This window comes from Balaenoptera borealis, assembly GCF_965194805.1.
Source record: "Balaenoptera borealis genome assembly, chromosome: 21".
Classification (NCBI taxonomy): Eukaryota; Metazoa; Chordata; class Mammalia; order Artiodactyla; family Balaenopteridae; genus Balaenoptera; species Balaenoptera borealis.
In genome coordinates this window covers 24374496-24518674 of record NC_138880.1, presented here as the reverse complement: position 1 = coordinate 24518674, position 144179 = coordinate 24374496, and the positions used below count along the sequence as shown (strand labels likewise).

Sequence of the window (144179 nt, the reverse complement as noted above, 5' to 3'; positions counted from 1 at the left end):
ACTTCAGATTGTTTCAGCTTTTAGAGATAATACTGTATATTATATATATGTATATATGTATGTATTATCTATTTATGTATGCATTCATTTTATGTATATCATATTTTTACATTATATATATCTACATATTTATAGTATATACTATATATCGATAATATCTCCAGGGAGATATGGGAAGTACTCTGAAATCAAACATTTTCAGCAGCAAAACATATGAATATTCATACTAATATTTTTTAATGACCAAAAATAGCCTCACATTAGTTTAGGTTATGTTTTTCCACCAAAGGTGTTTGCTGGAAATTTATTTTTTTAGAAAACAAATTAACAAAAACTTAAAACTTTAGATAAGGGATTGTGACCCTATATTATGATTTCCAATAGCAGGAAAAGGGTGTACATGAAGGAAAGGTAATGACTACAGAAGTAGAGGAAAATTGTCCCTGGCTTGAAGAAAGGCTGAGTCTACAGTTAGAAAGAGTTTAATACGTTCCAGGCTGGATTGATCAAAAGAGGGATATCCTAGTTTTAAAAAATTCTGAGTTCCAAGGACAAAAAAGAAATATATTACAAAGTTCTTGACATTTAGAACAAGTTACATACAAAAGGAAGAATGAGCTGACATTTTACTTCTTTTCTGCAACACTAGGGATCACAGGAATACTGGTAAACATCACAGAATGCCAAAAGAAAAGAACTGCAACCCAAGAAATGATGCAGCCAAGGTATCACTCCCTGTTGTGGTGAAAGAGAGAGATCTGCAGATATGCAAGCACTCAGAGACTATAGCACGTAGATATGGAGCTTAGAGATGGAACTGGAAAATGATTGAAAAATCAATGTACCAAGATATCCTCTTGTGACCAGGATGAAGTAACAGGAACCAGATTTGCCCTTCTGCCTGAAACAACTAAAAAACTGCACAAAATTTGTACAATGGTTTTCAGACATTGACCATCAAGCATCACAGGCTAGTGCTACCTGAGAGAAGGGAGTCATGTGATTGACCCAGCTCACTGCCCCGGAGAGAGTTTCTGAGGCACAGCCCACGGAGGAGAGCCCTGGCCGAGCCCAGTGGTCACCGTGCACGGCACAGACAGGGATGGGATCCTGGGACCAGGCAGTTAGCGTCTGCAGGGCAGGGCACCAGCGATCTGCAGAGGCTCACTCTCGAGACTTTGGCTGAACACTGATGAGAGCCTGCCTATGAGGAAACCACACAAGGCTGGAGAAAGGGAATACAGTTCACCTGGTGCAGAGTCACTCCTGTTGTGTACCTACCGTCTATGGCTGCTTTCACAGTACAAGAGCAGGGCTGAGTAGTCTGGACAGAGATGGTGGTACAAACCTCCAGTTATCAAATAAACAAGCCACAAGGGTTTAATATACAGCATAAGGAATATGGTCAATAATACTGTAATACCTTTGCATGGGGACAGATGGTTACTAGACTTGTCGCGGTGATTATTTCGTATTGTATGCAAATGTCACGTCACTATGTAGAATGCTGGAAACTAACATCATATGCACATCAACTAATGTCAATTAAAAAAAAAGAGAGAGAGAGAGAGAGACTGTGTGGCTCACGAAACCTAAAATATTTACTATCTGGCTCTTCATTGAAAAAGTTTGCTAAACAGGGGATTAGAAAAAAGAATCCTTTTGAATTGAAATACTTGGGCTCAAATCCCTTCATCACTGCGTGACCTTGAGTAAGTTAGTTAACGTAAGCTTCACTTTTCTGTCTGTAAAAATGGGCAAATAGAGGCACCTTCCTCAGACACTCATACAGTAGTTGTGAAGGTTAAATGAAGTAAGAAAATGAGCTTTGAATGGTGTTCCCAACCACACAGAGGTGAATCCTTCCCTTCTCTAGCTGGCGCCCGAGCCCAACCTGGTGATGGGAAAAGCAAACGTGCCGGTCCCCCGGCAGGGAGGGAGCCCTCACTCTCAGGGCTGTGCAATCAATTCAAGGATGCCATGTCCTCAGCATCTCTCTGGCCTCACCTGGTCCCACCCCTCCCCCCCCCCCCGGGGTGACGCTCCTGGGCTGCCCCACAGCTATCTCCCTTCCTCAGACACCCCGCCATTAATTCTAGTCACATGTTGACTTTGTAATCTGGTGTCTGGGAACAAACGCCCTCTCCTAGGGGTACCCTGCGCGAGAGAACACTGGCTGGCTTGTATGATTACGATATTACACAACTCTGCTCGGTCCCCGTCCACACCCCCATGACAACAACAACTACACCACTGTTTCAACCAAAACCTGCCGACGAGTGCGCCCAGGGCAGGTGTAGACACAGCCCCCAACTCCTGCGTGCAAAGACCTTCAGGGGCAGCTTCCTGGGGCCTCTCCGCTCGGGCAGAAGTTCTTTAACCATATCCACTCCGCAGCTTTTCCTGACGGGCCCCCCCACCACCTGTGTCCCTCTCTCCTGAGCCCCCTGCCTAGGGCAGGAATTCCTCTGGCTTTACTGCTTCCTCTGCACCTGCGCGTTTCCAGCATGGCCGTTATTATCGGGGTGGGATTGATTGCTTAGCAGGTCTGTTTCTCCCACGAGGCCGTGGGGTTCTGGAGGGCTGACCTAGTCACCTCACCCCCCAGCTTAACACCCCTCCACGACCCTGCCCTGCCCTTGGGACAAAGGCCCGGTTTCCTTAGAATGGAAATTTGGCCTTTCTCCTGTTTCAGCCTCACCTCCCCAGTCCCTCCTCTGGCTCCATGCTCTCTACACTTCTGCAAAGAGCCATATTCCCTGTTGCCTCAGAACCTTCCCCCATGATGTTCCCTCTGCTGCCAACAGCTATTCTAACCCCTCTTCTTCTTCCCCTCATTTGATGAATTCCGACGGTCCCTCAGGCCTCCAGAGCCAGTCCCTGTTCCCAGGGACCATGTCAAAATTAGGCTGGCTTCCTGGATGAGCACACGCCACGTGTGGGCCTGTCCTGGTCATACCACATTGCTTCCAGCCCCAGTGAAATCACAGCCTTCATGAGGGTGGGTGTACGCATCAAACTGTGTCCCTCCCCAAACTCATATGTGGCAGACCTACCCTCCGTTACCTCAAAATGTGACCTCATTTGGAGACAGAGTCTTTACAGAGCTAACCAAGTTGAAATGAGGTCATTAAGGTAGACTCTAATCCAACATAACTATGTCTTTATGAAAAGGGGAAATTTGGGAGTTTCCTTCAAAAACTAAAAATAGAGCTACCATATGATCCAGCAATCCCATTCCTGGGCATATATCCAGAGAAAACCATAATTCAAAAAGACACATGCACCCCAGTGTTCATTGCAGCACTATTTACAATAGCCAGGACATGGAAGCAACCTAAATGCCCATCAACAGAGGAATGGATAAAGAAGATGTGGTATATATATACAATGGAATATTACTCAGCCATAAAAAAGAACGGAATAATGCCATCTGCAGCAACATGGATGGATCTAGAGATTGTCATACTGAGTGAAGTAAGTCAGACAGAGAAAGACAAATATCATATGATATTGCTTATATATGGAATCTAAAACAAGGGTACAAATGAACTTATCTACAAAACAGAAACAGAGTTACAGATGTAGAAAACAAACATGGTTACCAGGGGGTGGGGGGGAGGGATAAATTGGAAGATTGGGATTGACATACACACACTACTATACATGAAGTAGATAACTAATAAGGACCTACTGTAGCACAGGGAACTCTACTTAATACTCTGTAATGGCCTATATGGGAAAAGAATCTAAAAAAGAGTGGATATACATATATGTATAACTGTTTCACTTTGCTGTACTTCTGAAACTAACACAACATTGTAAATCAACTATACTCCAATAAAAAAAAACTTTTTTTAAGTTAAAAAAAAAAAGAAGAAGGGAAATTTGGAGACACATACACACACAGGGAGAAGGCCATGTGAAGGCAGAGATTGGGGTGATGCTTCTACAAACCAAGGAACACCAAATATGGCCAGCAAACCAGGAGAAGCCAGGGGAAAGGCCTGGAACAGATTCTTCCCCAAAGCCCTCAGAAGGAATCAATGTTGCCAATACCTGTAAGACAATAAACTTCTGTTGTTTAAGCTGCCCAGTTTGTGGTGCTTTGTTAGGGCAGCCCTAGCAAACTAATACAGGCAGCAATCATGGCTTTATTTTTGTATCTTTTGCCATTGTGTTTACAGAGCTTAGCATAAGAGCTCAATGCATATTTACTGAAGGAAACATTTGTACTCCCGAGAACAAAGGGGAGAGGTGGTTCCTGCCCTTGAAGATCTGATAATGAATGTGATGGAAAACACAGAGAAGGAAAAAGACAATTCAAAGTGTATGCTTAAGGTCAGGTCAGAGACATGGATGGGGTGGGCAGACGTGGGCAGCCTCCCCGGAAATGTCCTGATGCCTGAATGTTGAAGTATGAGTTAGTCAAGCAGAGAAAGAGAAGTGGAACAAACGGAGAAACAAAACCCAACAGCAAGTGAGAACATGGGCTATTACCTGTGAGTAATTTGGTATAAAGAGAAGCCGGAGCCTGATGGTGAGGGGGTTTGTATAACCTGCAGAGTCTGGGAACCAAAGGAAGTCAATATAAACAGGGGAGTGACATGCCTGGTCAGGCTTGAGTTCTAGAAATTTCTCTCTGGCAAAGTGGGGGCCGATTACAGGGGAGTGTGACTCACCACCAGGATGCCCACTGCTCTTTGTGGACATTAGAAGCGTGTGGGGGAATTGTTGTCACCCCTCCACCTCGAGGGCAGGAAGCATCCCTAGGGCTGGGCGTGGCTGGGGACAGCCTGTAAGGTACATGCCCTGCCCCCCAGACCAACTCCTATTTTGTCCTTTTAATGGGCAGCAATAGCTCCTCACCGGATGTGCTGGTCTACTATTTTTAAGTCCAGACAATCCCCACTCTCCTAGAATCTGCCTCTAATTCTTGGAAGTTGGGGTAAAACCACATGTTTTTCATCATTCCTCAAAACCGCTGGCTCTGAGCACGTCGTTCTGTGACACAGGGAAGGAGCCTGTGGGCACCTGTGTGATGCTTCTGTTTCCATTCATATTTCTCTGCTAGAGGAAAGCAAACTCGTGCAAAGCTATAAAGACCACAGGGGGAATCAGAGGGCAGACAGGATCCCGAAGGAGTGAGGCTGCCCCAGACACACCTTCCCCAAAGGAAACAGAAGCAGAAGAGGGGCTCCCAGATCCGAGGCCGGCCCCCTGCTGCAGGACACACACAGGGGCTCTGCTCAAAGTCAGAACACCCATCTTGGTCCTGTCGTCTTGGTCTTATTTTTATCACCTCTCAGAGGACGTGTAGTTGCCCTGAACGCTGTGCTCAAGATCAGAAGGAAAGCAGGCTCAGAGAACTCATTCTGGGGGAACAGAACTCATTCTGGGGGACGGGAGGAAAGTACCCATGCAGACCTCGCTGAAGGCCCGGCCGCCACCGCACCCAACCGTGGGGCTTCTGCGTCCTCAAACACTGTCCCCCAACCCCAACTGCCTCCAGGGCCCAGCCTGGCCCCAGGCCCCATGGAAGCCAATAGGATGGACATGGTCTGGGCACTGTGGGAGTTACGGTGCCCATTTGCCCCTGCAGACCCCAAATGCCAGGGGACCCATGTGCTGACCTTCAGATTATGACATTACGATGGGGCTGGTGTTGACATTTGCATCAGCACGTGCCGTCAGCCCAGCGCCCACCCCGATGGTTCATCATTCTGTCAGCGCTTCAGAGGCACTGCGGGACACGGAGCCGGGGGGTCACCATAGATCAGGGCTGCCACCTGTATGGGCAGAACCTACGACATGGAATTTCCCTGCTGGTCTGGACGGGGTTTAATGGGCTTTTCTCTTACTTCCTCTCTTAGACTTTTAAACAGCGTTATTATCGATGCAAGAGAAACCCAGTGTCCTGCTTCAGTCTAGTAGGGGTTGCATTTCAGCAACGGAAGGTGTTTACCCCGTACCCAGAGGGGCGCGGAGTAGGAGCGAAGAGAAGCAGCACACCCAGCCAGCCCGCTGGGCCCTGGGAGTCTTCTCTGCTGTAGAAACTGCTGAAGTCTCACCCCGCCCACCTATCAGGACATTTGAAAGAATTCATTCTAAGTCATGTATTCAAAAGTCATGTATCCTAAGCCCTGAGAGATGTAAAAGGAAGGGAGAAAGAGAATCAGGGCTGTACAGATCAATTTTATTACTGTTGTCAAGGACGAATTTGTAGACAGTGTAAGAGAACAGTGTATTGAGACAAAAGACTTTCAACTTCTGTGCAATACACTTGCAATGCAGTTTTAAAAAAACAACAACTATGAATTGTTAATCAATATTCCAATTGAGGTATCCACATTTGTAAAAAATCAAGATTTCCATCTTCTCTTGAGCAATGGGAAGACATAGCAACCTTCACCCGTATATCTGCCGGCCAGCAAGGAGCTCAAGCTCAGAAGCAGCTCTTCTCTCTAAATGGGGCCTTATTCTGCAATTTGCCTGAATCCCACCCAGTCTCTTTTTGTCATTTATCTTACTTGCCTGGCCCCTGCAGGCACTTGAGTGGGTGGAATCGTGCTCACTCGGTGGACCCCGAGGTCAGATGTGGGGAGAGCTGGGCCACAGCCCATCCTGGGGACATTCATTCCGCGGGTACAGGCTGAGGAGCTATCTGCTTGTCCTTCTGCGGAAGGCTGCTCTTAACTTTCCAGCCTGTACAAACAACTGCTCAGAGAACATAACCTCACAATGAGAAGAACCAGCCGGGTTCAGTCTAGGCTGGACAGCAGGCTTTGGTACAACTCATTCTAAGTCCGTATGAAGCCAGGAAGCATTTCTGCCCCCTTTGTGCCACCTTCCCTCAGTGCCACCAAAACAGTGACTAAGACAGAGCCTTAGCCAAGTACAAACAATTACATCTGGCTAACAGTGAGGACCCAGCCAAGTGGGAACAGTCTGCCCCCAAGGCAAACCGAAATTTAATCTCTTTCAGGAAACACCTGCTTGAGATATTTAAGTGGTCAGTTTTCCTGAATGTTTTCCATAAAATTATTTTTTAAAAAAACCTTAAGATTTGGGCACCTATTAACATCACATCATCTATTCTGGTGTTTGGACAGACTGCAAGGTGGGGCATGATAACAGCTAAACACTAAAACTTCAGACCCAGATAGTTAAAGATGGCAGGGCAGAGAGTGGTCCCCAAAGCACTGGAACATCTGGCGAACTCGGAGCGTGAAAGAGACCATGAAAGAAGAAGCAACGATTTAACTTCTCTTTGCATAGATGCACAGTGTATCTCTCTTGCTTGACTTGGAAATATTAAAGGAACCACAAAAAGATACCAGCTTTGGGAAATCCCATGTCCGCTCCAACTCTGACTGAAAAGGGCAGGTGATCTCTGTCATAGGTCCTGCTCCCTGAGGTCTACTGACATTCAGAGTGGGCTGTAGGGAGAAGCGCCTCTCCCTTATTTACCAATATGGCCCGAGGGTGGGCGTATGACCCTTCTTCTAATATCCTCCCTTCCTACTGGCTCACCCAACCTACCTCCGCACGCTACACAGTTAATACGACATTGCGCCATTTAACTGAAATATTTCTAAAGGTATGGGGTAGCAACTCTCCATGAACACACAGGGAATGCTGAATATCCTGGCTTAGAAAATACAGCATTCTGGTCTTCAGTGTAGGATTCCCAAACTGCCTTCCAGACCCTGGGGTCATACTTACCTCCTAAGCTTAGAATCCTTTAAAGCATTTCTCAGTTCCTTAAATTTCAGACCCAAGAAGTGAAACTCAGAGAAACCTCAGGATTCCTTCTCTTGCCTGACGAAGGCCCACCTTCTGAGTTCTGGTTTCCTGTCCGAGGACCGGCCACTTCTCGATAATTCACAGTGGGAAAGTCCACGCATGTCAAAGAAGATCAAGCGTGCCCATGTGGACCACAACATTAATATTCAGCCCACAGCAAGGTCATTACCAGTGAGAGTGCCTGGCTATTTGACCTAGAGATGCATGTGCACGATAGCTGACCCTTGCTGTTCCCTTAGAAGCGTCAATTCTGCCCACACTGGGTGGGTATCCAAGCTTTCCTATCAGTGGAGGGCAGCATCGGCTACTGGCTTCTTACCTCTGAAGAACTTTCATCAGCTAATTCAGCTAAGCATTCAAAGCCCTGTGTCCTCCTCCTTCTCAAGCCATACTCCCCAGTGTAAGATAAACAGTACTCATCAGAGAAGAAGAAAAGAGGCAGGGCTTATGGGTGAAGATGTGAGTTTCAGCTCCTTCCTTGCAACTGAAATTCCTTCCAGCTCACTTCCCTTGCCTGTCTGCTCTACTTAGCCCATGTGAGGATCGAATGACACAATGGCGGTGAAAAGCCCTATTATAAATTATCATGTAAAGTCAGTTATTAACTAGCACAGAGGATGCACGGGAGTTTCTGTGAGATGACTTAACAGTGATTTCTTCCACGTGAATTGGGCATATACGTCCTCCTGAGACACTCATTCCGTACCTCTGCAGCATGGCTACCAAGTCCAATCAACGTTTCCAGGATTAAAAGGCTGATTTCTCAGGATGCCAAGAGAATCAGCCCAGTTGGCAAATCAGCACTATCTGGTGGGAGGCCTTTTAGAGAATCCTGAATAAATATGGCAAAAATGAATCAATTAAATCTGTTTTTTTTCTCTTGTTACTCTGTCTTTTGTCAATATAATTCACAGCACCCTCAGCTACTGAATGTAGGAAGGTAGAGGAAAAGTTTTTCCTACCCCACAGTGTTATTAAAAATATAAGAGATCCTGCAATTAAGGTTGTGCCCACTCTGAACCAATATTCCCAATCACCAACCTCAAGCCTATTTTTCTCCTCCTGAATTGATTGTATATTGACCTAGAGAAGATAAAGCCAAAGATATTTAGGAAGGTAACACTAAAAATACCCAGAGCCAGTTGGGTAGAATAGCTGGAAAAGTCCATTTAAGAGTGAAATGGGGCTTCCCTGGTGGCGCAGTGGTTGAGAATCTGCCTGCCAATGCAGGGAACACGGGTTCGAGCCCTGGTCCGGGAAGATCCCACATGCCACGGAGCAACTAGGCCCGTGAGCCACAACTACTGAGCCTGCGCGTCTGGAGCCTGTGCTCCGCAACAAGAGAGGCTGCGATAGTGAGAGGCCCGCGCACCGCGATGAAGAGTGGCCCCCACTTGCCGCAACTAGAGAAAGCCCTCGCACAGAAACGAAGACCCAACGCAGCCATAAGTAAATAAATAAATAAATAAAATTAAAAAAAAAAAAAAGAGTGAAATGATCCGTAACTACAGGTGAACTATCACTAGTTTTCAATTTTTTGCTAGATGTTGAAATTAGATGAATAAAAAGCATAGGGCTTAAAGTCTAAGGAACTTTAAGAATGTTTTCAAATCCCAGCTCTGCTTTTTAGCAGCTATTGCCCTTAGGGAATTTATATATTCTCTGAGCTTCGATTCGCTCACCTATAAAATTCAGTCAGTAGAACACAGTAGGAACACAGCAAATGCTGGAGTCATTGAATATGTGGATAGGCGAGGGGTTGACAGTCATTGAATCAAAACTTGTTTGCTAAACCCAGGTTTAGCGGATCCAGGGTTGACAGAGAAATTGTTTTCATGGGATGACAGGGCAAATGGAGAAAGGAGGTGGATTCTGGAAAAGAGCTGAGAAGCCCCCTGCCTAGTTCCTTAACCATTCTGGTTAAACATCCAAGAACCATTCTACTACATCAAACCTAATGATAAACAGCCCAAGCTTTTATGAAAGAATGATCACTGTAGTTTGATGCATCCAAAAAAATCTCATGGCTTTCCTGAATAGGACTGCGCCCAGCTGCGTGAGCATAAGGCCTTATAAGTACAACTCGCCTGCATTCCACTGGCATAAATTCCAATCAGACAGTCATCCCACTCTCCCCTGTTCCCATCCTCTGGCCTTTAAAGAAGAGGTAACCGTCCTCCTAAGGAAACATGCTTTTTTGCCACTAACAAAGAGCAAAGGCCCTTTCCGAAAATGTTGATTGCTGTCCAGTCTCACCTCTGTGGAATCATTTAACCCATGACGATTCTGCATTTACGATGCTTTTGTTTTCACAGAGTGGTCACAAAGCTCAGTTCAAGGCCAAGAGTGAAAAAAAGTTAAATCGATGACAGATTTTCAACATGAATGTTTATGGTAGTGATGAAACGATCTGCTTTCTCTCCTGATTTGGGGTGCACACTTACGCATCACACACATACACAACCATGAGGTATTTATAAATGCGTATCAGAGAAATGAATGTTTCACGGTGGCAAGTTAATGCAGACAGTGACTTGGCTACTGTAAACATCAGGCAGTTAACGTCCAAAATAGCTCAGCCCACAACCACGCTTTGGCTCCCAACTGATCATTTTGTTAACATTAAGATTAGACAGGAAATATTGTTTTTATAGAGTCTGGAATTTTAGCGAGTCTGAGGACTCCTGATGGTCTTATTTATTTTATTGGTGGGGCTCCCAAAAGGAATTTCACACCACAGGTAGCAAAAAGTAAGCATTTTCTCACTTACCAAAACCAAAGTCGGCTGACACAGAAGTAAAGAGTCACTCAATGGTGTATTTGTGGTACAGAGATGAGCGATCCCCGCACAGAAAAAAGAAGTACACCACCTCCGGGGGTGGTACTGAAAGATACTAAAAGAACAAACAAAGTAATTGGCTCAGTGCAAAAATAAGTTGGAGTGGGACAGGTTTTCTGAGGCTTTGAAATTAAGAAGAGCACTTGACTCAAGCCAGGGGGTAGAAATTGTAGCCTTAGGGGGGTTTGTTGGCTACAGGGATGTCAGCCCTGCCTGAAGTGTCTTTCAAAAGCTGAAACTTTTGACCCTATAAACACAAACACACACATTTAAAAAAATGGTTCCTGGAGCAGCAAGGTGCCCTATTTAATATTCTCCTAGCTCAGTACCATTTCGTTCATCTTATAAGTCCTTCTAATAAAAGAACTGAGGCAGCTTACTATAAAGCGTTTAATGGTGGAAAAGCCAATATGTAGAAATATAAGGGGTCCTAGAAATAAAGAACGCTTCTGCTGCTGCAACCAAGGTCCTTAACAAGGGATTCATGCTTTATTCCAGGCTTCGAGCTTCTGAGAACTTTCTCAAACTAAGGGACATAAACCTTCATATGTGGGCACCAGGTGGGCCTGTGTGCCTGCAATAGCGGGAGGGGAGGGCTATGGTCTCCTGTCCTCAACTTCATTACCAGGTGGTACATCGCAATGAAAGCAAGTCTCAGACTGAATTCTGCCATAAAATAAACATTTGGAAGGCAGCAGTCACGAAAAAGTTGCATAACCAGTTCTGCAAACTCAATGAGGTATCAGTTCTCCATCCACCTGGCTCTCTGACAGATTCCTTGTATAACAGATTCACTTAAGGCAGATGTGACAATATTCTAACACCACCTTTAGCTACACATCTAGTCAGTGTCCGGTGCGACCATGTTCCTACAAGCTGTGGATACAGGTCCCGTTGCAAATCCTAAGCCAGAGACAGACTGCATTGGGAAGGCCCTAAACTATCAGTTAGGCTTTCTAGATGACAATACCCTTTTTAAGCAAGGGCAGGAATGTCTGATACAGTACTTTCAACCAACTCACATATTTGAAACACCTCTTATTTCACCAGTGAAAATTACTGCTAAGATCCATTGTGTTAAATATCCAAGCCGCTGGTGTTTATTGGGAATGAAGATAGGGGAAGTGACTATAGCTGTCCCTAGAGTAGGACCTTCCTAATAATCCTCCCACAAACCTCCCCTGGAGGGCGTATTCATTCCTGAGGAGGGTCCTTCAATATTAACTACCTGCTCCTGAGGTGTCAATTAAATAGAGACAGATATCACACTGCCTATGTCAATTGAAGACTTTACAGCACTTTTGTTATGACATTTTATTGTTTCTAGTCGGAACTCAAACAAGAGATCCAGGCCTTCAACTGGGCTCTGGGCTTAAGAGAGCTCTCTCTCTTTTCTTTCCCCTGGCCTGGAGTCTTGGTCAGAATCTGCCTGTATCCAACAGTGAAGCCTCTTTTCTCTTGCCTGTGCCCTTGAACCAACCCTATTTACCAGGTGGTGGTGACCAAGTTAGAGCTCAATTCCTTCCCAGGGTCACCAGTGGAATTAACCTGAGGAAATGATGTTTTGGCCTCAAGTAATCAGTCTGAACTCTAACATTTTCTTTTTTTTTTTTTTTTTTTTGGCTGCGTCAGGTCTTAGTTGCGGCACGCGGGCTTCTCTCCAGTTGTGGCGTGCAGGTTTTCTCTTCTCTAGCTGTGGCGGCACGCAGGCTTAGTTGCGGCATGCATGTGGGATCTTAGTTCCCTGACCAGGGATCGAACCTGAGTCCCCTGCATTGTAAGGCGGATTCTTTACCACTGGACCACCAGGGAAGTCCCTAACATTTTCTTTCTATAACTCTAAATGCTCTGATGTTTCTTCTCCACAGGGTCTCTCATCCTCCGATAGGCAAAGCCTGCGGCCTTCAGGGACATTACAGGGCAATGTTCCAAGCGAAGGAAGGCAGAAGCTGCCAGACCTCTTGAGCCTGGGCTCTGGGACTCACAGGTCTCTTCTGGCACATTCTACAGGCCAGAATAAGTCACAAAGTCATCTCAAGTTCTAGGGAGTGAAGAAACAGACTGTGCTGCTGGAATAAGAGGCGTGGCTGGGCCACGTTGCGAAAAGTATGCATTCTAGCAAAGGAGGGCTATGTAGCCATTAAACAATCAACCAGTGCCGTTAAAAATATTTTATTTTGCTCATATGTGAAATAAGGACGATACCTAATTTCTAGGGTTATTATGGTAATTAAGTGAAATAACATCTTTGAAAGACCTTACATATAAAAAAACACCTGGTGAAAGGGCATCTATTATTAAGGTCGTTATGGACTAAGGTTTATAGAGAGGCATCTCTCAAAGGAAAGTCTCCTGTTCTACAACACTTGTCTTGTTAACTTGTCTCTTTTTCTTGGTAGACCCTGCAAGACATATGACAAGGAACTGAGTTTTGTTGTCAAATTTGGGGGATAAAGTCTTGTTTATCCCTTCCTTATTGTAAGCTCCAAAATGCAAGTGGAGAAGGAGATGAAGCACATTGAAATTTTAATTTGATTCGCCTCAGTTTTTGTGTTTAGTTTATATGTGTGCGTATGGGTCAGTGTCCAGCCAGCAAAACAGAAACCACTGTAGGACTTTCAAATGGAGGAGCGTTAGCATAGGAAATCAGCTACAAATGTGTTGAAGGGCTGGAGGGGAAAAAAAAAAGAGAGAGAGAGAAGCTGAGATCACTCAGAGATTAGTAACTGCAGAAAGCTGCTACCATCCTAGGGCTGACCAAACAGAGAAAAAATAGTGTTGAGGAAAAAAAAAAAAATGGTGTTATCCAGAATCCACGATTGCTTTGCTGCTGAGGTTGCCAGGACATCCACTACTTCACGGCTACTGTTGGAACATCTTTCAGGAACCCAGGAGGCTGAACTCCCACCCACGGGTGCCTACCACTGATCCTGCTGCCGCCAGAGCCAGGGTGCAGGAATCCTGTGCTGTGGAGGCTCCAGGGGCATCTCTGCCTCCCCTGCTGAAATTCCACTACCTGACCACAAACCCACATCACCCACTGCTGCCGCCGCTGCCAAAGACTTCCGCAGAATTTTTAAAAAATTGGCTTCTCCTTTCCACTTACCGTCCAGTCTCGCAGCCGTGTCTCCCATTGGTAGAGCCCAGTTGGAAGCCAGCTGGCAGGGGAGTCTGGGAAATGTAGTTTTCAGGCTTCCAGCCCTCCATGGAGAAGGGCAGGGAGAGTGGGAACGGAGCTGAGAGGCTACAGACATAGAACCAGCCCCAGGCTCGACTTATACACAGATATTTCACACAGATGTGTGTGTATCTCCAGATGTTTTCTACTCAGGTCGATTGGAAGCAGAGAGAACATACGTTGAATGTTTTAAAACCTCTAATAGAACATTATCTCACCACATTTAACCATCTGATGATCAAACCGCTCTTCCTCCTGGCCATTTATTCCTTTCTTCCTTAGGGTGAGCGGGGACTATGTACAGGCTGGTGAAAACTCGCGTGTCACACTCCACTTTGCAAAACACCAGTGGCATCATTCCAGCCTCTTTAGAAACAGGGGAACTGGGGGACCTCACATCAGGTCGGCAGCACAACCAGTTTCCATGCCCTATCTAGTCCACTCACACATCAATATGGGCGAATCCTGATGCCTGGTTCCCCCTAAGGGGGCCGAGGACGAGTAAGCTTCACTGAGCCTCTGTCCTGTGCCAGGCACCATGCTGTGTGCTGGCACACATTATCCACCTTAGTCTTCCTAAGTACCCCGACTGCTAGGTATTGGCGCTCCCATTTTTCAGACTGGGAACGTAAAGTCTAACATTGTAAATGTGTACAGATAGAGGATTCGTACCCAGGTCCAACTTACTCCAGAATCATATTATTTCCATGACACCAGCAGCCTCCCAATCTACTTTGGGAGTTAAGATGTAAGCATTGAAAGAGCAGGAGAAGGGCTGCTGGGCAGAAAAGGGCAAGAGCCAGATGACTGGTTCGGACAGAAGTGAGTAGAAACAGTGGAGGCGCTGGGACGGCCACCACTTGTCACAGTTGTCTTTCTCCTTGTGTCCCCTTTTCCCTGCCAGTGTCTCTCAGAGGTTGAGAGAGGTCTGGGCCACTTGCTTTTATTTTTTTTCCAGAACCCAGTATAAGTTTGAATTTGGGGTCCCAGCCAAATGTTTCTTCTCATCTCCCCCACGGTGGGCCCCCGTGTTGCCCCTCCCTCTGTCTGCACCCCAATCTGCTGGGCTCCACGAGGCAGCTTCTCACGTTACACACAAGGCCTCCTCTTTCAAAAGGTTGTAAATACAGCTGGGCAGGGCCCAAGGCTGCTCTTTAGTTGCTATCCCTACGGACCCATTACATCACTCTGCACCCAGGGGAGGTCTATAAATATTTTCTGACCAACTGAAAAAACACACGAAGCTTTTTTTAAAAAAAAAATTTCCCCAGCATTTTAGGAAAAGAGTGGCCACTGAACTTAATTTCATGGGCTCACTTTGGGATTTGCCACGTTTTGAGCTACTACAAAGCATGAAGAAGTCCGTGGCGTTGAACAAAATGAAAGAAGTAAACCATAAATATACACCATTTTCTAAAATCTCTTCCTTTTAAAATCTGATGATACAAGACAGTATTTCCTGCCTGGGCAGCCTTGTAGTCGGGTCCTCACCCCACACACCCTGCTCTCCTCTGGAGAAGAACAAGAAGCAAGGAAAAAAAAAAAAAAGGAAATCGTGTGCTACTGGGAAATTGCTGGCTAAAAATTCCTTCTATCTCAACACTTTGTCCTCCTAACCTAGTTCTGTGAAATATCTCTCCATGGTCCAAAGCTTTATACATTTAAGCCAAACAGAACTCAGAGAGGAGAGAGAGAGAGAGAGAGAGAAAATGAGATGTTCTGAGGTCATAAAATATTTTAGCTTAATTTTCCATTCTAGGTGAATATCATCCATAGAAAAATGGTTTTAAACACCATTTTATGAAAACCCATTACTGGGAAGCAACTAACAAGGGGTTTCCTCTCGGTGAATAATTTGGTGTTGCTTTTGGAATTTCATGTCCACCATATTTTAGCAGGCGGCCAGAAAAGCAATAATGGTAATTCTTCAATTTTACAACAACTACAAGACAGATCATCCCAAGTGTCTGAAAAAAGTATATCCCCAGTGGTGATTTCTTAGGACGTTTTAAAGGCAGATTGCTTTATAATGCTCAGTGAATTCCATAGGCATTTTCAAAATGTCGCTTTCCTGCCTTCAATTTTAGTTCCTCTTTCAGCTGTGAAACAGCAAACGCTGCTGCAGAAATTACCTTCTCCCACCCTTCTGGGGTTTCCAAATAGAAATGGATGGAAGGACATGCATGATATTCTGTCTCTGGGCCCATGAGCCTGTAATTAGGGGGCTACATTACTTCTCAGCAGTGTCAGGTTTCTATTGACTCAAGAATCCACCCAGAAAATTGGGGAAACATCTCTTGCAGAGTGATAACAACTCTCCCTCCTCCCGCTCATGCATTGGCCACCAGATACAGGAAGGAAGTCACAACTTAAAAATAAAATTCACACATAAGCATTCAGCCGACATTTCAATCTTAATCTGAGGTCTCATGGTGTCCCACCCAATGTCATGAACAGTCACGTGGATATTCAGACGCCTCAGACTGTCTCCTCTGGGCCGGGATCTTCCTGGGACAGGTATCCCAGCAGAGTCAGTTTTTTTCCCCTCTGCTGAGAAAACCTGGCCCGTGGCTGGATTTGAGTCCCACACCCACACCCCCTATGCTGCTGCCGTGTCTGTCTGCCTTGTGATGAATTCCCCAGGCTTTAAGACAGCGTCCTTGGATCTCTTCAAGTTTTGCTTAAGGAGGATTTTGGAACTTGCCTCCTGGACACAAATGATGGATGAAAGAGCTTGTCATTGAGAAACTTTCATCAAAGTTCCTGCTTTTATTCCTCCCCTGGAGCCTGCCCCACCTGAAAGAGGTCCCCAGGCATGATCTGGTCACACTCAGAGCCCAAAGCAGCCAGGAGGAGCTTTCAGTGTTTCCACCCAGAGAGAACGTGGGTTTTAATACCTTGGAGTGAATGCACTTCTCCAAACAGCCTCTCAGTAAAAGATCGGTGCCAACTTCTGATATGCATATTTCTTTTCTTTTCTTTTTTTTTTTTTTAATCACTTCCTGGTAACAGCCAGGACTCATATAGGTGACTGACTCCTTTCATAATCCCCCAGCTGGCCTCAACGCCTGCCCAACACCTCTTCCCTCATGGCAAGGCTCTGTTACCCAGAGGTCAGCGTGAGGCCAGTGGCAGAGCCATCTGGCCCCCGGGACATGGGACATCATGATTTGAATCCAGCGATCAGGGTCTATTAAGAGACCTCTAGGGCTTCCCTGGTGGCGCAGTGGTTGAGAATCTGCCTGCCAATGCAGGGGACACGGGTTCGAGCCCTGGTCTGGGAAGATCCCACATGCCGCAGAGCAGCTGGGCCCGTGAGCCACAATTGCTGAGCCTGCGCGTCTGGAGCATGTGCTCCGCAACAAGAGAGGCCGTGACGGTGAGAGGCCCGCGCACCGCGATGAAGAGTGGCCCCCGCTTGCCACAACTAGAGAAAGCCCTCGCACAGAAACGAAGACCCAACACAGCCAAAAATAAATAAATAAATTAATTTAAAACAAAAAAACAAAAAAACAAAAAAACCTTGCTTTAAAAAAAAAAAAAAAAAAGAGACCTCTATTTGTAGTCTGGTGCTCCTTGAGATAAATTGTTTTTCTGAATGTTAACTCAAAATCATCACTCCATACCACTGAAATTAAATCAGACACCTAGCCCTAGATATGCCTTCAAAAATTATTAGTCTCTGACTATTTACAGACTCAGTCCTTTCCCAACCCTTTTCCCCACCCACTGGCTAGTGTGAATCGTGTATTTATTTGCTGACTAAAGTTCTTTCTGTCCTGTTTTCACAGAGTCTTCCCTGCCCCCATCCGTGTTGGAGGTTGCAGAAAACAACCTTATCTTTTGGCAGCAATTTTCGAAAACATATAAGTCCTTTTCTTTCCTCTCCACCTCCCATCCCCACCATCCTGTACTACATTGTACTAGTGCCAACTTCCCAAGCTTTTCTCCAGGGCATTGCACTGGAATATGGTCCATGGAAAAATACCACCTGATAGCTTTGCTAATGCAGTGGGATGATGGGAATTCAGGGGATTATGGAGATCATTTCTCTGCGGTGTTAACGGAAGGTCAAGGTCCACAGTACTTCGTGTCCCTGCTTTAGAACACAAAGGCCAACATGACTCTCACCTTCTCACCGTACCAGCTTCAAATCAGAGAACTTGGGAGCCAATGGGTGTGGCAGCACGGTGATTTGCTGAACGAACTGGTGAACAAATATTTACACTTGCAGGTGCAGCTTCCTGGGCAGGGGCTGCACAGTGAAAGTTACCTCCCTAACTCTTTCCTCCTCTTGCCCTTAATAAGTCCCAGTTTAAACCAAGTTTAATGGATCCTCTTTTTAAAGCCTTCCAGCGCAGGGTTCATAATTGCCCAGGATAGAGCTCCTTATTGTGTAATTTAAGTCCACTTCACTTAGGTATCCAATCTGTGCCTTATCGGCATTTACTAATCCATTGTGTGTAACTCATTTTTCATTACTACTTTTTTCACTGGAGTATAGTTGATTTACAATATTATGTTAGTTGCCGGTGTACAGCAGAGTGATTCAGTATTTTTGCAGATTATGCTCCACTATAGGTTATTACAAGATCACGGCTATAGTTCCCTGTGCTGTACAGTGTGTCCCGGTGGCTTGTCTATTTCATACATAGCAGTTTCTGTCTCTTAATCCCATACCCCTAATTTGTCCCTCCGTCACTATTATTTCTTGAATTAAGCGAGTGAAGAAGTTCCATGTCGTATCTCATTCCCAGGCCTCTTTCTGGAGCTTTCCGTGATGGTGACAGATTCAGCACCCTTTGTACCCCCCGCTCCTGCCTCACTTCCTTCCCAGGTATGCTGATTATGTCTTCTTGCTGCGCGGAAGGAGAGTCCTCCTCTGTGCAAGAGCCTCCTTGGCAAGCTCTCCAGCACCTGCCTTCTTCCCCGCGTCGTGTGGCCTCGGTTTCCCCGACGTCTCCGGGGCTCCCCTTGGAGCGCTCTTAAGGTCGTGTTTCTGCCCTGAGCCGGCACGTCCGGTCAGCCCTGAGTTTCTCCTCACTGCTCGGCGGGCAGATGAGCAGCGGCCGAGAGTCTGAAAACGCCGTGACGAACGTGCGGCCCCTTTGGAACAAAGGCCGAGGCCAAGCCTGAGTCCAGGAGGAAGATCGTCGTACACAGGGCAGCAGACCGCAAGGGCAGAGAGCGGACCCGGGCGCTGCCCGTGGGCACGCGACCTGGAGGCCACGCCTGGGGCTTCGCAGCTCCGGCTGGACAGACGCTCACAGCCCCTTCCCACCAGGAGCGTCACCTTCAAATCCAGAGGTGGATTTGACGGGCAAAGGGAACAAAGAGACACGGAGAGAGAAGCAGGGGGAGGGGAAGGAGGAGGGAAGGGGAGGGAAAAGAATAGACTGCACGGGACGGAGGAGGAGGAATAGGTACCGGTTAAGAGTGGCTCCGAGGCCGAGAGGCGGGTATAAGTTCCTAGTACACGTTAATACACAGGCGCTCCTGACATCCATGAGGCAGCATACGCTTTTGAAGGCCCAGCTATCCTATAGTTGCTTTGTTGGTGAGGCCTTTTCTCTAAGCGTTCTGTGATAGGCAGAGGCATTACAATCATTTGAAGGACCTTGGCTGGAAATGTTGGGGAAGTATGCACGTCTAGAACTTTCTCTTCTATATTTTTATTTCCTCCAAGAGTGCCAGTGCCACAGAATCACAGGACGCTGTTTTGAAGGGGAAATTACAGCGGTGAGGCAGCTTGAAGGATATGTGAGGAAACCGTAGCATAAGGTATGAGCGTAGGGCTGGCACTGCCTCTTTGAGAGAAGCTTCTAAATGCCCACCGTCCAATACCATGAGAAGCAGCCACGTGCATGGGAGGACTCCAGCCTCTGGCCACCGAGCCAGCCATAGGTACCCGAGCCAAGCAGCCCACCAGGGACACGCCAAGATTGATGGTGCTGCCATGGTTCTTCCCGCCGCCTGGAAGGTAGTGTGTACCCTCCACAGTCTTAGTCATTCCCAAGGCTCAGCTCCAGACCACCGCCAGCAGGAGGCCTTTCCCACCCACTGCCACTGTTTGAACTCCAGCACTCACTGCTTCTACTAATTCCAGTCTGCTCTTCCCCAGTCTTTCCAAGCCGATCGACATTTTGCAGATATGAGCAGCAAGCGTTTTCAGAATTCAAGAGAAAGTTTTAGCGCTCTATGAAAACTTAGACAAAAAATCTGAATCTCTTGCAGAAGCGTCTTCCATTAATGCAAATAGGAGCCGGTTTCATCACTTCAAGAAACGGGACTTTCCCGTACATCTGGGGAAGTTGTAAGTGAAGGTGAAGGATTTGCAAAGACATTTCTCCCTGTGTTTAAAAAGAAGTAATTGATCAAGAAGCCTATCTCAGGACAATATTTTTAATTTTAATGAAGGAAGCAAGTCACTCTCAGAAACCAATGTCCTTCTGAACATTCCATTCTCAAGGAGAAAGCAACAAGCCCAGGGTATAAAGCTGCAAAGGATGGACCCACTGAGGTAGATGCAATGCCAGCTGAGATGAACTGTACTAATATTTTTATTAGCACTGTTATTACTTTGATCAATGCTCTGGTTGTAAGTTCCATACGTTTAAATGATCTGCCCCAACCCTACTTTTCCCATAAGCCCAATTATTTTTCATGCTTGAATGTTTAGAAGTCAGGTTTTTTGGGGGGCGGGGAAAGATGATGCATATATGACATTCAGTAGAAACCCCAGTATGTGGCAATGTCTGGTTTATTGACCTATGACACTATTTTCTGGATTTTTGTCTCATTTAACTTTGCTGTTATTAGTTTCCTTTTGCTGGTGTAATAAATTACCACGCGCATAATGACTTAACACGACACCAATTTGTTATCTTACCATCTGCAGATCAGAATTCCAAAATGGGTCTTAATGGACTAAAATCAAGGTGGTCGTAGGCAGGGTTGTGTTCCTTTCTGTCTTTTCCAGCTTCTAGAGTCTGTTTTCATGTCTTGGCTCATAGCCAACAATGGCCAGTCAAGTCATTCCCATATTGTATAACTCTGACTTTCCTCTGTCTTTCACTTACAAGGACGCGTGTGATTACATTGGGCTGAGCTAGATAATCCAGAATAATCTCCCCGTCTCAGAGCTTTGACTTAATCACATCTGCAAAGTTCTTTCTGTCACGTAAAGTAACATATTCACAGTTTTCAAGGATTAGGACGTGGATATTTTAGGGGGCCCATTATTCTACCACCACCCTGTCATTTATCTTTCCATGTGTTCATGCTTTGGCACCCCCAATAGATTGGAAACTCATTGAAGGGAGGGATTGATTCTTTGTCTTTTTATTCCCCACAGCAATGGCCCGATTCAAATTCTCAGAGGGTATTTTTACCACTTTTTAAAAATTGAAGTATAGTTGAGTTACAACGTTGTGTTAGTTTCAGGTGTACTGCAAAGTGATTCGGTTATACGTTATGTTCTTTTTCATAATAGGTTATTATAAGATATTGAATATAGTTCCCTGTGCTATACAGTAGGACCTTGTTTATCTATTTTATATATAGTTGTTCGTATCTGCTAAGCCCAAACTCCTAATTGATCCTCAGAGGGTATTTTTAAATTAACTTTCCTTCCTGATTCTACTTTGAATAACATCCAGGTATGGGCTGGGCTGAGCCAACCACGGTACCTTACCTTCTTGCTAGGCATTAGGGATACAGTGATGATTAAATATGGACCCAACTTCCAATAAATTTGCCTTGCAAAATGTTCAGGATGACTGGCCTGTATCCAGGGGGCAGGCTGCTTCAGGCATGAATAACACACACAGCTAAAGGTAAAAATAAGTGTGAGACCGAATCAGGCGCAGTTTGACGGAGCAAGGAGAGAGCTGGAAGGAATGGAGGAGACAGCCAGGGAAAAGTGAGTCCGAGTGGGTCCATTCTCTCTACATTTTGAATAAGATCTCAGAAAATCGAAGTGGTCATGAGGGGCCAAGATGGTGTGCAAAGAAGTTAACGGTATAAAAATGAGAGCCCAGAAGGCAGCAAAATATGTTTATGCCTAAATGTATCAGAAGAACAAAGGAGTGCTCACTTTATTTCAAGTGACACAATAAAATATTTTAAATGTATATAGACTAATGGGGGGGAGGGAGAAGGCAGGAGGGGCAGATATAAACAGCTTTCCTGGGCTTTTGCTTTGTCAGTCAAATGCTCACACAAATTCTGGCTCCGTGTACATTTCAAGCTTCTCTCCCTCCACCCCGGCGTACCCCCTCCAACTCTGTAGGTACAATGATGTAGTCACATTACCCCATACTTCCCTACCTCCCTGTATTTAAAAGTGCAGTCTCCTTCGGCCTAGTGTTCCCTCTTGCCTCCCCCATCTTGCCAGGTTTAGCTCAAATGCAACCAGATTCATCTCAGTGAGGAAAGATTTTGCCCCTCCTGGACCCCCAGAGCGCTTTGTTTGCAAAGCACAAGCACCGACCGTGTGTGGTTTCAAATTCTGCAACACAAATCCCCTTACAACCTCTAAAAGCAGAATCTGGCACGGCTAATTGTATTTTCCAAAGCTGGAAAGGTTACAAGAGTATCCAGGCTCTTCTAGAACCTTACCACTAACTATCCAGATGTAGGGTCCAATTCCCATTCCTTTGAATCTGGGCAGGCTGCGACTCGACTGTAACCAGTAGAAGCCAGTGGAAATAATGCTCTGTGACTTCCAGGTCATAAGAGGCCGTGGAGCTTCTGTCTTGCTTGCTGAGGCACTTGCACTTGGAGCCCTGAGCTTCCACACCAGAAGTGCAGCTACCCTGGGGCCGCCATGCTGTGAGGAAGCATTCACGTGGAGAGGCACTGGATGGGTTCTCCAGTCCACAGTGCTCATCTTCAAGTGCTCCCAGGCCAGGCACCAGACGTGCAAATGAAGGAGTCTTCAGATGATTTTATCCCCCAAAGGCTGTGACACCCCCAGCTGTCTAAGTCCCAGATATCATGGAACAGAGGCAAGCCATCCCTGCTGTCTAAATTCCAAACCCATAGAATCCATGAGCTGGTTGTTTGAAGCTGCTGAATTTTAGGCATAATTTCTTATGCAGCAACAGTAACTGGGGCACCAGGTATGAGCAGTATACATATTTTCACTAAATTTACTGTCCAGGAATGTTCCTGAATCAGAGTTATCATTATAGCCATATGTTATCAGAAAGAAGAAATATTTGGGGGGGAGTAAATCACTTTTCTAGAAGAGAAAAGTGAGCACAATTTGGGTGCCTAGAGACCAATGCAAATAGGCACAACTGCCCACCCACCCCCCAGGATCCCCCAGGGTGAACTGCCTGGCAGGTATAGGAAAGATCACCATCCAACATAGGCAGGAGTGGTCCCTGCAGGAGGAAAGCAGCAAATGAAGCTTATCAGACAGATTAGGGATTTCCAGGGAGTCATGGGAAAAGCCCTTTTCTGTTGCATCTTAATATTTATGTCTTTTTTTACATATTGTATCTTTTTTTTTTTAGTTTTATTTTTGCCTGTGTTGGGTCTTCGTTGCTGCACGCAGGCTTTCTCTAGTTGAGGTGAGCGGGGGCTACTCTTCGCTGCGGTGCGCAGGCTTCTCATTGCAGTGGCTTCTCTTGTTGTGGAGCACGGGCTCCAGGCACATAGGCTTCAGTAGTTGTGGCACGTGGGCTCAGAGTTGTGGCTTGCGGGCTCTAGAGCGCAGGCTCAGTAGTTGTGGTGCACGGGCTTAGTTGCTCCGCGGCATGTGGGATCTTCCTGGACCAGGGCTTGAACCCGTGTCCCCTGCATTGGCAGGCAGACTCTTAACCACTGCACCACCAAGGAAGTCCCAATATTTATGTCTTTTTAATGCCACATTGTGGGTAAGACACACATACACACACACACATAAACACACTGTACTGCTGACAGGGGACAGGACTTCCTGGTGATTGGATAAAGCAGTTATTGCTGGGAAGAGAAGGGAAGTGTATTCTTCCAGTGAGTTTTGCTTTCTGTGGCTGAAATGTGAGGAACCTGGCAAACTTCCCAGTCCAAGAAGCCCCTGTGACAGACTGATAAAGGAAGGAGACTAAGCCCCACCAGTTACTGAAGTGAAAGTGAGCTGTCCTAACATGGGATCCTTCCTTATAGGGGGAAGGCTTGAAATGAAAAACAAAACACAGTAGATTTTGTAATATTATCTTGGTGGTTAAGTAGTCGTCTATAGATATTGTTAAGACATTTAAGAACTCAAGTGATTATTATTTGGACTATTTGTTTGTTTAAGATATCTGAACAATTTTGCGCAAACCTGGATGGGCATATAAAGTTCTTGTATTTTCTTCTCCAATTAAATTAATTCATCAATAAATAATTACTGAACAGGTAATTCTAAAACTGTTCATTTGGATATAGAAATCCAAGAAAGAACTTTAAAAAATCTGCAGTAAATGGATGTTTCCTTCTATATAAGCTGGTACTTACTGTGTATTGGAAATCTACTCAACATTCAAGGATCCAGACTTATATGTTAAATATCAGCCTTCCTTCTTCTTGTTCAGAAAGGTGTACACATGCACTGAATATTGGTTTAAGGTACATTGGTCTTAGTGTAATCACCTACCAAGACACCCTCAAGTACCTGGTCACCGCGTAGCCAAATCTCCAGCAAACCTGGGCTGACATTCTAGGGAAAGTCAATCATAAAGCATCTTGTATTAGTTAAGATAGTGCTAGTTGCTATCACACATAAACCCCCAAACGTCAGTGGCAAAATACTATTATTTATTTATATGAAATATAAAATTGTATTTATGAAATTTATTTCTCACTCATGTAGTGTCCAGTTGACACTGGCAAAGAAAGGCAAAGCTCTACTCTGCACGGTCCTGTGGAGACCCAGCTAAAAGAGGCAGGGCCATCCTCCAAGCGTGACTTGAGATGCTGCGCATGGCATGGATGCATGAGGTGGTTTTAAAACAGGAAGGAAGTGGTACCTCCCTTGTTCCAGCACCCAAGATAACTTGTTTTAACAGGCTTCTGTAAGGTCTAAGAACTCATAGTCATCTTGCCTTCCTCTAGCTCAGTCCACATGGTTCTGTCAAGAGAGACAACAATGATGGCACATTGATAATTTAAAGCACTGCTTCACTAAAATCTCTGTTAAGTATTTGCCATCAAAGGCCCATGAGTGAACCTGTATCCTTAGCCTTTTTGAAACCAAACTTGGGAAAATAGATTGATATCACTTTTTATATGATTATCTTGTTGTAGCCGGACCATCCTCTTGCAGGTGGAGGTGCGGTCCTCCTGAAGGTTGTAACATTCCAGCTGCCAATCATTCTGGCAAGAGGTCATTTCTGGGGCAGGAAATAAAGACCCTGGGTTGAGATGAAAGGATACAACTTCCTCCCCTCCTTTTTTTTCCTGTTAATCTTTTTTGTCTGTTTAATTTTCAGTGCTCCACTCAATGAACCTAACAGGGTAGAGGAAAAAGATTTTTCCTCCCCTATATCTTAAATAGATGAACAACCTGTGATGTGTACAATGGAATACTACTCTGTAACAAAGAAGAATGAACTACTGAAACATGCAAGGACATGGTTGAATAGCAAATACATTATGTGAAGGAAAGAAGCCAGACTCAGAAGGCTACGTGTTGTATCATGTCATTCATATGACATCCTGAAACAGGTAAAACTTCTAGAACAGAAAGCTGATAGGTGGCTGCCAAAGTCTAGGAGTAGGAGAGGCGATGACTACAAAAGGGCAAGAGGGAAGTTTTTGGAATGAAGGAAATATTTTAATTGTAGTGATGGCTATGTGGCTGTGCATTTGTCAAAACTCACAGAACTGAATACATCTGCTTCATGTAAGTTATATCGCAACCATTTTTTTAAGTGAGGACAAGAGAAAAAATATGGCACAAAATGAATGCCAAACAAGTAATAAATAAATGCCTATTCACATCCCATGGAACTGTTTTTACTTGGAACATAGTTTGTGTTAGAGTTTGAAATCATAGATGAAGCATTCAGACAATCACGCCAGAATCCATTATTTATTTATTCATCCCACAGAAAATCCCTGGAACAGGGTCTTGGTCACCTAGGAGCTAGTCTCAGCTCTGCAGATTTTTTCTGCCACATGAGCCCATTTTCCTTATCTGTTAAATGAAAGCATCCATCAAGGATGTGACCAAGATCTCTTCCACTCAAGTCTTGGATTCTAAATGTCAAACTTCACTGACTTCCCTTCTTTTGAGACTGCAACTTGCTGATCTTCCCATCTGACTGACTTGCCGTGCTCACAAACCCACTCTTTCCACTCCAAATATGTTGGAAGAACCCAGTCTTTGCTTATATTTATCTGCCCTTGACTCTCTATGGTGATTCCATTTTTTTCAGCATCTTCTCTAAGAACACCCAGTAATCTCATTTGTTTGAAATCATCCCTAGCCCTTCATCCCTTAATGGTTCACTTGAGCAACCTAAAAGACATCGTATTTCCCCAATTCTAAGATGTCATTGATTGTAAGATGCTCTATCAATGACTAGAAGCCTTTCAGTGGGAGAAAGAAATAAGAGAAGTTAGAAAGAAAGAAGGAGGGGGAAAAGAGAGAGAGAGAGAGTGGCTGAATTTACTATGCATAGTCTTAAATAACTTTAGTATTCATTTACCTATGCAATTATATGCTGCCATTGCTTTCCTATACACCAGCAATGAACAGTGGAATTTGAAATTAAAAACACAATATTGTTTACATTAGCATCCCCCAAAATGAACTACTTAGGTATAAGTCTAACAAAATATGTAAAGATTTATACAAAGAAAACTACAAAACTCCAATGAAAGATATCAGGGAAGAACTAAATAAATGGAGAGATTATTCCATGTACAACACATTGATAGGAAGACTCGATATTGTCAAGATGTCAGTTCTTCCTAACTTGATCTGTAGATTCAGTGCAATCCCAATAAAAATTCCAGCATGCTATTTTGTGGATATTGATAAACTGATTCTGAAGTTTATATGGACAGGCAAACGATCCAGAATAGCCAACACAATATTGAAAAAGAAGAACAAAGTTGGAGGACTGACACTACCTAGTTTCAAGACTAACTACAAAGATATGATAATCAAGACAGTGTGGTATTGGCAAAAAAATAGACAAATGGATCAATGGAACAGAATAGAGAACACAGAAACACACCCTAATAAATATAGCAAACTGATCTTTGACAAAGGAGCAAAGGAAACACAATGGAGAAAAGATAGTCTTTTAAACAAATGGTACTGGGACAACTGCACATGCAAAAAAAAAAAAAAAAAGATTCTAGATACACACCTTCCACCCTTCACAATTATATGCTGATTTTATTACCAGAGTTTAGCTGTAGTTTATTTCATAATCAGAGACTAAATATTTTTCCAAGTCATTTTGGACACGTACAGTTATTCACAGCCTTAGGAGACGCTGCCCTGAGTCATGCTAAAGAGCTTGGCACACTCAAGGTTGACAATGTAATTTGAAGGCATCACAGAGAACCCTAGGGGTTTGTTGGCATTTCCTCTTTGTTTAAACATAATTCTGTTTTTCCTTTTTTAAAGTTAAATGTTATGCAGCTTCTATTGAAAGTCACTAGAAACTTTTGAAAGATTTTGAAGCCTAAATAAGAGTTTTTTCATGATGCATGAAGTGGTCACACCAATTTTCCCTGGCTTTGAAAATTTTCATAATTTACCCTGTGTGATGGGGCAATTTGTAATGCTTTTGCTTCAGTACAGTAAAGCAGTGTAAGCTTTGTGAAGACATTTTCTGTGACCGTTAGGGACACAAATCAAAGTTAACAGTGTGTGGTGCCACCAATGCAAATAATGAAACAGAAGTGGCAAAGTGGAGGAAGAGATACTTCTACACTGGCAAAGCTTGTGGCCATAGGCAGTGCCAACCATGTTGGCACCTCACTCCTCTGCCCAGCAGCAGGCAAACCATTTTGACAGGGCATGCGTTACAGCTCCTAAGTTCATAAATGTTAACATATGGGAAAATAAAGTGAGTGTTAAACTGGAGAAAATAGGGCAGTGTCCAAAAATTACAAGGCCTTGAGAATTCTTCAGAGCTGGAGCTATGTCCACCAGCTCAAAAGTTGTGTGTACCTCTACCCTTTCTGTCATCCCAACTCCCCCTCCAGCCTCAACCCTGGAGATCACAGAGTTCAGATCACAGCGTGGAGGGAAAACCAATCTAAAAAGGAAGAAGACAATGGTTATGCTTATTTTAAGCTTCCTGCCTGAACCACCATTAGGCTAATTTCTTCTCTATCAGACTTCATTTCCTGAGGGCTCATGAGCAAATGTGTCTTTTCATGGCTGTGCTAAGACACGAAGCCTCCTTTTCCCAGCGCCTCCAGCGTCATTTGAATGAGTACGAACACATGGCTATTGCGAAAGACCAACTCCTATCTGATATAGAAATTAAGAATAATTCCTATAAAAGTATTTTGCAGTTTTGCGTGTCCATGTGTGTGGTTATTTTTGCTTTGGGTGTTCTTTGATTCTTTTTTTTTAATAAAGTTATAAAGCAAACAAACTTTTCATGGTGGTTACAAGCGCTCACACAGCAAATCCCCTCCCTTCCTGCTTAGCAATTAAGGGCTTTGCTTTATTGCCTCTGAAAAACTTCTTAGCTTTAAAAGAAAGAATAAGTCTCTCAGTCTGGAAATAGGTGACAAGAACGTACAGGAGGACAAAGTCAAACCAGGCCAAGATGCAGGTGCCTGGAAGGAATTTACACAAAGCTCTGGGAGAAAGGGTCTCCTTGGGAGGGCTCGGTGCCCCCCTCACCCAGAGGGCTAATTTACTGAGACCACAAAAGGAATATATGATCAATTTTTCAAAATGATCCATGTTCATTGCATTTGAAAAGAAGACAATCTTTATTATTAGGGCATAGTGTTGAATATACATGCATAAGATCTACCTTATTATTTATTAAATTGTTTAAAACACTTACATCTTTATTTTCTTTCCACTAGAACTGCCATGCTGAGTGTGGTGTGTTGAAGTCTCCTTTTACTAATGTGTTTTCATCTATTGCTATTCTCATTTCACATAATTTCTGCTTTATACTGGTGGTTGCTGTATTATTTGGTGCATAGATGTTTGTAATTTATCTTCATTGTGAACTGTGATTTTTCAGGTTTATATATTAATAGCATCCTTTTTTCTCTCATTTAAAGCTTTTTGGCCTGAATTCACTTTGTCTAATATAAGAATCATCACCCTTCTTTCTTATTGTTTTTATTTTTCTGGTATAACTTTGCCTGTTTCTTTTTGGTCTTTTGAATCACTGTGATTGAGGTGTGCCTCTTAAATATAACATTGTCTTGTAAGTTAATTTGATAATTGGCTCATTTGTCACTACAACAAGAAAAGAGAAGAAACCAGTAAAGCCTGTTCCATTTATTGATATGACTCATGTTTAGTCTCAAGGCTGTCATATTATTTTATGTTATAATCACTGCATGTTATGTTTACTTTATTTCCTTCTTTATTTGGCACATTTTCTTTGCTATTTCTTTTTAAAAATTTTTTTAAATTTTTTATTTTATATTGGAGTATAGTTGATTAACAATGCTGTGTTAATTTCAGGTGTACAGCAAAGTGATTCAGTTATACATACACATGTATCTATTCTTTTTCAAATTATTTTCCCATTTAGGTTGTTACATAATATTGAGCAGAGTTTCCCTGTGCTATACAGAAGGTCCTTGTTGGTTATCCATTTTAAATACAGCAGTGTGTGCTATTTCTTATACCTTTATTTTTTCAGATGACCTGCCTCTGCCCTCTCCAGGGTGGTTCCCATCATTCTACTGGATCTGCTCCCCAGGCTAAGGCCACTGCTATCCAACCACTAAGAAAGAGCTAGGGAAGTAGGAAATAAACCTCCGCGTAAAAAGGGGTGTGGGTCCTGAGATGACAGCTTACGTACCCTCAGCCATTCTCTCCTCAGGCTACCCACCCCTCAGGGGTGATGGAGTGTCTTTACACTCCAAGGGTGATGGGCTCAAGCAGCAGTCAGAACACTACTGAGAACAGCGCCCACCATCTTCGGCATCTTACTGATCACATCCTCAGGCTAGATTGTCCTCCCTGAATCTAGTGTCTGACACACTCTTCTTGCTCTTTTCCCAGGAGGCTTCTCAGCTCCAGTGTTAATCAATTGCGGCAAACACATGCCCTGGAAGGGAGTTCTCCTGCCCTCACATCTGGTCTATGTCTAGCCTCTATCAAAGCATCTGCCACACAAGCTCCCTCATCCTGTGCATGACCTAAAATAACATTCTAGGATAGGGTAGGAGTATAACAAGAAACACAAACGCCTAATAGTTTGTTTGTCTGATTTATAAGTATGTTGAAATGCACCTAATTTCAAAATCGCTGAGTCAAAATGTCATGCATCCCATGAATCTGGTGGGAATTACCGTGCCAGCTGGCCTATGATGAAAATTATATTGCTGACCCAGAACGAAGCAAATTAGGATCACCTCAATAATCAAAAGTTAATTAAATTCCACCTGGTGGTTTTAGAAGGCATTTTAAAAATGTGTTTGAGTCCATGTTGTTAAAAATAAAAGTCACTACCAGCAGATTCTGTTCTCCTTCAACTTCTACCAGGAAGGAATATTTTCTTAGCTCCTTCTAAGCCCACTCAATAATAAAATTAGCTTTGCCCAATAAAGAATGGCCGAGGATCTAGGGGTGAAAAAAAGACCCACTAATTTTAGCTACATAGAAATTGGGGTCGGACTTTCCTGGTGGCGCAGTGGTTAAGAATCTGCCTGCCAATGCAGGGGACAAGGGTTTGAGCCCTGGTCCGGGAAGATCCCACATGCCGCGGAGCAACTAAGGCCCTGCACCACAACTACTGAGCCTGCGCTCTAGAGCCCGCCAGCCTCAACTACTGAGCCCACGTGCTACAACTCCTGAAGCCCGGGAGCCTAGAGCCCGTGCTCTGCAACAAGAGAAGCCACCGCAATGAGAAGCCCGCGCACCGCAACAAAGAGTAGCCCCCGCTCACCGCAACAAAGAGTAGCCCCCGCTCGCCTCAACTAGAGAAAGCCCGCATGCAGCAATGAAGACCCAACACAGCCAAAAATAAATAACTAAAATAAATTTATTAAAATAAAACTCATTAAAAAAAGAAAGAAATTGGGGTCACATGTCTGAGCTCTGAGATCCTCAGTGATAAATTCTTGAATTAATGTAAGTCTGGGAGCGGCTGGGTAATTTGGAAGCAGCGCTCTATAATATGGATCCTAGCTATTTTATATCCAGATTACATGCTTGATAAAACTGAGTGCATACAACACAGCCCAGACTCTAATAGCATGATCTTATTTCTTACAGTATTCTTGCAAATAAGATGTTAATACCCTATTTTATATACAAAACCCCTGCTTCTTATAGATATTAAGAGATTTCCCAAAAGTCATCAGCAAGTGAGAACTAAACCCAGGTTCATCTGATTTCAAAAACCTCATCTCTGGGCTTCCCTGGTGGCACAGTGGTTGAGAATCTGCCTGCCAATGCAGGGGACATGGGTTCGAGCCCTGGTCTGGGAAGATCCCACATGCCGCGGGGCAACTGGGCCCATGAGCCACAACTACTGAGCCTGCGCATCTGGAACCTGTGCTCCGCAACAAGACAGGCCGCGACAGTGAGAGGCCCGCGCACCGCGATGAAGACTGGCCCCCGCTCGCCGCGACTAGAGAAAGCCCTCGCACAGAAACGAAGACCCAACACAGCCATAAGTAAATAAATAAATTTTTTAAAAACCAACAAAAAACCTCACCTCTTTCCACTATACCATGTTGCCTTCCCATATACACTAGGGAGTACAGGATGAAGATTCTGTTCTCTGGATGTTCTTACTTTGGAGTTTTTACTTCCTTTGTTGTTATTGGCAGAGTGGATTCCTTGAGATGCATGCATGTCCCAAATAGGCACTCAGCAGTCCCCACGCCCATCTTTTTCTCGTCTGGCTTCCTCTAAGGCCAAAGCTGGAAATCGAGGGCTCGAGGGCCACATTTCCTGGTCTTTCTTGCCCGGGGCTTCTAACTGTGAATTAGGTTCCCCTAGTTATCTGCGCTTGCGTGAGACTAGGAGTCAGGATGGAAGCAGAAGCCACCTTCCCGCGGATTCACCTGTAACCACTGGCCAAAGTCACTGTGCGACACTGGGACTTTCTAAAGCTGCATCCTCAAGGCTCAGTCACTAATTTAACGGGTGTTGAGAGATAGTTGGGGGGGGGGGGGGCTGACAGGGACTTCCTGGCTCTCGGATCTCAGCTAAGGCAGCACGTCCTCACGATCAGTGCCTCCAGTGCCAGCCTCCCGATTTCCGACCTTCACGGTTGGCAGAGGGGGAGGCAGCCCTGCGGTCGGCCCCTCCAGCCTTTCCAACCACGCAGACACCTGCTTCTCCCTGGCCAATGCCTCTCTGCTGAAAAGAGCCAGAGTGGGTTCTGTTTCCTGCAACTGAACCCCGCGGATACACACTGTTCCCCATCTTTCCCACTAACTGCGGGCCTTTGCAACTGTCAACCCTTCAATGGATCCTTTAAGCTCTAAAATAAGAGCTTTGAATATCTCCATCACTCCCTGTCTCCCTTACCCAGCTTTATTTTTCTCCAGACTATTTATTGTCTCTGAAAGGTTATTTATTGTTTGGATGCCCACCCCTACTAGAATTTAATCTCTATTCAAACAAAGACTTTGTTTTATTCACTTCTGTACAGCCCTCTAACACTTAGAACATTATTAACAAACAGAGGGAATAAATAAATAGTGTTGAATGAATGAGTCTACTTTTCTTAACAGAACACTACTACCAAATTAATACGTTAGTAATAGAGTCATCAACAATATACCCTCAATAACGCTTCCTCATGAGGCTTTCACCTGGGTTCAGAAAATCCTCAACGAACACAAAATGATATGCGTTCTCTGGACCTCAGCATTAAATTTAGGGTGACCAACTCCTTCTGGTTAGCCGGAGACTTTCCCAGTTTTAGCACGAAAATCCCACATCCTGGGAACCCCATCAATCCTGGGCAGATGAAGACAATTAGTTTCCTTAGTTAACTTCATGAGGTGCTAAAGAAAGGCACTTGGAATTATATTATTTTAAATCAATCTTGCAAATAAAGTTTGCAAACACAAATCTTTTAAACCAGCCTGTGGCGTCCTTCCCATGTCACAGCTGTCTTGCAAATGATCCCTGAAGCCCTCAGGGTGAAATCTGAGCAATGGCCTTGGCCTGCATTCTACACTTTTACTAATATTCCTGTTTGGCTATATGTTGAATATGCTACAGCTCAGCATGTGAAATATAATTAATAGCATATTTCATAATTAAATTAAAAAACATGATACAGGAGCTTCCCAGAGAAAAGCTATAGCCTTCAGGGAAGGCAGGAGAAATCTGTTTATAATCTCATTAATTCTAGGGATGAATAAAGGCTTAGCTATCACGAACCATAAAGAACTCACACTCTCTAGCGCTAACATTATCCTGAAACTTCAGACAGCGCATTCAAGTATAATTTGTGGATTGAAAACAATGTCTTTGATCTGGTGCATTAGAGAGAACTGGAGAATATGAGCATTTTCAGATCTACGACCCAAGCTTCCGGTAGATGGATCATCTTGGAGATTCTTTTTCCCTGATGATTCACGGTGTTGAATGTTTGGATGTTTAGATTTTAAAATATTCTTCTCAACCAAAACCAAAACTTAGTGATGCAATCACCCTGGAGTTTGTTTTGCACATGCAAAAACATTTGTGTTACTAAAATCAGCTGTTGCACATGACGGTGGCGTTTCTCTGGCCGTGTGTGTGAGGGGTTAACGGAGCCAGAGTTGCACAATCCAGCGCAATGCATTCCTCAGAGCCAGCAAGCTCTGTCTGAACGTGTTTACAAAGCAGATACAGAGAAACTGACCAAGTCTCCCAAGGGCAGCGTGCTCAGAGGAGCCGAAGCACCCATGCTGCTTTTCTTCTTAAGAAATTGCCTGAAGGACTCCAGAAAATGCTCTTTTCTGACTGTGTGAACTCTGCCATGTCCTACTTCTCGATCCTTCCAATCCTTCCACGGTATGACTCAAGTTCTTGGACAGACTTCACATTTTTGCTCACACCGGCTATTAGGCTGGCCACTTCCTTCCTTCCAGGCACTATTTTCGGTAGCAGAGCCCCTGCACCTGTTGTCAGTGTGGCCACAGAAGGAAACCTCAGAAACCCTTGTCTGTCCACCCAGCAGGGCCAGCGCTGCCCAAGCCAAGGCAGGGGATGGTGCCAGGGTCCAGAGGGCCGGCAGCCTCAGGAGCGAACATCTCACCCACCATCTTCTTGTGTCCCCTGACCCAAAGTTTGGCACAACCTGGGGCGCTCCTCTCCAGGTCTGTGGCTGGCCACGCTCCAAAGGGGGACAGCCCAAGGGCCTGGCCCTGTTCTTTTGACACTGGTATGTGGATCCCAGGGGAGGAGGAGGAGATCCCGGGGGTGACTGCCTAACTTCCACATGTGGGATGCAAATGTGACTCGCACACAACCTCGAGAAGCTCCCAGTCCCACGGACTGGGGTCCCCTCAGGGAGGGGTCTACTGCAGCCTGGGAACAGATGGAGAGCTGGTTCCCAGCCCCCTTGGCTGGTCAGGTTCAGGTCCCACTGGCTCTGACCATCCTGGCCCTGGAGGCGCCAGGGTGTGGCGTTTCAAGATGAAGTAGCTGAACACCATCAGGTAAAAACCAGTTTCTGCCTCCTTTCTCTCCGTAAACCAAAACTGCTACTGAGACGCAGGGTACCTGACACTGCACGCCAGGACCCATCTTGGCTACCTGCTTGCAAACTTCTTCCTAGTGTGCTTTTTCTGTCTTGCCTCAGTAGAGATTTGGCAGAATAGCGGGCTTCTTATTCTCACCTTTTATCTGGGTCTGTTTGTCCATAGCTAGAATAACAGGGGGGCTTTTAAAACCTAATGAATTCAATCTTCAAAGAATGGCCTCAAGCAAATGGAATGTCTAATGTTCCATTAGGGCAGGAGGCCATTTGGGGCTTAACATCATTTTCATTCACATGCAAAATACTTCCAAAAGCTCAAATTTGTAAACTCAGAACCCTGAAACCCAATCGCGCACCTTCCTCATTCCTAAAATTTTGATCTCAGTAGTGGTTACTGATAGTTTAGTACACTTTAGATTTGGGAGGGGAAAAAAAAGGAGACTATTTTGGGGTTCTGATGGCCAATGGATTTGTGTGCATTTCTTTTCCATGTGTATTTCTTGTTCTCTATAAATACATTTAAATAGACTAAACACCTCCTTTGGCAGTTACTTCATCAAAACATGGAAAAAATGTTATGGTTGAGCATGGATTTATTTGGAGACTTGCAAACGGCGTTCTGGAAGCCCTTTGTGGTTCAGGATGTGCTGGGTTCTCTCAGCCTTCTGAGTGGGCGGAAGTTCCTGTCACTGGATTCACAGTTCACATCTGTACCGGCTCCTTCTTACCAAGGGGTGACCTAGGTGCTGGCTGCAAAGTAAGCCGCTGAGCTTGCTAGCTACACACACACACACACACACACACACACACACACACACACACACACACACTCACACACACACACAGACACACACACACTCACACACACACTCACACACACACACACGCCCATCATAAAAGCATATCAGCTCACACAGACGCCAGACGAAAGCAGCACGTGTCCCCAGCACTTCCTGTAACGGACAATGAGGTCTGAGGCTGCAGTCCCTGAGTTGCCCCATCTCATTTGTTTTTCTTCCTCAGGCCAACCCTAGGCATGGGCTGACTAGCGTCCTTTCCTACACTCCTGGCAAGTAACACAGAAACACAACAGCCTTTCTCAGAAATAATTTAAACATGATTCTGTTTTCCGTGGCCTGCTTGGCAGTGGATGGTCACCTTTAGTCCCTCAGTGGTGCATTTCCAGATCCCCCATCTTCTCTCACCTGGTAAGATGCTGTACTTCCGGTCATAACCGTGTAGGAGGAAGCACGTGAGGTGGCGTCTGGGCCCCGCAGAGCTGCTGACAGGGGTCAGGAAGTGAGCTGCGGGTTCCCTCTGCGTTTGGAAGAGGGAAGGGGCACAGGGACCAGGAGCTGGCCTTAACCCTTTGATCTCCAGGCCATGTGATTGAGCGCCCCCTTCCGTTATTGGTTTCTAATTTATTCTAAACCAGGATGATTCAGTAGAAGCATTTAGATACAAGTCGCAAAGAACTGGACCTGTTTACTCAGGATCTGGGAGAAGGGTAGGTCTCCAGTGACGAGCACAGAAAGCGAGGCTTTCCGTGAAGCGCGGGGAGACCCAGAGTCACCAGGGCGCTCCTCGCGGAAGCAGCCAACCATCAACCCTGGCATTTCAACCACAGCACAGCAACTAGTAAAATGCTTCAGTTAATTTTTGTTCAGGGCTGGATAATTTTATGGCCACTAATTATATCTGCAGCCACCCACAGAGAGAGGCATTAAAATTAGCCCTTTGTCCTTTCACTGAAGGAACCTTTTCAAATATTAACCTAGCAATCTCCTCCAGAAGCCCCCGAGAGGTAGTAGGGTGGCGGCTAAGTCTTCGTAGGCTGATTTTTTGGACATCGTGGAAACATGAGGGGTGAGCGCCGCGGCCTTCTTTCCCAAGGTCAGAGACTGGGTGGTGGGTGAAGTCTGGGGTTCTGGAATTCACATTTGTCACTAGAAAAGACATGCCTTAAGTTCTGAGGGCAGGGCCTAGGTCTGAGGCCCCAGGTCTTAGAAAGAAGACTGACTCTGACGAGGAACCCAACAAATGTTTCCTGTTCTCAAAAAGGTCTTATCTGTGAGCCTGGTATGTGACATAAACACAGAATTTTAGTCCTATGTTTAAGAACAAGAAAAACACAGATGTGGGTGGAAAAAGACTCCTCCAGAGTCACACCAGCCTTGGATTCTGACTACCTATGTGACCTTGAGTAAAGGCATTTTCCTTTTAAGTCTCCATCTCCTCCCTGTGAAACGGAGATAAATCTCTATCCTGTGCACAACCTGGATGAGTGAACAAGTGAAATCATCATGTAAGACACGCAGCACAACGTCCAGCTCCGGGCGAGCACCTAACAGAGGAAGCCATCTCACAACAGAAACCTCCAGGGTCGAAAGGGGGAAAGTTCTGGTCCACCAGAAGAAACGATATCGCACCAGTCCAATCCCGTGACTGTGCTCTAAGGGACACACACAAAGCCAGGCGTGATGCCCATTAAAAATTTAACTATATATCATATTCATTTATTATCAATCCACAGGATAATTTGATTGCTACATGAGCTCATAAAAGCTTTTTCACCTTTACAAAATTAAAAAAAAAAAATGTGCCACAAGGATGTAATAACAACTGCCGATAAACAAGAAAAGGAATCTTAAAATTATAAATTTGCTGTAGAAAAGATAAAAAACAATTATATTTTCTTTAGAATTTTACCTTGAATAAAATATTCCCCGGTATAAAAAATAAAAAAGCTTGCTCTGGTTAGAATTAGAGTATTTTTCTCTTCAAATCTGGGAATTTGCATAATCTCTCCATGATAGTTTTCCTTTGTACCGCGTGGCATTCAAGCATAGCAGATTAGAAAGATTTTTTTTCCTTTTTTTTTTTTTTTGTTTTGTTTTTTAAAGCAGTCTTTTAAAATGGGACATCTGTGGAGAAGTTCATTTTCTTCTCCTCCTCAGGGACGTGGAACACAGCCTTTGAGGGGAGGAAAAGGAGGAAAGAAAATGAAGGGGATAGGAGGGCAGGGGAGGGGAGGGGGTGGGATGAAGGGGAGGCAAGCGAGGGGAGGGGCTGGGAGGGGAGGGGATGCAAAGGGAGAGGAGATGGGAAGGGAGGGGCTGGGAGGGGAGGGGATGCAAAGGGAGAGGAGATGGGAAGGGAGGGGCTGGGAGGGGAGGGGATGCAAAGGGAGAGGAGATGGGAAGGGAGGGGCTGGGAGGGGAGGGGATGCAAAGGGAGAGGAGATGGGAAGGGAGGGGCTGGGAGGGGAGGGGATGCAAAGGGAGAGGAGATGGGAAGGGAGGAGCTGGGAGCGGAGGGGATGCAAAGGGAGAGGCGATGGGAAGGGAGGGGCTGGGAGGGGAGGGGAGCAGGGAAGAGAGGTGCTGACTGTGCTATGAAACAGAGCAGGATCACGAGAAGGTCTATCTGTAAGTGCTTTAAGATAAGGTGCAGAAGCAGACTGCAACGTCGCTAGTACTGCCCTATGTACATATTCACAAGAATAAAAAATTCCAGCTAGTTCACATTTTCTCCTCCATTCAGAGGCATCCGTTCCACCTTGCTGGCCTTGACCGCAGGCAATGCAGCACCTCACCGCCCGTGTGGGTGTTGGTCCTATGACGTCCTTGAACTTGAGGGAGCAGCCCTGGGAGATCCAGCAGGCTCTAGAGATATGCGTCTACCAAGGGGCTGGAGTCCTGAGTTAAAAAGAAGCTCCAGTACTGGAGTTGGACACAGCAATCAAAGTTCTATTGTCAAGGCTTTTTCCCTTAAGATTCGTCTAAAATAGGTGTCAGAAAGAAAAATATAATACAAACAAACAATAAAACAAAGCCAAGAAATCCCAACAACCACCAGGGGAAGTCGAAGGCTTAACAGCTCTTGACGCGGGCCTGGGTGATGTCGGAGGTCTTCTTGATGACGCTGGCCCGGGTCTCCCGGTCTGGCCGGCTGCTGCTGGGCGCTGGGGTCACGGAGGGGGCGAGGGGGAGGTCTGGGAACGGGGGCCAGGAGCTGTTGTAAGGCACGGGACAGCTCTCCTCTTTGATGGTGACCTGGAGGTCGGGCTTGTTGGAAGTGACGAAGGTCGCCATGCTGGGTAGCAGGTACGTGCTTCGGGTCCCCATGTTGCTGAGGTACTGTTTGCCTTCAATGTTCCTCTTCCGCCAGTGTGGTCGGCCCTTTCAAAGAAAATAATTATGATATACATTTCCTTTGCCTTCTCTTGAATGGCTTTTTAAAAAATGTGCCACTCTTCCCATGTGTTGGTGTCTGAATTTCTTAAGAGGCATGGAATAAACGAGAACCTTAGCGACTCCACACCCCTGAACTAAAATCCATTCCCAGCCATGCATGCCCCAAGCACAGTTTCTCTTCCCTTTTTATCCATGCCCATTGGCTACCTTCCAGAAATCTAGCCAAGACTGTCCTATGAAGGCAGGAAAACAAGGCAGCAACTTGGTTTCTGGTTCCCCTCTACTCCGGCTGCCCAGCCTCATGGTTAGGTAGCTTTGGGCCAGGATGGCTGGTGTGTCAGGGCGACTAAGTCCTCACAGATGGCCCGATCTGATCTTTGAGTCAAGCTGCATTTTCAGAGTGCGGGAAGCGAGGAACCCAATAAAAGACAGGGAACGCCCCTGGATTGCTTTCAAACGGGTACAGCTTAGAGCTCCAGAGTGCCTGCAAATAGCTGGCTTCAAGGGTGGCGTCATTCAGAGAAGGAGCTAGAATTCTGACCTTGAAGCATTCAGAGAAGGAGCTAGAATTCTGACCTTGAAGAAACAGGTTCCGAATGTATGTGCGCATCTACACCTACTGTCTTTTCAGAATTCCTGGACTATCCTTTAAAGTATTTAGTACATTGGGAAATGACTAATTCAGACAACCACTAGTCAGTCAGTCTGTCTGTCTGTCTCTCACTCACTCACTCAAACACAGACACAAAGCAGGCTTCGCAGGAATGCTTCCCCTCACAGTTACAGCCATTTCCTGCCATTGTCTGAGCCCAGCCAAGAAGAGGGAGATCAGAAGCAAAGCCCCTGGAATCCGGACTGAACACATACCTGGCCCGTGGGCAGGGATCACAGGGCGGGCCGGGGGGAGGGGACACTCCAGTATCTGGGGAGCTACTTTTGCTTAGCACTTTCTGACACTGACTTCTTATCGTTGCCTTGGGCCACTTGGACCTTCTGTTTCTGCTTGTGAATTAGGATGTTTATGGCGGTAAGCATAGCAGTGTTCCTTGGCCTTTTCCTGCCGTCCTAGCCTCCTTTCTTACAGTAACATCTTACTCCCTTCCCTCCCGTTTACTTCCCAAAGCTTCATTTTGTAAGTCAAAATCCAAAAGCACTGTAAATTTTATGTGATGTATATTTTACCACCACCACCAAAAAAAAATCCAAAAGTGAAACTCATGATCAAAAGAAAAGAAACTTCACTAGCAGCAGGGAAACCGACGTGCCAGTTGGGAAGGCTTTGCCCCGGTGCCACCATGCTTACCTCCGAGCTCTCTTCATCACTGGGCACACTATCGGTAGTTTCGCTTTCTGTTCACAGAGAGAAAAACACAGGCCCATCATTCCTGCCACTCAAACTGTTTCGAGGCTCAGGCAGTGTTTAAAAAAATACATCAGCACGTCTTTCTTCAAAAGAGAAATGCATCACTAAACTCATAACCTCCGTCCCCTTGTGTCAGGTCAAACGCGTGTGCCTGGGAGATGCTAGGGCAGAATTTATAGAGTTGAACGGTGGCTCGTTTTCCCAGGGCCAGGCTGTGTTTATTTATGGCCTCTCTTCCCAGGATGCGGTGCTGGGCCCCGGGCTGCCCATCTGTGTTCTGCCCACCCCTGCCCCCCGGCCCTCTGCTGGCTCCACGTCGGGCCCTTTCCTCACAGCTGCTCCGTCACAAGCCGCTCGCTGGTCTTCTTTTCGCATTCACGGCAGTTGGTTCATTTAAGTCCCAGCCCAGCCTCCCCAGATGAGCCCCATTCTCCTCAGATCCCTCCTTTCCCTCACGGCCCTTCAGTACTTATATCCTGGATTAATGAAGTGGCATCTTCCCCCTGGGTTACTGTGGGTGCACAGATTCTAGGGTGGCTCCCGTGAGCCTCAGCTCCTGGCGTTTACCCTCTTGTGGGGTTCCCTCCTCTGGAGGGCAGGCGGCGCCTGTGACTTGCTCTGAACCAACAGAACGCAGTGGAGGCGATGGGATGCACGTGATTACGTTATGTAAGCCTGCAACCTGTCTAATGAGGAGACCATCTCCCTTGCTGGCTTTGAGGAAGCCAGCAGCCATGGCGGGGAGGCTCACATGACAGACAACTAAGGACCGCTTCCAGCCAACAGCCCAACAAGAAACTGAGGCCCTCGGTTTGACAACCTGCCAGGAACTACATTCTGCCCCAAACCATGTGAGCCTGGGAGCAGATCCTCCCCGATCCCATCCTCAAATGAAACAGCAGCCCTGGACCAGACCTCGACTGCTGGTCTGTGCAGAGAATGTCCTGAGCAGAGGACCCAGCCAAGCCATGTCTGCTCTCCTGACCCTCAGAAACTGTGGGATAATAAATGTGTGTTGTTTTAAGGCACTAAGTTTGTGGTTATAGGGTCACGCAGCAGTAGATAACTAACTCACTTACCATCCTGATTCATCCTGCCGCCTGTGAGACACAGAGCAAATTACTTAACTTCACTGAGGCACAGTTTCCCTATCTGTAAAATGGGAGTATAAACACCTTCCAAAGAGGATTACATAATGAGTGAGGGAAAGGCCTAGTACGGGGCCTGGAACACAGCCCACACCCAGTAAATGTTGGTGCGCCTTTGTCCTGAGCCTCATTCAACAGGGGACCTGCACCACACGCTAGGGTGACAGGGTCACAGTCACTAGCTAGTGATTACACATCACCTGTACATAGAATACAAGATTCTTTTTTTTTTTTTAAGATTCTTTTAAGTAAAAAAAAAATTTGATTTTTTTAAAAGCAAACTAATTTTTTTTTTTAAGTAGAAAAATGTTAATTGTTTTAAGTACAAAATTGATGGTGTGCAGTTTTTCAGGGTTCAGAGCATTGAGAAAATGAAAGCACAGCGGGTAGAACTTCCAAAATACACGGACCCTTAGAGAGCCCTGAGTCTGGGTCATTCACTTCGCAGACATGGCCTGAAGGGAAGCTGTATTAGTGAACGTTTTTGGGGCACGTGGGCCGGTGCTCTGCACGCAGGTCTTGTTCAGTCTCTCAAGGACCCTAAGTCAGGGAGCAGGTCCTGTCACCCCTTGATTGTGCAGAAGACCTTGTGTGTTCTTGTGCCTTCTACCCCTTCCACCCCAAACCTACAGAGGGACTGGCCTCCAGCCTCACGTCTTGCTGGTGGCACAGCTGTGGCCAGGTGGCTCCCAGCCCAGATAGAGTCCTTCTGACGACCCAGGGCACCAGGCCCAGGCCAGGCCCTCCGTGAATTAAAGGCTAAGGAACAAACGGACAAACTGAGGCACAGATTCATTCCTCGAACAAAGAAACCGAAAGTTACTACACGGGGCCCACCCTGGGGCCTCTTTGCACGTTTCTCGGCCACTGTTCTCCTCCAGTGACTTCACCCGGGCACAAGCGATTGCCGAGCGCTGACCCCCAGCAACTAGAAGGCGGGCCCGTCCACTCCTCAGACTCAGCAGACTTCCCGAGGCATCCCCAGCGGGGGCAGCAGAAGCCCGGAGAAGGCCCAACCCTAGTTGTCAGGGCAAACTGGCAACGCTGGGCACAAGAGAGGTTTCCACACAAAAACAAATTATACACAACAGCAAGGGAAAATGCCCCTCCTCACTCAAACTTCAGGCTAGCCCAGCACCCCGAGGAGGCAGGAATCAGTGCTGCCACTCCCAAGAAAAATGCGGAACAGAGACGTTGAGAAACCAGCCAAAGTCGTCGTGGACTGAGTCAGCACAGAGGAGGGAAAACAAAGCAAGCTTCTGATTCCAGGGCCCCGGGCGCTGAAGCTCTCCTGCTGCCCCAGCCTCTGGTGAAACTTCAAGATCCCCTTTCCATTTTTATGGTTAGCTTTCTTAGTGCTCTGAAGCCCAGGTTCCTCTTCCCTTCTTGTAGGTCTAGGCCCCTCCACTCCTAATGACCCTCCATAAACACCATCATCTTCTGTTCCTCTCCCCTTCACATAAAAACAAGATGCCACCAGGCTTGCTCTGGGAGCTGGAAATAGGCAAACACGAGCAGGTTAGACCAAGGTTCTGGGATTCCACGGCCCGAGTCACAGTTGCGGGAGGGGTGGGAAGGCAGACCCTGGGGAAGACTCCTTGGTAAGGCCTGGCACGAACCATGAACAGAATCAGAATGTTAATCGCCTGTAAGCACCCAGTTTTCAACTTCAGGGAGATAGTCGGAGACAAGACAAGTGCACACGCTCTGAACTTCTGTTTTCAGCTGACACAAACGTTAGCTGAAGAGCATCGTTTCTAAAGGAAGATCAACTGCCTCTGAAGTAGTTCTGAAGACTCTCCATATTAGCAAACTGGGAGTTCTCATTTTCATTGTTTAAAAGAATGGCCTTGAGCGCCTTCAGCCTAGGAGCAGGAGATGCTTGAAGCTCTAGCCTGAGGACCCCAAACGCTTCTCTCTAGAGTAACAGTGGTGCCCCCGGCTCCCCCTGGGTCACTGGCTCAGAGCGCTTTGTCGGGGGCACTCACGCCCATTTTCCTCTGTTTTCTTGGTTTTACTCCACCATTGCCATTTTCAAGATCGGTTCTTATAGAACAAATGAATTCATGGCAGCTCCTGCTTCCAGATCAATGTTACCACCGACACAGCAACATTAGTTGTTTCATTTTTCCTTCTGATACTTTGGATTTGGTTTCGTCTTTGCTTTGAGTAGAATGGAATTAAAAACAATTTTTTGGAGTTGCTTCCCGAGCACGGTCTGAGTAAGTTGCAAGTGTTTACAGAGTAATAACAGGTACCTAAGCAGTTTGTTTCATCTTTCTCATCTCCGTTTCCCGGAAAGCGACTGGGGTGAGGGGGAAGGAAGAGGTTTGGATTAGAGGACCCCGAAGATGCTTCTTCCAGAGCTGCAGTTTTGCAATGATGCTAGTCTCAGGTTCACACTCCACTCAGCCCAGTTTTTTATCGTCAGACCATCTCAGGAACATGACGGGGAGGGAGACGTCTTTTGTCACAGCCTTTTTGCGCTACGACATCCTGGTACATTTTCTGGAAGGCTCTTGTTCAACAAGTTTTATTAGGAAGATTGACAAGGATTCCTTTCCCTCAATCATTTCCTTAATTACTTTCCCTAGAAGGCTCAATGAAGAGGTTCAAATCAGAGTCCTCTTACAGCACTTTTATCTTTGCCGCACCCAACAAAATGCAAGCCTGCTACAGTTTCCAGAAGGACCCAAAGTCTTTCCCGCTGGTCACTGGTCAGAAGGAAATCTCCCTTCTCTCAGTTATCACCAATCAATCCTTCGTCTTATACTTTCTTCTCCATACTCTCGTTCAGCCTTCCCCAAAATACTACTGTGGCTTTCTTTCACTAAACCACCCACAACCTAATAAAATCCTGGTGCCACACAGCAGGCAAGAGGCCACTTTGCGGTAGATCTTTAAAAATAAAAATGACTCGTCTCTAGAGTTTCCCAAGGTTGGGCTTTGGGACATCCCTCCCCAGGACATAGTTTTATGAATCCAACTAGAATTTCATGTTGTCTTAAAACAATCCAACGCAAGTACGTCCACTCAAAGGAACTGTCCCTTTTCTTGCTCACTGTAATATTTAGACCATGGAGAAGACAGACTTGCAAAAATGAATGTGGTTTTTGTAATACTACTGGGATTATATTTCAGTGATCAGTGGGGGGGGGGGGGGGAATAGCCAACAGCCGCTTCCAAATACCGATTTCTAAGTGAATGAAGTGGTTTGAGGAGGCTGAAATTCAGTTCAGTAGTCCACACAAAGGGCCCCTGTCATGAAAAACAGGCAAACAGCCTATTCTCGCGGGGAACGTAAAGTTAGAAAGTGAATACCACCAAAGAGCTGCCTTTCCTGGTAGCAAGCTATGAAATCCCTGACTGAAAGATTTTAGCTACCCATGGTCAGTAACAGATAAGTTTCTTATGTGTCATAGGCTCTAGAAAAGTAGCAGCGATGACTTGTCTTGACTCTATCCAGGAAGCTTCCCTCCACAGGTTTCTAGAAAATTCAGACAGTGAAAACAATCGAAAGAACTAAAGGCCAGGCTGAAACACCAGGCTCCAACCAAACCCGCACTGCCTGCCAGCCTGGCACTAAAATCCTTCTTTTCAAATCTTGCAAATGTCCTGAAAAGGGTAATGAAATTTTCATTTCTCTCTGCATGAATCAGCTGTTCTTGGGATTCTTCTGCTAAAGCAAAATGCCAGTGCTGGCAGAACAGCAAGAAGAGGCCTTTCCAGAATCCTCAAGAAGACTTCAGAAAAGTCTAACTCAATAGATAAATAGAAAAGTCTATTCTAAAGCTCCAAGCCCTTAAGAAAAAAGAAAAAATCAAAACACTTGGGGTGTAATAATGCCTGCAGCAGCATGATACAGAGGAAAGTCACACATTTTCAGCCATCGTCAGGGAAATGTAAGCACAGTGGCTTAGTGTTGCAAGTTTCAGTTATCTCAACTGTAAAATTAGGGCATAAACATCCTGCTCTGCCTCCTTTGGCTGGTCCTTGAGATCCTGGGAGGTGGGCTGTTCTGAACGGCAGAGCCCCATACGGTCCTGCGGGGCAGCGGCGCAGTCCAAGGGCTAAGAGCAGGCCTTTGGCATCAACCACGTGTGGGTCTGACTGTGCTACGGGTTGTCCGTTTCTGGACACGCTGCTTCACCCCGCTGACCTCAGATACCTAACTTTTAAAGAGAGAATAATGACAGTACCCAGGCTGACGGGATTATTCTCATGATAATCAAATAAGCCAATCGATTTCAAGCACTTAGCACGGTACCCTGGGTACAACAAACACGCAACAAATAGTAATTATTACGAGGACTGGCAGATATCCAAGAGGGCCTGGCACACGGAGGAGTTCAAAATACGTTTCATGAATAAATAACTGATGACAAGCTTATCCCGTCTGACAGATTATAGGCTTCTTGTAGCCAAGGTTCGTTCTCACTTTCCTTTTATGTTCCCAGCACGAAAGAAAGTCAGGACCTTGAGGACATTCTGCGAAGTAAAATAAGCCAGTCACAAACGAACGAATATTGTAGGATTCCGCTTATACGAGGTACCTAGAGTAGCCAAACTCAGAGAGACAGAAAGTAAAAGGGGGCTGGCCAAGGGGCTGGGGGGAGGGGCAGGGGGAGTTATTGTATAATGGGCACAGAGTTTCAGTTGTGCGAGATGAGAAAGTTCTGGAGACGGAGGGTGGTGCTAGTTGCACAGCGATGTTAAGTCACTTAATGCTGCTGCAATGTGCACCTAAAAATGGCTAAAAGTGCTAAATGTTATGTTGTGGATATTTTACCACAATTGAAAAAAATAAGTTAAAATGAAAGAAAGTTGGGGTTCAGGAAATATGAGGTTAATTTAGGGGCGGATAATTCACAAACAACTTGTCATTTGAATCAACCTAATTCTAACGCTGACTCTGTGCCACTCACTGGGGTGGCGTCCTGACTGAAGGACACGCTATTTGGCAACACATAAAGGACACTGGCAAGAATTCCTGAACTATTCATTAGAGCGACTCTGGTTACCCATGATAGGGCCTCTGCTTTTTATCTGTAATATCTGCAAGCAAGAACCCTGACTCAGAACTTATATTTCATAATTATAATTGAGTCACCAAAAGTTAAGTGGAGATCATCAGAAGGAGTGTATGAGGTGATGTAATTAATGTTGGTGGGGAAAAGGAGCCGTCACTTTATCCTGTAAGGATGGAAGAACCCACTGAACCTGGTGCTAAGCCTGTGACTGTCGGGGCCAATTCCTGCCATTCTGTGGCCATTCCCTGGGGAATTTGCAGTGGGCTCAGTCCCTGGCCCAGCTAGAAGCTGTATGAAATTGAAAAAGAAGAGGAAAATACGTGGAAGTGCCAAGTAAACTTGGTGAACGACAGAATGGAACTTGGGGTCTGAAGGTTTAGTTCGAGTCCTGACCCAAACACTTACTGGCCGTGTGGCCTGGAGGAATCCCTTCTATTCCAACGAAGGAACCGGAAGAGGTGATCCCTACGGTCCTATCCAGCTGGGTCAAACTCAGATTCCATTAAAAACATCCTTCCGAATTTCTGATAACTTGCGCAAATAAAATAGACTCAGATGAACTACTTCCCCAAAGAAATCTTCTTATTCGTTAGTCATGCACGAACATGTTATGGGTGATGAAGTAAAATGCTGTGACTGAGTCTTTGAATTGAGAACAAAAATATCCAAGAAGCTGTTGGTTGAGAACATTAAAGCAAGACTAGTTCCAGACAGAATAATCCTTAGGACACAGGAGAGGTTCTCTGCTATGTTGGTGAAACCAGTGACCCTAGACTAAAGGACCGCCCTCCCTGGTTCCTTGCTCAGTTCCAGAGTTCCCGACCCCCCCCCCCCCCCCCCCCCGCTTACCTGCGTAGGAAGACACGGGGGAGATCTGCAGGGGGTAGAGCTCGCTCATGCTGACCGGCTGCTCATCACTTTCGGTGGTCACTTCCACAACTTGGCAGATGTCTGGTGGATTAGTGACAATCTCTTGATCCTCAATGTTGCTGCCCAGATGTGACTGTCCTACGACTTCAAAGAAAAGACCGCCATCATGCACCAGCATCACCTGCCTTCACAATCCTAGCACACACTCTCGAGAAAGGAAACCTCCCCCCAGAGAGGCCAAGGGTCAGTTTCCTGGTCACCAAATGTCATCTGCCACGAAACAAGAACAAGCCTTAGCTTTGGGCTAATGTCCCTGGAGAAGCAACTTGCCAATAACCTGGCTCGCCAGGGCTATTTCCAGTGTGCCTGCCAATGGTGCTTACATGTGGCAACATCCCAAACTCAACCCGGCCACAGCCAAGGCTGCAGGACGAGAGCTGCATCCAGACCTAGCCCCAGGGCCAGAGAGATAAACAGCGCTTTGAACCTGACCCATTTCTGTTCTCTGCTCTTGCTCTAAAGGAAGCTGCTGTGCTAGTTTCTGGGTCCTGGGGTCCAGAGAGACATCACCAAACCTTCATGATGAGGAGGGACCACCAAAATCCACCCTATTGTGTCATTTCTAGCCGTGGGATGCTCCTTTCAGACTCCCAGCCCTCCTCCTCCTCTGCAGACAATGGATGTCATATCAAAACAATGCAAAAGAAGGCTTTCCCAATTCTAACACAACTTCAGAGCATCAATTCCTCAAAACGCTGATAATATGAATTCTGGCCACCCTGCCTCTGAATCCTGACTCAACTTTTTTTTAATTAAACTTTTCAGTCTGAGATCATTGTAGATTCATGCGCAGTTGTAAGAAATAATACACAGATCCCGCGTGCCCTTTACCCATGTGCAAAACTATCATACAGTATCAGGAATATTGACATTGACCATCGATGCATCTTGTTCAGATTTCCTCCGTTTCACTTGTACTCCTTTGTGTGTGTGTGTTTGTGCGTGTACTTAGTTCTGTGCAATTTCATCACATACGTGGTTTCACGTACCCACCTCCGCAGTCAAAACACCAGTCTCATGAGCACAAGCATCTTCTGTAACTGTATCCACCTTCCTGCAGCCTCCTCCCCTGGTCTCTAACCCCTGACAACCACTCATCTGTTTCCCATTTCTATAATTTTTGTCATTTCAAGGATGCTTCATAAATGGACTCACAGTAACCCTTTGAGATGGGCTGTTTTCACTCAGCAGAATTCCCTGGAGATTCACCCAAGTTTTTGTGTGTATCAGTAGGAACTGTAGGTTCCTTCAATTGGAGGAACCCAATTCAATTCACCCATTGAAGGAATTGTAGGTTCCTTTCCATTCTTTGGCTATTACAAATAAGGCTGCTATGAACATTCATGCACAGGTTTTATCTGAACATAAGTTTCCATTTCTCTGGGACAAATGCCCAAGAGTGTAATTGCTGGATCACATGGTAATTATATGTTTAGTTTTACAAGAAACTGCTAAACGAGTGTCCAGAGTGGCTATACCATATTACATTCCTACCAGCAATGTATGGACAAGCTAATTTATGCACATTTTAGCCAGCTTTTGGTGTTGTCACTGCTTTTTGACTTTAAGTCATTCTGATAGATGTGTGGTGATACCTCATCTTTGTTTTAATTTGAATGCCCCTAATGCCCTGTCCTACTTCAAACAGAGCTGACCTTATACTTCTGTTGACAATTGATTGGATGGAATATCTCTGAAAACTGGCACCCATAAACAAATGGGACCAACAATGTTTTCCCAAGGGCCTCTCTCAAAGCACTTTGCCCTCATAATCAATGTTTTACTCATGCCTGTATAAGTTATTTTAACATTTCAACACATGAGAATGACAGGGAAAGCATCATTATCCTGTTATAAATGAAGAGTGTCAGGCACAGAGGAGTACAGTCGCTTGTCCAAAGTCACACAGCGTGGATCATGGGCAGTGCTCTACGTCCCCAGCCACCTGTAAAATGTTCAGATTAGGCGGGAAGGCGGCCACATTCCAGTCTCCTTGAGAAGTTAGCATCATGGGCCAGTTCCTGTTTTCACTGCTCAAAGTATAATATTTTGATTACTCAAGTATTTCTGCTTATACGTGGGTTTCTGTTTTAATTACTTGAAGGGGGGTGATGAAGTGACTAAGCATTAAGGCAGGGAGAACATTACCTGATTTCTACTCAGGTAAGGTTTTAGAAGGCAGTGAGAATTCATGGATTTTCTAGCAAAGAAAAGAAAAGCACTGAAGAGGCTGGGAAAGGAGATTTGGGGATGTGATAAAAGACTCCACAAAGCCACAGCATACAGAATGGAAGGGAAACTGGATGCCGTGTGGGTTTTCCTGGAGGGGATAAAATTAAAGAAAAGGAAGGCAGGCTAAATATGGCAGGCAGACTCCCAAATTCTTATTTTATCCTTTGGACTATACTACTTGAGCCCGAGAGCATCAATTATGCAGCTCACCAGACACAGACTGAGCGCTGACACTGACCTCTCTCAAGTTTCTTCTGCCTCCTCTCCCAAGTAAAATAAGACGGCAGGAAAACAAGATGGGTCCTGTCCTTTCCCAAATTGGTGGGTGGAGACAGAAACCAAACGGGACGTGTGTGTGTGTGTGTGTGTGTGTGTGTGTGTGTGTGTGTGTGTGTGTTTGAGGAGGGGGTGGATAAAACTGATACCTTACATACTAAGAAAATTACGATCTTATATAGATTTGATTTAAATCAAGGCCCCTTTAACTTCCAGTCCTCCAAAATTCATTTCTCCCTTGCACTGTCATTCCTGGGAGTATAAACTACGGCAGCCATTCCAGCATCTTCCTAATTATGTCCCTTTGTTCTGACCAGGAATTCTCTCCCTCAGTGTTTTCCCCCATAAGTCCCAACTCAGCCATTCAACTAACAGAGATTTCTCGAGCATCCTCTTTGTACAAGGCACTGTTGTCAGGTAGGAAGGGTAGAGGAAGTGTAATCTAGTCCAGGATCTGGTTGGTAAGAAGTCCAGTAGGACTGGAGGCCAGCCCACAATGATCTAGAGAATAAACTGAGGACAGTAGTGAAAAGGAAAAGGGGGGAGGGGGGAGGGCCCGTGATGAAAGTTCAGGAAGTGGGATATTTTTTTTTCCAGTTCCAGGAAATCAAAGGCTTCGGTGAGGCGGCAGCGCGCTGGGCGGAAGGGGAGGGTGAGTGCCAGGCAGGAGTCAGATGCCTCTGCTTTCGGGGGGCCTCTTCCTGACCCCCCAGAACAGACTGCCCTCTCCTTCCTGCGGGGCCCTCGCTTGCTGTCCCCATGGCTTGGCCAAAACGACAGCATGACACGACCTTGTGACGTGCCTTCACTTTCGGCCTCGCGTGCCCAGTTAACGCAGTGTCCCTTTATTTAACTTTTTATTTGTACGTGTCGTCTCCCAGCCACACTGTGGCTCCCGAGAGAGTTGAGACCCTGCATTAGAACTTTTTGTCTCGAGTCACAGCACACGTTCACGGCTTGTACCGGAGAGCAGCTCAGTGAATATTTGCTGAGTAAAGAGATGAATAAACAGAGCAAGGCTCCCAGACTGCAGCCAGAGGCCCGCAGGAGTTCAGGACCATTTGTGAATACCGAATGGAACGACGAATGTTTTCTAGAAAATTTCAAGACTCCTGGCAAGCGGGCTTTTTAAAACCTAGGTGAAGGGATAAAGACATAGCAGGCCATAGCTGCCAGGGGCTGGAAGGAGGGAGAGGAAACATTTGGGGGTGAGGAAAATGTCCTATGTCTTAAATGTAGTGGTAGTCACACAACTGAGGATGTCTGTCAAAATTCATAAACCTGCACGCCTAAAGGGGGTTAGTTTTACGGTATTTCACTTAACACACATGCCTTAAGACAAAAAGTAGATAAGCATCTCTATTCAAATTTTAAGTGTATCCTGAATGCTGGTGACCAGCATAGAAAAATAAGTTTTAGTTTTCTGGGCTACATCTGGATACCCAGTTAATAAGATTACATGGTCTCTAAGACCAGGCATTGCCCTAGGAGTATGTGGCTTTGTGCCTGGGACGACCACTGCTCTCCATCTGAACACGACTGAGGGCACTTTAGAAACTTCTGAACTCGTAAGTCGCCAAGTCCAAGAGAGAAGCTGGGAAATCGCAACATGTGAGATGCTCTGTGGAAGGGCTTTACGCACCAGCCCTAATCCATATATCTCTCTTTATCCATCTATGGAGATGGATGAGAGCTGATTTCCCCTGAACCACCAAACTTTGCCCTAAGGGACAACACAGACAGTGCCACCGACTCCTAACAAATGAAAAGTCACAAGAACAGCAAGCTTAGCAAACTGCTACAGCACATTAGGTCAGAAGTGGGAGCCCTCTAGGTGCTACAGTATCATGACTGATAACCGATAATAACAAAACCTAGCATTTCCTGGGCCCTGAACTTTGTCTTTCTCACCTTGACCTATCACCTGCCAGACCTCACAACTCCACGGGGAAGACACAGCTATCACCCCATTTTAGACAGGAGGAAAAGCATCGTGGAGAGTTAAACAACTAACGAAGAGTTCAATGACTAATTCAAGGTCAGACAGCCGGAAAGTGGCAGCCTCAGGAGGCAATTCAGCTTTCCCTCTCAACAGCACCGTCTCCCTGAAAGAAAGAGTTAGGAAGTTCACACTGAGTTTCCCGGGCTTTCTAAGCCCCTCTTAGGATAAAACCTTTCAAATCTCACCTTAATAAGACTCTGGGCTCATAACCAATAGTGAAATTGCTTTTCAACAGTTCTATATTGGGTGCCAAGGAAATTCCTGAACGGTTAGGGAACTAGAAATCCACTAAGCTTCTCCAGATTATGAAGGTCAGCGCATCAGGAAAAGAGTCCCCTGCAGGCATGTAATTTTATCTGGGCCTCGGTGCTGAGACTTACAACAATATTATTCATGGCTGGTTACTGATGAACCGGTTTGATTCCTTAAAAGGTCATTCTTACCTTATTAACAATTGTTGACAACGCAGGGCTCCACCTGAGAAAGTAGTTGCCCCCATGCCTCAGAGAAAGCTCTTAAAAGTAGACTATTAGGAACGGGAAGGTTCTGTGAAGGTGGGTTGGTCCTATCACTTTGCAGCTGAAAAAAGCTGAAACCCAGGGAGGCTGGGTAAATTGCCAAGGTCACTCAGGCAGCTGCAGGGTCAAGATAAAAGCGTATAAAAGCCGGCCATCTGCATGCTGCCGTGGAGAGAAATTTCTTCTTGCCCTGATCTGAAACTTCGAGAATTTAAACTGTGAATACCACCCCTGATGACGCAGCACAGATGGAGGCAATGTCTCTTAATCAAATATATTTTAATATGATTTGATAATACCACAATCATAATATTAATTTTACCACCTTCTAACCACACAGTGAGTTTTCTGTTACACCCATTTGGTCCTCACAACAATCCTGGGATCGGTTTTATCATTTCCACTGTATTTAATATTTTTTAAAAAATTAAAAAAAATGGACCATTGATGTGGACCATTTTCAAAGTCTTTCATGAATTTGTTACCACACCGCTTCTGCTCTATGCCTTGGTCCCTTGGCCGTGAGGCATGCGGGATCCTAGCTCCCCGACCGGGGACTGAAACTGCATCCCCTGCATTGGAAGGCGAAGTCTCAACCACTGGACCGCCAGGGAAGTCCCCTCGTTTCCACTTTAGATAACGAGGAAATTGAGTCTCAGAGAGGTGACGGAGTTTGCCTAGGATCACGTGATAAATAAAAACCTGCAGAACTAGGTCTAGAACCCCAGTCTTTTAACTTCTAATCTGGTGCTCTTTTTGTTTTCTTTTTTTTAATAAACTCTGGCCATGATTCGGTTTAGGCATCCAAGGGCGACGCTGGGAGACACAAGTCTCTACGGGGTTAGTACTTTCAGAGAAGGGGCCAGACTGCCTCAGCAGTGACAGGTCGACATGGGCGCAGGGTGTGGTACACACTCTGCATTTCCGCGAGGAAACCGCATCACATGCTGCTCTGCTGTAAAGGGGGGCAAATAATATGTTCTAGTGAAAACTCAGTTGAGTTCATCACCGTGTCTCAAGGGTCAGTGGTCTGGCAGCAGAAACCCGGCTAAGACCTCATGGGCTGGCAGCACACCTTTCCCGATGGACCCGCCTAACGCCCCTTCCTTACTCTGCTGGGTTGACAGAGCTATAGCGTCCACCCCACAGTAACAAAACCCACAACCCAAACCTCTCTTTCTCGCTGGATAGGCACATGGAAGTCCAGCTGTTCAGAGGAATTCGAGTTCAAAAACAAGTATAAAAGAGGTGGACAGGGGCCAGGTCACCAGGACCCTGGGGACATGCGGGTCTTTGTTCTGGGGGGTTGGGGGCAATGGTGACATGGTAAGACTGGCATTTTTTAACAAATGACTGTGTGTGGAGAAGGGGCAGCAAGGAAGCAGAGCTGAGGCAAGCACGAAGGGGACTGGGAGTCGCATCTGAAATAGAAAGAAGGGGACGGATCTGAGGAATAGGACGGGGGAAGCCAGGATTCGATAGTTAATTATAAATAAGGTGGAGGTGTCAAGGCGGAAAAATATATACAGCCTCGTAAAAAGTCGGCAGCTTTCCTGGGTAAATAAAAACTCCCTAAAGGTTGAAAAAAACCTCCATGTCCACTGCCCTGGGTTGCCGGTGCACGTGGTGACCGAGGGCACATCCCATGCAGCCTCAACTCTGTGACCTTGGCTTTTCCAAGGTCCAGTTCACTGAAGAAAAACAAGATGTATTATCGGTTGTGTCTGGGTTTACTGTGAGACCTGGGTTCACACCTCACACGGACTTTCCTATTGCTAAGAGTTTTCTAGGGGTCCTGATAAAACCGGATGCCTTGTCGCTGGCCCCCGCTCCTGAGGGATGAACCAGCATGGAAAGCCTTCACTCGCTCCTTCTCAAGAGGGGTGCCTTCCATCTAAAGAACCACCCCAAATCTACTTTTTATCTTGTAGATGGAAATTTTCATATCTTAAGCACCAGAGAAAATGGCAAAAAACAAAAGCAAACAAACAAAACAGGGAACAAAGGATCTGGAAAAGTTGAAGACAGTTCTACAGCCTGGCGTCACCTTTGGCCATCCTCAAGTCATTATGAATTCTGGTACCAGAGGCTGCCAGGCTTGAGTTATAACCGTGAGGCCCTGGGGGCACCCTAAGTTTGGTCTCTTAGTTGTGAATCTGTTTTGCCCCACCCCCCTTTTTTTTTTTTTTTAACTTTTTTGTTGTTGTTCTGCTCCTGTCGATATTCAAGTTTCTAAGCTTGGCTGAAAAAAAGCTACTCAAGGTTTACTTTAGATAAAGTTGGTCAAATTTGGAAGCAACTACCAAAAAAAGGTACACCCTAGAAGGTGCATTTTGGGCCACCAAAATCGACAGAATTCAAATTACATTATTTCCTAATTGTCTATGTCTAGTCACCTAAGGCCAGCTTGATTTACTTCAGGGTCATGAATAGCCTCCCTCATTTCACAGCAATCTTTGTTTTCTTAAAGGGTGGGGTTACCTTTTATCAAGAAACACAATGGAGTTATGAAGCTCCGCCTAGGCCAGGGAGAAAGAATGTCCGCACCTGCTAACTTCTCACACTGGCCTGGAGGTGATTTCAGTACAGCTCAGCAGAGGCCCTGCTGACCTGGGCAAGAGGCCAGCAGGGTATTATCAGAACCATCCAACATGTTGCTGGCTTCTTCCGCTTCCTAAAAACAGAAGTTGCCGCACACACAAAATAATTCGATGTGAAAGAAAAGTAAAAATAAAAATGAGTCTTTTTCTCCCTCCCCTTAAAGGGATAGCAGGAAAGATCTTTGGAGGTGCTGACCTGTGCATTTAAACAGGAGGGAGAGATGAAACGTGAAAAGACCTGGTTTAAGTAGTGAGATGCTGCCCTCCTGCTTGGAGTGCACAGACTGCTAAATCTGGATGTACATTCAGCCGTTCCGGACAAGAAGGCAAGAGCAGGACACTGCCCACTGACCATGAGCGTGTGCACACTCGTGCGTGTGTGTGTGTGTGTTTTCCTGCCATCATCTGCCGCAGAAATAAAAGTAAAACACAGCAGCAATCCAGCAGGAGTTCAGCTGTCAGGGTAACAGTACATTTCGTGCTTTACCCCCTTACTGGATTCACTTAGCAAACAGCACCCCTCCCTCCAGAATAAAAATGTACTAGGTGGCTGGCCTCCACGGGATTAAGATATTGATTTTCAATCTATCTCCCTAGTGACAGAGCCTACTGACAACGAGAAAAATGCTCTCATAGTAAGGACTCGTTTCAGCTCCCATTTTTAATCTTATAAACATGGGCTTATAAGAGTAGAATGAAAACATCTTGAGGTTTTCATGTTGGTGCCTGGATACAAAACTGGCCGGAACTCTGGGTTTAGAGACAAATGAATGGAAAGCAAGAAACGGTTTCGTTTTTAAATAAAGCATTTTTTAAAAAGTAAAGAGAGCCCGAAAGAGAATCTCTCAAATGCCACAGCGGCCTTGGAATCAGAACCCCTGTGCTTCTCATCTCGGTCCACACATCGCAGAGGCTTGGATTGCTAATTACTGGTCACTTGGGAGAGTGTAGACAAAGCTCTGCGAAGGGTTTAAAATCTGAGCTAGTGCTGCTGTCAGCAATAATCACAAATTACCCACTTCTTTAAAATACTTGCATGGATCTACTTCATTTATCATTACATACCTTCACAAGGGTCACTGACTAATTACAAAGAGATATTCAAACTCATTTTACTGGCATCCATTATGATTTTATTGTTAGGAAGAGAATCATTTAATCCAGTAGGTGACTCTCTAACCAAACCTGGCCTTCGTCTTTGCCCCAGGATAGTGACTCATTAAATTAGTACCAACACCGTGTAGCACCAATCATACCATAAGGGCAATGAACAATTGACCTGGCAGAGAATTTACATACTGAAGGCTCAACCAAAATGTTAAAAAAAAAAAAAAAAAAAAAAGGTAAAGAAAACTGGTCCAATTCTGGCTTTTGTTTGGCATTTTATCTGAGGCTGAATTCACCTCCTTAATGAAGGGGAGCTCCAAAAGCCAACCAGCTGCCTCGAAATAAGCTGAATCTTAAGAAAGCGTGCCTGGGAGATTGGCAAATATCTTCCTTTTTAAAAAGGGCTCAGTGGGCAGAGGCTTTCTGAGGACAGCCTGCTGAGAAAGGGATGACAAAAAACCCAAGTGCTGGGGAAGCAGCTCTCAGCCGTGGAAAAAAGGGCCCAGGAGGGAGGAGAGCTGGGCTTCCGGTCAGGCGAGCGGCCTCACTCCAGAGGGGAAGTGAGAAAGATGCTCTCTCTCTCCGAGAGTTCACGCGGCTCAAGATGACTGTGGAGCCATCTGTCTCTATGCAAAAGTGCCCCATTCAGACGTGAGCCCAGCGAGGAAGGCAAGGCCATCCCGACATGAGATACAGCACGTGCTGAGTCTCAACCCAGGCTTCGTTCCTTCTTCACGCTGCACGCTGCTGGAGACCTCAACGTGCAAGGGAGACCCTGCACGTGTGATTCGACTTCCAAACTCCAGACAAAGCCCAGGGGAAGGGGCAGCGGCCATGGCCTCCTGTCCCTGCTCAGCTGAGAACCCGCACACGGAGGTCGTCAGATGTGAGGCCCGCTCTTGCAACAGGATGTTTCCTGTTCTTACCAGCATCAGAAGCCCTAATTGTTTACAAAATGGAACAAAATGTAATGAACCAAAAGGTACTGAGGTTCTGGATTCCAGGGCTGGAGTCAGAACACAAGGTCAGGCCTGGGCCTCCTCCACTCTTGCAGAGTCCCTACCATCCGTGCTGGCAGCACCCCAGCGGGACTTCAGTGAGATGTAATTCACACTTGTCACCCACCTGCTCCTGCTGAAAAGCCTCCAGGGGTGGTGCTTCCATGGCGTGTGTATGTAAAACATTTGGGCACTTTACTATCTGCTATACTTCAATTTTTAAAAACTTTAAAAAAAAACCAAAACAAAACCCACACCCTCCAGCAGTCTGGGGATAAAACCCAACCTCCTTCCCGGGGTCTTCAAAGGTCCCCGTGAGCCCGCACCGCCTCCCTTCCGAGGGGCCTCACGCGCCCTCCCCAGGAGCACTGGCCTTCCCTCTAGTCCTCCAAGCGCGCTCTTGCGTCGGGACCCACGCTGCAGGTCCTCACCCACTGGCGGCATCTCATCTCTCCACTCTTTTCCTCTGGCACATTTATCACAGACGGTAATGCTGTTGTTACGTGCAGTTTTTATTTGTTTATTATGTGTCTTCTTCCATGAAACTAGGGATTGGGCCCGCCTTGCTCCCCAACCTATTTCTGGCTCACAGCGCTACGTCTGGTATACAGAAGGCACTCAACACTCTTTGTGGGATCACAGTGTGCCCTCTGGCCACGGGCCTCTGTTTCCCCATCTGTGAGATGAGCACCACCTCTGTGGCAGGCCCATCACGGAGCAGATGCTGAAAGGACTCATGGGGACAGTCTCCCCCCTCCTTGTTCCCAGGTTAAGTAAGTCACACCTTTGCCCACGTGACCAATTATTGAAAGATTGAGAACCGCTAATCCTTAGCCGCTGGGGGGAACATCCCCATCTCATCTACCTATTTTTTTGAGGCGGACCTGCCTCAGTTCCTTTATCTGATCCTCAAAGGCCTTTATTCTTCAGCCCTGAAATCTGGGGGCCTGAACTTGCATTTTGAAACGGTTCCAAGACCTCCTCCCGCTGACTATGTTATTTCAAATCACGTTTTACAAATTCTCGACCCCAGGGAGCTACTCGTGTGTATAAAAAAATGAGATGTCAAAACAGTTTACCTATGATGTTCACCGTACTATCCACTTCATTTTTTATAGCTGAAGTCAGGGCCGCATACTCAGGAGAAAGATCACTTACTCCATTACTAAGCCCCAAAGATGACTCAACTGGTTCTTGCTAGGAAGAAGAAAAGAAAAAAGAATTGAGAACACTTCCTTTTCCCTCCCTGTGCTTAGCTTAAATTCTACCCTCTGTCCACTTTCTTTAATGCCAAGGTCATGTTCGTCTCCCAAACGCATTCCCTACGTGTTTTAAATCAGCCTGGAGCTTAAGAAGCACATTTCTGCGTAGAGTGTCTCGCCAAGGGTTCCCTTTCTTTCCTTTTCCTTGGAGGAGACAGTATCCGTGCACCTGGCTTGCCCTCCTGAAATGCTTACCCCTGCACAAGGTAGCCCTAGGGTTAAGCGGAGCTGTGTTACCACCTAGGTAAAGCACTTTGCTGCCGAGATCCCAACTCATCCTTCTCTGAGGGAGGGGTGCGTGTAAGACTCAGCTCCTGGCTTTCTCTCTAAGGGAGGAATCCTGCCACCTCTTTTATAAATTCAGAGGAAAAGCTCTGCCTCAACTATCAGCCCAAGGACGAAATCCAGAGGACATGGTGGATGAATTCTTCTTGGATAGGGTTTGCTCTGGATTCTGGCCACTGGAGCATCCTGCCCCAGGGTCGGGGGGCAGGTGGCCGGTCACACGGGCCAGACTCATAGCCAAAGCCTCTGCCACCCCGTGGAGTCCAGTGAAACAGCCCACACCCACGGCTCCACAGGCATGCCTTCCGAATGCCCATGCAGCCCAAGAGGCTACACATTCATATTAATGAAACTAGGAGAACAAACTCCTCTCCCTAAGCTTGGCTCTCAATTCTGCTTTATTCAAGTGCACCAGAGCCCTCCAACCTCTGAACGCGCCAACAGCTCTGGGAGAGCCAGCGCTGGAGTACAGACTGACTTCCAGCGTTTTGATGAGAGAGCTTCTCCTCAAGGGGAGATTACACTGGCGTCTATGACAGCAACAGAATCAGACAAAAAAAGCCACACGTGACAACTCCTGGGGAGACCAAACTGGAGAGGAGGGTGGAGGGGTGGGAAGAATAGAAGACAGGAGCGAAGATCATGTGAGGTGGATATGACTGTGCTTTGAACAATTTAGAGTGGATGCTCCAAGTCATGCAGGGTGTTCTTATCAATTTATGTGCTGCTTGGAACCAATGATGAACCCCCCCCCCCCCCAAATCTTAGGGAAGCCACCTAGGGAAGGAGGGGGAAACTACCCCCTCCCTCCCAATCCCACCTGGCAAATTCCTGCCATGATAACCATGGCTTCAAAGACATCACCTCACTGTATAGCTCAGTTCTCAAACAAACAAACAAACAAACAAAAAAAAATCACACATGGCAGGGTTGACCAGATGTACCAAAGGTTGAATCCAGGAAGGGCCCAGGACAGCCCCACTGGGCAGAATGTTGATCCCTTTCTCCTGCAGCATCTCTTTTACAAATTCCAAAGAGTTTATCCTTTCTGGGAAGAAACTCCCTTGCCTGTGACTTGAGTCACCACCTTTCTCTTCCTTTAGAGGCAAACTCCTGACTGTGCACCTGCCTTCCCACCATCACCTCCTCACTGCACCACCGTGAAGCCTGCAGTCTGGCTGCCACTCCACTTGTGGAATCAAACTCCCAGCTCCTGGGGTAGGGGTGGTGAGACAGCCTGGCTTTGGAATCACATGAGCCTGGGGTCCAAGTCTTCCTCTAGTTATAGGACTTCAGCCTCTTTAGTGGTCTCTTAGGATGCTGCGGACAGCTGTAAACTGAGGACAGTAATAGGACCCACGTCATAGGGATAATGGGAAGATTAAATGAGATAAATATGCACCTGGCACCTATTATTAAATAAGCACTCACTATTATCTAAGGTCACCAATAAAACTCTACTATCCCAAGTCCAGTGACCTTTCCGGAAGTCTCTTTCCCTCAACCCCACACTCTGACATCCAACAGGAAGGCCTGTACTCTCCCCACTTGGCAACAAAATCTATCTGTTTCTCCACCTTTCTGATGGCATCCTTCTCCCTGGCTTCCTCAACGGCCCCCTTCCCACCTCCCCACCATCATGCCCCACGTGTCATCTTCTTCCCCTTCCACCTCTTCAATTCCCCAAAAGGAACTAAGAACATTTTAAGGAATTATGGAAAGAACTGCTCGTTTTCATGGGTTTCTTTTGTTGCCAAGTTATTATTCACTCATTCTGCCTCTAGGCTTCTTATAAAGGTAATGAGGCAGTCAGACTTGCATATATTTAAAAACCTAAATTATTCTGATTTCTCAGTTGGAGACTTCAAAGAGTTTCACATGATCTACAGTGTAATTAGTGGCAAGTGATACTTCTATCACACTACACTTGAGAAAACTATGACTCACAGATGAAATTAGTTTTCCAAGATCACACTGCTTTTACTCTGAGGAGATACAGGAACTGAACTCACATCTTTGGTCAGGCAACATGGTCCAATTCCAGTAGTTTCTGTCTTAATAAACCCCTGGATCCTGTACTAATTCCAATGGAGATTGAGACTGAACTATTTTCAACATTGTTCTACTCCCCAGATCCCCACCTTGCCTCTTGCGCTCCTTCTGTAACGAAACAGAATACTCTACCAATGGAGACTGAGTTGGACTACTCTGAACATTGTTTTACTTCCTCCCATCCCCACTTCCAAAATAACCTGCCGATCTCCAAGTCTTCGGTGCCAACCTTCTCACTGGTCTCAGAAGGACAATACAGCAGACTGTATAGTGAAATGCAGCCACCACCTCCCTGAAAGGTCTCCCTCCAGGGTGCAGGAAAACAGGGATCTTCACTACACTCCGCTGAAATTTTTGAAATGACTAGAATAAGAAGATCGAAACCTAAACTATGTGTTTTTTTTTAAAAAAAGCAAGGAACCCAAATTAAGAAAATGGGTGAACGTTTCTCTACGGAACATGTACAGAGATCCTGCAGGTCACGCACGGCCTTTTTGCCCACAGCATCTCCTCCTCCTCTGTGATGCACACTCCTGCCCTGTCCCCTGTCTGGCTGTACCATGACCTGGCCTGGTGAATCCTGAACTAGCCTCCTCTTTCTGTTCCCTTTCTTACTTTAGATATAGGCTCTCCTGTAAATCACCTTGCCCCAAAGAAAACCAAAAAACAGATTGTGCTTGGGTTCGGACCGCTCCATGATCTATTAACTCCGCCAAATATTTATGCCCAAGAACCCTTCTTCTCATGATAGAATCCAAGGTTCGTTCTACAGTTTACGGGGCTTTTTAGGCGGAAGCAAACCAGCACCAGAGAGCGCTCAGGGGCGGAGGCAGGGGCGGCCTTCCTCAGACCGAGAAAATAACATTCCTCTGGTTGGTCTCAAAGCCATGCTTGCTGGAGGGGCTTGGGGGTGGGCCGAACGGAGGACAACCAGGGCCACTCATTCTGTCTCATCCTTGTGCCACAGCCCTTGTCTAGATGTTCCCTCCTTTGAGGCCAAATATAATGGCCGTGAGACCATTTCCCATCCCCAACCTCCAGAAATGCCCTACTTCATCTGTGCAAAGCCAGTCTCCTCAAAGCCAAATATTTAAGGGCATCTCCAGGTCTCTCTACCAACAAAAATCTCAGGCTGACAGCTGGGCTTCATGAAAGTCAAAGTCGGCCCGGGGAACTGCACACTCTATACCTCGGAGGCCCCGAGGCCACTAAGAACAGGAGTGCGACTGAAACAGGCTGCGGCCTCCTGCCTAGCCCTGGGAACACCTTCCTCCCTTGGAACTAGGCCGTCTTCATTCTCTTCCTCGCTGCTCCCACTGCAACTTCCCCTTAGACTTCTTTCTTTGGCTGGCTTTTCTCCTCGTCTTCTCCTTGGGTCTCCGTGTTCATCTCATGTAGCTTCCCTCTTGGAGAAGGCATCTGTTCCCACGGCCTCCAACATCGTTCTTGGGCAAATGACCACACACCTGGCCTCCAACACTCACCCGAGCTCGGTGCCTGTCAGATCCAACTGTCCACCTGGTGTCTGCTTTAGAGGGCCCTCTGCCCTTTCTAGCCCATCAAGTCCACAGTGAAACTCACCCTCTTCTCCACAAAACATGCTTCGCTCCCAACATCCCCTCCAGGAAGCTTGAGAAGTCAGGGCCACCTCTTGGATCCACACCTGGCTTCCTCCTCCACCTCCTCTTCCAGAGAAATGTCTCCTCCTCTCCATTCCAACTGCCACCATCTTCATCTAAACTCTCTACCGCAGTCTCTCCCCCCATCTGCTGCTTCCCATCATGGTGAGACAAGCCTCCCTTAAATATCAACTCCTCCATGCTCCAGATCCTCCCCAGGGAGCTCAGCTGTGCCTTATCTCACAAAAGCATCCACGGAGGTTATTCAGCCAACCAGTTTGCAGACTGTGCTCTGAGCAGTCCTCTCAAGAGCCACCAGGAGGACAAGGGAGGCACCAGAGCGGGCAGGGCAGGCCCCTCACCTGCTCCCTCCAGGGCAGCTCTGATTTCATCTCTTGAAAGTTCAGGTGGGTTGCCGGCGTGAGGCTGAAAAACTGAAGACCCCTTGCAACCCATGGAAGGATCACTCCAGTATCAGCCCTGACGGGTGGTCGGTCATTCAGCCTGTCTTTGGACAGTGGCAGGGAGCATACTGTTTCGTATCCAGCTCAAGTCACTGTTGGCGGTGAGAGCTCTATTAGAAAGTTCTGCTCAGCCAATACCTGCTTTTCTGTAACTTCCACCCAGAGGCCTGCACTCAGAACTGATACAGACCAGTCCTAGTCTTTACCAAGTGACATTAGAGACAGTCCCTGATTATGTCTTCCATCATCACACCAATGTTTTAATCTGGAAGCACTTCACAGTTTCGAAGCATGCATATGTCCTCTGCAAACAATCCTCTGAGGCAGGAAGTATTAATTCCGAATCCTCCCTACCTACATGCCTTTGTTTCCCCTTGTACCCTCACTCAGGCTCCGGCTCTAATGAAGCCGGTGTCCTGACTCATCCAGCGAAGACCAAACAGCAGCTCTGATCTCCAGGGCTTCAAGTATGATCTGGTGCTGGGGAGTGTCCACCAATATACTGGAGAGTCCCCCAAGGCCTGGATCAGAGCCCACAGCTTCCGAGAGGCTGAGAGGCACTGAGCGCCGTGAAAGAGCACAGGTTCTGAGGTTGGACTAACCTGGAATCAAATTCCAATTCCATAAAGTGGAGCAACTCTGGGAAAATTACTCAACGTCTTTGTGCCTCCATGCCCACATACGCGAAAGAGAGAAAACCTGCCCATCACAGGGAGAACTAAATGAGATAATAATCAGAGCTGAGAACTGGGTAGGGGCTCCAAAATGTCAGCTACCACCTCGCTGTTTTATCCACCTCTTTCCTTACTGATCTCGGCCTTGTGACATTTTCTGAAACACCAATATGCTCTGATGATGTCCCATCTCATACCACTCACTACTGTGTTTCTTACTCATTTCCTTAGACAGCCAGTTACCTCCACGCAGGCAGGGCTTAGTTCAAGTAAAAGATGGCTCACTGAGTGCACAGCAAATACTCCCAAAGAGAACATCAGGGGATATAGGGGCAGCATTTCTGCACATATTACATGGTCAATGAGCCTTGGGTCTCAGGGAAGCTATTTAGGGAGGAAACAAAGAGCACGGAGATAAATTGCCTGAATAGCCCAAGAAATGTTCTGACAGTGGGCCTGCATGCTCTAAACGTCCTTTGCTAGTTAAAACTTCAACTTGATCAACTCTACTCCAATAAAAAAAAATTAATTAAAAAAAAGATTAGGATTTCTTCAGGTATCTTAAAAAAATTCAACTTGAATTAAAGGAAGATTGGGAAGAGCTTGTTTTAACAGCAAATTTTCATACCTAGTTACTACATACAAGACAAATTTTCTCTGCGGAAGAAACCAACCTAGTCTATCCAGTTGCATATATATATATATATGCACAGAACAGAAAACTCAGAGCTTAGGTGTTTGACAAACAATAAAAAGTAATGTATTAATAGCTCAGTAAGGATAAGGTCCTGTATATATATAATTCCAGACAACCTAGAGAATTAACCTTGGACCACTCCACAGAAACATTCACACTATGCAGTCACGAACCACAGAACTTGGGGATCCCACTCGCCTTATCCACGTTCCGAGGCTTCGTCATAGGACAGATGCGAGTACGTTTAAATTCAAAAGTTAGGCTGCTCTTATTTCCGACGAATCACCTGCCTTCTGCTGAAGGAACAATGTCTCTATGAGGGCCATGTTTCGGATACTGACCATATCTACATCACAGGAGGATTTCTCACTGTACTCTCTGCTGGGACCCACGTGGCGGCACCTGAGAGGAAATCTCTCACTTGCTTCCCTGGGTCAGTGCGGGGCCTGGCCATGTGGAAGACACTGCCATTGGTGATATGACTGCAGATGTCCTTTACTTACAAGAACACCAAGTGTCATCAATTCTAAGGTGCACGTTCCTCACATTTCCACACCCCTGAAATGGGATGTGCCTTCTAATCAATTCTGTGTCATGATTTCACTGCAAGCAGTTTTTTCTTGCTTACAGATAACATAAAATAATGGTGCATCTTCCAATCGCTGGCATCTGATATTCAGTGAAGTCTGGTGGTTATGTTTGAGCAAAGCTGGCTGAAAAGTGAACATCTGTTACTCCATTTTCATTTCTCCATGAACTGAGATTGTGAAATTAAATCTGCATTCTAACCCCCCCACTCCCTCCTCCCCATATATTACATTTATTTATGCATCTATTTAGTCAACAAATACTCATTCATCTATTCAGTGATCAAATATGTATTAATTATCTGTTCTGTACCAGACACTGAGCTAGATGCTGTGAAACTAGTAGCAAATATGATATAGCTGTACTTAAGATTATAGCAGATTCTTCAAAATCACATATTTGTGGAAGTTACACTTTTCTGACTAAACAACAATAATCAGAATGTAGACCCTAAAAAAATCCAAACTGTGGGGAACTTGATACAACAAATAACAGGGATTTTTCATTGCAAGAAAAAAATAAATTTTTTTAAAGTAATTTAGGGGAAACCCATAGGTTACAAAAACTTGAGACATATCCAAAAATCACAACATGTGGACCTTATACGGATCTTGACTCAAGTAAACAGACTGTATCAAAATTATGACACTTATGAGACAAATTGGAAATTTGAACACTGAGTGGATATTTGATGTTTTTGAGGAACTACTGTTAATTTTTTCAGATGCAATAATGATACTGTGTTATTTCTAAAGAGTGTCTATCTTTTAAAGATATATACTGACATAGTCATGAAAGAAATAAGATGTTTGGAATCTGCTTTAAAATTTTGGGCTGAACCATATGAAATTGTTTTTGTAAGTCAAAAATGGTTGAACATCTGCAGTTTCATATTAGATGTATGGAAGTGGAGGGAAGGAAGTACTAATGAAATAAAATGGCCACGAGCTGATTAATGCTGAAATCGGGGTGATGGTCTACGAAGTACGTTTGACTCACTTGCCTCCTTCCTGTGTATCAAGTTTTTCCATAATAAAAAGTTATAACAAAATGAGGCCTATACTATGCTATATTTAAAATAAGTCACCAACTAAAAATACTGGAAGTGGAAACTGGAGGTCTCACTGCTAAAACACTCTAGCTAAAAAATTTATTTTCCATTGCAGGAGTAAATGTGTCTGAAACTTTAACAATTTACCTAAGTTTTCCCTCTACCTTCACAAGTCAAACTGAAGTGTATTTTTTCCGATTATTTTGACTAAGTGGCTTGCTTTTAAACATTGTGCTGTCTGGGCAATTTGGTTTTTCTTTCAAGAGTTATTCTAGAGTAGAAACCAGAATACTTGGCATCTCTTTTAAGTTCAGTTCTAAATAACCGTGTGAACTTGGCCACATGTCCCACTGCCCTTGGGTCCATGTCACTCAACTCTCTTGAGCCTCTGTTTCTACATCTGCAAACAGGGCGCGGTGAAACAGACAATCTTCTCTCTGATGGTCTATCAGTCTGGACTGTAGTGTCTGCTCTTTGCTTAGCAACTGGAGCTCACCCTCGATTTTGCATGGGATATTTGGCAGTTCTCTGGCTATTGAACAAGGGCCACCTAATCTACACACAAAGACCCTCACACTGCAGTGGATTTCAGACTACACAGCCCACTGAAAAGCTCACACACACAAACGCATCCCTACGGAAAACTTTTGCAAGTTATGAAAGCTGGTTCTATAGTGGAGCAGGAAAAAAACTATTGAGATCCACACGAATAGAGGGCTTGAACAGAAATCTGTGTCCCCAAACTAATGGCTTGTCATGGAATATCTGCATACGTACATACATACATACATACATACATACATACTGGGTTGGCCAAAAAGTTGGCCAACACAATACATATACATAAATATAGGTAATACATTCTAATATAAGTATATACTATTTAACATACTTTTAAAAATATTTAATGGCCTGAAAATATACTTAATATTATCAGATAGTAGCTGGTTGCTGGAGCTTAGCTGGAACTAAGTGACATGCTGGCAACAGTTGCAGGGACCAGATGGAGGCTTGAGACTGTCAAGCTCAGCATGGATTTGTGAGTTCATTCATAAATTGCTCAGGGAAGTTGGATGAAGCAGGGGATGTGTGTACTTGAGTCTACACGTGGGTACATGCCAAAGAGGAGACGTGTAAAGCACATGAAACACAACAGCAAAAGAAGCAAGATTAAATACTTCACAGAGATCACATCACTTATTTTTATGAGACAGAATATGAATCATTAGTCTGATCACAACTTTGGCCTCCTCTCCGAACAAAGATTACCTTGATGTGCTTCACTCTGTCTTCTTTTTCTGTCTTTGGTTTCTTTCCTGTGGCAACAAAAATAGTTCTGGATTAATTCATGAAGAACAGAGAGACATTTTCCCTAAGTTAAATTCTTTCTGAAACTCTCAATGAATTTATTGCTTTAATCTGTACATGGCCAAGATCCCAAATGCTTCTTTTACTGCTTTTGGGGGCCCTGAGGGTCATTTTCCCCAGCCAGGTAAGGGCAGAATTATCATCCACAGTGGGAACAAGGGTTGTATCCTTGCTGTGACTACAGATGTGGAAATAAAGAAATCACAAAGGTACTATAAGGTATATTAAGCGATCGTTGTTTTAGTCAGTAAATATCTTTATCTACCTTTCTTAGAAGGTCGTTCAGATAAAGGCAACATTCGGTAGACTCTGAAGGCATTGTTTCCTTTCTTTATGCTTTTATCCTTGACTTCTTCAATGTCAGGCAAAGAGTTCATGGCACATCGAAAATTCGCCTTCCATGTTTTTGGATCAGGTTTATCTACTCCTGGTTGATGCTTTCCTAACAAAATAGTTGAAAGAATTAAGGTTAAGAAAAAGAGGGGAAAAATTATTTCTAGAGTAAAAATTTCTGGAAACAGGATTGCTGGCAGATAGTACAGAGAACCCTTTTAATTCTAGGCCACACCTACAGTGAGCAAACCTCCTGGTTTATTTGGGGCTGAGAAGGTCCTTGGGATGCAGGAATTTTTGTTTTAAAACCCGACAGTTCCAGGCAAACTGGGACAAACTGGTCACCCTGGCTCTATGAAATAGCTTGAGAGAAAATTATAATGGTAGAAGAACGGACAATCAAGGTAAGGAAAAGACAAAGCTAGGAGGCCAGTAGACCGACAAGCACAGGCAACTGGAAGGTCTCTTTTTCATCTGATTCTCAAACATTAAGTAAAAGTCCGTTCCTGCAAATAGCTCGCTAGTTAAATTTTGTTACAAATAAATATAATCTTGACTACCTTTGGGGGAGATAAATTTGACCCAAGTTTATACGATGCAAAACAAATAAGTTCTATATTCCCCTGGTACACACCTGGGGAACCTCATCAGAAAACCACATTTACAGGAAATTTAAGGACTACGTTTTCTATGGAATGGGTTGAGCATCACTTCTTTTTTTAAAAATAAATTTATTTATTTCTTTATTTATTTATTTATGTATGTATGTATGGCTGCGTTGGGTCTTCGTTGCTGCGCGCGGGCTTTCTCTAGTTGCGGCGAGCGGGGGCTACTCTTCATCGTGGTGCACAGGCTTCTCATTGCGCTGTCTTCTCTTGTTGCAGAGCACGGGCTCTAGGCGCGCAGGCTTCAGTAGTTGTGGCTCGCGGGCTCTAGGGCGCAGGCTCAGTAGTTGTGGTGCACGGGCTTAGCTGCTCCGCGGCGTGTGGGATCTTCCCGGACCAGGGCTCGAACCCGTGTCCCCTGCATTGGCAGGCGGATTCTTAACCACTGCGCCACCAGGGAAGCCCGAGCATCACTTCTGAGTGATGCAGGCTGTACCCCACGTGTCCTAGATGTGCCTGGGAACAAGTCCCAGGTTTATCAGAGCTATTTTCATGAAGTCATAAGCCAGGAGATTTTATATATGTAGTAAAAATAAAAATAAACGATAGCTAACAGTCTACTGTATAACTGAAATTTGCCAAGAGAGTAGAACTTAAACATTGTCACCAAAAAACAATGTACACTTTAAATATTCTGCAATTTAATTTGTCCCTTATACCTAAAGGCATGAAAACAACCACAAAAAAAGCAACAGTGCTGGGCTCTATAAACAATGCGGGGTTAATACCTGTATGGATGGCCCAGTTTCTAAAGAGCGGTGCATCTTTTTCCACATCCCACCCGTGTCTAGCTGCATGCATCCAGGGGATCTGAAAAATCTTCTTTTCCTGAAAAAAAAAAAAAAGTAAATAAGCACTGCAGCCCTGGGTTTCAGGCCCCCATTGCAGAGGATTATAGCTAGTTCTAGCTAGTAAGATTCCCTGCTAAGTATCACTGGGTTTGCTGAGTATCTACTGTAAACCAAACCCACTTCCCCACTGGGCCCCAAACCTTGACAGTCTACCAGGTGAGATTGAGAGGCAAGTGGAGTCTGGTAGGATAAAAATAAATTCCAAGGTCAACGGTGATGATCTGGGAAATGCCAATGTGCCTCCTTTCCTTTATAGGAACACAGGTAACTGGCCACTTAATGAAATTTCTAATGCTTAGTCTTATGATCTACTCCCATCACTTGGTAAAGAGGAACTCCTTCTGCCTTAGGTAAATTAAAAATTAGGCAACTCTCCAAATGAACACTCATTTTGCTGCTAAAGGGAAGTTGGGGGTGTCTGCGGCCATCACAGAGACTAATTTGTCACAGAGACTAATTATCTCAATCTGCTCACGCAGCCAACAGAAATAAAAGATTTTGTTCTAATCCCTATGTGTCTACTACCCTGTATGAAATAGCAATAAATACAAACAAAGATGTACCAATTATATGAAGATGATACTCCTTTTCTGGAGAAAAGTCCCTCAAGTACAGTTCTTCTTATAGCAGGCCCTCTCCATCTCTCTTATATCCCAAGAAGTAACTCAAAATTGCTTAAATCAATCCTGGCAAACATATGATTAGAAACCAGTGCTTTGGAAACAAAGTCACACTTGCAGTAAAACTACTTACGTGAAACTTGGTTCACTTGGCATGTTCACATGGTCTCAGTTTTGGTTTTTGCAACACCCTAACGAGCTGCGTGTATGTTATTTTTTCCGCTTTACAGTTGAGGAAACTGAGAAACAGAATTAAATTTTCTAGCCAAGGAACTTATAGTAGTAAGTATCTAAATTCGAAACCGAGGTCGTGTAATCCCATATTCAGTCACTTACTCATAACACCCATTGTCTCCCAGGGTTTAGATTTAGATTTCCTGTCCTACAACAGATCTGGTGACTTGGACTCCATGGAGATTAAAACCCAGGAAAACCGTATTTTTTTAAGCTCTCAAGGTAGGTCTGATAATTTCTAGGTATGCAGATCTCTGCACAATACACTGGAGCAGGAAAGAAAATGTCAGTAGGGATTTTCCACAACTTTAGTCTCACACAATGAAAGATACAAACGGTCCCCACCGACCCAAAAGGGACTTGGCCCTCCCCATAGAACATATTGCAAAGCCTGAACTAAAAATATGTCAGAACATTTGAGATCTCCCCAGAACTGTTAAAAGGGAAAATTCTATGTATTTAAAACTTAGTAAAGAAGAACTGAAAGCGAGAGATTTTTCATAAATCCCTCCTTGTTCATGCTGTATCATCCACCGAGAGAGGGCAGGGTTCCAGGTTGGCCAGATTCAAAAAGGGCAGTGGTCAGAAGAGGGCTGAGTGAAACTTTATTTCTTACTGTAGATGAAAATAAGAGGGCAAAATCACTTAATGCAGTTTCTGACATTGACATGAAAGCGAAAAACATGCAAATGAATTTATCTCGGTGAAAGATTTTTTTCCTGAACTACACAACCAGAATCTAAAGGTTTATGCTTAAAGATATAGATCCTTAAAGAATCTGCTGTTGTACATTGTTCTAGGACAAAGGAGACTTGGGGTGACACAATCTGAAATCTATCTCCTAAGACACAAAATTGATTTTATAAGTAGATCTTTTCAAGCATTTGCGTGTTTGCAGGCACACACACACACACACACACCTCCCAAAACTAGTCTCCCAGAAACCATGCTCAAACCATGAAACCACAAAAGTAATGACTGAACCTAGCAATTATCCACCATGGATCCCCTTTAAATGGGCAAAGGACGTGAATAGACCTTTTTCCAAAGAAGATAAATAAATGGCCAATGAGCACATGAAAAGATGCTCAACATCACTAATCAGCAGGCAAATGCAAGTCAAAACAGCAATAAGAAACCATTTCATATCCTCTAGGATGGCTAGAATTTTTTAAAAAAATAAACAGAAAATAGTAAGTGCTGGTGAGGATGTGGAGAAACTGGAACCCTCACACATTGCTGGTGGGGATGTAAAATGGCGCAGCCATTCTGGAAGTCAGCTTGGCTGTTCCTCAAAAAATTAAACACAAATTACCACATGATCCAGTAATTTCACTCAAAGAATTACAAACAGCTGTCCATGCAAACATTTATACATGAATGTTCATAGCAGCACTACTCACAGTAGTCAAAAGACTGAAACAACCCAAATGTCCACCCACTGATAGAATAGATAAAGAACGTGTTATACATGCATAAAATGGAATATTATTCAGCCACAAAAAGGAACGCAGTCTGATACGTGCTACAACAGGGATGAACCTTTAAAGCACTGTGCTAAGGGAAAGACACCTTCCACCAAAGGCCACATGTTGAATGAGTCCATTTATATGAAATATCCAGAAAAGGCAAATCCAAAGAGACAGACGGCAGACCGGTGGTGGCCACGAACCAGGGAAAGGAGAGTGGGGCGTGACTACTTCATGGTACAGCGCTTCCTTCTGAGGTGATGAAAAAGTTCTGGTGGTGATGGCTGCATAATATTGTGAATGTACTGAATGCCACTGAATTGCACATTTTAAAATGGTAAATTAAAAAAAAAAACTACATGTAACTTTTAACTAGTTTTTCAAGTTGCAAAACTATGTTGAAAGATAAAGATGGCAAAACTCATTTTAAACCTGAAAGAGATTCTGACCAGTAAACATTCTGGTTCTATGGGACAGGGAGGGCATTGCTCTGTGTAGACTCTGTGACATCAGGATGTGCCATCAGAATCCCAAGCGCCGGGTCCCCACCCGTGGTGTCTACACACAGCGTGTACGGAAGGACTAAATGCAGTAGCGGAGCTACTCACGTTTAGATACATAGAGACCTCTGCCCACCTGCAGGCAGGAGAGAGAAGGCCAGCTCGAGTTGAGAAGACGAGATAATCTTGAGCAAAGCAGAGCAAACATACCTTGGCCCCAAAGGGAAACTAGTCCTCTTATCTCCCTGTGCCTCTTCACTCCTCCAATATTTAGACGATGTTCCAATGTCGTTTGCTATTTTTGTTTGGACTTCTTACTTTGTTCCGAAATGGCCTGATATTTACACAAGCACAAGCCTGCTCTCAAAGTGCAGAGCAGGAAAAGGTCGGGAGCTACCTGATGTCTCCCAGGCTTGGGGAGGGGCCTTGGTGCCCGGTCCAGGCAGATCTCCAGTGAGAAATAAGAACGTCAATAACCAAGGTTGGGGGACTTCACTGGTGGCACAGTGGTTAAGAATCCACCTGCCAATGCAGGGGACATGCAGCCCTGGTCCGGGAAGATCCCACATGCTGTGGAGCAACTAAGCCCGTGAGCTGCAACTACTGAGTCCGTGTGCCACAACTACTGAAGCCCACACACCACAACTACTGAAGCCTGTGCGCTTAGAGCCTGTGCTCCACAACAAGAGAAGCCACCGTAATGAGAAGCCCGTGCACCTCAACGAAGAGTAGCCCCTGCTCGCCGCAACTAGAGAAAGCCCGCGTGCAGCAACAAAGACCCAAAGCAGCCAAAAATAAATAAATTAAACAAAACAAAACAAAACAAAAAAAACCAGGGTGGGAATCAATCGGAGCGACGAGAAAAATGGTGAACCTGAATACTGCCGCCTCCTTCCTTCCTCAAGAAACAGCCCAGGGAAACCACAAGCAAGCATGAGGACAAATCCAGAACTGACCTGGTCTCTTCAACAAGCCAATGGAGAGACGGAAAAAAGGGAGCGTGTACTGCTCATGGTCAGGAACCAAACACAACCTGTGGGCATTCTTTGGATTCTGATTGAACAAATCAATTGTAAAAAGATATCTGGGGAATACTCAAGGCATTCTGAATATGAACAGGGCAGTAATGACATTTTAAATGACGATTACTTACGATTAATTTACGATTACCTAATTGATAGTGGTATTGTAGCTCTATAAGAAACGTTCTTGGATCTTATCGGTGTACAGTGTCAGGGAGCTGCTTTACCACACAGCGCACAGATCCTTTTTAAATGTTAATGATTGTTCAATCTAGATGTGAGTTTTAAATCTAGATGGGAATTTACTGCGCTATTCTTCCTAGTCATTAGATCGTTCAAGCACACTATGTCTATTTGCAAATATTCATAATAAAATGTAACTGGCCCAAGCCACAACCCCTTTCAAGAACTAGTGATAATATTGCTTTGCCAAACTTCCTCACCGCTCCTCCAGAGGAACCCAGAGGACCCGTTCCATCACCCTCCGCCCTTCATGTACTGAAAGGAGGAGGCGGAAACACATTTAAGGCATTAATTAACCACCTATTTGTCTCTTACTAAGAATGCACTGGGTTTGACGGTGTCCCCATTTGAGAGACACGTGACAGCTGCCAACCCAGTGTTCTTAAGTCTAATTATCTTAACAGAACAAAAGCAGAGTCACTGATGTTTCTCCCCTTCAAGTGCCCATCATTCATCCATTCACTCTCAGCACGACGTTACCTCCTGAGTGTCGGGCACGAGGCCTGGCACTGAGCTTGCGGCAACAATCAAGACAGCCCTGGTGCCCGCCCTCTGGCATGGCCAGCCTGGAGTGCCTCACCGTGAGGACCGACACTCAGAACACAGCTAAGGCACAAGTGAATGACAAAGCGCTGCAGACAGCACAGGTGTTCCAGGAGTCATAATAGGCTTCAGTGGGAGAAGAGAATTTGGAATGGCCTCAAACCACTCAAAATACGAACAGGGATTCTTAGGCTTATGAATGGGCAGGAAATAACAGTAGGGTCTGAGTGAAATATTTATGTGGACAGACGAATGCCATCCAGCCTAAGTTGGCAGAAACCTATAAATAGATGCCCTGGGGAGGGGTGGGTACGGAGAGGAAATGCCCTGAGGCCAGCTGAGGTCTACAGGGACAGGGACGGCTCTGTCCGCATTGGGCGCTCAGGCAGCCCACAAGCTCCTGGGACAGCGCCGTCCTGAGAGGTGCCGTGTGCTGTAGCCACAGCGCACCCTCCTTCCTTCAGCCTGGCCCACACCGGCCCAGCAGAGGACAAGGGGACGCTCTCCTGTCCCTTTGTACCAGGGAAGGGAACTCACGAGCCAAGAGCCAGGTGAGTGAGGCTCAGCAGGAAGAGCCGCCAGAGAGGGGCCAAGTGCTCACTTGCACTAAGAGGCATGCATTCACTTTCTGGTCCTCTATCCGAAAAACACGGGCACAGTGGCCGGAGGAAAAGGTGTCTCAGTGGAGAGTACCGGTGAGGAAGCTACCCCGCGAGGATGTGTAAGTTTCCTACAGCCGTCGTAACAAACTGCCACCCACTGGGTGGCTTACCACCACGGAAACGGATTCTATCACAGTTCTGGAGGCCAGCAATCCAAAAACAAGAAGTCAGCAGGGCTGCGTTCCCTTCAGAGGCTCTGAGGAGAATCCTCCCTTGCCTCTTCCGGCTTCCGGTGGTTCCAGGTGTTCTTGGCTTGTGGCTGCATCACTCCAGTCTCCGCCTCCTCTTCTGTGGATGTGTGTCTCCTCTTCTGTGTCTTGTAAGGACCCCTGTCATTGGATTGGCCCAGCGGGATAATCCAGGATGATCTCATCTGCAAATCCTTACGTTAATTACACCTGCCAAGACTCTTTTTTCCAAATAAGTTCACATCCACAAGTTCTGGGGGTCAAGATGTAGACCTATCTTTTGAGGGGGCCACCATTCAACCTACTACAGAGAACAACAAACTGTAGCACATCAAGCACCCACCTGGTGCAGGAGATGCAGTGACACTGTAAGTGCGCCACTGCATCAAGCCAGCCAAAACGGGTGGGTGGGTTTTAAAAAAAGAAAAAGCAAAACCAAACCTACTTCTCTTCGGAAATCAGCAACATCTGCTTTAATTTCACACCCTAAATCAATAATAGGCAAAGTTACTTTGTTCTTCAAAATAGAATCCTACGAAACCTACAAGCCTTGGTTTCCTTGTCTGCAAAATGGAAAAAATAACAGCATCTACCCCATAGTGGGGATTATGGGAGTGAATGCACGACCTTGTGTAGAGGAGTGCCTGCACTTCGTAAATTAGTTTTATTATGATCATTATCACTATCGTTATTCTTGTTCTTGAGGACCCTATGTCTCTTCAACTCTCCTTTGACTATCATCTCCCCTTTACTGACACCTCTACATGCGCCCCTGCTAACCTAGCAGGACAAGGGGCAACATGATTTCTTGTTTGTTTCTTTGTAACAGGCTAATTACAAAGCCCCTCCAGGATATAAACCTAAAACACTATAGACATTGCAAGCCTAGAAAAATACATTGTTTGCCATTAGACCTTAAAATATATGACAGGTCACGTGAAGTGAGCATATGCTTAACTTAAAAGTATTTCTGTTTACTTCTACCCCATCTTGTTTCAGAAGGGACTCAGATACGTTCAAATACAATACACTGTTACACTTAAAATAAGTGAAAAAATAGGTAAATGAGGGGAAAAGAACAAAAAGAAATAAGATTTGAGAGATATCTGAAAAAATAAAATGAAGCAAGGAGTAATATTAGTAAAAAAAAATTATGCTGCAATATTTTGTACACTTGTTAGGAACGGCCACAATCTGGCTCTAAGCTCTGGAGCACGTGATACAAAGGTAAAGGCTGACCTGCTAAATTATTCATCGTGTCCTTAAGATTAAAAAGGCAGGGCGGAGGTAGAAGAGGTAAAAGACATTTGCTCAGAAGAACTGCAATATTCCTGGTAGTGGGAGAGCAATCTCTCTCTTGGGCCATCTTAAAGAAAGCATGATGTATTCGTTGCTTTTCTAGATTATAACTAAATGTTTTCAGGTGGTCTTTATTTTACATCCAAGGTCTTCCTGATTCCCCCCATGAGAGGCAGGATCAACTAAACTGAGAGTTTTCAGGTTGATAAAAGTAAGGAAGTATTTATGTATAGATAGGGGGTGTAAATGATGGAATACTGCTTTTTTAGGACACGTAGGCACACAAACAGGATTTCATGATAAAAATAAAACCATTTTTTAAGACAAAAACAAAACTTTTCTTTACATAAGGAATACTGAAAAGAATATCAATATGCTCCATTCCCAACAGAAAGCCCTACAGGTTCCATGTCCTCTAATCCTCGAAAACCAGAAGCAAGAAAGAAATTTAGAGAAGGAAAAGGGTGAGAATTACTTAACATAAATACAGCAAGAAGCTTCCCATCAACAGTCATCCACGAGACCAGAGCCTTACCTCGGGGTCGAGGCTACAGTCTGAGAGGATGATAAGTCTTCTTTGTATGATAATTTCATATTTTCACGATCCTTTTTGCTTGGTTGTTTTTTGTAAATAATAAGCATAATATTTTGAACACGAAGAACAGTTTCACTTGCGGTGATACACAGGCGCCGGCTTAGTAAGGATCTCTCTCACACAGATACACACACGCATGCGCATACAAGCAGACACGCGCACACACGCACTTACCTTGTTAAGCCACTTTAGCCCTGGTATCGTGTTTGAGTTGATCTGTTCTTCCAGCCACGGGCGCATGCGCATCCTCTCCACCGGCATGGTGCCCTTCTGCAGAAGAGAAGCACGACATCAGGCATTTCTGCTACTCACTGTCATGTCTGCACCGTGAAGTCTGACACCCCTGCCTGACCCTCTTCTGTTTTCCTCTTCCTCAAAACCGCACAGCTTGTGTGTACATGGGGGCTGGGGGGCTCTGAGAGCGTATCAGGGGCTTTGCCCTACAGCCCCCTGCCCCCGCTTGCGTGCGCTGCTCATTCCCCAGGGGCCGTCTCGGTGGGGCGGTGGTGCAGGTCACCCCTGCTCTCAGCTGAGAGGGTCCCCATGACGCAGAAACTCAGCCAGTCACAGGGCCCGGACACCTAACGCTAGGCTGTGTTTACGGCAGGCACCTTCAGAGGACCAGGGTCTGACAAATACCTTTGGGTATTATCCTTCCAAGAGCCAAGGGTGGACAGAGTAACCAAGTCATTCCTTGAGGGTATCTGGGTTACAGACATGCGTCGAAGCCCCGGCATGGGCACTTCCAAGCGCTTACGGAATCAATTCACGCGGTTCCAAGGCTTTCACCCACTGGCCACCCCTCCTGATGTGGTCTGTCTCCCTGCAGAGTGCACCAGCCTCTAGCTCTGGCTTCAGCATCGCTCTGACGTGAAAGCATCTCTTATTTGGAGGGTTCCCTCAAGGGTCTTGCCTCACTGCCATCCGCCTCCTCCGACCTGGGGTCACCTTTCCTCCACCAGCCCACATTAACACCTCTCCCCCCTCCTTCCAGCTGCATTTCTAGACAGTCCTTCCCTTGTCCACCTAAATATACCCAGAGCGGGATCACTAACACAGTGCTGTCTACCACTCGTCTTCAGCCTGTTTACACGGAAGTTTAAATTCGGTGCAGGACTCAAAAGCAGAGACAATGGCGACCAAGCATCCATTCCACAGGACTTCGTGCACAGTGGGACATGATCCTCTTTTCAACCCCTGGCTGCCTCATCTTTCCTTTATCCATTTTCTCCTCCAAAAACGAGCTCTGAATATTCTACTCAGATGACTTCAGGCTGAGATGGTCAAAGTCTCAGTAACCTTCTCCTCCAGCTCACAGAGGCCTTCCCGTCTCCTCTACGTGCTGCCTGCAGCTCGCACCAGAGGGCAAGTGCCACTAGCGAGTCACCTGGGGCCCCGCCCTCTGCCTGTAGAGCCTAATTCAATTCTAGAACTAAATTCTAGCCCCTGCCTTTCCCTTGGACCTCTCCCCCACTTTTGACCGACTCGCCGTCTCAGACACGGCCTGCTCCTGCCTCTCTCCTCCTCTTTCCGGGCCTTGCCAATCCCCAGCCGTCCTCCAAGACGCAGCCTCCGCCCTCCTCCACCACAAGGCCTCCCCAGACGCTCCAGCTGAAGGAATCCCTCCTTCATGCCCCACAATACCCACGGATCCTGTACTGCTCATTTGAAAGTCAAACATTGCTTCAGGGCAGCTATTCCAATGTTGTCTTTATTCTTATCCAGCTCTTATCTTAAATGTAAACTTTTCAGCTGTGCTCAGCCTCTCTTCCTAACCAAAGTGTAAATTCGCTGGGAGTAGGAACTCTACCTCTTCTAGGTCTCTGGATAATCCTACAAAGCCTAAATGCGGCCGTCCCGTCCCCCCACCCCGAGACGTGCAATACAAGGACCAGGCCAGTTCTGAAGATCAGCCAAGGTGCGGTCACCACTGCAGGCTGGCCCCGTGCACTCATCTGGTGGCTTCAGGAGTGACAGGAACTGCAGGGACAGTCCAAAAGGACATGGAACAGCCACAGGGAGCCCCCGACACAGCTGCTCTGAGTGGGTCTCAAGTGGTTCCACTCACTCACTCTTTCATCCACCCAAAGATCATATGTCAAGAGCGATGTTCCAGGAATAGGAAGAAAGAAGACAGTCCCTGCCGTCTAGGGACTCCCAGTCTAGCGGGAGACAGGGGAGCAGATAATTCCCACAGCCCACGGAGCATCCTGTGCCCAGGATGATAAGGAGTTATGGAGAGTTCTGGGAACATCAGGAAAGGCCGTCCACATTAGATCCACTGGGTGAGTGAGCCCTGCAAGGGCCCTGCCCAGTCAACCGGTCAGATCCTCCTTCTTGAGAAGATCTTAAGACACAGAAAGGGCGCAGCTAAGTCAGGGCAGTAAGGAGGGTAAAGGAGGAGCAGAAGTTACAGTAGGTACGTAGTGACACGTGCCTCTGAGGGGACAAGGTGACAAGCAGAACCGCAGTGGCTCAGGACCCTGCGGCCCCGCCTAAGCTCAGCAACACGGAAACACGCCTGCTTCCGATCCGTCATCATAATAACATATCCCTCCCCTATGTTTTCCACAGACAACCCATTTGGAAAAAACGGTCGCCTGAAATAGTTCAAAAAGCCTTCTGTCTTTAAAACTAAAGCCTATGTGGGGAGATACACTCAATTTTCATTATTCGAGGACTCCATCTTTGCAAATGTACCTACTCACTAAATATATTTATAACACCCAAATCAATCCTCAGGGTGTTTTCCTGGCCCTTCACAGACATGCACAGAGAGGTGAAAAACTTGAGTCATTCAATGCACACGCTCCCAATTAAGGTCAAACAGGTAACATTCTGCCTTCTTATTTCAGCTCTCACACTATAAATATGCATCCTTTTCACAGTCTATCTAGTGCAACATTTTTCACATTTTCCTGCTGTTTGTTGGTGATTTTGCCGTTTAAAATGGCCCAGAGAGTGGTCCGTCTGAAACGCGATCTAGCATTCCAAGCTGTGATGTGCCTTATGGAGAAAATATGTCTGTGAGATAAACTTCCTTCAGCCATGAGTTCCGGTTTGTTGGCTTTGAGTGCAACGTTACTGAATCTACAATACGTATTAAATATGGAGCCTTTAAACAGAGACACACATAAAACAAGATTATGTAGCAATGGGTTGATGAAAATGTTGTGACCAAAGGCTCACAGGAGCCTAATGTCTATAGAAGAAGAGGGAAATTTGGACACAGACACACACAGAGAGAACATCATATGCAGACAAAGACACAGGGCAGATGGCCATGTGAAGACAGAGGCAGAGACCAGAGTGATGCAGCCACAAGCCAAGGACTGCCTGAAACCACCAGAAGCTGGAAGAGGCAAGGAACAATCCTCCCCTAGAGATCTGAGAGGGAGAACAGCCCTATACTTCAATTTGGTGCTTCCAGCTTCCAGAACTGTTAGAAAATACATTTCTGTTGTTTGAAGCCACACAGTTTTCGGTACTTTGCTATGACCGCCCTAGGAAACCAGTATAGAAGGTAAGATACTCTGAGTCAGAAAATAGGGCTCCTACCCCATCTACAGGTAAAGGAAGGTGAGGAGGGTAGGCAGTGCAAAGGTCCTGGGGCAGGAGGACCAGCTGCAGAAGGCAACCAGCAATAGGGATGATGCCAGAGACAGGCTGACCCTGCAGACCTGGGAAACCATGTCTAGGATTTTGGTCATCAACCCAAGACTAAAGAGAAAACTGGAGATTTATACCAATGATCAGTGTTGTATGATCAGTGTTGTTAATAGCAAAGATAAGAGCTGATTACAAAACCTAGACCAGTGCTTCACCAACGTTAACGCACATACAAATCTCAGTTCAGCAGGGTTTGGTGAGCCCTGGGATTCTCTATTTCTAACAAGCTCCTAGGTCCTTGGACCACACTGCGGAGCAAGGCTCCAGACTCACCTGGCTCTTCCGCGACTCGCTACAAAGTCTGGTCACCCTGGCAGACAGGCCTCCTCTACTGGTCTCAGTGTGGCAGGTTCTGCTGCATCATCTACCCGTTGGCCCAGCCCCTATTTACATCCTGTGTGTTTCTAACAAGGATGCAGCTCAGCCAAACCTCAACATTTATCGCTCACCTAGCCAAAACACTATGGAAATCACACGTGTAAAAACTGTTCTAAGTCAGTCATCAGGGCTGTCATTAATTACAAGCAGATTTTTAGGAAAAGCAAATATAGCAAATATAGCAAATATCTGATCCAAGTAGGGAAAATTCTTTTATCAAGGGCTTCACTTATTTCAGGTTCTATGGTGTTGCTGTTTTTAACAGCTAGGACATCCCCGATGACACACAATGAAAGGTAACCCTTTTACCTGGAGGCACTTCCTCTGTCTTACTTGATTTTATAGCCTGCTCCCCCACCCCCTGCCACAAACACACTGAACAGGTAATGAATTACCAGTGGTCTTGCCACACAACCCAGAATAAAAAGGTTGCCATTTGACATAGATTTCTCATGACTATCAGAGGTCGAGTATGCATCCTCTGGTGAAAGAAAGGAAAGGTAGAATTCTACATGCAGCTAGCACCAGAAACTCATGCCTATGTGGCATGTGTTTTCTAGCTTCTATCAGTGAAATTCAAGATGATAGACTGGTCTTCCTTCTTTAAGGCAAGTTTCCCATGGGCAGCAACACCCAGGCCAGTGTTGCCTGAACAGACCTGAAGAAGGCATGGAACTCGGTAGAGAAGACAAAGAGGTGCTATTTTTGCCAAGAGGACCAAAATACACCAGAAATTGGGACGCTCGTGTTCCAGTCCTGGCTTTGTCATTACCACTGTGTGTCCTTGGGCCAGTCACTCAATCTCTCTGGTGGATACTTTGATCATCTAGAAAAAGGAGAGGTTTCACAAAGATAATTTCTGAGGTTATCTGTGATTCTAGGAATCCGTTTGTAATATGAAGGCTCATAATCTGATTTATCTTTTTTGTAAGCGTCATTTCTTGTACACTGTGCTGTTTTTAAAAGTGAAATGCTTAAATTTATGGTTCTATAAACCTAAAATATGAAGCTTCTACCCTCAAGCCTGACTTTGGAAAATCAGCTATCCTTACATCTTTGAGATTTCGGGTTGGGATCATCTTCAAAACCATGGCATTGGCTACAAATCAATTCAGTACATGGCAAGTATTTAGAGTATTACTGGCACCAGGGCTGCTGCATAAAGGCACGAGCTGTTCACTGTGACACACAGGACATAAATCGCATCCCCCATGAAGCTGACAATGCTAACTATGGTCCTGATTAGTGTTATTAACAGTGATCTTGAATTCTAACTTAGATAATTGAGGTTTGTGTCTTGGAATAGTAACAGCAATGGCTACTACTTACTGAGCACTTCCTATATGCCAGGCATGAAAACCAGGGTTTTCTGTGAGTTTCTCACTTCCCTTTTAACCCTAGGAGGTAGGGACTTTATTACCCCACATTTCAAATGAGGGGATAGGTTGGGGAACTGCCCAAAGGCAACCTGCTGGTCAGTAGGGGAGCCCAGACTCTCGTTCAGGTCTGTCTGCAATCCCCAGGCTCAGAAACCATAATGCCTGCCTTCCTCTCACTTCAGAAAGTATTCAGTTATGATGGTCTTTTAACTGTTCTACTTATGGAGATATTCCCAACTCCTCTCTGTTTTGCATACCACTGACATATCAATCATCCTAAAATACCACTTAAATCACGTTAGTGTTCTGTATTACAGACTTCTAAACATCTCTGCTAGATTTTAGATAATAAAATCCTTGGCTGACAGGGCGCTGCTTCTGGTAATGGCATGGTAGGTAATTCAGACCTAACTCTCCTGGTGAATAACTAAGAAACCTAAACAAAGTGTGTGTTTTTTGTTTTGTTTTTTTTAGCTGCATTGGGTCTTTGTTGCTGTGCGTGGGCTTTGTCTAGTTGAGGCGAGCGGGGGCTACTCTTCACTGTGGTGTGCGGGCTTCTCCTCGCGGTGGCTTCTCTCGTTGCAGAGCACGGGCTCTAGGTGTGTGGGCTTCAGTAGTTGTGGCACATGGGCTCATTAGTTGCGGCTCGTGGGCTCCAGAGTGCAGGCTCAGTAGTTGTGGCACATGGGCTTAGCTGCTCCGCGGCATGTGGGATCTTCCTGGACCAGGGATCGAACCCGTGTCCCCTGCATTGGCAGGCGGATTCTTAACCACTGCGCCACCAGGGAAGTCCCACAAAGTGTGTTTTTAAAAATATGTTTAGAAACATCAGAGAACTAAGATGGTAGTAAAGAATTAGGAGGGCAAGATCTGGGAGAAGAAAGAAACCCAGGATGGTAAGCCTGATGTTTGGGGCAGCTCTTCTCCTAGCCTAGGGGAATCTGCTGAATCCAGAAGAGGAGGCTTTAGGGCATCAAAGCTGAGCAGAGCTGTTGACACACTCAGTGACTAGGGGGATAAGAATTTAAGATAAAGACCCAGCTAGGAAAAGGGAGTCCTGGAAACCTCCCCCTTTCCAAACACGCAAGCTTTGTAATGGATAAAACTAAATGGAAATAGACTAACCTCAAAGACTAAAGCCCAGCTTTGATTAATCTCAATCCTTGACCAAATTAAAATGATCTGGAACTACCAGAAGTTAATTTAAATCATATCTTGAGGAAAGATAACATTATCCTAAGATTCATATTCTCTCTGCTGTTTTTCAGATACAATGGCCAGCATTCAATCAATACAGCTAAGAATACGAGGCTAAAAGACAACAAAATAGAAAACCAAGGGAAGTAATGAACAATAGAAATGGACCAACAGGGATACATACACAGATTTTAAACAGATATAACAAATATACACATACCAAATGTTTCCAGACATAATCTTTAAAACAGCTATACCTAATACATTCAAGGAAATAAAAGACAAGATGGAAAATTTTTTCAGAGAACTGGAAACTACAGAATTTATAAACTATAAATTCTACAACTAAAGTATAAATAATTAAAATTAAGAACTCGATGGATGGGTTTACCAATAGATTAGATATCACTAGGGGAAAAAATAGTGAACCAGAAGACAGGTCAGAACGAAACAGACAGAATGAAGCACTGAGGCAAAAAAGTGGAACATGTAAAAACAGACCTAAAATCCATAAAATCCATAGACTGGATTTTAGACCTAAAAAGGTCTAAACATGGGTAGTTGGAAGTTCCACAAAGACAAGAGAAAGAATGAGGCAGGAGCAAAATTTGAAGAGACAGTGATCAATACTCACTACAGACCCCAAACTGACAACTATAAATAAAACCACACCTAGGCATACTGTAGTACACTTGATGAAAACCAAAAATATAGAGAAAAATCTTTAAAAAAGCCAGAGGAAAAACAGGCTCATGACCTTCAAAAACCAAAAACCACAAAACCCAGAAGGCTTACAGTGACTACTCAACAGAAACAATGGAAAACAGAAGACAATGGAAAGATGCCTTTAAAGCACCCAAAGAAAATAACTGCTATTTTAAAATGTTATATACAGTGAAAATTTCCTTCGGGAACAAAGAGGAAATAAAGGCATCTTCACTCAGAGGAAAACGTAGAGAATTTCTACCAGAAGCCGCACAGCGCACCAGTTCCCAGTTACAGCGTCACAGGAGCTAAGCCACAACCGGGCAAGAGGGAAAGCAAAGGGATGGGAGCTAAGTTGCTAAGCACAGGGCCTAACTTTGAGGCTGTGTCACAGAAGCCAATCAGAGCAGTGCTCAGTGCCATCTCCTCTGCAGCTGCATCATTTGTTTTAAACATGCCTGTGCAGGCTCCTGTCCCCTAATAGTTCTCCCCACATAGCCATGCGCCACCCCTCTTATCAACCTACATAAATGTTACCCTCCCAACAAAAGCCAGCTCAAGTCTATTTTCATCCATTAAACCTTCTCTCACAACTCTAACCACTGGACCCTATCCTCCTGTGGATGTGCTGTCTGCAGTATCCAGTCATCCAGTGTACCAACAAATATTTATTAAATACATGTTATTACAAGGAACCGTGCTAAGTGCTGTGGAGGATTCAAAGACGTGTAAGACAGGATCGCTACCCTCAAGGAATTAATAAATTACCTGGGGGCATGAGACATAAATCATATAAAGCTAACTAATAATACTATAATTATAATAATAAAAGACTGCAATAGAGATCCGAAGGCAGTATATGATTAATTGCCAACTAGGTGAACTCGTTCATAAATCATTATGAGATGGGTTCGTAAGCGAAAGCTTTACGGTAAAGGAAGAGCTTATAAGGTAGGGAGGAATCACTTAGGCAGAGAAAAGGCTGCAAGTCAAGTCAGACAAGGTAAAGGTTGGTATTAATGGCCGAAGCAGAACGGAGGAAGATGTCTTTGCTGATGTGGGCAGAGCAACTGATGTATGTACCACCATGGGGGAAGCTTCATAAGAGCCAGCCAGCGTGTGAGAAGCACGGACTGGGTAGTTCACACACATCATCACTAACCCTCACAACAGCCCTACTCAGTTAAATATTATTATCCTCATTCTAGAGATGAGGTAAAGTATAGATTGAAAAGGTTAACTTGAAAAAAAAAAAGAAAAAAGTGCCCAAGTCACACAAGCCCCCAGATGGGGAACCAAGATTTGAGCCCAGGTCTTTCTGGAGGGTCTCCAATGCCCAGCTAGACACTCAGCTTGTTTACAGGGGCTACTAAAAAGTTCTGAATGGCCTCGTTTCCTCATGAACCAAACAGCACTCTATACAGGAACACGTGGAGGCAAGGAAGCCAGTAGCCAGAGCTACAGCTCTGTCCAGGATGGTGGCTATGGGAACACACAGGAAAAGAAAAACACACACACAAGTGGCAATACGTTTGTAGGAATATAATAGCAATTTTTAGTGGTGATTTTTCCTGAATATGCAGTAATCCTTCCCAAAATATAAGTTCCTCTTACATAACATCCTACACTCCCCACACTGACTTTTGTGTACCTTTTTGGAAAAATAAGAATTTCAGTTCAAAATTATGTGAATTGAGAGGAAGCTGTAGTTTAAAACTGAATATCACCACCACCACCATTATCATCATCATCATCATTCTCTTTATCCCTGTCACATTGGCTCAGGCCCTTACTAAGAATGAGATACCAATGCTTTTCATGCATTATTTCATTCCATCTTCAAACAATCTATATGAGGTATAGTATCTTATCTCCACCTCTACAGATGAGGAAATGAAGCTACTTCCCAAGATGCAGAGCTGTCAAGTGGTAAAGCTAAGATTCAAATCCAGATCTTCCTGACTGGAAGAATACGCCAGAAACCTCTAAAACAGTTTTTTTCCCAAACATCCAGTAGCCACCCATTAGAGGGTCAGGAAATCAATTTATTGGATTAAGATCCGAATTACAGGATGAAGATCAGCACTTTAGTTTTAATGTGTGAGAATACAGAATAGAAACTATGAGAGCTCCCCAAATAAGCATAAGCATTGTTTCATTAAACTTTTGTTTCAATTTTATATTATTATATTGGTACTGTGGCCAAAAAAGTATAAAAAGCATCGTACTGTGCTAGACTGGTTCCCAGCTGTGTGTACAGATGTGTGTGAGCATGTGGATGGTGGGGGAGGCAGAGGTCATGGTGGAAAGTAGAAAACGGAAGAGAAGGATACAGAAGAGAAGCAGCGGCAAACCCTTACAGCGATAACTGACTCCCAGGAGACAGAAGTGAAATGTACAAGAGAAGTTCAACAGCATGTGCTTGGCAAGAAAATACCATGTTCAGAGCTAAGGTGAAAGGACTCTGTGCATTATGGAGGGGGTTTGAGACTTACCCATTTGGCTATACTTAATACTTCTCTGCCTACAATATTCAAATCACTCTACATACTCTGGTGGGACCGTAGGGCCAAGTCAACAATTAGCAGTCAGGAAATCAGAAAGACATTCAACATTTGGATGGAGCGCTCGACACAGAAAAAAGCTTGCCTCTCAGCATAATATTATCCACACCAATGCAAAACCAATTTTAAAGTTTTGTGAAACTTCAGGAGAGCTAGTAAGCAATGGAAATCAATTGTATGCTATCCATTCTATCACGGATATAATTTCATGCATTTACTGTTTTACTTTATTGAACGTTAAAAAGACACATGTCATAGATTCATTTAAGTATTTTAGTCTCTAGCCCAGTGTTTCTCAGGTTTTAAGCAATTCAACCATGAATTCTCCTATTATATAGATTTTTCAGGAACCCAACCTTGAATGATGTGGCAGGGTTGCTATAAATAGCTCAATACATCATAACCCAGTATGGCTCAGTATATCATAAGCATACTTTGCTATACTTTCTTTCCACCTATACCAGCATCCCAAAACTGCCTGTGCAACGTTATTACCTCGGGAATCAAAAAAAAAAAAAAAAAAAAAAGGTTCCCTGGCCCCATCCTAGAACTACTGAATAAGAATCTCCAGGGCTTAAGAATCAGTTATTTTTTTATTATCCTCGGATAATTGTTATGCAGCTAAGTGTAGGTATCGCTGCTATTTAGTACCATTAGCCAATGGCCTTCCAGGTCTCGTATGTTTCAGAAATATCTCCAGTTGAGTCATGGGAAAACAGGGAGGCCAATGGGGAATAGATTTCATCATGAATGGAATATAAATGCATATGAAATTAAAAGTCTAAATACTTCTAAATACCAAGAAACAGTTTCCCATACTGAGAATCATCCAAACTATAGATTTTGCATATTTGCCATTCTACCCACAATTTTCTTATTAGGCATGTTTTCTATACCCTTTTAGAAGACATTACCATAGCTCCTTTACAAAAATTTCCCTGCCTCTGACCACAATCTACCCTGGTACCTGAAAGAGTATGATTTAGACTCTGAATCACAACCATAAGCTGACAGAGAAATTGACTTATGGCCTCCACACATGTGCTCGAAAGACACCAAAATATCTCTGGCTTTCAGTACTGCAGGTGAGCCAACGGTCATTCTAGAAAACAGTTCTCAACGCAGCCTAAAGAGAACAGAAGTTCTCCACCCAGGGAGTAAGCCTTAGAAATATATGGCACACATTGCATCTGTGCACATGTGCACTTTTCCAAGAGAGGATCATCCCTGCCCTTCAGGCTCCACTTCCCCGCTTCCTCTCCCTAGTATGTCCACTCTCTGGTCCCACTCTTCCCAAACACAGCTGCCCAACCACTTTACTACATATGGGTCTCTCCCTCTTGTTTGCTCCGGTGGCAAAAATTCTGGACTGGGCTGAATAGTACCCAGTCATAATAATAATAATACCATTATAGATTTATGGTTTATCACCTCACCGGAGCTTTCAAAAAGTCTCTGCAGGTCTTTTTTTTTTTTTTTGCTTCTCTCTCATCAGTGCTTCCTGTTCCCCATGGGAGCACTTTTCAGATTTTTCCAACCTCACTTCCACACTCATCAATCCCAGCAAATGATCTTGCCTCTAGCTCCAGAGAAAAAAACAGAGGTGGGCCACCACTCTTTTTTCTGAATGTCTGACTCCCTTCCTTCTTCAAACTTATCTGTGACCTCCTTTTGCCCTTCTTCAGGCCACTCCGCAACAGGGAACGTGGAAGGTTTAAGAGGAGAAATACTTTGTATGATCATCTTTGGGTCCATCCATGTTGCTGCAAGTGGCCTAGAGGTGCTCATACTGAGCGAAGTAAGTCAGACAGAGAAACACAAATATCATATGATATCACTTATATTGGATCTAAAAAAATGATACACATGAACTTATTTACAAATCATAAATAGACTCACAGACACAGAAAAGAAACTTATGGTTACCAAAGGGATAGTGGGGTGAGGGGAGATAAATTGGGAGTTTGGGATTAACATATACACACCACTGTATGTAAAACAGATAAACAACAAGGATTTCCTGTATAGCACAAGGAACTATATTCAATATCTTGTAATAACCTATAATGGAAAAGAATTTTTTTAAGTATATATATATATATATATATATATATATATAAGCTGAATCACTTTGCTGTACACCTGAAACTAACATGATATTGTAAACCAACTATACTTCAATTTTCAAAAAAAGAGAGGAGAAATACTGAGATTGGTTTCAGGTCTTCTGAATTTGAGATGTCTTTGGGATAGCCCAAGAGACGTTGGATGGGCAATTAGATATCTGAGGCCAGAAGCTCAGGAGAAAGGTCTTGCCTGGAAATAGTCAGGCACCCCTTTACAGACTGTTCAAATGCCATCTCTTCCACAAAGCCCACCCTGGCCAATTCACAACTGCCCTTGAATCCATAAAACACACTGCCTCTAACATACATCTTATGCTGCCTTATATTCTTTGCTGCAATTTTATGTGCCTTTCTCCACTGAAACAAACCTGTTAACATTGCTACATATGTTAACATGTAGCACTAGTCAGCCTTGCACTATGCACCCAGCAGGTAGCCAATAAATGCAGACCAGCCCCATCCGGCGATACTGGACATGTTCTGTATGCACACAGCTCAGCAAGGTAGCCACTGGCCACACACTGCTACCCAACACCCGAGATGTGGCTGGTGTGAATGGGGAACCATTTGTTCCCAAAGATAGACACACAGTTTCAAGGCCGGTTCTAGTCTTTCCAAATCACAGTGAGTGGTCCAGTGTTAGGTAAAAACAAAGTATCTTCAGAAGACACCCCTGTGGGGTTCCTGAAAAGGCAAGTTACCCACCTGAAACTGCACTCTTTTGAGTTTTTAGTCAGGCCAGTTTGAAAAGGCCTGACTCACCCTCGGCAAGCTGAATTAACTTTGGGAAGCCAGCCTGATGTTAAGTGGGGGAGCTTCTGTGTGAGCCATCCTTATTCCCGCCTAGACCTGCGAGCCCTGGAAAACAGGGATTGCCCAGAGTATCCCACGCCACACCACCGTGACACTAACACTAGATAACAGGGATGAAGTGTCAGGCAAGTTCTAAGCTGGTCAGGGGTATTACTTCACTTGATTCACAGCAAACTTGTAAGGTAGGTACTACTAAAATCCCCATTTGATAGATGAAGAAACTGAGGCACATAAAGCTAAGCAACTTGTCCAAGCTCACAGAAGGTGGTAGAGCTCAGATTTAAACAGGAGTCTTAGGCCCTTACTTAGCCTGTGGACTATTGAGGCCAAACTGGGGACCACATAAAGGGGCATTGAGAGCCCAGTGCCTCCCAGTGTGACCCGGCACCCGCCCTAGGAGCCCTGCCGGCGGGAGCACTGCTCAGGCTGCACTCGCCGGGCCTAAAGAATAGAAAGCAGCGTCCCAACCTGGTTACCCAGTCCACCCCCTTCAATGCACACTTCCTGCCCCTTTTAGTACCTTCCTGGCTGGTGGAAATCAGCAAGACGCACTGCATATCCTGTCCAGCTGGAGCTTTATTTTTGTAATTGGTACTAGGAAAACAGTATTTCTCTACTCCCATACTCCAAAATAAAAATATTTTTCCACTCTCCACCCCTTTACCTCCATCCCCTCTTTAGGAAGCAACAGGAAAGAATTAGAGTTTTTTTTTTAAAACTTGAGTCACTGGGTGTATTCTCCAGTTGTTTCATTTTAGTCTCTGCCTCTGCCATAAAACAGAGTCACCTGGCCCCAGCACTGGCCACCTGGGTCCTAGAGGGGTCTTATGAAACCAGGCAAGGAGGAAAGTGCACCCTGCCCGGCTCTGCCTATTACTGATTAACCTGGAGAAGTATTTCAGGAACACAAATAAACCCCATGGAAGCCATGGTCTACCATCTCAGAGTTAATTTCACAGGAACACTCTTGTAAGGTACTGAAAACCAATAAAGTGCTAGGCATTATGGGTATTTGTCCATTTCCACACCCTTCCGTGTGTATGAAGAGCAATCGCTTGCCTGTGGGGCCTTTTTTCTTCTCCCTCATTTTTAGTGTCAGGACCTCTGAAAAGTGCCAAACCCCCAGTCCACAAATTCCACTCCAACCAGCTTCAATCTCTCAGCGCCACTGTGTCCTACACGCTCTATACCAGCTCCCTTCTCTCTTGGAATTCAGGGGCCAGTTTTAAATCTACCCTTCCAAAAAAGCTTTCCCTGACCAATGCAGATTCAACTATTACCACAAGGATCATTTTGTTCACACTGATATGACAGCCCCAAGAAATATCTACATATTAATGATAATCGATCTTGTCTGACTCAGCTAATTAATTTGACCTGGAACTTCTGAATAAGTGATTAGATCTCCACAGGGCCTAGCACTGTCCTTATTTAACTTGGTGGCCAAGATGCAGGACATCATTGGAGGTCTGACTGCCACTGTGACTCTGGGACAGCAGGTCATCCACAGGTAGGTGGAGACTAGGGATGGCCTCGGCAGCTCCTGTGTCTACCACAGCTGGGCAAGGAGTGAGTCTGTGGCTACTGCCACTTCTTTATCACCATACCTTATGTGAGACGAGGACTGGGTAGTTGTGCCCTTAAATGAGAAATCGATGTGCTATTCCCCTAAAACTTCAGAAATTCCTTAGTCTCTGCCACTATTTCCACTCCTGTAGGAGCCGTCCAGGTCTGGGAGTATCTCCATTGGTAACTAAGGCCACTCCCCAGGGCAATGCTTCAGGAACCAAATGCAGAGGGTAGCAGAACCCAAGATCCTTATGCCTCGGTTTTCTCATCTGTAAAATGGGGATAATTGCCTTAGGGTTTGTGGCAATGCTTAAATAAGACATGCAAAGTGCCCAGTCTACTATCTCGCCCTCAGAATGGGAGAAAATATTTGCAAATGAAGCAACTGACAAAGGATTCATCTCAAAAATTTACAAGCAGCTCATGCAGCTCAATATCAAAAAAACAAACAACCTAATCCAAAAATGGGCAGAAGACCTAAATAGACATTTCTCCAAAGAAGGTATACAGATTGCCAACAAACACGTGAAAGGATACTCAACATCACTAATCATTAGAGAAATGCAAATCGAAACTACAATGAGCTATCACCTCACACCAGTCAGAATGGCCATCATCAAAAAATCTACAAACGATAAATGCTGGAGAGGGTGTGGAGAAAAGGGAACCCTCTTGCACTGTTGGTGGGAATGTAAATTGATACAGCCACTATGGAGAACAGTATGGAGGTTCCTTAAAAAACTAGAAATAGAACTACCATACGACCCAGCAATCCTACTACTGGGCATATATCCTGAGAAAACCATAATTCAAAAAGAGTCATGTACCACAATGTTCATTGCAGCTCTATTTACAATAGCCAGGACATGGAAGCAATCTAAGTGTCCATCACTGGATGAATGGATAAAGAAGATGTGGCACATATATACAATGGAATATTACTCAGCCATAAAAAGAAACGAAATTGAGTTATTTGTAGTGAGGTGGATGGACTTAGAGTCTGTCATACAGAGTGAAGTAAGTCAGAAAGAGAGAAACAAATACCGTATATGCTAACACATATATATGGAATCTAAAAAAAAAAAAAAAAAAAAAAGGTTATGTCCTAGGGGCAGGACAGGAATAATGACGCAGATGTAGAGAATGGACTTGAGGACACGGGGAGGGGGAAGGGTAAGCTGGGACGAAGTGAGAGAGTGGCATGGACTAATATACACTACCAAATGTAAAATAGATAGCTAGTGGGAAGCAGCCGCATAGCACAGGGAGATCAGCTCCGTGCTTTGTGTCCACCTAGAGGGTTGGGATAGGGAGGGTGGGAGGGATGGAGACGCAAGAGGGAGGAGATATGGGGATATATGTATATGTATAGCTGATTCACTTTGTTGTAAAGCAGAAACGAACACACCATTGTAAAGCAATTATACTCCAATAAAGATGTTTAAAAAAAAATAGTGGGTATTTAATAATAGTTTCTGCAGACACAAATTTAAGGTCAAGGATGTTTGATGGAGCATTATTTACAGTAGCAAAAATTTTAAGTTGACCCAAATATCAGACAGTAGGAAGATGGTTAAATAAAATGTGGTAGACTCAAATAATGGAATATTGTAACTATGGAAGAATATTTCATTGGCATGGGAAAATGCTCAAAATATATATGTTGATATAGTTAATAAACATAATTATATATTCTATGTATGTATTTTTATATATTCTATACAAGTAATATATAAGTTAATATAGCTCAGAATATAATACAAGGTAATAAGTGAAAAGAAGCAGTGAGTGGGGTCGGTTTTCAGGCATCGGGGCAGTCAACTTCTAGGGCAAGCTGGGCGGTGGTGGCTTCCCCAGGCTGCTGGGTCCCAGCACGGACAGTGCTCCCTTCTCGGCCAGTGCTGATGACAGTCAGGGCTCACCCTTCCCAAGTGCTCCAGCGATTCTTCAGAGACAGCTGGCAGCACCGCCTACTACGGGACTGACAAGGGGCACCAAGACACTGTTGTTTGGAACTGGGCAGCTAGGGGACGGGGGGTCGGGGAGGGGGCACCCCAACCCCAGGCAGCACCATATCAAGTTTCCTGAACAGTTAGAGTAACGGGCTGCGATGCTTTCCAGCAAAGGTATCTTGAGGGGTGCAGTCCCCGTGGGGACTTGTAAAGTCCCACGACATGACAATGAGTGCCATCCTGTGCTCTCTCCAAGTCCTGCATTTTCCAAGAGTCCTGATGTCAGCAGAGCATCCTAATTTTAGCTTAGAAAATAAGAATATGGCAACAGAGAACATTCTTCTCGAAACTACTAAGAGAGTTCCTTCTACCCTTCTTTCCTCCCTCCCTCCCTTTATGAACGCTATAGTCCAAAAGCACATTAGGTGGAACTGAGCAAAGCAGAGGCAATGGATTGAACGGTGTTCCCCCAAATTTATGTCCACCTGGAAACTGTGAATGTGACCTTATTTGGAAATAGGGTCTCTGTAGATGTAATCAAGTTACAATGAGGTCATACTGCCTTAGGACAGGCCCTAAATCCAATATGACCGATGTCCTTACCAGAAGAGGGAAATTCGGACAAAGGCCCACAGACAGAGGAGAAGTGATATGAAGACAGAGATAGAGATTGGACTGATTGAAGATTGGAGTGATGCGTCTACAAGTCAAGGGTTGCCAGCAACCACCAGAGTCAAGGAGAAACTTCTCCCCATGGAGCAGATTTGTGCTTAGAGCCCCAGAAAGAACCAAATCCTGCTGACACCTTGTCTTAGGACTTCTGGCCTACAGAACTGTGAGACAATAAACTCCTGTTGTTTAAGCCACCCAGTTTGTTGGTACTTATGGCTGCCCTAACAGACTTGATATGGCAGACACTAGGGAAGCAGGGCAGAAGCATCCCAGTGTGGAGTACTGGCACAAAGAGGTGGGTGGGAGGAGGCCTGGGGGGCTGAAGCCCACGTGTGGCGGTGAGGATGGATGCAGGAGGGAGAAGCAGCCCAGAGCGGGGTTCAGGGCCCAAGCAGAAGGAAGGGTCTCCTGTACAGGAGGGCAGCAGTCTAGCCCAAAGTGTAGGAACCCACAGAGTGACGTGAGGTGGGGCAGCCGTGGGAACATGAGATCAGAAACATTCAGGCAGTTGAGTAGATCAACTAATACATTAAGGATAATGGGACCCAGGTTTCTCACTATGGGAGAAGGAAGTTCAAATACAGAAAGAAAATGAGACTAACCCTGGGTGTTGCATTAGAATAGGACTGAATTCACGGTTTTTCATATATCTCCATAAATACAGAAATAAATATAGATGTAAATAGTAAGTGTATGTGTAAGTATACATATAAACAGTACAAATATTCCCTCACGCGCTCCACTAAGAGGGTCTGGGGACAGCAATACACCAATGGTGATGAGCACATGTAATGCCCAAGTCTTTGTTTCTAAATACCATTCTCCACTGAAAGGAATCAGGGCTTCTTGGGAAAATGGCTGATTCCAGGGCTAGAGCAGGGAAAGCAAAAGATGAGCCTGAAGCATCTTGGGGGCCAGAAAGTAAGGAAGTGATCAAAGAACCCTGGGAACACATCAAAAGAACATGGCAGCCAACCTGAAGGGGCTCCCACTGGCCAAATGTGAGACAATCTGAGCATCGAAATAATGATAAAATTGTGTTATAGCCCATTGAACGAAGTAGGGATCTACGGAAAAACTAAATAGGGAGGAGAGGAAGCTTTCCCACAAGGTGCAGTGCCTGCCATGGAAAGATGCTGGAACTAGAAGATCACCACCTGGCAGCGATCCAAGTAGTAATTATTCAGTTAAGAAACATCACGGGGGGCTTCCCTGGTGGCGCAGTGGTTAAGAATCCGCCTGCCAAGGCAGGGGACACGGGTTCGAGCCCTGGTCCGGGAAGATCCCACATGCCGCGGAGCAACTAAGCCCGTGCGCCACAACTACTGAGCCTGCGCTCTCGAGCCCGCGAGCCACAACTACTGAGCCCGCGTGCCACAACTACTGAAGCCCACGTGCCTCGAGCCCATGCCCCACAACAAGAGAAGCCACTGCAATGAGAAGCCAGCACACCGCAACCAAGAGTAGCCCCCACTCGCTGAAACTAGGGAAAGCCCTCGTGCAGCAACGAAGACCCAACGCAGCCAAAAATAAATAAATAAATTTATTTAAAAAAAAAAGAAACATCACGGATGTTAAAACCAGTGGGTGAAAACGTTGATGAGAAGGGGACACCTACATAGTCTCAAAGCACCTCCCACAAAATATTTTTTATTACAAAGGGGAAAAGAGTAACTTTACAACGGAGAAGCCTGACAGATACCTCTGTACTCAAACGATCAAATGAACATCACCAATAGAGGAACAAGTCAAAGAAATACACCACCTGAGAGGAGGCAACAAAAAGAACAGAGCATCACGTCTGAAATATCCTTGCAGAAAATGCATAATCTGAATCTAACCATGAGGAAACCACCAACAAACTCAAACTGAAAGACATTCTATGAGATAACTGGCTTATAATCATCAAAAATGTCAAATTCATGGACGTTAAGGAAAGGTGACAACGGCACGACACCTCAGCCTGGATGGAATTTTTTTTTTGCTAAGAGGGACATTATTGAGACAACTGGCAAACCTGAATGGGGTCTGTGGGTTAGATGGTCCTCATGTCAATTGCCTGATTCTGACGGTCACGTGGAGTGTGCCCTTGTCTGCAGGACAGACACGCTCAAGGATTCAGGAGTGATGGGACTTCAGGTTGGCGAGTTACTCTCCAGAGGTTCAGCAAAAAAAAAAATTCTTTACAAATATTTTTGCAACTTTCGTAGAAGTCTTAAACTAGTTGCAAAGAAAAAGACCTGGCACAAAAGACAATAGTGAAGCATTCAAGTGATTTACAGTCCGGAGGGAGAAACGACAGCATTTCTGCAAATACGACAAACTCTAGCAAATTCCCCCTGTGGTGCTTAAATTAAACTGTTGATAGTTTTTTCTTAATCCAGGCACGGCGACTGTATTAAGTACACGCATCAATCACTTCATGCGTCCATCCGTAAGGGGCCGTGCAATCAAACGACAATGACCTGAACAAGGAACCTCGAAGCTTCATTTCCTGGGGAAGATGGTCCACAAGTCATTTGAAGTGTCGGGTGTGTAGAAAACAAAAAGTGAGATGACCCAAAAGCCCACCTGCATATTTTATTTTACTTTTTAAAATAAATCATTTATTTTTGGCCGCATTGGGTCTTTGTTGCTGGGCGCGGGCTTTCTCTAGTTGCTGCGAGCGGGGGCTACTCTTCGTTGCGGTGCGCGGGCTTCTCATTGCGGTGGCTTCTCTTGTTGCGGAGCACAGGCTCTAGGTGCGCGGGCTTCAGTAGTTGTGGCTCACGGGCTTAGTTGCTCCGCGGCATGTGGGATCTTCCCGGACTAGGGCTGAAACCCGTGTCCCCTGCATTGGCAGGCGGATCCTTAACCACTGCGCCACCAGGGAAGTCCCCTGCCTGCATATTTTAGAGAAGGCTCTCAGATTTCAGCATCAAAGATTTACCTCCAGTTAAACTTCTGAACTAATATTTACATGAAGTTATTTAGATTCTAAAACATGAGGTTGGCTTCCAAGTGACACTGCTTCACCTCGTAGGTTAAGTTAGCAGTGGAAGAAAGAAGTCATAAGCACTGGTCCCTGGGCTGCCAGTGACGCAGAGTTTAGATATTCAGTCCTCAGAGGCCCCAGCCACAGGATTCTCTGTAGGGCATTTCAGGCCAGTCTGAGTTGTCACCAGAGCCCCCGAAGCTGGCATTCCTGGCATAGTTTCATTTTCTTTCATGACAATAGTTCCGGATCCCACAGCTTTTCCACCACTTGGCTCAAGAAAAGCCCACCATGAGTAAGGGTTTTGCTTTTTGTTTCTTTTTTTTTTTTCCTTTCTTTCTTTTTTTTTTTTTAACAGATCTTTATTGGCATATAATTGCTTCACAATACTGTGTTAATTTCTGTTGTACAACAAAGTGAATCAGCCATATGCATACATATGTCCCCATATCCCCTCCCTCTCATCCTCCCTATCCCACCCCTCTAGGTCATTGCAAAGCACCGAGCTGATCTCCCTGTGTTACGCTGCTGCTTCCCACTAGCTATTTTACATTCGGTAGTGTATATATGTCGATGCTACTCTCACTTCGCCCCAGCTTCCCCCTCCCACCCCGTGTCCTCAAGTCCATTCTCAATGTCTACATCTTTATTCCTGCCCTGCAACTAGGTTCATCAGTACCATTTTTATTGTTTTTTTTAGATTCCATATATATGCGTTAGCATACAGTATTGGTTTTTCTCTTTCTGACTTAACTTCACTCTGTATGACAGACTCTAGGTCCATCCACCTCACTACAAATAACTCAATTTCGTTTCTTTTTATGGCTGAGTAATACTCCATTGTATATATGCACCACATCTTTATCCAATCATCTGTCGATGGACATTTAGGTTGCTTCCATGTCCTGGCTATTGTAAATAGTGCTGCAATGAGTATTGTGGTACATGCTTTTTTTTGGTTTTGTTTTGTTTTTTGAATTTTTGAATTTTATTTTATTGCTTTTTGTTTATTTACAACTCTTCCTCAACTTGGGGAAAACGGAAGCCTGAATAACCTGCAGTTCTACTTGCTCTCACTTGGCTGATCATTTCAGTAACTGCTCTGGCCTCCAAGTAACAAGCAGAGCACGTATTTACTGTTTCCCAAGAGAGTAACTATAACACTGTAAGAATAGAGAGTGAAACCAGCGGGTCCAGAACAATTCCTTCCTTCAGCAAAGCCGGCACCAAGCAGCCGTTCTGACGGCCCCCCACCACCTCCCAACCCCGGTCTGCTAATCTGCCAGGAAGCCAGAATGCTCTCGTAAAAGCATAAACATGATCTGCTGAAAGCCCACTGTTGTCACCCACACTGGCTCCAGCTTCCCCTCCCTCTGCTGGCCTTACTCCCTGACCCTCCGGCCAGCAGGGCAGCCCCAAGGCCTCTGTACCTGCCATCCTCAAGGGCATTCCCTTTCACTGGCTGACTCACACTGTTCAAGTCTTAGCTTCAAAAGCACGTCACTGGCAGGCCAGGCCAGGCCTCAAATCTGTCTGCCTTCCTAGACAAGAATCTCCATAAGGCCCAAGACCAATTCTGTCTACTCACCACTCTGTTCCCCGGGCCTAAGAGTATGGCAAAGACTGATGCTAAGTTAATAAACTATGACCCGACTGTGAATGCCAGGCATCAAAGGTAATGTGAAGGGGAACAGAGAGGGGGCTTGCAGCCTAGTAAAAAGAAGGCTGGTACACAAGCAGTTATGATAAGGAAAACGATGATTTGCCCTTAAAAAAAAAAAAAGTATATATATAAATACTATGGAGAATTCGTCTAAGAAAGCAGTGGATATGTATTTTTACATTTTAAAAATTATTTCTTATAAACACTGCTTTACATTATTTTAGGCTTTCAAGATATAATCTGGAAGCTTATTTATTTCAAAGTTGTACATATGGAAATTCACAAGAAACTTATGGATGCCCATCAGCATTCCGTTACCCAGAATGCATAGATGGTCAGTATGGTGACCCATCATTTATTGTCCAAAGTGGAACACTTTTGAGCATGAATGGGGCCTTATTAATAATTATACCTTTCCTCTAAACAGATGTAAAGAGAAACTGTCCCTGGAAAAACCAGGATGAGGGGATGTTCAAGTCACGGGAGATAACTGCTCTTTTATTCAAAATCCTTGGACCAGATATGTTTCAGAATTCAGCAGCCTGGGGATTTTAGAGAGATAATATGGTGCCGATACCATATAGAACGTAACACCCCCAGCAATCTCCAGAGCAGAACCCCTTAATCTAACACAGTAATATTTCTGCAGTAAAACGTGAGCATTCACACTGATTGGGATTAGTAAAAGCTATAAATAGCTTCATGCCAATTCGAGGCAGACTCCACTGACAAGTGAGTCATGATAAAAACTTTCAGTTTTCAGAGCTTTTTGGATCGCAAAGAAGGGATTTGGGATCTGTAATTAATTTCAAGTTATTTCTATCCTTGGAATATATTATTGTTCCCATGTTATACAAGAAAATCAGCATCTTCTTCCTTAAATTGTACTTACATTATAAATTAATCTGGCATGCACTGTGCTTGAGTTAGTGAATAACGGCACATTTTTAGTCCTGAAATGGAAAACTTTGATGCAAACTGCTTTTGCATATTAAAAAGTTAGGAAATACTTTTGCTGAATATTTTTTTTTAATTTGACATCTGAGGTAGCCATTTAAAAATTATTACTGCCGTTACAGTAGTTCTACCTAGCAATATGTATACATTTTTCTTTACCAATCTAATACAAAAAAGACTTACTTATAAAAAAAGCTTTAAATAAGATTCAAAATTTCTTTAAAATATCCTCCCTAGGGTTCCCTTACAATAACGTTTGTAATTACATCATTCCTCTTCCTACATTTTAAATATTTGATTTTAAAAATTAGATTTATTACAAAGAATACTTTCATGGGTATCAAGTTAAATCACGTTTATTTGCTGCTGTTCATTATAGTTTATGCAGCGTGAGAACTGCATCATCTGTTGAGACCGGTGCGTGAACCACCCTCCCACTTCTTATAAGCCCTACTGCTCTGTGGAAACCATCATGTGAAACAAGAAGACTAAATACTCCAAGTGGCACAAATGTAAATTCACTCAAGGAATTGTCTGGAAAGTTTAACTCTTACAATTAAAATAATTTTGAATGAAAGCACAGGTATATCATTGCCACGTGAGACGTCTAATGTACGCTGAACTGCTTCGGTTCTGCGGGACTTGGGTAGAGATTCAATTCAGAGATCCTTGCACACACACTTCCTCCAGGCAGTGTGAAGAAAGAAAACATAGCAAGGCTAACGACGGTCAAGGTGAAGGAGCCCCAGAGACCTCCTACCAAAACGGCCAAGGCACTCGCCAGAGATTACATTTACATGCACTGAATTGAATTGCTTATAAATATATGCATTGAAAAAGTCGAACTTGCCTCCAAAAAAATGCTCTCCTGATTCCTCAGCAGGTAAAGATGATGGTGGCATGATGATGGCAACGACTATGATATGTACCTGGTATTAAACTCTACGCTCTTTCTATATTATCCCCTTTAACCCTCACAATAACCCTATGAGGTAGGTACTATTATTATTTCCATTTTCAGAGGAGGCAGCTGTGGCTTAACCCCTGCCAAAGCTGCTTCTCCATCGCTGAGCTCCTTTATCATGAGACCCCAGCGTCCAAGACAGGCTTCAGCCTTGAGTGGACAGGATTCATCTACACGTGCCCTTTGGGTTCTCAAACATACACACTAGAAAACGGGTGCGTTTCCCAAGCTTATCTTGGACACCATGCTAGTTCTGACAGTTGCTTCCTCACGTCAGGAACATTTCAGGAACATGAGCGTTTAAGTCCTGCGGGCCTACACATCCAGAAAGAAAACACAGAGCCGAGTCGTGGTGGCATTTCCCTACACTTTCTGTTTTGTTGGGTCTCCGTTCCGAGGGCAGAGCAACTAAGAATACAAATCACCCACAAACAAGGATGGAACAAGAAGACAGTGAGCTGTCTGGGGCTTTTCCTAAAAGAGGAAGTCTTTTGACCTTGTATGACTCCAGGGCTGCACTGGTGAAAATACTGTGTGTGCGTGTGTGTGTGTGCGTGTGTGTGTGTGTGTGCGCGTGCACGCGCATGATCCGTCTCACCAGATCCAGCAGCAAAGAGAAGCAAGGGTTTAAAAGCTGAAGTCCCCGAGCAAAACTCTGCAAAACCTTCCCACCTCTATTTGACATGCCCCCCGGGGAATGCTGGCAACCACTCGAGCCTCCCAACAGGCATCCATGATGGGTCCTACCAACACCTCCGTGAGGGAGAAGGAGGCAGGAAAAAGGGTCATAAGGGTAAGATTTTAACAGTCTCCTGACTGTCTAAGCCTGCAGCCAGCAGAACAAGGGAGCAAGAAAGAGCTGAGGAAAGGGGCTGGATTTCAAAAGATCTCTCTTTGAGAACACTGTCTGAATCGTTCAGTTTCTGAAAGAATGTAAAGACCAAAGTTTTTGCCTCAGGAAAATCATTCTGCACCTCTCTTATCTGATGCATCCAGAATAAGGGTTAAAGAAGAGCTTCTCTCCACACCCAGGGACTCACAGAAGGAAGAAAGAGTCTCTTCACAGCATCCCTTGGTTAATTTCCTCACAAGGGCTGCCATGGCAGTAACAGAGCAGAAAAGGCAACAGTGTGAACTCCAGCATGGTTCTAAATCCCAGCTCTATCACTTATTAGCTGTGTGACCTTAGGCAGGTTATCAAGCCTATCTGTTCCCAAAGGGCTTTGCAAGGATTAGATAAGGAACCCTGTAACACATCTAGAATAGTACTTTACATCTCATATGTACTATGGGTTGGAGTACAAATAGGTACAAATTTTCCAGACAGTAGCTTGGCCATAGGTATCAAAAATTTTAAAGGATACCTTTTGACCCAGCCATGGATCAAATGTTTCCTAGGCGATTTAACCATGTGTGAAACATGTTTTCTAAAAAAATAAACAAAAAAACAAACAAAAAAACACTACAATGATCTAAATCTATATGTATGTTACATATACAAATGTAATATTCTTTCTTGTAAAAAAAATAAGATGAGAAAGCTGTGTGAAGTCACACAGATAAATTACTTTCCAGATACAACTAAATTATGAAACTCTAAGAGCATTTTTTAAAAATCCATCACCTTTTAAAAGAATATTTTCTAGAAGAACTCATGGAAGGCAGTAAGGACCTAAAAGGGTAGACTGATTTTTAAAAAATATTTCATAAATTTGAAATCATGCTGGGACCATTGGGTGTGTTTGGCCCCAGACCCAAGTACCTAGATGGCATCAGATTCTGCAATTCAGCAAAGCAAGAATCATGGACAGATTTCAAAGCATATGGACTCAGGCTCATACTGCATGTTCAAACCTTCTTTCCATATGGAAAATGGGAAAAGAAGCGACCCTATTTTTCCCTTAATCAGCATGTCCTCTGAGCACTGCCTTTGCAGTAAAGCAAAGTCTGAAAGGCACGACTTCTCCTTTTGGCAGTTAAGTGGGGAATCATTTCAGACTGTCCCTCCTTCCATGAATAGATGGGTGAACCTGGAGCCATCCAGCTAAGCCAGCAATACAAAAGCCCGGAAAAGACATCTTGGTCCTCAAGTTCACGGGGAAAGTACAGGAAAAGTTAAATAAGATGGTGCATGTGAAAAAACTATGGACCACAGAGTGGATCGTTGAGACACACAAAGTAGCTTGGGAAGGAGGAACGTGGCAGGAAATGGGCAGGACCTAAATTCTCTGAGCTGTTTATATCCCCCAAGTCACTGCATACCACCTGCCACTGCCGGATGATTCTCTATGACCTACGATGGGAATGTTTTGGCCCACAGGGAACACAGGAAAGACAAGGGGACGTGAGGAAAAAGGAGATGGCAATGCTTTCATTACTTAAGTTTGGAAAGTCAAATAACAGGGATTCTTAGAAAGGCCAGCATACTGGAAACTTCTAAGAAAACCTATTTGCATAAAATGGCAAAATTATTTGCTACCATCTGATTTCAAATCCATTACTGGCCGATGATGTTGAAAACCGATGCTTCCCCTAAGACAGTTGCCTGAAAATAATTTGCTCTGAAAAAGGTTGGCACTGAAGGGCAATGTCTATCTCTTCCCCTGGATAAGAATAAATGACTCCCTCCCTCATTCCACATCCACAGGGTCCCTGACAGCTTCCTTCTTGCTGCCACTTTTCCTCTGGGGATTTCCTCTGAGTTGTCCCCTCAGCCAGTAAACTCTCAGTAAAGGTTACTACTGTTGCTTCTTCTTTTTCTCCTTCTTCTCCTCTTCCCCTTTCTTCTTCTCCTTCTTCTCCCTCTTCTTCTTCTTCTTCTACTACTACTTGTTATTACACTTGTACTACTACTTATTATTATATAATATTATAGAGCCATTCAATCAGCTCTTTTTGTTCAAATCAGGTTGAGAGCCAACACACAAACTATAACCGTACACACTAATGATTCTATTCCTACAATAAGGCATCCTGATCACCAATGAATTCCAACTGGAAATGAGAGCCGGCATGGCTAGCCACCCTAAATACAATAAGACCTCTGAATCAAGAACACACCTCTCCTCTACAAGCTGCATAAACGTCTTCAAATATTTTTAAAAGATACTTACTGCCACTAAACAAGTTCCAAATGGTACCTGAAAATTGGATTTGGCATCCACTGTATTGTTACCATTTCTCCCTCTCTGCCAACCCCTCCCAGGACCACACTGGTTTCCTTCCCCCTCCTTGCAGAAGCAGACGGTGCTTGCAGAGGGCTCAGGTTTGGTGTCAAGCACACCTGACGGGAACCTCACCGCTCACAACCTGCAACCTCTCCGAATCTTAGTTGCTTCATCTATAAACACAGACCATAATAGCAACTTGGCAGAACTACTGTGAGGAAGAAATAGATAAAAAGGCAGCTTCTAGTAAAAGGAAAAGTACGGGATGACTGCTTTAGTCTCCGCTAGGACTTCCCCAAAGAAATTCCGAAGAGTAGAGCCAGTGCCTCACCTCATAGCAGAGTGGACCCAGCCAGAATCTCTCACAAGAAGCAGGAGGGTACCCAGGGTCCATGTTCTGGAATATTAGCATCATCTCCACCCTGCACAGTGTTGGCCAGATCAATCTTCCCAAACATCTTATCACCTGACTCAAAACCCTTCAGTGGCTCCACAATGCCCACTGAATAAAGTCTGGACTCGCAGCCAGCATAACTCAGCCCCGTCCCACCTTTCTGACTTCTTATCCCACCAATTCCTCCACCTTCTAAACTCAACCAAAGCTCACAGCTTCATGTACTTGAAAATAGGCATAGCTCTGGCTAAAGTCCTTGTGAGCAGGAATCACATCTTACTCATCTTCAGAACTCCCAACATATCAGGTACAGCTCCTTGCATATAATGATATGTAGTAATTATTTACTGATAAGAAAGTGGATGAATCCCTCCTGGAGAACCCTCTGGGGGCAGGGAATGGGGAGGAAAAGGCAGATGACATGAACTACATGTTGTGATGGATAAAACTCAATATGAACAAGTAATAAACCAGCAGGGGAAAAATGACTATAAAAAAGCATGCAACCCAAAGAAGAATAATTTCACTATTTTTATGACATTTTCCAGGTGAATCGAGTTAAGTATGTTAACAACTTTTGAATTACATTTATTTAGCATTTCATTCAAAAAACCTTACGGAGCTTACCCAGATGACGGGGACATGATCTCCGTCCTCAAAAAGTTTACGTGGTAATGATGGAGGCTGGAACATAAACAACCAGCTCGAAAACTAGGCACCATGTCCTGAAGGTGATACTAGAGAAACAAACCACAGATGATAAAACTTTCCAGGATGTGGCTGATGCTACAATACACCCCGATTCTTTTTTTTATTAATTAATTTATTTATTTTTGGCTGTGTTGGGTCTTCGTTTCTGTGCGAGGGCTTTCTCTAGTTGCGGCAAGCGGGGGCCACTCTTCATCGCGGTGCATGGGCCTGTCACTATCGCAGCCTCTCTTGTTGCGGAGCACAGGCTCCAGACGCGCAGGCTCAGTAGTTGTGGCTCACAGGCCTAGTTGCTCCGCGGCATGTGGGCTCTTCCCAGACCAGGGCTCGAACCCGTGTCCCCTGCATTGGCAGGCAGATTCTTAACCACCGCGCCACCAGGGAAGCCCCTCACCCCGATCCTTGAACTCAAGCTTTCAACACAACTGTTTCTTGGTTCATTCTCTGCATCGGACTCACCCCAGTCATTTCATTAACCTCCCAATCCAAGGACCCTGCATTTTATATAGGTGAGTTTTTTGGAAGGCATTTCGGGGGAATTTTACTATATTATGCCAAAGCCCGGAAGAGAGAACACTGGAAGGCTTCAAAGAAGAGGGGGCGTCTGAAGTGGGCCTGGAAAGGCAGGGGATTCTCAGGCGGAAAGGAAGGAAAAACATTCCAAACAAAAGGAAGAATAACAACAAAGGCAAGAGGGAGGAAGCGTGATAGCAGGTTTGAACCATTAGCAATACGGAAAAGCTGTGCCCCAGGAAAACTGGGCGGATATGGTAGAGAAACAGCTGTAAGGCTCACTAAGCCTGGCTAGTTAACAGAGAGACATTTGTCCTTACACCTTAACAAGGGTCCCTGCCGACTGATGAGGGGAAACACCCTGGTACACCCCAGGGCACATGCACACGTGGCTAAGGTGCCTCCCACCTGCTGTCTGGTCCTCCTTTCTCACTAGAAAACCCAGCACATGAGCCCCATTAGCTCTAAGGTCCTACCAAGGAGTCTGTCTGGAGAGGAAATTACGAATGCAGAACTAGGTCAATCATTACGATTTAATTCATCCAACATTTCTTGAGTACCGGGTAGATGCAAGTCATTTTGCTGAGCCCTCACATAACGGCACTCCAAAGTTTATAATCAGGTCAACAAGGCAGTCGTTGATAATAAATGTAGAGCATGATATATTGAAATATGACACAGAAATATCTTGGGACTTTGAATAAAATCTTCAAACCTAAGTGAAGAGCCCAGCATATATCCAATAAATGCCATCAATGCAGCCATCAACCAAGTTATGGCCTTCATACCGGATGGTGGTGCCACTGTCACCTGGTCATGCTGTGGGGATGCAGATGGGAAGAAGCCCCACCTGGTGTACCAATACTCCCGGCTCCCTCCAGGCTTCCTAAGTCCCTGCAGTTGAGGCTTGACTCTAAGGTTCCATGAGCCAGCCCTTCCAGGGTCTTCCACGGTGTCTCTCAGAGAACATGGCCAAGCACACTGCATGTCCTACCGCAAATGCCAGTCTCACTGCTGAGATGACAGCCAGATCTAATCACTCTCGGAGCCACAGGGATGCCTTGTCCCAAACACTTCCGCTGTGCGAAGCTGTTGTTTGGGGGCACCTTGCCATCATCTTGGTTCTCTAACTTGGGTTTCTCATCTGTATTAACGGCAGCCGTCTCTATCTCCCCCGCACATAAGTATTGTAAACCTATTCATAATAACTTCCCTCTCTTTATAAACTAAATCAAAACAAAAGAGGGTACAAAAAATATTTTTGTACCTGTGTATCATTTCCTCTTACAAAGGTATGAAAGCATCTCAAAGACAGGTCTGGTTATTATCAAGAGCACAGTCTGGTCCTTCCTGCAATGCCCATGTGTCTATGAGTGAAATGCATGCGTCATTCTTACACCTTCTCATAGCTCCTCTTAAGTGTGGCAGGCTCACAGCTCTGCCACATCCAACTGCCAAGAGTCATTACGTTACCATCTTCTAAAATGTAAGGGAGGTAGATGTTCCAAATCCTCAATAACCCTTCCTCCCAAAAGCTTGCTCTATGCTCAGAATAAAGCCTTTCCTTGCTAGAAAACACAGGAACACATGCACTGAAGGAACTTTTCGTGGCCACCAGGAACGGTCCCTGACACTCCCTTGACCTGCCTGTTCCCATCAGACCAGAGAACTCTCCATCCTCCAAGAGTGTAAGGAATCTCCAACCCTTCATGGTTTCGCTCTTACTGCGCTTTCGACCAAAGATGCCCTGAGCACCCATGGGCCACCGGTTGACCCTGCCCTCCTCCTACCGCAGGTGGGAGCTCATGGTGAAGCTCATCCCTGGTCAAAGATAGAGCTCCTTCCTCTTCCCTCCCGTAGCCTTTTGCTGCTGTGCTTCTATTAAGCACATATTTCATTCTTTTTGTTCCTATAGATGGTTATTTCCCTGCCTGTCTCTCTAAGTAAATGATAAGCTCTGTGAGAACATGAAATTGTCAAGTTTGCATCTCCCCGCACCAGGCGTCACACCAGCAGTCCAAAAACATCTGTTTGAAGGAATTAACTCTTCTGAGAGTTGTATTTAAAATACTTGTTTGCTGAAAGGAATCTTCAACTTAACTTCATCATCACATTTCTTTTCATATTACTTGAGGCTAATTTTACAGACTTTTTAAAAGCCTTGGGGGACTTCCCTGGTGGCGCAGTTGTTAGGAATCCGCCTGCCAATGCAGGGGACACGGGTTCGATCACTGGTCCAGGAAGATCCCACATGCCACGGAACAACTAAGCCTTTGCGCCACAACTGCTGAAGCCCAAGCGCCTAAAGCCCGTGCTCCGCAACAAGAGAAGCCACCACAATGAGAAGCCCGCGCACCGAAATGAAGAGTAGCCCCGGCTCTCTGCAACTAGAGAAAGCCCGTGCGCAGCAACGAAGACCCAACGCAGCCAAAAATAAATAAATTTATTTTAAAAAATAAAATAAAAGCTTTGGCCCCAAGCCTGAAGGGAATACAAATTTTTGCAGTTATCTATCTGCTTCCCAATTATTTACAACTGACTCCTAGGTATAATCTGTATGTTATCTTGTCAGGCTACCTTATTCAATAAAGACCAACTTCTCAAAAGAATTGAGTGAAGTGAAAAATTTGAGCAGAGCATAAAAGTAAACCAACAATAAATTTGCTACTGTAAAGTTGATATTTCACTGCATTTTTTCATCTACTATAGCTCTTATAAGGACAAATAAATGGCTTCTCATTCTGTTGATTACTCACAATAAATACACAAATGCTTTTATTCATTTTTCCTAAGAGATCTGTTATTACAGCAATATTTTTTTTCATCCACTCAAGTAGTAGTATTGAACCATTACTGAATGTATTATGTTTAAATTCTCATGCCCCCAAATGTTATCCGGAGGCTGCTTTTACTCACTTTTATCCTGAAATACCACAATACTAGGGTTTTTGATGAGCCCCAAGTATTGAAGGTACCATATGAGAGGCTGCTACGATTAATTCACTACCATATTCAAGCACTGCTATGTTTTTCCTCTCACCAGAAATTTTATGATTCAAAATATAACAGAAAAAAATTAACTCTTTACTACAGAGTTCAACAAAATGTACTAAGTACTTAATCCAGCCACATGACCCTGGGCAGGTTGCTTGATTTCTTCAGCTGTAAAAATGAAGGAGCAGACTATAATCTCTAGGAAAACTTCCAATTCTAGTACTCTATGAGAAGGTTAAGTACTTTTAGCTGATTCCCCATTTCCCACTCCACTCTGATGTGTTTTATTCAGTATAATTTAATTCCTCAATAGGTGCTTTATCAGCTCTATAACATCTCAAAATTTGAAAAATGGTTTTGTGCCACATGCTACACATACAGTAATGATGGAGAATCTTTTGAGTTTTCAGACCATACTTGTATGTCACTTTGGAACCCACAAAAAGAATGACTCAATCCTACAACTCAACAAGAAAAAAACAAATAACCAATTCAAAAATGCGCATAGGGAGGGTGAGAGGGAGATGCAGGAGGGAGGGGATATGGGGATATATGTATATGTATAGCTGATTCACTTTGTTATACGGCAGCAACTAACATAACAACGTAAAGCAATTATACTCCAATAAAGATGTTAAAAAAAAATGCGCAAAGAAATGGAATAAACATTTCTCCAAAGAGATATACAAATGGCCAAGAAGCACATGGAAAGATGCTCAACATCACCAACCATTAGGGAAATGCAAATCAAAACCACAATGAGAGACCACCACACACCAATTAGGATGGCTATTATCAAAACAAAAAAAAAAAAAGAAAAGAATTTTTGGCAAGGATATGGAGAAACTGAAACCTTTGTGCATTATCGATGGGAATGTAAAATGGCGCAACCGCTGTGGAAAATGGTTTCTCAGAAGGTTAAACCAAGAATCGCCGTATGATCCACTGGATTGAAAGAACTGAAAGCAGGGACTCAAAACAGATACTTTTACGGCAGTGTTCAAACCAGCAAGATTCACAATAGCCAATGGTAATGACAACCTAAGTGCCCATCAACAGATGAATGGAGAAACAAAATGTAGGAATATTAGTCTTTAAAAGGAAGGACATTCTGACACATGCTCCAACAGGGATGAACCTGGAAAACACTCTGCTAAGTGAAATAAGCCAGACACAAAAGGACAAATACTGTCTGCTGCCACTTAGATGAAGCACCTAGAGGAGTCAAGTTCATAGAGACAGAGAGTAAAATGGCCCAGACACTGTAAATGAACTTCTTGCCATTGGACTTTATACTTAAAGATGATTTTAGGGGCTTCCCTGGTGGCGCAGTGGTTGAGAGTCTGCCTGCCAATGCAGGGGACACGGGTTCGAGCCCTGGTCTGGGAGGATCCCACGTGCCGCGGAGCAACTGGGCCCGTGAGCCACAACTACTGAGCCTGCGCGTCTGGAGCCTGTGCCCCACAACAAGAGAGGCCGCGATAGTGAGAGGCCCGCGCACCGCGATGAAGAGTGGCCCCCGCTCGCCACAACTAGAGAAAGCCCTCGCGCAGAAACGAAGGCCCAACACAGCCAAAAATATAAATAAATAAATAAAATAAAATAAAATAAAATAAGATGATTATAAAAGCAAATTTTGTTAGGTAACTTTTACCATAATAATAAAAAAAAGAATGACAAACACGCATTTATGAATTCACTACTTGCTGTCACTGTTTCTTTGAGTCCTACCGTGGACAAGTCATTCTTTACTTCCAGGTAACTTGAAGGTAACTTACTGACCCCTCCCCTCCAGACACACACAGAGAGAGAGGGAGACAGAGGGAGAGAGAGGACGGATTTTCAAAATTAAATAAGGGCCCACTTCCCCTTCATGGTGATGCCATCTCAAGCCGTGTGAGGGAAAAGCCTCTCCTGGATGGTACGTGAAGAGAGAGGTTCTCCCAGCACAAACCTGCAGGGAGGGCTTCAGAGCCGTCTGTTATCAGCAGCGCTGCCAGTTGCCATCTCCCCTCAGGGAAAGGGAAGTAGAAAGTGGAGATAACTATCAAGGAATCAGCCACTTCGTGACAAAAGACACCAGACTACAGCCAGCCAGCTGAATGCGACATGCCAAACTGAGGGGGGGGGGGGGGAAACGGCAGAGAAACAGCCAGAACAACAAAACAAGATGCTGTTTCATGCCTATTACATGATTTACGAAGACTCTGTCCTTTAGAAAATAAAATGTACACAGTTGGCCCAAAAACGTGCCACGTTAGCACTGTCACCTCCCCTACAATCTGAGACAACCCCGTGCGGCCCATTGATGGGTGGAAGAAGACCTCTAAAAGGGATGCTCAGACACAAATCACTGCCGGAACTGAGGTCTCAGCCGCCCAGACGAAGGCTCCTCGCTGCGGGGAGCGCAGGTCATCTACCGAGCTCACTCAATTCCAAGCTGAGGACTTCGCTACCTTTTTAGACCTACTCCCTCCACATGGAGCTGAGTACACACCTGTTAAGTAAGCGACGACTGGATGAATGACCAGAGTTGTCCACTGTTTCCTTTCAGGGCCCAGACTGCAGCCCAAATTGCACCCTGACTTTGAAAAAAAAAAAAGCAAAAAAAAAAAAAAAAAAGTCTTGATGCATTCAAAGCACCTGTAAGAGAGGCAAATAAATAAATCCTCTCCTATAATATTTTAAACTCACCCAGACTTCCTGAATCACCAGCAGAGCCACACCCGAAAGTGGAAATAGCAGTTCATCCACATTCCCTCCTGGGGCCTTTGGACTTTGCTTTTGTAACGGATAGAAGAAAGGGGACCATCTGGGTTGGTCTTCCGGAGCCACCTAGAGCACCCCACGTGCCCAGGGCACCCTCTGGGGGCACCAGCTTCTTGTCTCACTTCTCTGTCCCTCATCCCTGAGGACCTTAACTTTCCAGGTCAGCTCAACAGTGCACATGAGTTAAGTTTTCCCATACAAACAAAATCCCAACATCCCCACAAAGAGTCAATAAAGATTTACCTTCAGGATTACGATTTTAAAGTGAGATTACACTTTCCTGTTCTTCTGTCAGTTGCAAATCCCCAAACCTACTAGAATTCACTTAAAACTAATCTACAGTGTTTTCATTGGAAGAAAGCAATCACGAAAGCTCTGACCTGCTGAGCAGCTGGGAATTTCTTTGCTGAAGGTTTGGTTTAGTCTTTATTTTTCTAGCTGCTGGCCCTGCTAACATGATTCAGTGAAGGTCGTATTTAATCTTATACAGAAAAGCTACCTAAGCAGTTCTTAGGTAGGCTTCAGTAAAAATAAATTGCCTGGGCTCTGTGGATAAGTCTGTTGCTTCTACCCAACAATTACAGTCAAAGAGAACAAATGAAGGCAACTGTAAGATACCGGTGCTTGATTTCAAAAGAACTTCCCTGCACATAAGTTATAGGCTGAGTGTTTGTTAATAACAAAGTTATTGTTAATAATTAACCCACCAAGAAAGTAGCAGCTCCCAAATGTATACCTCCGGTTTATCAGCAAATACAGCTTATTTACATGTACAGGAAGGTATTACTATCAGCATTGGGACATAAATGTCAAAGGAATAGACTGATAAGACTTTTGTTAAGGCCTCGGTAAAAAGGAGAAAACCGAACAATTTTTTCACCTTCTGGATGTTGAACGCCTAATACAAAGTGACAAATCCTATTGCAAAGTGACAAATCCCAATGTTTATGTGCTCAATACATATACCATTAGGTTTCTAACACAAAGGAGATCTAGCCCATAGGTCCCAAGCTGGAATTCAGCCTTTGAAGCTAACCTTTGCTTTAGGGCTGAAAATCAAATCAACAAATATTTACTTAGTGCTTACTGTATATCAAGCACTAGTGGAGAATGCGAGGAAATACGACACAATCCCAGCTCTCAGATAACCTGCCCATGGAGGTGTTGCAAATGGGAAAATCCAAGGAATCGACCTTTTTCACAATAGTTCAAAGGGTGGAAAAGATTCAAGATGTTTGTGACTAATCGCCAAAGGAATGGCACACACAGTGTGTTGCTTCTGAAGAGATTCAGAGCATCTTATTATTTCAAGCTGATGAGATCGGGTAAGGTTTGTGGAGGGAGGCACAGTGAGATGCAGTTATAACCAAACTACCTAACTCTGCTTTCCTCTGGTTTTTTTAGGTTTAGCCTTGTATTACAATGTTTCCCTGTATTTCTCTTCACAGCTTGCTTCATTTCCTAACCCTGCACCATCCAATATGGTAGCCACGAGCCACATGACTACTGCACACTTGAAACGTGACCAGATTGAATTAAGATGTGTTGAAGGTGTAAAAGATACACTGGATTTTGCAGATTCAGTATGAAAAAAAGAACGTAAATAATCTCATTAATACTTCTACATCCGTTTTATGTTGAAATGATAATATTTTGGACACACTGGGCTAAATAAAATAGTATTAAAATTAACTTCACCTACTTCTTTTTACTTTTCTAACGTGGCTACTAGAAAATTAAAAATGATACCTGTGGCTCACATTCTATTTGTATTGGACAGTATTGTCCTAATCAATACTCATTCTTCTCCGCTGTGCTTTGGCATTCTGCCTCTGAACTCCTTACGGTTACGCCCAACCCTAGTTTCATAATAAATGCAAAAAACGTCTCCCGTATCTATAAAGGGATCAAAACTATTCTAAATTTTTTTCCAGACACAAATTCAGGATTTGTAAGCTTCTTCAGTTATGGAAACTCAGAAGTCACACTCGGATTGAATCACACGAAGTCATTCTCCTGTGGGGACTTGTAAAGGTTGCTGTGTGGGGAAAATAAAACTTCCCTGGATTCCTCAGTGCTCCTGTAAAACAGCTGAGCCACCTGAGACACAGGAATGAACACAACATAAAGATAGTGAATAAAAGATAGTGAATGTTTGCATTCACTTCCCCTGGAAACATTTTACTCTTCACCTACCATGAGAATTGGATGTGTAGCCATTTGTCTAAATTAATTACTCTGATCCAGAAGGATAATCAAACTTCTCTTATCTCCTCAAGAGGGCCAAATGGTTACAGCCTTGACTAGGTCCCTGGGTTAAGTTTGCAGGGTTCCAGGAAGACCTATGTCTCTAAGCATGTACATTTCAAAAGGGATGAAGCCCAGACCTTAGCCCAGACCTTCCAAAAGGTTAGGATGAAAACCCTGGATCCTTTCCACCCTGACTCAAAGGAGCAAAGGCGCTTGCTTGCTCGTGCGCTCTCTCGCTCTCTCTCTCTCTCTCCCCTCCCCCCAACCCCGTGCCCCCTCCTTTGGCAGAGGAGGGGGATGGTTGCTCTGACCGTACCACACCCACATTCCATCAGCTTTCATGGCATCACTTATCACTTCAGGGACTAGGTATGGGGGACCAACACTGCAACATCTCTCTGGCCGCTGACCCGGTTGTAAAGCTCAGTAAAGAACTCTTTCCTCCAACCCCCATGCCTGGGGCGTCTGCAGTATTCACATACATAGAAGACATATCTGTGAAGTGGGGTAACATCTCAGACCCTCCACAGTTCTTGAGAAAACAGTGTGTCCCAGTCTCACCACAGAGCCATCAAGCTCAGTGTCTTCAAGTAGTAAGAGATGAACAGGGACAAGGGCATCTCTCCGCACTGGCTGGGAAAGCCCTGATTCTAGAGCCTGGCTCTGCACATCAAGGCACAAGGGGCCCAGGAAGCGCCAAGTTCACGCGCACCATCCCCCTGAGCAACATCCAACTTACTTGTCCTCCGCCTACGTTTACCAGGCGTGAGGTCAGAGGGAACACTGCAGAGCTGTCTTGAGAATATTTTTCTGGTTATAAAAGTAACTGTGCTGTTGTATTAAATTTGGAAAATACAAGTGTTTCAAGGGGAAAAAAAGAGCCAAACATCCATAATCACACCATCGAAATGCTTCCTCCCAGTTTTTTCTTAATGATGTGTATACAGATACACACACACGTTTTAAAAATAAAATTAGGGTCACAACTGAACATCCTCTTCTTTCCACTCAGCATATTCCACAAACATCTTCCCACCATTAAATACAAACACAGGAATTTCATCGGCTATCTATACTCAGTGTGTGGACTGCGCCGTAACTCATTTAAACGTGCTCCTACTGTTGGGTGTTTAGGGTGTTTCCAAGTTTTCACTATTACAGAAGCTAACAGTAAACATCCTTGTACATAAATCTTCGCTCCACCTCTCGTTAGCTCACATATGTAGGTTCCTAGAAGTGGAATTACGGGAGCAGAGAGTTCAACATTTTAAGACATTAAGTGTAACACTGCCAAACTGAATTCCAGAAAGTTTATTTCAAAGTACAATGCCCCAACTACAGTATGAAGCGCTTAGTTTCAAAACCCAGTGGCCTGCAGTACCAGCGATGCCATCCATGGTTCAGTCTTAACCTGTGCCTTCTATCCTTTAGGGAAACACGGTATCGGCCGATTCTATTTTCCTGACTCCCTATTTACCTCCTGCAGCCTGGTAAAAATAAAACAGCAGCAAGGAGGACCAGCATGGGGGAGGGAGGACAGCCTAAGAGCTATGACAGTATTGCTAATCCATTTCATCAACATGCATCTTCCTCGAGGGGACCACGGTTGCCTCCAAAGGCAATTTAGACTGAGTCTGAGGCCTCAGGTCAGGGCACCAATTCCTCCATCCTCTCCGGCTCCAACACTGCCTCTAACGTGGCTTCAACCATGCCCAAGTGGTGACCACTCACAGCCTCCTGTTTACTTGTCTAAAGTTGGCCGATGCCTAGCAATTTGCCCCCCCAGATAAAAGGGCCAAACTTCAAAGTCAGAAATGGAGGGTCCTCCGGCATTTCATTTCAACTTGTCCTGCAGTCACTATCAATTAACTACCAATCTGTCCCCTCTACCTCAAGACGCCTTCAATGACATCTGTGGCAGACACAGGGTCTACCTGCCTGACTCCCTCGGGTCTCCCACTCAGGAATTCAGGAGGCATTATTCTACTCTCCACCTTAGTCTCTTTTTTCATCACCTCATTCTCCGAACTGTCACCTTCCAACACCCTCCCCACTCATATTCTACCACCCCACACACCCACTAACATCCTAACCACGTGCCAGGACACTCTGGTCCACCACTGTAACTTTTCTCATCATCTTCAAAGATTGTAGGGTAAGGAGAACAGGAAAAGCTCTCTTCAAAAATAACACGTTAGATATTACTTGAAACAAAGTTATTTGTATGCACTTTCTTCTCACTCAAAATGTCAACCTCATGAGATGGGAAAATCAGTTGGATTTTAAGCTTACGGGGCCAGGACAGTGTCTTCTATCTAGAAGGTATTTCTTTGGCTCCTACAAAAACCTGACATCCATAAGCTCAAAAAGAACAAATTAAACAGGAAGCTCATCTTTCCTTTGATCACATTAGGTGTGTGAGTATCAAATGCTCTTACACAGATAGCAACAGATTGCTAAGGACGCTGGATAGGAAATTATTTATGAAAATGACAGAGCAAGTAGTTAACTCTCAAAAATGTTTAATCAAATGGGCGGAAGACCTAAATAGACATTTCTCCAAAGAAGACACACAGATTGCCAACAAACACATGAAAGGATGCTCAACATCACTAATCATTAGAGAAATGCAAATGAAAACTACAATGAGCTATCACCTCACACCAGTCAGAATGGCCATCATCAAGAAATCTACAAACAATAAATGCTGGAGAGGGTGTGGAGAAAAGGGAACCCTCTTGCACTGTTGGTGGGAATGTAAACGGATTACAGCCACTATGGAGAGCAGTATGGAGGTTCCTTAAAAAACTAAAAATAGAACTACCATATGACCCAGCAATCCCACTACTGGGCATATATCCTGAGAAAACCATAATTCAAAAAGACACATGCACCACAATGTTCATTGCAGCTCTATTTACAATAGCCAGGTCATGGAAGCAACCTAAATGCCCATTGACAGACGAATGGATAAAGAAGATGTGGCACATATATACAATGGACTATTACTCAGCCATAAAGAGAAACGAAATTGAGTTATTTATAGTGAGGTGGATGGATCTAGAGTCTGTCATACAGAGTGAAGTAAGCCAGAAAGAGAAAAACAAATATCATATGCTAACGCATATATATGGAATCTAAAAAAACGGTACCGATTAACCTAGTGGCAGGGCAGGAATAAAGATGCAGACGTAGAGAACGGACTTGAGGACACAGGAGAGGAAGGGGAAGCTGGGACGAAGTGAGAGAGTGGTATGGACATATATACACTACCAAATGTAAAATAGATAGCTAGTGGGAAGCAGCCGCATAGCACAGGGAGATCAGCTCAGTGCTTTGTGACCACCTAGAGGGGTGGGATGGGGAGGGTGGGAGGGAGATGCAAGAGGGAGGGGATAGGGAGATATATGTATACATATAGCTGATTCACTTTGTTGTACAGCAGAAACTAACACAACATTTTAAAGCAATTATACTCCAATAAAGACATGAAAAAAAAAAACTGGATAGGCTTTTATCACACAAAACCCTAAAGTAAGATATTTTGTTGAACTAAATTGGTCTTGCCCTTGATATAAAAATGCTTAGAATCCATCACCAGAAAGAACAGCACAGCCTTCTGTTTCTCATAAACATGGGGCTACAAGGCATGCACACAGGGCATGGGACATACGGAGACATTTTTCGCTTGCCTCTGGTTCTTTCTTGCTTATCGAAGCTGAATACTAAATTGATAAAAGGGACTATAAGCCAAAACAGAAACAAACAAAAAACAAACCCATGACTCTGTCTGTGTCCTTCCTAGAGAGAGACATACTCGTGAAACAAAGTCCTTCTTGCTTGTTCAGAATGGAAAATTCAAAGTATCACAACTGTACCACGAATCCCATTTTTGTATGACAAGCAAGGTCAACATGGGCAGAGCCAACAGGGAGGGACCACAGATTCCCTAATCAAAGCACTGCCTAAAAGGTGGGTAACAAGTTCCATCTGCTTGCTTTCCTGCATAGCCTGGCCTCAATGAAACAATGAAAAGGTTTGGCCCTGGGAAGAGATCCTTGATTCAGTGGTTCTCTGCCTTTGCTCTGGCCCACGTACCTGAGTGACAGGGATCCAGGATACACTGGTGAACGTGAGAGGCTTAGTATGGAGCGGGAGGAGGGGTTCTAAGGTCGGGAGAGACAAAGAGAAGAGGGGGCTGCAGACAGTCTCAAGTCTGAAGGTTCTGTGTGGTTTCTAAAAGCCCCCTCCTCTCCATGATTCTGATACACACATAAGTCCCGTCCCTCGAAGATGACAGAACCATGCAGCCCCATTTTATAGATGTGAAAACTAAGGTCCAGAAAGGAGAAGGGATTGGAGAGTTAATGGAAGAGCTGAGTCAACTCTGGGCCTCTGGACTCTTGAGTTCATGCACCTTCCACTACCCAGAGCCTTGTACATATTTGTCTGTCAACAAATATTTAATAAATAAATGAAATAAGGACTCAGTGTTTGCGTTCATTGAACAAAATAATCGCCTGAGTTACTGCAATGGTTCATATCATGGGGTCCCTGGACCCCCAGTAGAACTCAAAGTTACTGATGGGAGTGGGTAGGTGGTAACTAGTTTTAGGACCTCAGAAGGCCCGACAGGTCTAACAGCTTATCTGAGAAACGGCTGCCCAGGCTGCCGACAACGTCGAGGTTCTCTATTTTGGGCTGGAATTAGATCAACTAGATTTGCTGATGCTGGTTCTCTCAAGCCAACCGGGAGTTCTGACTGCAAGTCTAACGTGTTTCTGAGTAATAAAAATGGCCATATGAAGTCTTCCTAACTACACACAATCTGTTTCAGAGACCATTTGTCAAAAGATGGAGCTGGGGAGAGGGGAAATCATTTTAAAAGGCTCTCTCAAGGCAAAACGCTGGTGACTGTGGGTCCTCTGGACGGGTCAGAGCCCAGCCTCAGGTGCCTGTGGACGTGACTTCCTGCCTGTGTATTTCCCTTGGTATCATATATATATAATACTGACTTCAGGTTTAAATCTGGACCCTATAGATAACTTACCATTCTTTGCTGAAAAAAATCAACATTTAATCAAATCTCGTCACTCCCAAGCCCACCAGCACCCCTGCACCGTGAGGGCCACTGCTTGACCCTGCCTTGGGCAGACATCACAACCAAATACTGATCACACTCAGGCCAAAAGTAGGGCACGAATGGGGCCAACAGGGACAGAAAGCCCTGACTTCCTACCCCTGTGTGAGAAGGAACACTGTGTCCCATACAGACCAAAAGAAGAACTGGTTTTATTGTTAACAATGACTATTTCACAGCAATTTATGTTATTTTTATATACCACTTTATGTATTTTATATCTATTGTAAATAAATACTATCTATTTATTTTCACATATGCTGTCACATTATCATTTTCACATATATAGTGTTAGGTACATAGTAAGCATTCAATACATGCAAGTTCACTGAGTCCCTTTAAAGATGTTACAGCAAAAACTAAAATCAGTTAAGGGCATACAATTAATAACATAATGAACTGAAGAGTCTTCAGCAATGATGAAGAAAATTCAGACTACAGCAAAGTGAGCTTGGGAAGGTTTTTTCTTGATATGAAGAGGGAAAATACATTGGTCCAATCATTTTTATTTCCATATCATTTGGTCTCCATGGACACCATCTAACTTCTCTTCTGACAGAAAAAAAACTCACTGACAATATCATATGTCACTGTTAAATACTTTAATGCTTTACATAAAATAGTTATGCTGTGTTTAATTTCTTACCATTATTATTTTCTCTCAGAACAAGTAAAATCCCTCCTTGCTGAAAATTCTATAAGAGAAAGTCAGTGCTTAATCCACAGTCATGATTCCCTGGCTTTTCAAGTTAAGAATAACCTGATAAAATTCTGAAAGTGAATGCCTTACACATTTGTAGATTGCTATAACTTACGCAACCTTCTTTCATAACAGTATCTCATTTGTTCCCAAAAGCAACCTTATCAGATATACAGTTAAGTATTATCACCTTCTGTAGCACTCACCCCTAAAGGTAATTACTGTCTTTATTTTTTAGCTGGGTATTGTCAGCTCACCAACTAGAATGCAATCTCCCCAGAGGGTAAAGAAACTGTCTTCCTGTTCCCAGTTGAACCCACAGAACGTAGCACTGTGTCTGGGGCATAGTGAATGTTCTAGGAATAGTTATTAAATGAATAAACTCCCTTATCTGCTTTAAGCCTTTTTTGGTATAAAGAACATAATAGAACCATGTCCCAGATACCCCATTTAGAGTTCAGTGGTCTGTTCTCTATCAAAAGGAAACTGTGCAAAAATGCTCTAAAAACAAGGAAGCTTATACGCCATAATACTAAGAATAAAAGTACAGTGTCCTTGGAAACATGAGAAAATCGATGCATGTCAAACATCCAAATGTTAAACATCCAAAGTTTCAAATTTTCCACTACTAGGTTTAAACATGTTTAACTAGCTTTGGTATACTAAATATTGGCCTAATAAAGCGGGAAAGTAGAGGAAGAGAAAAGTTTGGTCATGGTTCACTGAGCTGTCAGGACTTTTGTTTGCCATAATTGGCTTCCAATTTAACCACAAACGCTTACTTTTGATTATGACGACATTTTTACAGGTAAGTAAGTCTGAAATATGCAGAGTTATCTCTAACTTTTGAATGTCAAAAGAAAAAAAAAACCCAACTCATTGAGAATAAAGTATGTAAATGTTTAATATTAAGACTCAATTACGAATCATAACAGACAAGAACCCGGATCTAAGAGGCCAAAATCTAACTTCTTACACAACAGGCTAAGTTATAAATTATAATCATTCACTAATTACAGTGAAATTCTGGACTCTGCCCCATCAATCAATAGATTTTTCAAGGTTACCCCTTAAAATTACCAGGTTAAGTCCTAAATATTCCATCTGCTGAACTTTCCTTAGAAAACACAAGTTTTTCCAGAATTTCACCCTTTCCCTCTCCAAGGAAGGAATGATGGGGGGGGGGGGGCGGGTGAGAAAACTAGAAAATCCTGAATCTGTGCGCATGAAGTTAAACAGGCGTCCCCCTCCAGGTCGTGGCAAGGAGCGTGCATCTGCCTAACATCAAGACCATCCACCTTTCCCATTCAGTCTGTCACCAGGCCCCTGTCTGCACCTGCCCCTAAGCACCAAAAAGCGCAGGCTGCTAAATCCCAATGTTATCTGCAGTCGGTCTGAAACTAATAAATGAATGCAGGCTTGACAGCAACCTTGGTGATTCCTGAAAATCCACAACAGGAAATGTAACTATCCTCCACCCTCCCTCGCCATTCATCAAAAGCAGACCGAGTCACAGCAACTGGGAGGCCGGTGGCAGAAGGCAAATGCCAGCACTTTTCCTCAAGTAGGAAGCTTCTGCGTTTTCTTAACCAAGGACAGGGCGCACTACCCGTTGCCCACACTGCAGGCAGGAGGTTGCAGAGGGAGGGAGCAGGTAAAATGTCCCCAAGTTCCAAACACTATACTCTGGGGGCAAAAACGACTGAAAGCCGCGCCGCTCGCATGTGGCAACCTCGACTGCTAGTGCCAGGGGTCACATTCACAGCGATGACCAGCGGTCCTGCCTACACCGACTGACCTCAGCGCCTCGCCTGGTGCCCAGAAGGCTGTTTCTGCGCCCGGCTCGGGCTGCCAGCCTCCTTCCCGCTTCTCCCCCTCTAAAGGGGTAAGGGGGTGAGGGCGGCCCACGCAGCCACACCTGGGGCCCAAACAGAGATGCCGGCGCGTCCCAGGGGGGGGATGAGCTGCATCCTGAAACCCTCTGAACTTGGAAAGGCTGCCCGAGCCCTCTCGGGGCCGGCTTCCAGGCCGTAACACCCCGAGCGGGCGGGCGCCACGATCGGCCACGGCTGGCATCGCTCGGTGGGCGAGCCCGGCCCGCGAGGCGGAAAGGAAGTGGCTGCCGCGGCTTTGCACCAACCACGTTCGGCCGGCGGGCGAATGCCACTCGGCGCCCCGAGCGGGGTCGGAGGGCGCGGGGCGGGCACTCCCGTCCCCACCCCGCCGCCGCCGGCGCCCCGGGACCCTCAGGGGACGCCGGCCCCGGGCCTGCCAGCAGGGCGCCGCTCGGTCCCCGGAGGCTCCCCGCCCCCACCTCGCCCGCTCCGTAGCCAAGGCGGGTCAGGCCCAGCGCGCGAGTACGGCCCGGGGGCGCCCGCGGGGACCCGGAGGCGCCCGGCGCTAGGCCGCGGCCGGGCCGCTGACCCCTGGGCGCGGCGCCCTCCCGAGACGCGCCGCCCGAGCCCCCCGCGCGCCGGGACAAGTGCAGTGACAAAGCCCCAGGGCCAGGCCGGGCGCTGGCCGGCGGGAAGGAGGACGCGGCGTCCCTCCCGAGCGGTGGCGGCAGCGGCCCAGCCCCCAGGAAGCCGGGCGCGCCGGCCAGGCCCCGCGCGCAGCCCCGCTCCGAGCCCGCCCGCCGGCCCCGGCCGCTGGCACCCGACGCCCGCGACTCTGCTCCGAGCCCGGCGGGCGGGCGAGCCCCGGGACCGCCGCCGGGCGCCCCATCAAGTTTCCTTTGGCCGCGGCGGGAGGCGCCTCTCCCGGCCCGGGCGCGGGGCGCAGGCTGAGGGTGGACTGCGGGTTCCTGCCTATTTACGCCAGAGGCTGCCTGGAGAGAGGCACCGCCGCCGGGCAAGGAGAAGGACCCGCTCCCCTCCTTCGGACCTGGTGGCGACGGCCTCCGTAAACATACACACGCACACACATGCACGCGAGAATTTTGTTTTAAAAGGAGGCCCGACTCCAGCGGACCTGCACCCCCCCCCCAACCACCTGGGGCGCAGAATCACACAGAGCAGGTCTGTGTCCACGGAGCCACCTCTCCGCATCTGCAAATCCAAAAGTGAAATTAAACCTCCACCAACCTCCTCCTCCTCCTCCTCCTCCTCCTCCTCCTCGCAGCCTCAGCAGCCCCAGTGGCAGCAGCAACAGCAGCAGAACCTGCTTCCCCTAAAATCAGATGATCCATAACAGCGCCGACTGTTCCTCCAAAAATCAGTATTAATATTTATGAACCTCAGCATTTTCCGTCTGCAAAACATCGTGTCAAACCATCAGGACGCGCGCACACACGTATCCCCTCCAGTCCTCATAAACATGCCCTCGAGAAAAACACACACGCACAGTCACAACTATTATTTGAAAAATGTTACCTCTCAGTGTGCTTTTTCACGCTATCAATACAATTCCGCAAGGCTTAAGTGTTGCTAGGATGTGTGAAATGGAAATGAAAGCCCGTCAGTTGAATAATCGCAGGAACAAAACTAAAAGTTACTCCCCGGCTTGCCTGAGAACAGTCCAGATCGAAAGCAAAACAAGGAGAGGAAACTGCGAAGCGCTGAGGCTGGAAATCCCCCCACCCCCCGCCCTCCTGGTGCCTCGCTCCCTCCCTCCCTCCGTCCCTCGCTCGCTCCCCCCTCCGCCCTCCTCCCTCCGCCCTTCCTCCCCAGTGTTTGTTTCAAGCTTGTGCAACTGGGAGGTGGAGGCGGAGGGAGGGCGCGAGCTGCCCGGCCTGGAGGTGCGGAAGTTCGCCGCCGCTGTTCATTGGCAGGCAGCGCCGCTTTCATCATTTCTCAGAAAAGTCAATTTCATTTTCACTTCCCCACGTCGCGGCAGCGGGAGCAACAAGCGGCTGCGCGTGAGTCTGCTGCTCGCACACCCGGGCGCTCACACTCGAGTGGGGGTCCGGGGGGTGGGGTACTGGGCGCGAGCTTGGGTTCCGGCCGTAAGCTGGCGGCGGTAGGAGGGGACAGCAGGTACCTACCTGACTCTCCATCCTAAGGGTCACCTGAAGGTAGGGAAGGAGGGAGGAAGAGGGCGTGTCGGGGAGGCAAAGCTCTTAACATGCAGTTGGTGGGGCAGGTGGCAGCGGTGTTTAGAGCCTGTTTTCTGAGTGAATAAAAATTCACTTTGTAACACTGCCCACTTCCAAGGAACACGAGGAGCAATTAACTGACAAGAGAGCATTACTTGGATACTAGTGCAATAACTGGGCCAAGTAACGCATCCTTAACTTTATTTGAACCCTTATCAGTAGCTGAGTGTGTAACCATTTGAAGGGCAGCTGTCATCAGGGACACCACCTGGAGCTCCGTCTGGGGGTGAAAAGGAAGGCCTTCCCCTAGTAAGTCACCAGCAGCGTCCTCCCAGACTGAGTGTGCAACAGAAGTTCCCTCCCTGCAGGATGAGATGGGCAAGGGTGAGAGCTAATTTTCCTGAAAGATGTCTTAATGTGGCTGGTCCAGGAGAGGGGTTTTATACTGTAGTACATGCAGCTAGGTTCAAATTTGGCCTCTTTAACTTACTAGCTGGGCATCTCCAGTCAAGTTGCTTAACCTAACGCCTCAGTATTCAATGCCTTGAAATGGGGATGAGTGAGAGAATGCAAGAATACAGGGGCAGCACCTGTCACCTTCAAGGTGTGTTAGCTCAAACTGATACAGTTCACTTGGGACCTGCCGTTTTTGGGGTCCCTTGTTTTAAAGTATAGATTCTCACCTGGTTATACCTGTTTCTTCCCCCACATGCAGTTTCATTGGCCTTCTCCCAAACTTCTCTCCCCGACACAGAAAGTCCCTTCCTGAGAGGCCAGAGCTACATATATGTAAACACTTTTCTCAAAACATAGCTCCAACACCCTCTTTGTCACAGAAGTATTGAGTTCTATGGACTGGAAAAAGAAAAGTATCTCAATGCTTTTGGTGAGGAGACAGCTGAGGGTTTAGGCTTCTGTTTTGTGGCCGTGGTCTCAAAAATAGATTTCCCATGCACCATTATTTCTTATCCCCTCATAGAATACTATTTGACCCAGCCAGTCACTTTCTTATTTCATAAAGCAATGACTATTATAGGTGATTAGAGTAACTGTATACAAACTCTGTAGGACAGTTGTCACTCTTTACCACCCATGGGCCCAAGTTAAAAACCCAGTAGTCCTTAATGTTTTCCTTCCCCCCAACACACATCCAATCAGTAGTATCCTACTGACCTGTTGATGCTGACCCCAAATCTCTCTGGGCCTGGCCCCTCCTCCATCCCCTTTGCATCGCCTTTATTCAGCTATGGCAGTGGCCTCAGAACTGGGCTTCTTAACTCGGGCTCATCCAGGTTAACAGCCAAGTTAAGCAGAAAATCAACTTCAGGTGAAGCACAATTCCAATCCAAACTCCACCCCTCAAAAATCTCTCCACAGCCTTCAGAATAAAGTCCATATTATTTGACAAGACATAAAAAGCCCATTATAATCTGGCACCAAACTTCTTTTCCAGCCCCATCTCCTGCTACTGTGCCCCACAAGCTCTACACCCCTCCCTTGTCAACCCAGCTTCCATTCCTTTTGGTAAAACAGCAGAGCCATCCTCTTGTTCGTCGTTTTGTCCTTAGCATGGTGTCCAGCACAGAGGCACTCAACTACTTGGGAATTAATAGGTACTTGCCCTGGGTTCTCAAAAAATATTTTAGACTTTATCAGAGTATTTTTAATGTAATCGATATTTATTGTGCAGAATGCAGGAAGTACAGAAAAGTTGAAAAGAAAATATGACACCTGCAATCTTACCAGTAAGGAATAGACCTGGTGATATTTTTATGTATTTCCTTCTAGTAATTTTTTTTTTTTTTTTTGGCTCGACCACGCAGCATGCAGGGCTCTTAGTTCCCTGACCAGGAATCGAACCTGTGCCCCCTGCAGTGGAAGCACCGAGTCTTAACCACTGGACTGCCAGAGAAGTCCCTCTAGTAATTTTTCTAAAGGGCCATTTCCAGTCCTCATCTGCTCAGCGTCTCTGTATCATTTAATAATTCCCATCATACTGCCCGATGCCTATGTGACATCCTTCTCCTGTTTTATTTCTCGGCTGGCTCCTCTTCTGCTGCCAGCCTCCTAAATTATGGTGTTTCTAGATATTCTGTCTTCACCCCTCCTATTTTCTAATTCTACATGCTTTCTCTTTGAGTGCTCTCACCCACATCCAAAGCTTCAGATATCACTATTTGGTGATAACTCCATCATCTATAATTTCTAAGCTCTGGATGCATTTATTCTAGATGTTCCTCGGGTACAACAAATTATTTATGTCCAAAACTAAACTCATAACATCTTTCCCTACCACCTTGTATTTGTCACTTCATTAACCAGCCAGGAAACTGGGAGACATCACCAACTCCCACCTTTCCTGAGCCCCTGGAGCTCCCTGGGCATGGGTATCATTTCCAATTTCCAGGCCCCTAAACTCATAAAGCATAGACTGAATTTCATTCTGTTCTTATGCCCTTGAAGACATGTAAATATGACCCCAAAATCCACTGTGTATTGATATACATCGTCAAGAAATATTTTAGCCCTTTGATGAGATGCATAGTCATAAATCTCTGTGGAAAACGGATCAGTATAGCAAAATATAACCTTTTTGAAAGTTTCTGGAAAAAATAGCCTTTGCCATACCAAAGAAATCTGACCAAACACCTGGTCTAAAGCAACAGATGTTGTTTGAGCAGTGTAGTATATTGAAACTAGAGTGAGCTCCTGAGTGAGGCGTGTTTATGTTTCACCTGCAGGATGGAACATCCTAGGACCGTCTACCTGGATGCATCAGGACTCATTTCTTTTCAAGGGAGTCGAGAAAGGAGAGTGATTACTTGGCCATGCAGCAATTGACCTCTCCATGATTGAAACTTAAAGATACATTCAAGGTTAGCCCCTCTCAAATGGGTTTTTAATTTATTTTTCTAATAAATGAGAATAGTTTGATAAAATAATCATTTAAGCAATAATCCTTTATTGAGTCAAGTAATAATAATTTATTGAATCATTTATTGAGTCAAGTAATAATCATTTATTGAATGCCCAAGAACTTTTCTTGTGAACAAAACAAATGAAAATATCTGCCTTCCAAGAAGTTTTCTTACAGTCTAGTAAATTGGAATGTTAATTTCCATTGTATCATCCTAGTAATGGCTCGGACATCACCTCCATCTATAATCGCAGTCTTTATAACTGTACGTTAAAGTTATGAATGTAGAATATGATGGCATGCTCACTAAAGGGTTAAGTATTTATAGCTGTGATTAAATCAGTGCCCCCCTCATCAGTCTGTCAGTTGATGCCCTAATTTTCCCCACAACATCTCTGGTACCACTTCGGTCCTGGCCACCAAGGCTCTCTTCCATGCTGCTATAATTTAGCAGAGGTTATAAAATCATGGAAAATGAGTGTTCCACACTTGCCAGAGCAGTTGGCCAATACAAAGCAAAGAATATCATTGTGAAGTCCACACTGAATAAATATACAGCCATATTAGATTGCAGTTGAAACAGCAGAACTGCAAAGATGTTGAAAAAGCCATCAATCAAAGTTCAGGGACCATAGGCATCAATTTGGAGAAATATTACCTCATGTAACAGTTTCTTCCATTTTGCTAGAAACTCTAAAATGAGGTGCATTTTGTTGCAATTATTCTCTGAAAATAATGAATTTAAATTGAGTAATATATTGCCCAAACCTTAGTAATAAATATTAATTTTGTCCTGTTCTTCTGATGAAGTAAGGGAAGAAATGCTCTTTAAAAGTGCCAAGATGTGTGTGTGTGTGTGTGTGTGTGTGTGTGTGTGTATGGGCAGAGAGGGAGAGAGAGATGAGTGAATTTTTCTTGTCCAAAAGGAAGGGTTTCAACTTTGAAAACTTCAAAATTTTTTTTTTGCTGTAATTTCTCTGTTTCATCCCAAATGGCTTTGAAATATTCATTATTTCTCTAAGGTGATAAACTATAAAGTAGTGCTTTTAAAGTCAGAAAGAAAAAGTGCCTATAGCCTTGCCTTGAGGTTCTTTAGAAAAAATTACTATAATAGTTTCAAGTATTAAAAAGATTTTAGGGACTTTGCTGGTGGCGCAGTGGTTAAGAATCCGCCTGCCAATGCAGGGGACACAGGTTCGAGCCCTGGTCCAGGAAGATCCCACATGCCTCGGAGCAACTAAGCCCATGCGCCACAACTACTGAGCCTGCGCTCTAGAGCCCATGAGCCACAACTACTGAGCCCGCGAGCCACAACTACTGAAGCCCATGCACCTAGAGCCTGTGCTCCGCAACAAGAGAAGCCACCGCAATGAGAAGCCCGTGAACCGCAATGAAGAGTAGCCCCTGCTCAACGCAACTAGAGAAAGCCCGCTCACAGCAACAAAGACCCAACGCAGCCAAAAATAAATAAATAAAATTAAAAAAAATTTTTTTAAATAAATTTCCAGTTTGTAACATAAATTCAGCAAACCACATAATTCACTGAATCCGAATATTTGAAGAATTTTTGTTACAGCTTCCACCGTTTTCCTATAAGCTCCTCATTCACAGCATGTGAACCTTGATGATGTTCAGTCTGTTCTCTTTGTCCCCAAACTTCTGAGCATTTTGAATAACACACCTTATCCTATTGGAAAGTGTTTGGAAGTTTGCCAATCAGAAAGACAGAAGAGTCAGAAAACAAAGGATTGACAGTATTTTTAAATACTCCTACTTCCTCAGAAAGTTTCATCTCCACTACATCCAAAAGGTGCACGACAATTCACACACACACCTCTCGGCGCTGCCTCCTTCTCCTGAGATGCAACTCCAAGACATTTCCTAGCCGTGCTCCTGACAAGCCGGTAAGAACAAGGCAGGACCAACCCCTGCTCTCCTGGAGCTTACATTCTAGTGGGGGTGATGCCAACAGACAGACAGACAAACCAAGGAAATAGTTACAGATTTGTATCCGTGTCCTGAGGGAAACAAACAGGACTTTGGATAGAAAATACTGGGGGATCTAGGCGGTCAAGGAAGGTTTCTCAAGGAGAAAATGACATTTAAGCCAAAAGTTGGAGGAGAGGAGACTGTATTCATTTCCTGGGGCTGCCACAACACAGTACCACAAGCCAGGTGGTGGAAGTAACAGAAATGCATTGCCTCTCAGTTCTGGAAGCTGGAAGTCCAAGATCAAGGTGTCCACAGGGTTGGCTCCTTCTGAGGGTTATGGGGGAAGGACGTGTTCCTTGCCTCCTGGCTTCTGGTGGTTGGCCAGCAATCCTGGGCACTCTTTGGCTTGTAGCAGCATCACTCCATCTCTGCCTTCATCTTCACGTGGTGTTCTCCCTGGATGTGTGTCTGTATCCAAATTTCCCTGTTTTATAGGGACACTAGTCTTACTGGATTAGGGGCCCACCATACTCCAATATGATCTCATCTTAATTCATTACATCTGCAAAGACAATCTGAGGTATTGCGGGATTGGGATTTCAACATATGAATTTTGAGGGGGACACACTTCAACACGTAACTGATATCAACTGTGTGATGAAGCCCCGAGCCAGGGGAAAGATTGAAGACAAAGGCCCTGAAAAGCAAAAGGGTCTAGCATATTCTGGAAACCAAAAGAAGGTGAATGTGACTTCAGAGTTCTGAATGAGGGTAAGAAGGACACAGGCAGGTGGGCAGAGGCCAGATCAAGGACTTCGGATTTTATTCTAAGATCAATGGGAAGATTTTGAAGGGTTCTGTGGTTTTAAAAGGTCACGCTATAAATTTCCCAACTGTCTCCTCAACGTCAATGAGATGCAAGGATTTCTTAATTTGTGGATTTCTCAGAAGAATTTGTAACTGTTCTTGCACTGACCTCTCAGTTCATTACATGATGAATTTGTTGAGGAAACAATGCGTTGGGGATATTTTGAAACAGTTTAATCTTCTTTTTCATTTCTTTTTGGTATTCCTAAGGTATTTCTTTCCCTTTAACTTTCTCTCTGATTTTCATCTCCACAAATAAATGAAGTAAATTTTTACTTCATTCTTTTTACCCTACCCCCATAAAAACTTCCCTTAAAAAAAAAGAAGATATATTCAACTGTGGATTCCAGGCACATGCTATTTTCCTCAGACTGTTTTGAGTGAATGATGCTAATTTTCAGAGATTGTGTCACCACAAATTCAACATTCATTCCAAAATTTAATGGTTTCAAATGTATTTCTTTTTTTGGATTTCTAAAAATTTTCAAATTTCTTTTCCATCAGAAACCCCTTGTGTGTAATAAATAGTTTCCACAAAACTGAATTTTTGTTGGCAGAACAATCGGCGTAAGTAAAACTTCACGATTTGCCTTGGATGTTTTGTAATTTGAAAGCAAATGTTGATTTAAACAGCCCACCACTATTTTCTCAATGTCCAGCTGTGGATGCTGGGTTTTTAGCACCACTTCTCTCCGGACAACCAAAAAAAAAATATCACTTTCTTTCCTGTTTTACATATTGAGTTGCTGCGTAAGATTTCATTTGGGGAAAAGGTTCTGTCGCTTTAAAAAAAAATGTGAAAAAGATCAAAGCCACCAATACTACTGGCAGTTAGTTTTGTTTCATTTTCCTATAACTGGAGATAAGAAAGAAAACACGACAAACCATAAGTGAAGAACCTTAAGACTGAAGGAGAGAAAGAAATATGCAGACCCAGGAACAGACGCCCGAGGGAGGGTTGATGGGTGAGTTCACGCTGGGTGGCTGGGCGGAGCCAGCCTCGGCGGAGGGGCCAACATTGTAGGTTCACCCTCACTTGAGTTGCTCAGATTGTCTCCATAGTTCCTTGTTTTTATTTCCTACCTTGATGAGAACTTTTCATCTTTTCAGGGATGCAGAACCAACAGATTCATGACGACTCGTTTCACAATGTATGTGGTTGATGTCATGTTTATATGACACTTTTCACCAAGCCTTTTCGCTCATTGAGAAATTAGAGGAACACTAACCCAGCCCTGTCATCTTCCACAATGCTTACAAATATTTTACCACATATACACTCTTATTGGTATTTTTGCTTATGATGAACTTAAGTAAGATAGTAGGAAATTTATGCTCCATCGAGGGTAAAAGGAAAACAAAGTTTTATATGTACAGTAAGGTCACCCTAAAGATGTTCATATAAGTAAGGTGAAAAGGAACTACATCAAAACATTAATAGTGGGTGTCTTTGAGGAGTGGAACTATGGGTGATTTTCTTCCTTTTGAAAAATTAACATTTTTAAGAATAGATTTTCCTTTTATTAATGTAAACATTTTAATATATTTTTATAGGTGATTTCAGAAAATTATTTCTTGATATGCTTATGATTTTTATGTAAAGGACTTGTAAGGTTTTTTTTTAATTTATTTATTTTATTTTTGGCTGCGTTGGGTCTTCGATGCTGTGCGTGGGCTTTTCTCTAGTTGCGGTGAATGGGGGCTACTCTTCATTGCAGTGCACGGGCTTCTCATCGCGGTGGCTTCTCTTGTTGCAGAGCACGGCCTCTAGGCGTGCGGGCTTCAGTAGTTGTGGCTCGCGGGTTCTAGAGCACAGGCTCAGTAGTTGTGGCGCACGGGCTTAGTTGCTCGTGGCATGTGGGATCTTCCCGGACCAGGGCTTGAACCTGTGTCCCCTGCATTGGCAGGTGGATTCTTAACCACTGCACCACCAGGGAAGCCCGACTTGTAAGTTTTAGCTAGTTTTATCCATGGGACTTCAAAAAACAAAGCACTGGTTAATACATCTTATATTTTACACTACATTCTTATAAGAATTTTTAAATCTCTGTGTAGAAGATAATTTTTTCCTACAAATGCTATATAGTTTCTCCCAGTTTTCAATTTTATCAAAATATTCATTTTTAATGACTCTCCAAACAGGACTCTCCAAAGGAACATATAAAAACAAACTAACGTGTGTCCAGATCAATGGCTATTAATAAGTGATACATTCCATAATCATTATTAATATTTAAATAAGCTTTTGCTTTGATTCACATCATGTTTTAAATATGCCGTTTGAAAAAGTTTGACTTAGGAGAAATCTATAACAACTAAAGAATCTCTTCTACTTGTAAAGTTTCATTTCATTTGTATGCAAGAATATTACTATATTCTTAGCAATCAAATTCAAATTCTTAGATCTCAAACATGAATGAAGACTCTAAGCAAAATATCAAAATTTTATGTTAAATTTTTTCTTTTTTTGCCTTTCTTCTTTCTGGCACTTTCACATTTAGTCATCATATTTCCTATTTTGCTTGCTCAATTTCCACGTATAACAGGATTAGCAGAAGGGAGAGAAAACAACTCATTTGAAGGCAGTAAAGGGTAGGATGTCTCTCTCTCTCTCTCTCTCTGTCTCTGTCTCTGTCTCTCACACACGCACACACACACACACACACACGCACACACACACACAGTAGAGGAGGATTCTCTGCATGCAGAAACTCAATTCAGAACATTTTTCCCACAGAAGTAATAAGAAACCATGATGGTACAAGTATATAGTTTTCCTTCATTATGGGTTAAATTAAGAGTTTGTGGGCTGGCCCGGGAATACACCATTTTATAACATTGTACACATGGGAAACTTTCATTCTGAAGTCTAGACAGCTGTTTTCAAAAGACACTATGAGGGCTCAGTGCGTTGTGTGGGCCTGCGGCTGCCCACCCTCCACAGGACCGTGCTCAGCAATTTTGGAGGCGACGAAGAAGAAAGAGGCCTGCTTCCCGATCTTGAGGCATTTGCGGTCCACGTTAGGAGACAGGGCCCACAGTGCAAAGATGATTATTTCAAGACAGAAATGGCATGTGGCCCCACTCCCAGGTAACATTTTAATACATTCATTTATCTGTTCATTCAGCATCTGTTTCTTGACTTTATAGTAATTATCTCTCTATTTTTATAGTCTAAATGATATTTTCTAATATAAATAATACGTGATTATAGAAGAATATTAGAGCAATACAGACTTCTTTGTAGTGACAAAATCAGAAAGAACTTGAATGTTGATAACTGAATGATTGAATAAACTGGGGTTGATCCATTCTATGGGATGTTATGCACCAATAAAAAAGAACAAATTAAGAATATCTGTTGTTCTGGACAGGGGACCAGGATGTATTATAAAGAATGAAGATCAAGATGCAAAGAAAGGTTCATATTTTGATCTCCTTTTTGCAAAGACAACAGTGGACACCCCCCAAAAAAGTTTGAATTTAAAAGGATAAAGGTGTAGATATGAAGCTGTTAATATTGGTCACCTTAAGGACAGGTGAGCTACTAATTTTTTTCTTTATTTATTTTTGTACTGAGGAGAAAGATGATAGGGCTTCCCTGGTGGCGCAGTGGTTGAGAATCTGCCTGCCAATGCAGGGGACACGGGTTTGAGCCCTGGTCTGGGAAGATCCCACATGCCGCGGAGCAACTAGGCCCTTGAGCCACAACTACTGAGCCTGCGCGTCTGGAGCCTGTGCTCCCCAACGAGAGAGGCCGCGACAGTGAGAGGCCCGCGCACCGTGATGAAGAGTGGCCCCCGCTCGCCACAACTAAAGAAAGCCCTCGCACAGAAACGAAGACCCAACACAGTCAAAAATAAATAAATAAACAAATTTAAGAACAGTTTTTCCTTTAAAAAAAAAAAAACGATGATAATTTTAAAACAAAATGAAAATTTGGAAATACAGAGCAGATTAAAGAGAAAGATTAAAATCACTTTGATTTCTGATTTCTGTTTTGCTTGGTATTGTATGTGTGTGTCAGAGAGACAGAAGGAGAGAGAGAGAGAAACTGCCCTTGATAATTAATTATCAATAGACTTTTTTTTTTTTTTAATAATTTTGCTTGTGGCCTTTTTTCAAGTTTATTTATTTATTTATTTATTTTTGGCTGTGTTGGGTCTTCGTTTCTGTGCGAGGGTTTCCTCTAGTTGCGGCAAGCAGGGGCCACTCTTCATCACAATGCGCGGGCCTCTCACTATCGCGGCCTCTCTTGTTGCGGGGCACAGGCTCCAGACGCGCAGGCTCAGTAGTCGTGGCTCACGGGCCTAGTTGCTCCGCGGCATGTGGGATCCTCCCAGACCAGGGCTCGAACCCGTGTCCCCTGCATTGGCAGACAGACTCTCAACCACTGCGACACCAGGGAAGCCCTAGGCTTTTCTTGAGTGTCCACTATGTTTATGTCACTTCAGGGCCCTTCTGGTAAGAGTGCTTTAACCCAGAGCCACCCAATAGACCCACGATGGAGACACTTTTAAGCAGCTGGCGTTTCACTTCCCTATAAGATCCTCCTGCTCTCCCCGTGGGAAAGGCCCATCGTGGCCCTTTCTGTGCGTATCTGCTACCTGAAAGGTAAGGAGGAGTTTCCTAAAGTGTAAAACCGTGGGAATAAAGGCTGTTGCTCTCATGGCAGCTTGAGCCCTGCTCTTGTTAAGGGTTCTCTGCTTCACCCTGATGAATTCTCCTACAGCATCTTACAGAACCAACACGGCTTCCCCTCCAGGCAGGTTGGATGCATTCACAGGAGGGAAGCAAGCAGCTGCTGGAGGCTGGCCCACTGAATACACTTGGAGAAAGTGCTGTGTGCGTTTCTGTTCAACATTACTTGTATGTCCATGATAGTTCAGTGGCCTCAGGAAAAGTAGAGACCTTAGTCCAGTTTTCTCTGTACCTATTCTGAGGATTATTCACCGAGTAATAGGTGTCCATTACATCAGCATGACACCTTCATCAGTCAAGCCCAAAAATAAATGATTCCACATGGTAAACAACAAAGCATAGTAAGGATACCAAAGAACGGCTCAGGCTTCCTACAGGTAGTGGGATTTGAGCTGTACCTTAAAGAATAGGTTAAAAATAAATAAGCAATTAAAACAACTATACCCCAATAAAAAAAATAAAAATAAAAATAAAATAAAATGCTCACACAATAAATAAATGAGCAATTAAAAATAGATTTGTGTGTGTGTGTGTGTGTGTGTGTGTATACTTAACAGCCAGCTTTAAAAATCCTTCACAGAAGCTTTCAGACTTTAAAATGTCCTCTCATCCCACACAAAACACCCATCTAACAAATTCATCTGGTCCTACAGTCCAGGCCAGTTCTGTGTTTAGGCCAAAGGGATTTTGTTGAATTATACATTAAATATATTGGTATAGTTAGGAAACTAGTTTTTTCAGTTAAAAAGTGGATATGGGGTCAGAAAGACTCCTACATCCAACATGTGGAAGAAATATGTGCATTTAAGAAGATCGCTAAGGCAGCTCTTTGGCCTCTAAAACTATAGGCTGAGAACTATTTCCTTGGGATACTTTAACTGATTCCATGGAATGAAAGCGAAAGGTGACAGTCACCAGATCAGTGCCTGCAGATGTGAATTCCTTGGAAGCTCTTAGGTTAGGGCGTGTATCAGCGGACGGGCTGATGTAATGTAGTGGATCTGTCCATGGCCACGTTCAGCATGTACAGAAGAGTAGCCTCAAGTTATTTGTTAAATCAGCATTCCGCTCACAAGTTACTTTAATTACATGGCTATGATGATTCCAGACAGCGGTGAAAACTAAAGAAGAAAATATCTAATGCTCAGATGTTGAGCTTGTGGTCACGTAGGCAAAACACCTGTGCACTAAACTAGTATTTTATCTAGATGTTTGATGACCTCTAACCCTTTTTCTATATACTTCATTTCTTCCTATTAGCCAGTATAAAGCTCAAATTAGATTAAAATTTAATTTATCTCCAAGTTTAGGCTTTAATGAAACAAAAATAAAGGAATTATAAGAGTCCTGTTTTCTGCTACAAAAATGTGGGAGACTCTGGTTTCAGAATGACAGAGTAAAGACATACCCACCCAACCACCTTCTCTCAAAATTCACCAAGAAACATCAAGGAAAACAGGTAACAGAAATGCATATCCATCATTCGGAAACTAGGAGATGTCTGTGCCCACAGTATATAGAGAGAGAATTTGGAAAGATGAATATCAAAGACTAAGCAGAGAGAAGGAAGGTCGAACCTTAGTGGCTGCAAAGGGAGTTGAGGAGTGAGCTAATTTTCCATACAGAACCCAGAAAAGCACAGGAATGGGAACAACTGGGCAGGGGGCAGCAGGATTAAATTGATCCCTCCAGTTCTCCACCCCCACCCAGTTCCCAAGCAGTTTGTTGACCTCTCTTCTCCCTCCAGACTCTGAGGTGAGCAGAGGTGGAGTTCCATCTGAAGCAAGAGAATTGAGGGAGTCTGTGTGTGGAACAGTGAAATCTCCATCTCTTTTCTACTGCTCAGACCCAGAACACCAACATCCAGAATAAAATTCCAAGAGAGGAGATTGGAGGGTGCTCCCCCAGAGAAAATACTTGTAAACAGTGATATTTGCAGGGCCTCAGTAAAAACAACAACTGGTCCCCCGATCTGCCTCAGTGAAGACCACCAGTGTATAAGACCAACACATGTATGCTGAGCTTCTGGTCAGGTGAGCTTTTTGGTGCCTTACTTTTAAGAGTGAACACTCAAGGGCCAAGAGACACTCTAATATAACCATGATGAAAAAAAACAGAACAAAGAACTCAGAGGAAACAAAGATGGTGTGGGAAAGAAAATGTCAAAAAATGTTAATATCATTAAAGATGTGAGAGAAGATATTACATCTACAAAAGAAGAACAAAATGATATTAAAAGGAACAATTAGAGAATACAAAAGGGTTCCTAGAAATTAAAAATATGACAGAACATTTTTTTAATTCTATAGAATAACTGGAAGATAAAGTCAAGTAAATCTCAATATAAAGCATAATAAAATAATAAAGAAATGGACAATAGGAAAAAATAATAAAAAATGGATACTCAATGCAAGAGATCCAATATCTAGTACAAATTTTAGAAGATGAGAATTGAGATAACCGTGGATAGGAAATTAGTAGAGGCATAAGAAAATTCCTCAGGAAATTTTGAGGGACATGATTTTCCAAATTTAAAAGGCACCCCAATGTCTAATTCAATATGTAAATGAAGATATGATGTGAAGATCTATATCAAGACATCACAATTAAGAAAGGAAGGGATAGTTTGGCCATGAAAGAGTGATAAGGACTAGACTTGACAACCTGCAGTAAACAACTAGAAAACTGGACAAAACATATGAAACAACAGTTTTTCAGGCAGCACAGGACAATGATCCTTGAGAAAAGGGAATCAGATGAAGTGAGCCCTGGGTTTTCTGTTGGAGGTGATTTCCATGCTGCAGCTGCAGGGATGGGGGGACCCAAATAGAAGCAGGGAAGAAACTGAGGAAACAAAGATCAGACATCAGAGAAGCTTAGGTAGATGGAAGTTGTGAGGCAGAGTTCTCAAAAAGACATAGTTACACAGAAAAAGAGCTCCAGAAATTTGTACGGTCCCCTCTAGCGTTTGCTGAGTTCTGGACTAGGCATGTGAAAACCAGAACTCCAAAAGGCTGGACAAACAATGACTGGGGCATGGTAAACGAAATATTCCCAGAGCTTACACAGACCTTGGAATTGATCAAATTCCCAACAGGCAGAATGGAGATGCCAAGCCATTTATGCCTCTCTGGTAGGGCTGAACAAACGCTGGAGCGGGGCTACTTTCCATATGTCTTAGAAAAATTAAAATCAGGTCTTGAAGGGATAAAGCTGAAATGCGAGTAAAACTATTTGCCTAGGGCTTCCCTGGTGGCGCAGTGGTTAAGAATCTGCCTGCCAATGCAGGGGACACGGGTTCGAGCCCTGGTCTGGGACGATCCCACATGCCGCGGAGCAACTAAGCCCATGAGCCACAGCTACTGAGCCTGCGCGTCTGGAGCCTGTGCTCCGCAACGGGAGAGGCCACGACAGTGAGAGGCCCGTGCACCGCGATGAAGAGTGGCCCCCGCTCGCCGCAACTGGAGAAAGCCCTCGCACAGAAACGAAGACCCAACACAGCCAAAAATAAATAAATAAATAAATAAATAAATAAATAAATAAATTTAAAAAACAAAACAAAACAAAAAAAACTATTTGCCTAAACAAAGCCAAAAACTCATTAAAGATGAAAAATCAAACAAGAATTCAAACATTCAGCAACATAAAATACACAATGTCTAAAATCTAATAAAAAATTACTAAACATGCCAAGAAGTAAGAAAACATGACCGAGAATCAAGAAAAAAAAGCAGTAGGAATAGATACAAATAAAAGCTAGATATGATGGAAGTAGAAGACAAAGATTTTTTTTTAAAGATCTTATAATTGTGAACACATATTTAAAGGAAAATATGAACCTAATGAGAAAGAGAAAAGGAAGATATCAAAAAGAAATAAATGAAAATTCTAAGATAAAAAGTACACCATCTTAAAGTTTAACTGGATGAACCCAGAACCAGATCTTGGTTTCTAAATCCATTCTCCAATAAAAGAAACCAGGACTTCTTGGAGAAATGAGATTCTAGAGCTGGGGCAGAGAATATACAGAAAGCAAGAAAGTTCTCAAAAAAACAAAATGATGGAGGCATGTCAAAGGAACAAAGGAGCCAAATGAAAGACCTATGCTGAAACAGTTTGAACAAAAAAAAAAAAAAGAAAATATTGGATTATAACTCAAAGTATAAAATAAATATTGATGAGTCCATACTAATAAAAATCAATGATAATAAATAAATAAATGCAAATATGCATACAGAAAAATTTCAAATAATTTTATGTAGGTCCTACTCCCTCAAGGAGGTAGAGCATAATTCTAATCCCTTAAGTGTGGTATGCGCCTAGTGATTTCCTTCCAAAGAGAACAGTATGGAAATAGAGGCAAAGATAACTTTATAGTGGAGAAACTTGACAAACTACCTCACCCAAGTGATCAAAGTTAACATCATCAGTGATAAATCATGTTGATAGCATGAACCCTTAATATGATGTAATGAAAATGACTCAGTGGCCTTTGTATCAAAAATCCGTAACTCCAATGTGGTAGGCAGAATAATGGCCCCCAAAATGTCCATATTCTAAACCCCAGAATATATTACTTTATGGGAAAAGAGACTTTGCAGATGAGATTAAGGATAGGGACCTTGAGATCCAGAGACTACCCTGGATTATCTGGGTGAACCCAGTCTAATCACATGAGTCCTTAAAAGTGGAGACCTTTTACTGCTCTGTCGCCAGAGACAGAGAGAGAGATGTGACGATGGTAGCAGGTCAGAGACAGAAGGTCAGAGAGAGTTGCTCGGTTTGTAGATGGAGGAAGGGACCCCCAGCCAAGGGGTTGTAAATGGCCTCTAGAAGCTGAGACAAGGACACAGAATCCCCCAGAACTTCCAGAGAGGAATACAGCCCTCTGACACTTTGATTTTGACCCAGTGAGACTCACGTCAGACTTCTGACCTACAGAATTGTAAGTAATATATTTGTGTTGTATTGTTTAAGCCACTAAGTTTGTAGTAATTTATTACGACAGCAAAAAAAACCTAATACACTCGGTCTAACCATGCGGAAAACATCAGACCAACCCAAACTGAGGGACATTCCGCAAAATACCTCCTCAAAACTCTCAAAGGCATCCAAAACAAAAAAGTATGAGAAACTGTCACAACCTAGCGAAGCCTAAGGAGGCATGATAACTACATGTAATGTGGCATCCTAGAGGTGAAAAAGGACATTAGGTAAAAACTAAGGAAATCTGAATAAAGTATGGACTTTAGTTAATAGTAATATACCAACGTTGGTTCATTAGCTGTAACAAATGTGTCACAGTAATGTAAAATGTTAGCAATAGGGGAAACTGGGTGAGGAGTATACAGGAACTCTGTACTATCTTTGCAGTTTTTCTGTAAATCTAAGACTCTTCTCAAATAAAAGTTTATTTCAAAAAAAATTCACTGGATAGGAATAGCAGCAGATTAGGCACAAAAGGCCAGGGAATATGAAGTGATAGCAATACGATCTATCCACAATGAAGCACAGAGATTAAAAAAAAAAAAAAGACGGAAAGAAAATGAAAATATAAACAAAGACTGAGTGATCCTTTGGGGTAATGCGAAGCAATCTGACACACATATATTTAACAGAAATCCCAGAAAGAGAAAGAGAGAGGAGTGGGGGGGAGGCCAGAAAAAAATCTTTGAGGAAATAATGATCAAAAATTTTCCAAGTTTGATGAATCCCATAGATGCAAGAAGCTCAACAAACCTTAAGCAGGACAATCAATCAAACAAACAATAAAACACAGTGAGGCAAATCATAACCAAATTTCTGAAAACACATGATAAAGAGAAAAATCTTCAGAGCAGCCAGAGAAGAAAAAGGTATTATATAAAAAAGAACAAAAATAAAGATGACAGCAGACTTGTCATCAGTTAAGGATCTGGAAATGAGATCATTCTGGGTCATCCTGGTGGGCCCTCAATCCAAAGACAAGTGTCCTTATAAAGAAGAGAAGAAGACACACCCACAGAGGACAAATCCACGTGAGGACAAAGGCAGAGACTACAGTGGTGCAGCTGCAAGCCAAGGAATGCTTGGAGCCACGGAAACTGGAAGAGGCGAGGAAGGGTTCTCCCCAGAGCCGTCCTGGGCCAAGAACTACGGTCATATGTATGCTTTGCTGTAAATATAATATTAATAACTACTGATTAACCACCTCTACCTTTCTAAGTACATAAAATCAAATAGGTCTAAAATCTTTAACCCTACAACTGTCTTACTTCATGCCCAGATTCCGGGTTGGTTAGCTTTTTATCACGCCTCATCTCAACCTCATGGTCTTATGTGGTCCCGTATGGGATCCAGGGTGATTCATCCCCCTTTTCCAAGTTGATAATTTGCCAATATCAGGCAAATTCGTGACTTTGGTGTTTCTTACATTTTTATGCCGATTCAATGCCAGGTGAGATTAAGAGACTGGGAGAACATGGAATGGTGTATAAAGGTTGGTTTTTGTTAATTCTGGCAAAATGATCAAGTTTGTTTTTTTCTCTCGGTACTTAAGGATAATTTTTAAAAACCTTTTCAATATATTAATTCTTTTTTCCAGTTTTATTGAGAAATAATTGACATACATCATTATATAAATTTAAGGCATACAGCATGATGGTTTGATTTACATATTAATACTTTTAATGAGGACAACTAAATAGATTAAAACTAAATGTATTTTCAGAGCACCAATAAGGCCAGTGATCTCAATAAACCTTAATCAGTAGAAAATTTTAGCTATTTCATGTGGCTCAACAAAAATATGAATACACACACACACACACACACACACACACACACAAAACCTATCACAGAGTCATTAACAAAACTTAAGTGTGTGTCCACTCACTTTTCATGATATTATCTGACTTATTTTTAGTAGAATGACTCATTTTTCTGAGAGTGGTGAGAGATTTGGACCAAACCAGTATTCCAGCCTTTTTATCACCAAAGAAGGAAGGAAAGTGTAGGGAACGTACACTTACTGAGAACATGCTATGTACCAGGTGCTCTGCTCAAACACCTATCCCCCTGATGGGCCACTCCCTTTGAGGCTGGGGATCTAATTCCCATTCCAGGATTTTGTCGTCTCTTCCTGGTCTGATGGAGAAGGCTCCTTACTGGTATCTCTGCTTCTACTTTTGTCTCCTGACAGTCCACTCTAGACTCAGATGCACCAGAGTGTTATTAAAATATATCACGTCACACTCCTGCCTAAAGCCCCTCAGGCATTCCCCACAGCAATTAGAATAAAATCTGCTCTTGCTTCCATGGCCTACAAAACCCCTGCATGGGGTCTGGCCTGCGCCCACCTCATTCTCTCTCACTCCATCTGGGACTACTCTTTCTCCCACTTGCTCCCCATGCTTTAGCCCTGGGGTCAGCAAATGACAGCCCACGGGCAAAACCCAGCCGACTGCCTGTTTTTGTACAGCTCCTGAGCTGAGAATGGTTTTTACATTTTTAAACGGTTGGGAAAAAAATCAAAAGAAGAACACTATATTGTGACATGTGAAAATGATAGGCAATTCAATTACCAGTGTCCATAAATACGGTTTTGTTGGAACACAGCCATGCCCATCCGTGTATGCATTGTCCAGGGCGGCTTCTGTGCTACAAGAGCAGAGCAGTTGCGACCAAGACCGACTGGCCTAAAAGCTTAAGATATTTACTAGCTGGCCCTTTGCAAGAAAAGTTTGCTGAACCCCGCTTTCGTCACACTGGTCTCCTTCCTGTTTCTAAAACTCACCCTGTTCATTCTCTCCTCAGGGCTTTCTAGTTCCTGTTCTCTCTTCCTAGAATGTTCTTCTCCAGCTCTTTGCATGGCTGCTTTGTTCCATGAGGTCTCACTTAACATGGGCAAAACCAGCGGAAGGTCATACACTATCAGACTGCATCTCTTACCTGTAAGAGGGTCCCTGGGTAGAGAGATTGGATTGAAGGTCCGTTCTTTCCTTTCTGGCAGCAGCGAGGAAAGGAGACGCTTTCTGGAGGCCAGGCTCCGAACTGCACTGACCTGGTGATCCGTCGTCCTGCAGTCCGGTCGGTGCGAATGGATGCTCCTCACCTGCACAGCAGAGCCTGAGGAGCTGCAGGAAGGGAGGGGGAGCTCCATCTCCCAGGCTCCAGGGAACAGAGGAGCCGGCAGGGACCCTCCCCGGGGCCATTGCAGCCACGGCCCTGTCAGATTATAGCCAGCGAGGCGGTGCGCACTGCCCAGAACTCTTGGCACACCGTGTGAACAGGGGAAGGAGGGTGGGGTGTTCTTTCATCACAGCGCCCTGGTCCACAGGAGAAGTCGGTCGCCCTGTGGATAAAAAGGAACCTAGGGGCAGGACAGGAGTAAAGACGCAGATGTAGAGAATGGACTTGAGGACACGGGGACGGGGAAGGGTAAGCTGGGACGAAGTGAGAGAGTGGCATGGACATATATACACTACCAAATGTAAAATAGATGGCTAGTGGGAAGCAGCCGCATAGCACAGGGAGATCAGCTCGGGGCTTTGTGACCACCTAGAAGGGTGGGATAGGGAGGGAGGGAGGGAGACGCAAGAGGGAGGAGATATGGGGATATATGTTCATAAAAAAAGAAAAAAAAAGGACCTGAATTGAGTGTGAGGTGGAGTAAAAGCGTACAGCTCTCAGACCAGAAGGGCTTCTCTCTCCACGCCAGCTGCAGGATCACGGACAGTCACCCTCCCTCCTCCGTGACATACCAACTGGTCTAAGCCTCTGAGAGATTCTTAAGGGGCCAGTGAGAAAACATTTGTAAAACTGCCTTGTAAATTATGACTTAACGGAATATAAAGTCGCTCACTCACCCTCTCTTAATACCGTGAAACGAGAACACGAAATTCTACCAAATACACACCGCTGTGACAGCCCCACAATTAAGCCTATTTGGTTAAATTGGTACGTTCTTAAGTGTATCATTTTGTTCTTAAAATATAAAAAGGAAAGATGTGTATAAGATTTTAAGGGATGTTGGCTTAAAACGCAACTACATTCTGTGAGATGGAGGGCGGGCGTTGCTGGACGCAGCCATGAGAAAGGGAGATTCTGAAAAAGAAAAGGCGCAGACATAACAGATCGCGGCCAGCCAGGGAGAGAAATGCACCAATACCTCCCCTCACATTTATGTGGCAGTTTCAATTTGGAAACAGTATATTTCCCAAAGCAACTCAGTGAACCGGGCTCGGGGTACGAATGGTTTTCATGGAACCGAGTGTACTGAGTTCCAAGGGGAGCGTTCTGACAGAGGCTATGGCCGGGGGAGGAGGGGCACTCACTCTGAATCGGGATTTAGAGTGAAATGCAGTAAATCCATAGAGAGTGAGGACAGTGCTGTGCTAAGGGCTGTTTTAACATAAACCAGTATGTCTGTGAAGGCTCGTGTGAGGGCCCCGGCCCTGGGGTCGGGAGACGGGGGCCCGCGCTGACGCTCTGACACGCTCTAGCCATGAGAAGCTGCTCTCTGGGAGCCCAGTTTCTCTGTAAAATTGGGACAACGTGCTCTCTTGTGAGGAGTAGAGATACTGCATGTAAAGCAACTTGCACCGTGCCCTGCTCAAACGAAAGCTGTCATTACTGTGCTAACCTGCCGGGTCAGTCGCTGTTGAGACGCACACTTCGTTAAAATCATATCATCTTCACTAGGCTGCGAAGATACCAGTTTGAAAGCTTAGCTGACATTAGAAGCTGACAAATTCTACCTGCAATGCCTGGAGATGATTCACAATGAGAGCACGACGAGAACAGAAAGAACCATCCGCTTCCGCAGGTGCCAAGGTAGTGGCGAGGGTCCTCCCTTGGCTGAGGTGTGGAGTGAGTCTGGGGTCTGACTCAGATAATTCCTGCAAGGCCAGAGCCACAGGAATTGCTCAGAATGGGACGCAGGGCCCAGGGAAAGAACTCTAGCTGAAATGAGCATTAGGCTGGAAAGGTAAGATTAGGAAGCAGAAAGTAGGCCGCGGGCCGGGAAAGGCCCGAGCGAGTGGTATATACAGCTAGATGGCTGACTGGGTTCTCTGAGCTGGGCTGTGGCCAGGGGCTCTTTCTTCCACTGCCACTGCAGAACTAGCTGCCCGTGCAAGTCAGTAACCTTTGTCACCCATCCCCACCCACTCAGAACTGGCCTCACCTTCCTGGATGGGTCCTTGCCCAGCTGCCTGTCACACCCCAGTGGTGTCCACAGCTCTGCTCCTTTCCTCACCTGCAAAGAACAAGAAAACAAAGAAGTGAGCAGAGGCTGGGCCAGGTGAAAGGCCAGCAGCTATAGGTGAGCAAGGAGACTCCAGGCCCCTAGCAGTCTGGAAGATGCCCTTGGTACAGGTGGAAGAGGCAATTCCATGTGGCAAAGGCCAACCCTTTTGCCCCCTTACAAAGCGATCTCTCAGCGTAGATCTACAGAAACTCACTAAGCATCTTCGAAGTTTGAGGCTTGGAGGGGCCGAGAGAGCAGCATAGGTTCTGATGAGAGTTGGACCTGAGTTCTAGTTTGTACTTGCTTTCCTCCGCCTCACGTGCATTTCCCTGCCTGACTGCCACCACCAGCTGGCAGGTTGGATCACCATGCAATTGTCCAACATTACTGGCCAATGTATAAGAGACAAAAGACGGTTTAGGATTATCGACAAAGAATGTATACAATGGTGGGGTGTGTTAAAGATGAATACTGGATATTTTTCAAGACTTAGTATAATCTTTCATATACAAATAGACTTTGTGGATTTCCAAGAAGAAAATAGAGCATGTACTATTGCTCAAACTTTATTGTACTACAGAAAATGTTATGGGCTGAATTGTGTCCCCCCCTCTAAATTCATATGTTGAAGTCCTAAACCTCAGTACCTCAGCACGTGACTGTATTTGGAGATGGGACCTTTAAAGAAGTAATTAACTTAAAGTAGAGTCATCAGAGTGGGCCCTAATCCAATGACTGGTGTCTTTATAAGAGGAGATTAGGACACAGAGACACCAACAGGTGCACCCACAGAGAGATGACCGTCTGAACACAAAGCAAGAAGGCGCCGTCTGCAAGCCAAGGAGAGAGGCCTCGGAAGAAACCAACGCTGCCAACACCTTGATCTCAGACTCAGAACTGTGAGAATATACATTTCTGTTGT

At 44.6% G+C, this 144179-nt stretch overlaps 1 protein-coding gene and 1 long non-coding RNA gene across 16 annotated transcripts; one reads left to right on the top strand and one right to left on the bottom strand.

Annotated features, from left to right (window-relative positions):
- Positions 1 to 37165: 37165 nt before the first annotated feature.
- IRF2 (interferon regulatory factor 2) lies at positions 37166 to 122108 on the bottom strand. 4 transcript variants are annotated; one of them, XM_082375357.1, is made up of 10 exons: positions 121951 to 122103; positions 104133 to 104242; positions 76537 to 76632; positions 68865 to 68964; positions 67404 to 67580; positions 67040 to 67086; positions 58158 to 58275; positions 47265 to 47429; positions 40178 to 40224; positions 37166 to 38859 (listed from the first exon to the last, which is right to left on the bottom strand). In XM_082375357.1, exons 2-10 carry the CDS (start codon positions 104196 to 104198, stop codon positions 38551 to 38553), a joined length of 1125 nt encoding a protein of 374 aa, XP_082231483.1. In that variant the 5' UTR covers positions 104199 to 104242; positions 121951 to 122103; the 3' UTR covers positions 37166 to 38550. The 4 variants fall into 4 exon arrangements, with proteins under 4 accessions (XP_082231483.1, XP_082231484.1, XP_082231485.1 ...); XM_082375358.1 differs by lacking the exon at positions 104133 to 104242 and having other exon boundaries at positions 121951 to 122108; XM_082375359.1 differs by lacking the exons at positions 104133 to 104242; positions 121951 to 122103 and adding an exon at positions 121571 to 121592.
- A 130-nt stretch (positions 122109 to 122238) lies between these two features.
- LOC309619771 lies at positions 122239 to 141963 on the top strand. 12 transcript variants are annotated; one of them, XR_014239198.1, is made up of 8 exons: positions 122239 to 122435; positions 122832 to 122996; positions 125354 to 125488; positions 127957 to 128232; positions 129439 to 129479; positions 131202 to 131419; positions 131703 to 131867; positions 132783 to 137170. It is a non-coding gene; the product is annotated as an uncharacterized lncRNA (long non-coding RNA). The 12 variants fall into 12 exon arrangements; XR_014239190.1 differs by lacking the exons at positions 127957 to 128232; positions 129439 to 129479 and adding an exon at positions 141020 to 141963 and having other exon boundaries at positions 132783 to 132942; XR_014239193.1 differs by lacking the exons at positions 127957 to 128232; positions 129439 to 129479 and having other exon boundaries at positions 132783 to 132942; positions 133094 to 137170.
- The last annotated feature ends 2216 nt before the right edge of the window (positions 141964 to 144179 follow it).

Bases quoted from the DNA above. Each gene is read 5' to 3' on its own strand.
- IRF2 (XM_082375357.1), bottom strand. From the start codon at position 104,198: ATGTTCCAGCCTCCATCATTACCACGTAAACTTTTTGAGGACGGAGAT. The intron at 68,965-76,536 runs GTAAGTGCGTGT...TTTTTTTTTCAG, and splicing joins GGCTAAAGTGGCTTAACAAG to GAAAAGAAGATTTTTCAGAT. The intron at 58,276-67,039 runs GTAATCTTTGTT...TCTTCTTCCTAG, and splicing joins ACAGAGTGAAGCACATCAAG to CAAGAACCAGTTGAGTCATC.